At 38.6% G+C, this 141,791-nt stretch overlaps 2 protein-coding genes across 5 annotated transcripts; both read right to left on the bottom strand.

The window, feature by feature from the left end:
• Positions 1 to 4,877: 4,877 nt before the first annotated feature.
• APMAP (adipocyte plasma membrane associated protein) lies at positions 4,878 to 37,366 on the bottom strand. 2 transcript variants are annotated; one of them, XM_027853871.1, is made up of 9 exons: positions 37,195 to 37,366; positions 26,369 to 26,485; positions 21,406 to 21,521; positions 19,052 to 19,144; positions 17,972 to 18,088; positions 14,222 to 14,396; positions 10,608 to 10,742; positions 9,428 to 9,620; positions 4,878 to 6,062 (listed from the first exon to the last, which is right to left on the bottom strand). In XM_027853871.1, the coding sequence occupies exons 1-9, from the start codon at positions 37,284 to 37,286 to the stop codon at positions 5,853 to 5,855; spliced, it is 1,248 nt and encodes a 415-aa protein (XP_027709672.1). In that variant the 5' UTR covers positions 37,287 to 37,366; the 3' UTR covers positions 4,878 to 5,852. The 2 variants fall into 2 exon arrangements, with proteins under 2 accessions (XP_027709672.1, XP_027709673.1); XM_027853872.1 differs by lacking the exon at positions 37,195 to 37,366 and adding an exon at positions 37,067 to 37,161.
• A 14,119-nt stretch (positions 37,367 to 51,485) lies between these two features.
• Positions 51,486 to 125,304, bottom strand: ACSS1 (acyl-CoA synthetase short chain family member 1). 3 transcript variants are annotated; one of them, XM_027853885.1, is made up of 14 exons: positions 124,815 to 125,304; positions 107,767 to 107,863; positions 85,791 to 85,990; positions 81,975 to 82,150; positions 79,044 to 79,196; positions 72,645 to 72,792; positions 70,950 to 71,087; positions 66,284 to 66,376; positions 65,063 to 65,175; positions 63,775 to 63,901; positions 62,011 to 62,138; positions 61,746 to 61,809; positions 54,675 to 54,793; positions 51,486 to 52,641 (listed from the first exon to the last, which is right to left on the bottom strand). In XM_027853885.1, the coding sequence occupies exons 1-14, from the start codon at positions 125,206 to 125,208 to the stop codon at positions 52,465 to 52,467; spliced, it is 2,127 nt and encodes a 708-aa protein (XP_027709686.1). In that variant the 5' UTR covers positions 125,209 to 125,304; the 3' UTR covers positions 51,486 to 52,464. The 3 variants fall into 3 exon arrangements, with proteins under 3 accessions (XP_027709686.1, XP_027709688.1, XP_027709689.1); XM_027853887.1 differs by lacking the exon at positions 70,950 to 71,087; XM_027853888.1 differs by lacking the exon at positions 124,815 to 125,304 and having other exon boundaries at positions 85,791 to 86,022; positions 107,767 to 107,829.
• Between the last annotated feature and the right edge of the window lie 16,487 nt (positions 125,305 to 141,791).

Below are 141,791 nucleotides of genomic sequence, written 5' to 3'. Positions count from 1 at the left end.
ATTTACCAGCTACTGTTATCCAGTTATTTCAATACATAAGAGCCTATCTAATCCACTGAAGTTCCTAGAATCTAACTACTAGAACAATTAACCTGGAATACTGTCTTTCATTAAAGACCTCAAAGTGACTAATATCAAAGCAAAACATCTTATGCAACCCTACAATTCTTTCTTCCACTCCCAGTGTCCCCATCAAACAAATATTAAAGTCCAAGTGATCAAAACATGTCCCCAATATCCGTGTATGTACACACACACACACACACACACACACACACACACACTCACACTTATATAAAACACATAAAAGTTATGTCTTTGGTGTTAGTATGTCACAAGCTGCTCTCAAGAGGACAAAATTGTTCTTCCCTGTGTTCCATAAAACTCCTAGTAGCCCCTATTACAATATTGAGGTGGCCAAAAATGATAAATAAATATTAATTTTAATTCTCTATCAACAAGGCAAAATACAGTTAATACCTGGAAAATATAAAAGTGCCATAATAAAATAAGACAAGAGACCATATCTAAGTGATTATCCCAATGCCCTCTGACTTTATTGGATGACAGGATTTTAGGAGATGGTACAATACTAGAACTACCAGAAGCTACCCAGTTTTAATATTTTAAATTATCTTACTATCAACAGGAGTATATAACATTTCAAATAACTTCTAGAGGGCACAACAATTGGGTGGTATAACCATCACAACACAGAGTTGAAACACTACGAATCAAAATTGATTGATCATTTAGGACACAGATACTTAAGGACTGGCTTCCTCTACCCTGAGGGAACAGCTAAGATTAGCTTATCTTAACTGTGAAGAATTGTGTAGAAAGCCAAGGACCAGTTGATCCACTTGGTTTGTCTCATCCAAAATAGCTGTTAAAAAAAAATTAGTAATGAGAACAAAATATACAGATAAAAATTTATAGCAGGCACAGAGAAGAAAACCCCCAGAAAGTGACTGTTCCTTTTCCCTACTCTCAGAAGCTAATCTGGTTCTAGCCCAGTCCAGGACAGAGAAAACTAGAATAAGGAGAACACTGCATCATTCTCAGTTTCAAGCTCACTAAAATTGTCTGAAGTCAATCCACAGTTTGGGACTGTGCTCCCCAGTTTGGTCCCAAATCAAACTCAAACTTAATATTAGCCAAATCTGCTCTTCTTCCCGCTGATGCCTAATAAGGTAGTGGTGACAGTATCTCCCTAAAAATTGAAATGTAATTAAGACATCCATCCAACCCTGCCTCACAGAATCATAGAATACTAGAGATGGGAGAGACTTTAGAGACTTATGTAATCAAATCTCCTCATTTTTACATATGAGGGAACTGAGGTCCAGAGAAGAAAAGTGACTTGCAAAAAGTTATACAGTTGTTAGTGGCAATGATGATACTAGAACCCAGACCCCCTGACCTCTAATCCATTGCTCTTTTGACAATACTACACTGAATAGTCCTCATCAAGCATGTTTTTAAAATACAAAGTCCAAATGTCTATTGGTACACTACTGGAAGATGATATTGTCAGCTTTCCACTAGAGAAATAATATTTTGGCATTTAATTAAAATTAGAGATGCTCAGAGTCTTTTTTAATCATTCAACACATGATGATTATAGTAAAAGGCTCAGTTTCAATTAACTCATTCTACCAATTTTATAAACAAAGGCTCAGTTTCAATTAACTCATTCTACCAATTTTTCCACAAAGAGTTCATCCTAAAGTAATAGATATTTGTTCTAATATATGCCCATATCCTACATAATCCTTTCTAAAAATGAAAGTGCAAATATAAAGATAATATGGGAAACCCAAAAGGAATCCAAAGGAGATCAACCAGAAAGCAATTAAAGGTTTAGAAAAGAGACATTATGGGGAAATGCTAAAGCAAAAAAGGTTTATTTCTCCTAGAAACAAGAAAATATTTGGGGGCAGGGAAGAAAGAGAATTAATCACAGTGTTAAAGTATGTATGAAGAGATTGTATGTGAATGATGGCAAGCAGCTGTTCTTGCAAAATGGAGATGCCAAAAAGCATTATGCTTAACCTGAAGTAGAAGGAATTTAAGTGTTTAGAAAAACTTATAAGTACTATAGTTGTGAAATGCTAGCATGTGTTACCAAGATATGAAGCCCTCTATGGAGATTTTGCAGGTAATAACAACAACTGACAATTATACAGAACATTTTAAAGTTGGTGAAGCCCTTTACATACATTCTCATTCCTCACAACAACCCAAGAGATAGGTTCTATAGGTATTATCCTCATTTACAGATGAGGAAACTGAGGCTCAGCATGACTAAGTAACTTATCCATTGTCACACACTTCATAAGTGTGAGAATTGGGATTTGAACCCAAGGCTTCCTGACTCCAAGTCTAGCACTCCATCCACTATATCCCACTGCCTCTTCTTTCATTTTTTGTCCTCCATTCTCGAAGAGTACCATGACATCAGGAAGGTGAACTGGATTTAAGTGAGGGAGGGCTGTGCACAGCCACCAGCCTCATTCTCTTCTCCAGAGTCATTAGTGGCAGGATATAGATCAGGACAACCTAAGATGGCCCTGGATGCAGTGGAAGATGTTGGCCTTTTTAAGCTAAGGTTTTTCCCAGGTCTCAGTTTGTCTGAGGCAATGCCCATCCAATGGTTAAGACTAGGCAAGAAATGAAGATTAGAATGGCCTCCTTTACCTAGTCAAAAAAAAAAAAATCAATATGGGAGGGGAAGACCTTCAGGGTTTAGATTAAAGGGACAGCTGTTTTTCTAAGAAGGGGCAAAAAGCTAATGGCCTTCATATTCCCTTGGCTTTGTAAAAAGAAAAAAAAATTCAGGGAGGAGGCCTGAATTGCCAGAAAGAGAGGAAGAAATTTTCCCTAGTATAAACAAGGTAAATTGAAAATTGCTTAATAAGAGATTGCAATGCATGTAGGCATATACAAAATTCATGTGTATATAATAAAAACACTTGTAACTCCCCTAATTTATAAACTTGGATATGACTCTTGGGAAAATCTTATTGAAGATCATGAAACTAGATCACTTTTTAGGGTCCTTATAAAACTATAACACTGCTAGTATACATCTTGATGTTACTCAATTTGGTGGTTAATGGGGTAAAGGGCTTGAAATCAACTTAACTAAATTTCATAGCTTTAATTCAGAAAGCAGGATCAATTGCTGACTTTTTCACCAGCAGCATTCACTCAACGATTTCTGCACTTGGTTGGTGCATCTATTCTAAAATAGGTAATATCTCAAAACTGAAGTTTCTGACCCATAGAAAATTATCTGGCCACTACCCCCAATTTTTTCTTCATAAAAGACTCAAGCACTGCATTGCATTAGAGCATAAGTAATTGTAAAGTCACAGTAAAAACAAATCTTTTTGGGTACAATATATACATACAAATAGTCATAATCAATCCTACTAAAGAGTTTTTGGCTTTTTCCACTAATTCCAAATTTCTAAATAAAGCACAGGAAACAGCATCTTCAGCATGAAAGCCATACTGCAAATCCATATCTGCTGCAAAACTGAGACTCCTTTTCAAAAAATGGTAAATACCAGCATCCATAGGTTTATTAATATTTGTGAAAATTAAGGCCTGAAAAGCATAGCTCTTCATCATCTATCTAGGATGCTAGAAATTGACAAAGGTAAAAGAAATTTGCTACACTAAAAGGTCAGCCCTTAAGCATAAATAAGATAATGATTCAACATGCCACTATTAAATGGTTGCTTTACGATTTTTTTTAAAAAAAGGCTTGTGATTTCATGATGCACAAGGATGTTAATTGTTTCATACAGAACCTGTCACAGAAGAAATGCTAAATAAGTGAAATAAACATTCCTCTATACACTGAACACTCAAAAAAGTTCAATAGTCAATATTAATTATATGCTATACTACATAGCTTCACGGAGTAAAGATAGGATTTTACCTGTCTCGATTTCCCATCAGCTTTCCTTACATAAAGAAGACGTTACATGAGTAATTCAACATAATGGACTAACATTATAGCCCTACATCCTAGTCACCTAAGGGTATATCCAATATAAGAGCAGACCAGTTTAAAAAAAAATAAAAACAGGCAGTGATATAATTAGTACTTATTTGTTGTTGTGCAATCATTTTCAGTCATGTCTCACTCTTCGTAACCCCATTTGGGGTTTTCTTAGCAAAGATACTGGAGTGGTTTACCATTTCCTTCTCCAGCAGGGTTAAGTGACTTGCTCAGGGTCACACAGCTAATAAGTATCTAAGGCCAGATTTCAAAGCAGGAAGATGAGTCTTCCTGACTCCAGTTCTGGCACTCTATCTACTGCACCACCTAGCTGCCCATTTAGTACATATTGTTTGTTGTTTAGTTGTTTTTCTGTAGTATCCACTCAATTAGTACACATAGTCTAAGCTTAAAACACAGTTATCTAAATTATCAAACTTGAACACCACATTCTATTTAAAATAGTATCTTTCCCCAAAGCACTTCAACAATTTCCCTAATACATATTTATAGATTGGAGGAGTTGGGGGAAAAAAAAGAATAGAAAAGCAACATAGTTAACTATAGGGCCACAAAGGATTAAGTCCATGGCAAGGAAAGGCAAATTAATTCAAGCAAATTTTTCTAAACTGGGCTGCCTCTCAAAGTATACCACAATTTGCCATAGAAGACAGTACTATTCTCTTCAAGTAGCACTGTTAACTATTAATTCCATACTAAATCTAACATTTCTCTGCTAAATAAAAACATGTTAATGAAAACTGGCCTCCTGATAATAATGTGCAGAACTTAATTTTCAGACATTGTTCTAATAATTATACTATATGATAAAATAATTTTCTGGATGACACAGTCAAAAAAGTCAAATAGCAGAAAAGCAAATTTAATATATTCATTATTACATAGTTCTTATTCTTGCAGTTTGCCACTAACGTAATAGATAACTACTTGTCAAGGTAGTAAGCAATGCAAACATGACATTGGAACATAGTGATTTTAACCATGTCTGCAGTTCTAGATGGAAACAATGTAAAGGCAAAAAAATCATGTTCTTCTAAAGAAATCACTGTTGGATTGAATGTATTAGGTAACGTCATTCTACTATAATAGGTAGCTTTTAGAAAGACATTAGTATTGACTCTTGGTGTTATTGAAATAAACTGAGTTTCACCAGAGAACCTTCTTGCAGCACCTAACCTTTAAATAGTTGAAAGGAACTGAGGTATCCTAAAAGCCTTTAGTGCTCTTCAAGAGGCAAAGCTTTGATTACCTAAAAGCCTAGCCAGACAAACCACTTCAATTGTGCAGGGGGGGTGCTTCTTGGATTACTGCAATCAGTGTTCAAGCATAAATCTTTATAATATAACTCCTACTTTCCATAGCTTTTTTCTGTGTATATCAAAGCATCCCTTCCCAATGTAGTTATTAATCCTATTTCACAGGTAGCAAAGCTAAGGATGGAAGAACAGAACTAGTAGCAGAAATAAGTTCCTTCGATTGATTAAGTATATAAAAGAATTCAAAGTTCTCTAGAGAACTGGTACAAAAGCAGACATTCTTGGATGAGAGAATTCTGTTACCTGAATTCCCAAAGCCATCATCTTAGGCGCTCACCTTTAAAAGAAGTCAATCAAGATGAAAAGATCCTACCATGGAAAGCTAACAGATGAGCAGAGTGCTGTGGTATTCCCCTGCTACACTGTAAAGGGATGACATTGAATACTGGTAGATGCATTTCCATGACTATGGGTAAAGGAACACCTTGGGTACTTAGACCACTAAAATATTGGAACAGGACAATTCCTAGAGCAGTAGCATTAGATTTCTTTGTGATTGGTTAAAGGAGATCAAGGTTAAGTTTGCAAAGAAAAGGAGATTTGAAGGAGCCCAAGTAAAGGTGTCCATCCTGTTCGTGCACTTCACTAACATAGGCAGCAACCAGTCCACTGGGATCATGTAAACTTCTCTGATAGGCTCCATTGTCTCCAAGTTCCAAGACGAGGCTGTATCGAGGCACAAACTTCGACACTGTTTCTGGACTTAATAGCTAGAAAGGAAGCATATTGGAAGACTTATTTTCTGATTGAATCTGTGGCTTATCTGATTTCACACAATCAGTTCTTAATAGTTCAACTGTAATTATGGTGGATGTAACAGATCTTAAGATCAGTCAAAACGAAAAATACAAAATTATAGACTGGACAAAATGAAGTAAAAAAATAATTAAATAATTTCTACGAGTTGGATCCAAAAACAAGTAAGATATGATTAGTTTACAGTGATCTATGGCAGCACATATGAATAAGAACAGCATAACTATTAACAATAACATCCTAAACCTGGATTAATAACAAGTATTAAAATATAAACAAGTATAAAAATAAGCATTTTTATCCATTTCTGCTTTAAAGACAGAAGGCATGTTAAGTTGGGAGAGATTCCACACCAGGCTAGCAATAAGGTGATGGCAAATCTCAAATATCATCACCAAATTATAGTGGAAGAAATTTGTCTTAGTGGAGGGAGTACTCAACCCTAATGAAATTACAGCACCTTGACATATTGACAAAGTTTCCAGAACCACTGTTGAGATAACTGTAAACCATAATATTATATTGCATGAGGAATTCACCCTCTATACTAAGTAAAACATTATAAATTGTTTCAATGGTAACTGCCACTTTTAGTGTATTAGTGCCCTGCATGCTACTGCTGGAGTATATAAGATACAGTGCCCAGCATAGTAGGTAGGTTTTCAATAAATAATTGTTGGCAAATTGCCTCTCAGAAGCTGAAGTAACCAGAAATGTCTTTTTTTTTTAAATAAAGTTAAAATTAAAAAGCAAATATTCTTCCAGTGGGTATCATTTTTTTCTAATTAGTACTCTATAACAAATTATAATCCCAAAAAATATGATTATTCAGTACAACGCTATAAGCAAAAATATGTGTTTCATTTTAATGCACACATTACCATATATACATGTGTAAAATAGGATACTGGTTATTTTCCATTATGCTATATTTTGCCAAGTAAACAGATATTTTAAATGCATTTTAAGAGTGGGAATGATACACTATTTAGGCCAGCACAAGGAAATATAATGAAGAGGAGCTATCCTTTATAGAATCATAGATGTACATACTGAATGCAATATTTCACATTATTTCATAATACCACGTAATTACAAGGAAAGCCTTATCATATACAAAGGGTGCAGAGAAAAGAGAACATTAAATTCTAAAATAGTACTTAACATCTGAATCAGAGCATTTGAGGTTTCCAAAGTGCTTTCACACATTATCTTAACTGTGACCACAACCTAGAAAGGTAGGGAGGACAGATATCATCCCTATTTTATAGAAAGGGAAACAGAAGCACAAAGATTACATACATTACTTGCTCAAAATCACAGAACAAGGCAATGGCAAAGCTAAGACTAGAACCCATATCTGCAGGATTCCTAATTTAAGTGTTTTTTTTCTATTACAGTTTTTCATCCTGAGTTTCTCTAGTTGAAGGAAACATCAAACTTAAGTGCCAATATTGGGCCCACAAACAAAGCAGCAGTTTTCTTGGAATTAACCAAATGGTAAATAATTTTTAGAAAATCCTTATTATAAATGTGATTCAAATTTAGCATAGCTAATAAAATTTAGTAGATTGCAAAAATTTTAGACTGATAATTGAATTCAATAAAAAATGTTAAGTGTCATCACAGAATGAGTCACATACAGATATTTTGTGCATATCTTACACTCTTAGAGGGCAGCTGGGTGGCACAAAATATAGAGTGCTAGGCCTGGAGTCAGGAAAACTCATCTTTGTGAGTTCAAATCTGGCCTCAGACACTTACCAGCTGTGTGACCCTGGGCAAATCACTTACCCCTGTTTGCCTCAGTTTCCTCATCTGTAAAATGAGCTGGAGAAGGAAATGGTAAACCACTGCAGTATCTTTGCCAAGAAAACCCCAAATGGGATCCCGAAAAGTTGGACATGGCTGAGCAACAAACTACTCATGGAATTCATCATCTCATGAGACTAGATACTGCTTGGCACAATGGGCCACAGAACTGGAGCTACTAGAGGTCTTAGACGTCTATCTAGTTCAATCCCATAATATTATAGAAGACAAAACTGAGGCCACAAGAAATGAAGTGATTTCCGGGTAGTCTACAGGTAATAAAATAGTGCAGCTGAGATTCAAATCCAAGATCTCTAGCTCCAAATTCATCTTCTTTCCACTCTACCACATGGTGAAATAGTGTAAATAGAACTAGAATAAGACTCAAGTGATCTATGGATACTTCCAGCTCTAAAACTAATTTGTTCAGTTCTGGGCAAATCACTTAACTTACATATGCTTCAGTTTTCTCATCTTTAAAATGGAAATGTCAATACCCTATCTATATCACATACACGTTGGGAGAATCAAAGGAAAAAAAAAAGAACCAAGTACAATAATGAGCACATTAATGCTGTGCAAAGTATAAGGTATTATACAAACATGAGGTACTGCTATTATTTTATACCTCATGAGGGCTCTCATAAGGTAACTATGCTCACCAGCTGATGGGGGGAGGGTCTTTTGCCAAATCTAACTCCAATATGTACCAATAAACTAGTAGAGAGTGGGTATAGTTCCACAGGTCATGATGCTGCTACTTGTTAAAGGAGATTAGGAATCCCAACATAGTAAGAGTCAACATGTCAGAGGAGGCTAATGCTTCTACTCTCCGCAACACAAAGCAGTAAGAGAATGGATGGATGGGGGGAACAAATGAATCCAATCTAATCAACATTTATTAAGCGCCTACTATATGTAAGGCATTTTAGATCAAGTTTCAAGGCCCAGTCTTAGGTTTTGAAAACTAAAGTTCTAGGTATCTACCTCTTAGATTGTAAGGGTACCTAAATCAAATGAAAAATAACAGAGTTAGTAGAACTATCACAAGAATGGCTGCCTCATGTCAGAAGTAAGAAACTAGAGATTTCTATTATAATGCCAACAATCTTGCCAAATTAAGCATAAAATAAAATCTGCGTCTAGAACATGAACATATGAATATACTCTATAATTATACAATATTTTCCCCCTATGGATCTCAATTTTGTCATTAGTCTGAAAATAACTTAAATGAGAAAACTGAGGAAGGATATCTCATTTTTTAAACTGTACTACTTTATCCTTTCTGAAACCAAATTGCTGTATTTTTTACCAATTTTTTTTTAATTTACTCCAATCTTACACATATTTTCCTATTTCTTTCACATGTTCACTTAAATTAATAAATTAATTGACAAAGAATTGTAGAACTATAAAAAAATAGAACTTTTAGTGCTCAAATGAACCTTTAAGATCACAACTGGGTATTTTTCCATTTGTTCACAGAACTAAAGATTTTAGTTACCTTAAAAATTAATCTTTTAATCCATGGCTTTTCTGATAAGAAATCCATCATAGAAAACCCAGGATTATGTCGAACAGTTGACATGGCGACCCAGTATCCTCCAGAGCTGCTTGGTCGAATGTTATCTGGAAAACCAGGCATGTTCTCTACAAACATGTCTGCCCCACCTTTCATAAGCCCAGACACATAGAATCTGAAAAAAAAAAAGAAAAAAAAAAAACAATGATAGAAATCAAGAGACTTTATCCCAACCCGACTCTCAGAATAGGAATCTAAGCTTATAGAAAACTGGAGAAACATTTAAATTTCCATTTTTTAAAAGCCTTGTAGATATAAGCTATATTGGTACAGTGAAAAGAGTGCTGGATTCAGAGTCAAAGAACCAGAGTTCAAATCCTGGGTTCATTGCTTTCTACCCGTATGACCTTGGACAAGTCACTTAACTTCTTGGACCACAGTTTCACACCTGTAAAACAAGGTGGTTGGACTAGATGGCTACTAAGGTCCCAATCAGTTCTATAGATATCTATGTTTCTTTGATTTAAAAAAAAAAACACCTTTCCAACTATACATAACAACATATTAGAAGAAATGTATAGTTATCATAAACCATGAAAGTAAAAGAGCACAAAGGAAGGAATCAGGGAAAGAACTGAATTGGCAGGCCAGAAAGATGTGTAATGAAGTAACATTAACCTGAGTAGGATCTTACAGGAACAAATTTTCAACATATATATAAGAAATTTTTGTTGTTATTCAGTTGTTTCAGTCATGTCTGACTCTGTGTGACTTCACTTGGGGTTTTCTTGGCAAAGATAATGGAGTGGTTTGCCATTTCCTTTTCTAGCTTACTTTACAGATGAGGAAACTGAGTCAAACAGGGCTAAGTAACTTGTCCAAGGCCACACAGCTACTAAGATTCTGAGGCTGGATTTGAACTCAGGTCTTTCTGACTCCAAGCCCAGCACTCTATCCACTGAGCCATCTAGCTACTATATATATAAGAAATAGGGAATAGAAAAAAAAAGTAGCCCTGGATAGTAAGGGTAAAAAAAAAAAGTGATCTCTTTTTTTATTTAGTACTAAAATATTATCAGTAAGTATTTGATAGAAACATACTCATAGAAGAAAAATTATAATAAGTAATCCTCATTGTCCTATCCCACAAGTTATCACATACCTTCTTATTCTTGCCATGGTAGTTTCTGCCACCAAAACAAAATCTTCAGCAGGAGACAGCTGGACTCCATTAGGGAACCTTAATCCCTCCATTAAAACCTTTACTTCTCTGGTTATAGTATCATATTCTAGCAATCTGAAAAATAGCAATAAATGAATTGGCAATAAATAAACATTCCATTCAATAATATAAGAACAAGGATAAATGGTATTTGGTGATGTTTTTAAGTATCCTGCCCCCCCTACTGGGCACTTTAGGATGTTGCTTTGATATTGAAAATCATTCACATCTCAAGGTGAGCTGGATTCAAATGGCTGATTTATTTCTAGATGAGCATCAAAGATAATAAGTTGGGAGCCAAGAGACTGCTACCAAACCCAGTACCAAACCCGGAAGAGCTTTGATAGATTCTCTAGCTACCTTAGGAGATTTTTTTTTCCAAGCCAAGAGAGATCCAAGGTTTCCAGATCAAATCAGAGACAAATTTAAGAAGATACTTAATAGATGCTTATTGAACTTTTCTACCATCATTACAAAAGTGCCATCACAAAATAGTTCAGAGTGTTCAATTTCTTCAGTAAATCAGAAACGTATCTTCTCTCCTCATCTAAATTGGATATTGTTACTATTTCCCAGTTCTCATTAGAGGTTTTTTTATACTATCCATTCTACATCTTGTCACTGTTGTCTACCAACTCCATCCTCAAAACAGAAAGAGACAGACAGAGATTGTTGTTGAAATTCCTGTTGTTTCCCTGGAATAAACCCAAATCATCCGACTTAATGTGAGACTCTCAGGAGCTCTTGAGCACAGGGAGGATCTGAAAATCAAGGTAAGATTTTTGGGTCTATCCCACTCCAGAAGATCCCTGAACCTGGTCTGAATAAAAATTAGAATCAATGCCGTACTAAAAAACCTTTAACTCTAGAACTTCGTAGATGCCCAGTTACAAGGTTAATGAGAAAGTCACTTTTGTTCTACTATGTCAGGGGGTGGTTGAGGCTTCTGTAATTTGTAGCTTCTGTTCAGCAGTTAACTGCCACTATCATCTGACGAGATTTGCATTTCCATAATAAACCTTGGTTTCACTCACCAAAAGGGTATTTACTCATTATCTCACTTGTTGCATCAAAAGCTTGCTTAGAATATTCACAGGATTTTTAGAATCTTTTTGCACTACAAATGTCTTTTTGCATGTTAAATGAAAAAAAATGCCCAATGTGTAAGGGAAAATACATAGATGGAAGTCTCTAATGGCAGCATTTCAGGATCACATGAATGTCAGCATGTTTCTGAGACTCCACAAAGCAAATAGAGACAGGCTGCGGAGCAGAGATAAAACAAGTGGATCCTCTGAGCAAAGATCCAATTGCTGTACAGGCCTATTCACGTACGGCTCTCTTCAGTTTGACTCAAGGATTTTTTGCCATTCCCTTCTCACATCAGATATGATTCTTATTGAAGATTTTCTCCCTCATTTTCCTCATTCATTGTTCCAAAATGAGATCCTAATTCCTGGAATGTACATGTAGAACTTGCTTTTCTTACTGTTTTTTTAAGTGTTTTAGTTCCAGTTAAATGTTTTACTTTAAAAAAATTTTTTTTAAGGTTCCTGTGTTTGACTTTGCAGAACAAGAAGTGGTTTTAAAAGCTCTTCCTAAACAAGATGTCTCCCATTCAAATGTTTAGATTACATAAGATTCCTTGACAGATATAACAATGTTTGACAGCTGCAATTGTATAATAATCCTCCAAATACCAAATAAGGAATAAAGGAGGGCAATACAAAGCCACCAAAAGTGTTCATCATTTTCACAGAACATGATCAATTTAGAATATAAATATTAAGGGAATTACCTCTATATGATGACATTCTCCAAAGGCTGCTTTTTGCAAATGGTGCTGCATTGATTACATTAAATGCTCAATACTACACAAAGCTTTTTCAACAAAACAATCCCCTAAAACTCAACAGAGATCTACCTAACAGTCCAGGTGGGAAAACCAAATAAATGACGAATGCACATCATCCAGGCAACAAGATACAGCTGGCTAGGCAGCCCACTGAGGTGGCTCATCCCTGCCAATATCTTGGCACTGCAGATGGACAATAAGCTAAGCCCAGAATTGAAAAAGAATATGAGAAGTATATGGATTACATTTATGAAACTGTGCAGCACCTTTAATGATTCCAAGTTGCCCCCAAGCCCAAAAACCCACCTTTTTAACATCATCTGCCTTGCTTTAATGACTGATTCACAGGACACCACATCTTTAAAAATCAGACTTGCAGGGGACCAAAAAGACAATGGGAAGATGTATGGGGAGGGGGGCCAATAAGAAGGCTGCAACACATGGACATCAGTGACTTGCAAGAAGTGGAATGATTAGAAAATGAGGTAGACCAGGCATGTGACAAAGATGAGGGATAAGAAACGGATAACTCAAATTAATCAATTAACACCAACAATAATTTCACAGGATGAAATGTGGATAGGTTGTAAGCTGTACAGTTGGAAAAATAACTACTTTGAGAAAATCGTGCATCCACTAAAGTATTGTGTTCATATGATTATGTTTCCCACTCTATTTTTCTCCTATGTAAGGAACTTTGCTATATCTATGAATAAGTATTGATAAGCCTGACCTCTTATTCTTGGGAATCTATATACAACTGATCAAAGTTGTTAGTGAAGTAAGTCTTGCATAACATACCGAGATAACAAAACTAGGTAAAAAAAAAAGGAATGCATACAAGAATCTACAACTTAAGCATGTAAATGGGTCTATAGGATTCTTGCATAATCTGACTACCCAAGAGAATTCAAATCTCATGCTATTAACTAGCTTGAAAAATTAGTCATAATGGAACTGGTCCCCAATTCACAGGGTCATCATAGAAGTATCTTTGCACTAGGATTAATTAAACAATTAAAGGCAACAATCTTGTATGCCTGACTTTGTGTCCCCTCCTTCTTCAAACAAACTTTTTTTTTTAAACTAGCTGTCACACAGATACGAAATTTTAAGCAAAGAATTACAGTATAGCCCAACACCATGAGTGTCCATTTTCTTCATACCCAATAATTTCTTCTCTTCTCTAGAGCCAAGTTTGGTCATTATAATGATCAACAGCATTCAGTTTCATTAAAAAATAAATCCATTTACACTGTTGAAGTCATTGCATAAGTTGTTTTCCTGATTCTGCTTATTTCACTTTAGTTTATGTGTCTTCCCATATATCCTTTCTTATGGTACAATAATATTCCAATATATTCATGTGCCACAATTTGTTTGGCCATTCTTTAGTTGATGGGCATCTACTTAGTTTCCAGTTCTAGAGAAGAGAAAAATTCCTGAGAAGTAAGGGCCACAGGCATGATGCACTATGTTTCATACTTGCTTTTTTTTTCCCTCTTTCTTTTTTATTCTTTGTTACAAGGGAAAGTTTACCTGGTAGGGGAAGTACACATTTAGAAATGATGGTGATACAAAAACAACAGATGTCGTCAATGTTTCTAACGCTCTAGAGGTTCTTTTAAAAGTTATAAATTGTACTTGTTACCCTCCTTAACTTCTATAATTGAGTAGAAATACAAGGATCAACACTTACCGTCCATCATCTGTACCCTCCATAACCAAGAGCAGATAATCTCGTCTTTGCCATTTACTGCTAGAATCCGTAAAATAAATTTTCCTCCCATCCTGAGTAATTGTCAGATCATTCACAAATGACATTTTCTTTCCCTCAATGGGTATTTGGGAAGACAAGAGATGTTTCACTCTACCTGAATAGAAAAAAAAAAAACCTGATTTCACTTTAAACTTGATTTTTCCAAGAACCTAAATGTCAAAAAAGATGATTTTTAAAACATAAACCTAATTATCTTCGAAAAGAAAAATGAGAATAAAATATTTTGTCATGTAAATTAGAAGACTAGAAACTCTGAAGACTTTTAAAAGTTTTTTTTCCCTTAAGTATATCAAAATATAATAATATTCTCAGACCATAAATTCACTTAAAGCACATATCCTACTTCCTCTAAGGCAAGGGTTCTTAATCTTACATCTATGAACACCCAAGGGATGTGAAAATAGATTTCAGGGAATCTGTATATCTTTATTTCAATATAACTTATTCCCTTTGTAATCCTATCTATTTTATATATTTAAAAGCATTATTATGAGAGTCAAATTGCCAAAGGAGTCCAAGATACACACAAAAAGGTGAGGCACTTTTTTCTATTTATGAAAAAATATATAATCAGTCACCATAGAAGTTTTAAAAAATCAACAGTTTAAATTTGAGAAACAAAATATTAATATTAAAAACCCTTCATGTCTGATTCTAAAATTCAGAACAAGCCTAAAATTTTGATAAATACAATTTTTTTTTAGCTTAAGGTCTTTATTTTAGTTAATTAAGGGAGGAAAGATAGACACTGACATACACAAAGATATATGGAGAGAGATGTAGACACACCTGCAGAGTCACAGAGAGAGACATAATGACAAAGTGATACCAAGAAACAAAAACATTCATGAAATAAGGACCATCTTGTGAACTTTCAGATTATTGAAGCTAAAAATCTTTATTTAACAAGCTGTTTTCACAAATGTAGACTCCTTTGGTACTTGCCCTTCCAGTTAGATAAAATTTTACTAAGAACCGCAGAATCTGGGGGTAGCTAGGTGGCACAGTGGATAGAGCACCAGCCCTGAAGTCAGGAGGACTTGAGTTCAAATCTGGTCTCAGATCAAACACTTGACACTTACTAGCTGTGTGACCCTGGGTAAGTCACTTAACCCCAATTGCCTAAAAATCTTTTAAAAATTAAAAAAAAAAAGAACCACAGAATCTACCCCAATGTTGGTAGTACAGATGCCATGTGTAATGTCTTGCATACAAAGATAAATAATTTAAGCTCCTCAAAGGCAAACCTGTTGGTTTTAGTCTTTGTCCACCCTCCCACTCTCATCCCACTACAGACACACATACACACCCTGAGAAAAAATGTGGTGCAGTAGAGAGGCACCCTTGAAGCCAAGAAGAACTGGGTTCAAGTCCTGACTCTGAAATACACTGGTTTGATGACCACGGACAAGGCACCTAACTTCTCAGTGCTTTAGGCAACACTCTAAGTCTATAAATTGCAGAGAAAATGCCATCCTACACTAGCAGAGGGATTTGCCTCTGCTGGGAGGCTATACTAATGAAATCATATATCCAGGCCTTATCCCTATCCCTTTATTTCTTCAGCATCTAGTAAAGAACCTTGAACATAGTGTGTACTTTGTTAGATATGCTCACAAAAATCATTTATTTCTAGATTTCATCACTGAGAACAAAAGAAACTGAAAAAGAAATTAATTTCATCATTACCTTAGGGGTACTAACTTAAAATCAGACTTAGAACTTGAAGGGATCTTAGAGATCACCTAGTCCAAACCCTTACTTTACAGATGAGCAAACTGAGGCCTAGAAATTTTAAGCAGCTTGCCCAAGTTTATGTAATCTTGGGACAGTTAATATGGAACAGATCTAGGGTGTGACCACTGGTCTTCCAGGTCCAAATTTCAGCATGCTTCCCACTACACCAAGTTGTCTCTTACTAATCAAGACATACAAAGGACCTATACAATGAATAAGATGATTTTGATAGAATTGAAGGGAGAACTGAACTTATGACTGGATTGTCTAAATATAGTAAAATGGCAATACTTCCCAAAATAACCTAGAGATTTAATACAATACACAAAATACAATACACAATATACAAAATAGTGACATGTTGGTCTATAGAATTAGACAAAGTCAAAGTAAAATTAATACTGAAAAGCACAGACAAGAATGTTGAGAACTATGGGGAAAAGTACTGGCAAAGGAGAAATAACAAAGCTGGATATTAAAATGTAAAATATAAAACAATTTTTTCAAAATTATCTGGCACTAGAAAAAGAATACAGGAACCCATTAATTGAACCAATGAATATAAAAGATTACTGCTAGATAAATTCCTCAATTAAACACTAGGGAATAAAATCACTATTCATTAAAGACTTCCAGAAAAAATAGTTGACAAAAAATGGGTTTGGATCCATTCCAAATACCACAGTAAACTCTAATTGGATCTGTAAATATTTTTAAATCTTTTTTTAAAAACTGAAAAAAGTAGAAGCAATTGTCTCAATGTGAGGAGGAGGGACTTCCTAATCAACAAGAAAAAATTATTGGAAAAAAATTAATGGGCTTGATTATACGAAGGAAAAAGGATTTTGCACAGTTAAAAAAACTCTAAAATTAAAAGAAAAAAATAGGTTGGAAAAACTAGTAGCAATAAATAAAATCTGATATCTAGAATGTAGAAAAAAATTAATACATAAAGATAAGAGTGATAATATTACCCTTCTAATTACTAATAATAATACTACTAATAATAGTCAAATAGAATGAGTATATAACTTATGAAAAAAGAAATATAAATTAGTAATAACTACGTGAAAAAATGCTCAAAATTCCCAAAATAATCAGAGGAATGGAAAATTAAGATAACCTGAATATACAAACCTATAACTCACTAGAATGGTAATTTTTTAAAAATCCAATTTTGGTTGGTCTATGGAGAAATACTATTTGTAAAACTATATGTTACTTCAAACATTTTGTAAAGCAACATGGCAATATGCACTTAGGACCTCAAAAGAGATCATACCTTTCAACCCAATGATCTCATTGCTAGGACTCTATCTCCAAAACACCATGAAATGACCTAGATGTATAAGCTACTCTATTTAGAATAATTTAAAAAAAAAACACTGGAAACAACCTATATGACCAATATTTAGAGAACAGCTGAAAAAATCATGGAAATTATGGAGCGATAAAAACCAATAAATATGAAGCATATAAAGAATAAATGTCTATATGAGAAGATGCAGAGGGAAAAAAAATCAACAAAACCAGAACCTTATATACAATAACTAAACTATATTTTTTAAAAAGAAAAGAAAGGAAAGAAGGAAAGCAGAGCCAAAAGGGGTACAACTTCAGAGCAGTCCATTAAAGGCACACAGAACAAAATTATGCTCTTTACTTTTCTGTTAATTCATTTGGTTCCACCTTATTCAAGGCTAAGCATTTGGGATTTGTTATTTTTTATATGTTTGTTTTGTTGCTGACTGTTATTATGAAGTTTATAGTTTTAAAAATAAAATACTGAAATTAATTCTTATAGGTTAATGATTTATATATATTCAAGAGAATGAGAAAATATTACAGAACTATTTGTTGTGATTACAAAACTAGTTCAAAGCAAAGTTTGAAGTTTCTAAAATAATTCTAATACAAAGGGTCACAGCATACCTGTACTAGGATCCACTTCAAATATTCCCTGGTAAGCATCTGCCACAAAAAGTGTACTATTAGGCCCAACTCGTATGCCAAGAGGTCTCCCACAAGCAGGCTCATCTTCTCTGGTTTCTATGAAGACAAATGGAAAGTAACACTAATTCCCGGCCCAGAATTCTACCCACAGCAGATTAATTATCTTCCGTAGTATCTTCATGACTACTCTTTTTCTACACATAATACCAATAAAAGACTAATTATGGTATACAGTTAAGGTTTCACCTGTTTAATGTTGCCTTGCCAGCTCAGTCATGATCTCTGTACAACACATAGACTTTCTGAAAAGGTGAAAATGTGCTTAGCAATAACCACCACTATCTAGCTTCATCTTCGTCTTAAGATTTTCAGACTTTTCTCAGTTAATAAAATAAGTTAGTGACAGCCTCCAAAAGCTACCATTTATCTTAATGAGTCATATTATCACCTGAATCAAAAGAACTTTTTTTCTACTAATCAGAAAACACAAAACTAATCTTTCAAATGTCAGTCTATGAATCCATTTTTTTTCTTTTTGTAAAGCTATTTTATCAAACCTATGACAACCAGTATTTAAGTGTTCAACTTCTATTTCCAAAAGCTGAATCATTTCGGGACATTTCCCATTTCAAACAGGCTTTCAACTCTATACAGATTAACAGCTACAGTGTCATCCCAAAAAAATAACAAAGGATTTAGGTGGCAACACTGAAGTCTACCAACTGATTGACTATGAGGTTCACAGAAGAATGCGAATGAACAATGCAGTAGAGGACAAATATTTTCATTCCTTAGGACTGTACTTTGGGAAAACCAAAGTAAAGAGAAATTGGGCAGCATGACTAAAATTATTCCAGTAGTCATTCGGTCATATAGGTAGTCCCAGGCAAGCTGTTAGGAGAAACCAATGGTCTCTCAAGTTCCTGACCACTGCACTTACTATTGGTAAACCATTATTCCTTGAAAGTTTATCTGATTTCTAACTTCTAGTAGTTATATGGAAGAACTCATTGTCTCTCTAGATTTCAAGAAATATATGAGAAGTCTTCATTGACTTACTGCAAGGGCCTTTACCAAGTCTGGCAACTGTGATTACTTCTCCATTTTCAAGTTTTACAATGCGACCATCAGCAGTGCCAGTAAACAAAACATCTGGAAAAAGATAGGGAGGAGAGGTTATTTGGGTACCTTATCTGCAGGCTGGACAGGATATCCCATAGGCATCTCAAATTCAACAAAACAAAAGATACTCATTATCTTTCACCAAAAAAAGGTTCTCTTTCCAATTTTCCTAAAGGCTATCACTATCCTCCCAGTCACCCAGGTTCACAATCTTCATGCTCTCCTCAAATCCTTACATACACTCACCCTACATATCCAATTTGTTGTCAAATCTTGTCATTTTTACCTTCACAACATCTCTCATACGTCCCCTTTTCTCCATTCACACAATCACTATTTGAACAGGCCCCCATCACCTCTTACCTGGACTATTGCAATAGCCTCTAACTGGACTCCTGGCTTTGAGTCTCGCCCCACTTCATACTATCCTCTACTGCAATGTCAAATTGATCTTTCTAAAGTACAAGTATGACCATATCATCTGCCCTACTTAATAAAGTCCAGTGGCTCTCTATTATCTCCAAGATCAAAAATAAAATGCTGTTTGGGACTGTATTTTTTACCTTTCTTTGTGTCCCCTGTGAATAGCCTGGAACACAATAAGCATTTAATAAATGCTCATAGACTGAGTGACCAATGAAATCACAAGTCTGAAACAGTCTATTAAGAGTAATCTCTCCATTAATGGTAATATCTCCATCCATCCAAAAAAATGAGGTAGTGAAACCTTATGTGGCCTCTATGCATGGAATATGCTAGGATCAGTCATTAAATACTGTTCTTCTTCCTGCCATGGTTCTATTTGTTCCCTACTGTGCCCAGGCATGGACTAGGAAGGGTATCAAGTGAATCACCAAAACATCTACATTTCTAATATCAGAAAACACAGCTAATTTAACTGCCTATTTTTAACAGTACCTTGGTAATAATTAGGAAAATAACCATAATGGTAATAGTAAGGAGAAATAGATTTTGGAATTGAGAGAAAAGATGAGAACTGGGGTTTGTGAAGCAGGAGTTAATAATAACAACAGCAATAATAATAACTTAAAGTTGGCCAATTTCCATCTGAGTTTTTATTTTTTATTTGTTTTTTACCCAAAGAACAAAAACAAAATAAATTTTCTAAAATTTTAAATGTAGTCATTTCTAAAAGAAAATTAAAAGTTCTATTTAATAAAATACTTTACAAGAATACCACACTAACAAATAGTTTTATGCTTCCATAAAGAAAAATGTCCAACACTTAAAATTATTTTTCTCCAGCTAAAATGTCACACAGCTCTGAACAAAATATGGCCAAAAATTTGGAGACGGAGACTACCCAAAGTAGTCAATCAGGAAAGGAAGGGCACAAAAACAGCCTAATAATTAAAACCTGTCTCTGTAACTATTTCAATGACAACAAAATTGAGATTTTTGGAGTGATAAACATTATACATTAAGGAATGCAAAGTAATTTACCAAATGAACTGCTCAATACTCTTCACACTGCTGTAGAGTGCAGAGTCCTTTTTATTGGTCCTTTATTTATTCCTATTCCTGACTCTTACTTTATATGCCCCATAGATATGAAATATCTTGCTCATAGATACCTGAGATAGAATCGGAGTTACACCACGATCACCAACTCCTACTTTATCATCACTGAGGTAAAACCAATCTTGCTCAGTTAAATTCTTGTGCAACTTGTCCACGTCAACACAAGGCTACTTTTCAGTGAATCTTTCCAGACTGAGCAACGAGGTCCTACCAAAGACGGTTAATGCACTAACTGGGAATTGTCTCCTCATTTTAACAAATGAATTAAGAGGAAGGCAAACTGGAGCTAGACAACAGTTATTCTTCCAGTCTTACAAATAAATTAAACTTTCATAACTAGACCACTAATGTTATTTTTCATTTTGTATTTCAATAAATATATTTCAATAAAAATATACGTGTGCATATACACACATACACACACACACACACATACACATATTAAAAATATATCACGATACCCAGTGCAAGTCACCTTCAAATTAATTACTATTAAAAAGTGGCTTTTCATTTTAATTGACTAGGCTAAAAACTAAAAACAAGTTGTCCAACTAATTGTATAAATATTTTAAAGCTAATAAGCAATATAGATTTCTACTTGGAAAGTTGGGAAGTCAACAACATTTGGAACTACCACAGAACACACTCCCTCCAAGAAATAAAAGACAAGTAAAAATATTTCTCAGCAGAACAAGAAAATAAGAACAGTTTAAAGGTCATGGATGAGCTTAATGGTTTCACATGCTTACCACCAATATTTGCTATGGACTCCGGACCAATAAGCTGGTTTTCAAATAACTTTTCTGCCTGTTGCAACTTCACATTTGGTAGCAGAACTCCAAGTAAGAAGGGAGGCTCTTTGAAACTATAAAGAAATGAAATTTAATTTATTCAAGTAAACAATAAATACAGCAGCAAAATATTTATTGAGAGTGTACTGGGGCAGAGGACTGTATTATTTGATGTAGGAGATACAAAAACTACCATGCTAGTATTGTCAATTGTAGTTCTATTAATGGAGAGGATGTGTTCCTTAGACACATTTGGTTGTCATAAACTTAGCAGAAGTAACCAGAAGCATTAGGAGTTGCTTCAGGAAGTAAAAAAAATAAAGTTATAGATGAAAATATCATTTAAAACAAAAACATAAAGTATTAACATTCAACCCAAAACCATTTTACGAACAATTCAGTAATCATTTGTTAACTCAGCATATCTCTTCAAACCCTCAATTCCTGAATAAAAGAGCAAATTCTTCCACCCTGCCTTCTTCTCCCCTATTCACTCCGGCCACTTCAATTTTCTCTCTGTAGGCCCAATCTATCCCTGAGAACTTGTACTAACTCTTTCCACCATGTCTTCTAGAACACCTGCTTTACTGTACTACTCTCCATTCCCTATCATTTCTTCTTATACTTCTCTACATCCTCAAACAGACTTCCCCTAATGACATCTCAACTTCGCAATGGTGGCCACTTTTCCCATTCCTCCCAACCTATAAAGCAAGAGAGAAAGGCATACTTCTTACTCTCTACTCTCAATTCTAGTCCTTTGTTGTGCCACCACTATTTAATAGTCTCCTTTGAAGCCATGCCAACTATTTATACCATCCTGTCCCTATCTTATTTGATATCATCTGCTGACTCTGGAGTCAGCAGACTTCTACCTTCCTTAATGCAAAGCAGTTTGGCAGAAACTAGGCAGAGACCAACATATACCAGGATAAGATTAAAATGGATAAATGATTTAGACAATAAAGAATGATATCATAAATAAATTAGGGAAGCATGGAAAAATGTACCTGTCAGATCTATGGATAGGGAAGGAATTTATGACCAAACAGGAGATAAAGGAAGTAAAATAGATTATTTTGATTATATGACATCAAAAAGTTTTCACACAAACAAAACTAATGGAGCCAAAATTAGAAAGAAAACAGGAATTTGGAGAAAAAAAATTTTACAGCAAGTTTCTCTGATAAAAGTTTCATTTTTTAATTATCTTATTATTTATATGTCATGGGTATCATGACATATTTTTAATATGTGTGTACACATATTTTTATTGAAATATATTTATTGAAATATAAGATGAAAAATAATTAAGAAAAATAATTTAAAATCATTTCTTAATTAGAGAAATGTAAATTAAAACAAATCTGAGGTACTACCTTACACTTATCAGATTAGCTGACATAACAGAAAAAGAAAATGAGAAAAACTGGAGGGGATGTAGAAAAATAGGTACACTGATACATTGTTGGTAGAGTTGTGAACTGGTCAAGTCATTCTGGAGAATATTTTGAAACTATGCCCAAAGGGCTATAAAACTGTGCATACCCTTTGACTAAGCAATACTGCTACTAAGTCCTGTATCCCAAAGAGATCAAAGAAAATGGAAAAGAACCCATAGACACAAAAATATTTATAGCAGCTCTTTTTGTGATGGCAAAGAATTGGAAACTGAGGGGATGCCCATCAATTGGGGAATGGCTGAACAAATTATGGTACAAGATTATAATGGAATACTAATGTGCTATAAGAAATGATAAGACGGGAGGGGTAGCTAGGTGGTACAGTGGATAGAGCTCCAGCCTCGGAGTCCGGAGGACCTGAGTTCAAATCTGGCCTCAGACACTTGACACTTACTATCTGTGTGACTCTGAGCATGTTACTTAACCCTAATTGTGTCACTAAAAAACAAAAAAGAAAAAAGAAATGATAAAGGGAATAATTTCAGAAAAACCTGGGAAAATTTGTATGAACTGATGCAGAGTGAAATGAGCAGAACCAGGATAACACTGTACACAGTAACAACAATATTTTAACAAGAATCAACTGTGAAAGACTTAGCTACTTTGATCAATACAATAATCCACAAAACTTCCAAAGGACTCACAACGAAAAACACTGTCTACCTCCAGAGAGAGAACTGATGAACTCTGCAAGCAGACTGAAGCTTATAGTTTTTCACTTTCTTTACTTGCTTTTTTTTTTAGCAACATGGCTAATAATAATAATTTAAAAAAAGCAGTACTCATCTTTCTTGACCTTTCCACAATATCTGACGCTGATAAATATCACTCCACAATACCTTTCTCTCCCCTGGCTTCTACCTTCACAAAATCTCTCATATCCATCTCTATCATTCCAATCCAATTACTGTTCAGGCCTTCATTATTTTTTCCTGGAATCTTTTGGCAGACTTCTAAATGATGTTCCTGCTTCCACTTTCTCCCCATTCTATCTTCCCTACAACTTGATGATTGAGTAAAGCTCCTAATGAGACCTCTGATCACATCATTATCCTAACCAAAAGCATTCAATAACTCCACTGACTATCAAAATCTATACTCCTTAGTATAGCAATTTATGGAGTCCTAGCTCCAACCTACCATTCCAACCTTATCTCATAAACCCCTCCTTCACGTACTTTATAATGCTGCCAATATGAACTATTCATGGTTCAAAATTTTTTCTCATCTATTGTTCTCTTTCATCTGCCATAAACCCTATCTGCTAAAATTTCACCTATCCTCAAGTCCTAACTAAAATTCTACCCCTTTTAAGAAGCTTTCTCTGATCTTCCACAGATAGAAGTCATCTCTTCCTCCTTCAGATTACTGACATTCTTTTGTTTATAATTCTCCCAGGTACTTAGTCTATCACACTTATTTGTGTAAAAGTAGTATCTATCTTACTAGATATCCTACTAGATTGTAAGATCTCTGAAGGTGGGACCAAATCTTTTCATAAGATTTCTAATTAAGGAGACCTTTGAGACTATTTTATCCAACCTCTTCATTTTACTGGTGAGGAAAGTTGAGGTCCACAGAGATTTAATGATTTGGCCAAAGTAGGAAATAGCACCTCCCATTAACTACCACAATGTCTTGCTCATATCAGGCAGTTATTGTGTGTTGAAATTAATTTAATTACTCTGTGACACATAAAAAGCTTCTCTGAACACCTATAAAGAAAATGTTCCAATTATACCCATTTAAATGAAGCTTAAAAGCAGGACTGCTGCACATAGGCAATACTGATTCAAAGTTGACATAACATCAACTGTCAGATGCACTATAGTTGCTACAAGTGAAAGTACAAATTTTTATTGACTTTCTACCAACTGCTTTAACTATTAATCTCATTCTCTCTTGTTCTTGCCCTAAATTTACCTTAATAAGTCCTTGTTATCCTTATTTTTCTGTTGACTCTCTAGCCCTAATTACATACACCTATAGCATGGAGGAAATATAAAATAGAAACTGCAACAAAATTTCAAACATTTTTCTAAGGTTAAATTAAAAATTATTTTAAAATCTGTCCTAAAACCATCTCATTGTTTTATTACTATTAGTTCACATCTATTTAGCATATGAAGTAGGATTTTATTACTATTAGTTCACATCTATTTAGCATATGAAGTAGGGATTATATGTAATAACAGTGTTTTGCTGATTAATAGAAAATTGTTACATATATTCTGTTACACACATTCATTTCTACCGGACAGGAATATGCTTAGAGACATCTCTTCAAAAATCAGCTACCTACAGAAAAGTTATGGTTAGAGTTTATGGTATCAAATACCATAAGCAATACCAACCATTATTTTATGTGAAATACTTTTGCCATCTACATGCAGAAAAATCACCAGCCTAAGAGTTTGTATTACTTTAAATTTTCTAAAAGAGGCAAAAGAATGTTAAGTGTTGAAAAGGGCCTTCAAATTCATCTAATTCATCCTCCCACCTCTTGCAAGACTTTCCCCTATAACTGAAGAGATAGTCTTCTATAACATAGAACATGAAGTAGAACTTCCTACCTAAAAAAGAAAACTATTCTATTGTTGGGATAGCCTAAATTGTCAGAAAGTTTTTCCTTACAGTCTATGTAGAAATCTGCCTTTCTATAACTTTTTTACTTGCTGATCTTAGTTCTGACCTCTGGAATAACATATACAGCATCAACCTACTCCTTCCACATGACAGCCCTTGAAATATATGATGACTGCTACCATGCTCCACCTCCACCCCCAATACTCCCAAATCTTTTCTTTTTCTGGTCAAACATCCCCAGTTATTTGATCATTTCTCATATAACATAATCCCCATCCCACCACCACCACCACTCTACTCTGGACACATTTCAGTTTGTTGTACCCAAAACTGGAAATACTACTCAAGAAATAATTTGATCAAAGAAATAGTTTGACTAGAGTAAAGCACAGTTGAACTATTTGCTTTTGGCATTATACATCTATTGGCTAAATCTGGATTGTATTAGCATTTTTAGCAAATGTCTAAGAAAAAGTAGAACACTAATCACATGTAAAAATATTCCATGGATGCATAGTAGACTTTAAATAAGACAAGTTAAAGCTAATTTCTTTTGTGTACAGCTTTATTCCTACTTAAGAACAAAGTCTGTTTTTCAAATTTAAGCCATTTAAGTTCTGCTTAAAGATGTTCTTATATGGCAGAAATCAGATCATTATACATAGATACATTCTATATGGTACCCTAAACCACTTTTGGCACTTAAGAATTTTTTTAAAAAATCATCTAAACACCAAAAAATATGTTCTATCTCATAATAACTTACCATTAATTATAGATTTGCTTCATCCTTCTCTTTCACCCTAAAGGAATAATGGCTTCATTATATTATCTTTAGAAAATCATCATGGGGAATTATGAATACAACTCACCTGAGTGGCTGAGGATCAATGGGGCAATTCAGCAGAGTTATTGCCCCAAGCAAGGGAATGGTAAGGGACACTGCTAGCATCATAAAGGTCATCTGGAAAACTCTACTGCTGTAAGTGCTGCAAAAAATAAAATACATAAACGCAATCAACAGACTATGAAAGCAGCATTACAGATCTCTTTAAACACCATTTCATTCCTGTTGAGAGATCAGGAGCAGAAAAGCCTCTCACCTCATTTCATCACAAGTGGCTATTTGCTTTTGCTACTTGTGTTAAAGTTTAATACTATTGCCCCTCCCCTTCCAGCATGCTTTGCCTTTTTCCAGCAAACATGTTAGTTTTTTGTTTCTTCCAAGTGCTAGAAGCACTAAATTCCTGGTATATGCCAGACAGTTATTGGCTTTAGCTTTACTGCTTTGGAAGAAAGAATGTGGGGAAAGGGTCAAATAAGAAAAAGAAAAGGGGAAAGAAGGGAACAAGCATTTATTAAGGGCCTACCATGTGCCAGGCACTATGCTACATGCTTTAATCCTGGGGGGTAGGTGCTATTATGATCCTCATATTACAACTGAGAAAACTGACAGACAGACAGCTACCAAGAAGCTTTAGGCTGCATTTGAATTTATGTCTTCCTAAGTCCAGGCCTACTACTCTATCCACCTCTCCTCCACCTAGTCACCATTAAAAACCTGAGTTCAAAATGCTTCAAGACAAAGGACCTGCTCAAGTTATTATTTCCACGCCTATAGTTTCAACTGCTCCAAATCATACTGTTTTTATAGCCTTATCAATACACCCCACAGTAGTGAGAATAAAAACAAATAAAAAGAAATTAGGGGATTTTGCTCAACTACATGGGAAAAAAGGGAAAACTGATTAGTCTTATTCCAGATTCCCAATCCCATTTGCCCATCACAGCAGATTTAAAAGGAAAGACTAACATACCTATTTTAAGGATGAAATTTGTTATCATAGTGGAAGACTATAAGTGTAGGACACTCCACATATTGTCAGATTTTTTTCAATATGTTGATTTTGTAGGACTTTTTTTCCCTCTTTTTTTATTGTATCTTATAGGCAATAGCTCTCTAGGATGAGGAAATGGGAAGGATACATTGGGAAATACAGGTAAAAACAAAAAAAAAATTTAAATACTCTAAAATTTCTCAAATATGGCTCATAAGCACAACATTTTGTATGCTAAATACTGAGAGGCTGTCTGTGTCTAAAGAAGCACTGGTGTTTTAGCTGTGTTGATGCTAACACATGAACACATACTACTATACTGCTATAACTTCCTAACTGGTCTCTCAAGGCTCTCCCCTTTCCAATCCATCTTCCACGAAGTTACCAAAATGATTTTCCTAAGGGTGAGTCTAACGTGCCCTTAAGTATGTCAATCATCCTGCTCAATAAACTCCAATGACTCCCTGTTGCTTCTCGGATCAAATACAAGCTCCTCTGTTTAGCTTTCAGAGATCTTCATGACCTGTCAATGTACCTCTCCAAACTTATTATATATTATTCCCCTTCCCAAAGTCTGTGGTCTACTCAGACTGGCCTCCTTGCTGTTCTTTACATGTGTGGACTACATCTCCCATCTCCATATCTCTGTCCCAGCTCTCTGACCCCCGTCCCTAGAAAGCACTCCCACCTCACCTCTTCCTCTTAAAACCTTTTGCTTCCTTGAAGACTGTTCAAGAAATATTTTCTACACAAGAGAATCTTAACCTCGGTAATTTTTTTTTTTTTTGCTTTTTGGTGAGGCCATTGGGGTTAAGTGACTTGCCCAGGGTCACACAGCTAATACGTGTCAAGTGTCTGGGATCGGATTTGAACTCAGGTCCTCCTGACTCCAAGGCCGGAGCTCTAGGATGATTTTTTTCTTTTTTTCTTTTTCTTTTTTTTTTTTTTAAGGCAATTGGGGTTAAGTGACTTGCCCAGGGTCACATAGCTAGTAAGTGTCAAGTGGTTGGTTTGGGGCTGGATTTGAACTCAGGTCCTCCTGACTTTAGAGACAGTGTTCTATCCACTGCACCACCTAGCTGCCCCCGGGATGATTTTTAAAAAAAAAAAATTTAGATAACTGTGTTTCAATATAATTGATTTCTTTTGTGATCCTTTGTATTTCATTTGATACAAATAAACATTATTCTGAGAAAGTATCCATAGGTTTCACCAGACTGCCAAAGGGGTCCATGACTCAAAAATGGTTAAGAATCCTGTCCTACAAAAGACCTTCCTCACTCTCTCCCAGTTGCTAGTGCCCTTCTCTCACTCCACCTCCATCAAAAAAACTTGCCATGAGTATAGTTTGTGTATTTTTGTATACATATGTTATATATGTATCATATGTATATACATATATATTTTTATATGTATGTATATATATATTGTCTCCCCCATATAAGGGCCTTAAGGGTAGAGACTTTCATTTTTGCCTCTATTCCTAGCCAGACAAAATTTAATAATTCTATTCATATGGGGGAGATGGGGGAAAATTGAATTAATTCAAAAAAAAATTTAAATAAAAGCTACCTGAATCCTTTTTACTGAATATGAATATCAAACATAATAAAGTTAAGTAAAAGCAGAAATATGAAGTCCCAATTTTTTTTTATAGTGTGACCCTAACAAAAAGTAGTTAATATACTCTAAGTTCAAGAGTGGAAGCATTAATTTGCTTATTTTGAAGATTAAACACAAGGATGTTTTCAAGAATATACTCATCATCATATGGTCCCACTGGAATTTTTCAGACGTTAAAACTAAAGCTGATGCAACAGACTGAACAACACCATGTGTTGAAAGAGGTCCCCAGGCAATAATTGTGAAAATCTAACCCCTCATAAGGAAATCTTTCACCACCCTAACTGTCTTAACCTTTAACAAATTCACAAACTGATCAGTTCATGTTTTATTGAGAAGAAAAGGGAGATTCACTGTTTCTATGTGTAGTGGAAGCCCTACACCTTCTCTATAATATAAGAGAAGCCATCACATGTAGCACACATGGAGATGGCCTTCAATACATATGTTAAGGTTTATTTTCCTCAGGTGCATTCCTAGATCACTAATAAAGTTACCTCTATTAACCATATTGCACTTATCTTAGGAAAAATTTGGTTTTAACCAGAGGGTGCTGGAGCCAGCTGAAACTGGTACAAGAGCCAAATGTTAAAATTTTTAAACCATTTACATCTCAGAAATTAGCAAACACTACAAATCAGGGTTTGATTTATCATTGTATTAATTGTCTAGATTTAAGAAAGTGACAAAGAAAATGTTAATAATGCAGATTACACTTAAAAGTGTGTCATGAGTACATTTTTTTGGGGGGGGAATCAATTGTTAAACATTTACCGATACGCATTTGGTTCATTTAACCCTCAAAGAATACATTAAAGTATTTTGCTTAATGTTATTTGGTTACCATCTCACACAACATGCTGATTACAATCAATGCAAAAAAATGTTGTCAATAGTGTTAAGTTAGCCAATACCAGCAATGGTTATCTTAACCAGTCAAAACATTTTTTAATAATAGCCAGCCATTATGCTATCAAACACAGGATTTTGACCATAACATATCTATAAAATCATGGACTCTATAAATGGAAAAGGTCTTAGACATCATTTAGTCCAATCCCCTTCACTATATAGGAATTTCACTGTAATACCCCAATAGTAATTTATACTCTTCTTGAATATTTAGTAACAAGAAACTCCCTAGATCACCAAAAAAAAAAAAAAAAAAACCAAACAAAAACCTCATTCCATTTTGCACATCTTCAGTTGTTGGAAATTTCTTTCTGATACTGAGTCAAAATCTGCCCCCTTGTAACTTATACCCATTTCTGCCCTTTGAAAGAATACACAAGAAATCCAACTGTATATTGCCTTCAAATATGTGAAGATAGTTATCACAGTTCCTTCTTCTTCCCTGCCAAAGTTTTCTCTTTTCCAAGCTAAATAACTCTACTTCCTTCAAACTTTCCTAATACCACATGGTTCCCAGATCTTTCAACATGTTGATTAACCTCATCTGGATAGGTTCCAATTTGTCAATCAATCCCCCCTCTTAAAATGTAGCATCCAGAATTGAACAACAGAGCTATTCCCTGACAAATACATAGAGAAGGATTGTTATCTTCCTGGGTCTAGAAGTTATGCATTTATTAACAAAGCCTAAAATTGTATTAGCTTTTTTTGGCAGTTGAGTAACACCATGGGCTCATATTGGGCTTATAACTGTTTTCCATCTTGTAGCATGCAGTTGATTTGTTGAAACTAAAGACTATGTAATTTTTACTAACAAAATGGTTGAACAATTTCATAATGTTTTTCCTTCCTAACTTGTGCAGACATGTCCAGGCCAGGAAAACTGGTACCTTGCCTTTTAGGTACCTCATGAGATTAGAGAAAACATTCTGTCTTCAATCTCCTCAAGTAGTCCCTCTATCCCTTACCAAAAAAATATAAACTAAATAGTTCATATATTGGCTAAGAGTAAGTAAACAATCATGATGATGTACTTGGATCTGCCAATTATTGAGAGCTCAGCCCTGACCTACAAGATTTTCTGTGGACTCATACAGAAAGTTCTACAAGCCAAATTAAAAGGCAGTGGCAGCATGGTCGGAAATGGTACTGTACTCAGAATCAAGAAGATCTAGGTTGTTTGGAGTCTCACTTCTGACCAAGGGCAATACACAACTGAGTTTCAATATCCACTTGTATAAACTGTAAATAATATCTATAGATATTTCATAGCACAAAGTTGTTATAAGGATCAAATAAGAGTATATATATAAAGCACTAAGTAAACCTTAAAGTACTATATAAATGTCAACTATTATCATTATTATCCCACCGACACTGAATTGAACAGAAACGCTTTTTGCCATCCTCCTATGGACTAAGAAATATGGTTTTATTTGACTAGAAAAGACCTGTGTAGCATCATAGAAACTCTGAGGGGAGAAATGAATAAACCTGACAGTTTTCCTGGATCAGGACAATTAACTATAACAAAGATCAACGTAATCACTGGAGTTAGAACTACCCGTAAATATCAAATAGCAAGAAAATCTAGAAAGAAATGACTTACAATTTAAATTTGCCACCACAGTTCTTAAATGACATTAAACTTAGGAGCATACTAGAAAATATTATTTACATTTTATGGATAAGAAATTTTAGGGAAAAAAAAAATTAAGTGATTCAGTTTCACTCAACAAGTGGCCAAGTTTGAAAGAAAGCCCTGATCTCTTGACTTATCTCAGTGCTCTAGACTATTCATTCCACACTGTTCATTTACAAAGCTAATAAAAATAACAGTAACAACAACAACAAAACCTATTTGGGATAAAGGGTGGGGTAGGAAGAAGATATTTAGGAAATTTACTTGAAGGGAAGAGTAGAAAGCTATTGGATTTTTAACTTAATATTCAACAACTTGATTCATCCTTCACTTTCTCTCCTAAATAGTAATAAAAGGTTGCTGCATACTATTACATAGTTGCATTCTCTTCCTAGATGCAACTGTGTTTCAAATGAGAATGGTTTCACGGTGTACACAATTTTTATTGTCAATTAAGTTTACAAAGCACTTGGGTATAAAAGATACAGGGTAATAACAAGCTATCATTTATATGCCAGCAAGCTTCTGTTACTGATTTTACACATTGAATTAGACACATTCCACATTGAATTAAAGGGATTAAAGACCAGATCATTCTCCATCACACATCACAGATATTTAAAGCTATAAAGCAAATATAATAATTTAAAGCTACAACAGCAAATATAATAGCTTTATATACGGGCTTACCTAACACTGTTCAACTTCTATGTCCATTAAAGAAAACTTTTACTAAAGTGTTTCCTTGAATTTTCATTAAGATTAATTTTTTTTTCATTCCACCACTTACTGAGTAAACCACGGGCAAATCACTTAGCCACTTAAACTTAGGATACACCTCATCTGTAAAACTGATATAATGATATTTCACCAACAATCTGGGGTCTCATGCAGTTCTGAGATCTATAATTCTCCTACTGTATTCTTTTGAATATGTACTTTTATGGATTAATATAATTGATTCTGTTTAGCACATCTTACATCCCAACAAAAGCCTATTCTTAAGTGTCAATATGTTCCTATTGCTACTCTTTTCCTTGATTTTGGACATTGCTTTCCTTCTTTATTTCATTTTGTTATTTTATAGGACTTGACTTCCGAGGTAGCTAAAGAGAATAATCAGAAAAAAATGAAAAGCCCCTAAAATTAACTATTTAGGATAAAACTCTCAGACAACAGCATCAGTAATGTGAATGATAGAATCTTAACAGTCATGATGTTATGTATATATTAAAAGAATCTCTCTAAAAAGGTAGATAAACAGATAATAAGTATGTGGCCCTTAACTGATTTTTCCTGTGAACTCATGGCCGTCACTAATGTGTCCTCATCCAGGTGTTACATTAGAGAAGATCAAGACTGATACATAAAAATTTATACAGTCTATGCATTTAAGAATAAGAAGGAAAGGAGACAAATACAAGAACAGAGTGGCAACAATGAGTGATTAAAAAAAAGTTAGGAAATCTATAAAAGCAACTCAATCACTACAAAGTACATTTATGATGAGGCTACAGGATATGATTCCATTCATTCGGTTTAAACAAATATAAAGAGTAAATCCCAAAAGAAAAATGTAAGAATAATTTAATTAACTCTACAATAAAAATGTAACCTTCCCCTCCCTCCATTCCCTTTCTGCCCCAGTGACAGGAGTATGAAGAGAGATCTCAGAATTAGGTTTAGCCCCCCCACTGCAGTTCTCCAAGCAATAAAAGATACCTGATAAAAAAAAAAAAAACTAAAATGTGCATTTCTTTCATCTTTCTATTTTAAATGTTTATGAGTAAATCTTTTTTACATTTGTTGCTATAGATTACTGAGTTCATTGGAATTTTCTATGGAGAAGTCATTGGTTTATGAGAAAGAGAACTAACTAGATTTAGCATTTAAAGATACAACTTACTAGCTGTGTGACTTTAGGCAAATCACACAATTTCATGGAGCCTGTTCCTCAGTTACAAAACGGGTATTGTGTTTGCCCTGATTATCTAACAGTTGGTGAGGATTAAATGAGACAATGGAAGTGAAAGCCTTCTTAAATTGTAAAGAGCTATGACAGTGTATTAGGGCAGCTAATGGATAGATGCCAGGCCTGGAGTCAAAAAGACCTGAGTTCAAATCTAGCCTCAGACATTCAGACACACCCTCAGCAAGTCACTTAGCCCTGTCTGCCTCAGTTTCTTCATTTATAAAACGAACTAGAGAAGGAACTAGCAAAACACTCCAGTATCTTTGCCAAGAAAATCTCAAATGGGGTCATGAAACTTGGACACAATTGAACAATAACAATTTATTATTATTGTCATTTTCTATAACTACACTGACAGGCTAGCAATAAATGCTAGTAAAGATGATAAATGATATGCAATATAGTGATAAAAAATATCACTAGGATATACTGAATATATACTTTGAGGGTCTCAAACAAGCCCTATCACTGGATTTGTAGTCAAAGGACCCAGGTTCTAATCCTAGTTTTTCCTTGAGCAATGGTTTAGGCAATGTCACTTTACATCTCTGAACCTCAGTTTTCCCTATAAATGTGCAAATTGGACCAGATTATCTTTCCAGTTCTAAATCATATGATTATACATCACAAAGCACAGGATTCTTAAAATATCACACACTTTAACATTTACAAAGCACTTTCCTCAAAAACCTCTAAGACACATTGTGTAAGTATTATTATGCTCCTCTTACAAATGAAGGAACTGAGGCTCAGAGAAGTTACATGATTTATCCAATGACTTATTACTAGTAACTGTATGATCTGGAATTCAATGCAGGTCTTCTGACCCTTAAGAAATATTCTTATACCACTACACCATATTCACTGTTCTCCTCACAAGTCAAGGGTCATTACAAGGTATTCTCCCAAAACTTAATTTTCTAGAATCAGAGCCAATGAGGATATCACTCATTAACCTCTCCCACCTGCTAAAAAAAAAAAACCTATCCCTAAAATGTTCTCATAAACAATGCATATAAAAGCCTATTAGACAGTCCTTCTTGCATTTAGTTCATTATGTGCTATATCACATTATATACCTGGGTGGATATCTATATACCCACAGGGGGTTGTGGAGATTTCCCTTAATTAAATTGTGATGGAGTTTTAGATAAAAGCTTTAAATTTAAAAACAACATTGGGATCAAGTGCCTACCTAAGTTCTCTTAAAGGTGGGGTCAGAGGAGCCCTAGCCAAGGACAGAGCATGCCTTCATTCTTTTTACCTTTCTCTGCAGCATTCTGATGTCATTCTCAATCTCCTTGACCTTTCTGCAGCACTTTGATATTTCCGATTGCTCCCTCCTCTGGATACACTCTGTTCTCTTGGCTTCCACAACAATTCACTCATAGTTTTTCTCTTACCTCTCTGACCACTCCTTCCTTCTCCTTTGTTGGATTTTCATCTTTCTTCTGCCCCTTAACTCCTGAGTGTCTCCTGAAGGTTCTATTCTTGGCCTTCTCTCTTTCTACATCATCTCTCTTGGCAATTTCACCTCCACTACCATAGTATCAATTATCACTTCTATGCAGATGACTCAAACCAATACCTCCACCCCTAAACCCTCCCTAGAGCTTTAATCCCATATTCTAACTGCCTAGTGGTTATACTGCCTGTGCCTAAAATGCCTGTCCAAAACTGAATTTATCTTGCAACCCCCCCAAAAAAACTGCCCCTAACATTTCTATTTCGACTAATGACACCATCACCCCCCCTGTCACTCAGGCTTCTAATAGGATTCACATTTGCTAACCTTCCCTCAGTTGTAAAGTCTTATAAACTCTACCTTCAATTCAATTCAGCAAGCACTATCAAAAGTCAACACGAAGGGCAAGGTACTGTGCTAGACCCTACAGACACAAAGGCAAAGATGAAATAGTTCCTGCCCTCAAAGAGCTCCTTTTCTATAGGACATATAGATAAGCAAATACAAAATATATACACAAAGGAACTTCAGAATACAGAGGAGAAGATCAGAAAAAACCTACTGAAAGGGGTGGTATTTGATCTAATCCTTGAAGGAGGTTAGGGATTCTAAAAGGCAGAACTGAGGAACATGTATTTTCCAGGCACAAGAGGTGGCCTCTGCAACATCTATTGAATCACTCCCTATTTTTTTCATTGTCACCACAACATCTCAATTTTAGGCCTTCAACTCTTCTTAACTAAGCTGTTGTACAACCCTTCTAACTAATTAGTCCTCCTGACTCCAAGATATCCACTCTTCAATCTGCCCTTCAAACTACTGCAAGTATTTTTATCAATACAGTGCTATAATCACATCATTCTTTTCTTCAAAAACCTGAGTACCTTCCCAAAGCCTAGTAAAACAGTAAAAACTGCTGGTTTTGGCATTTGTAGATATTTACAATCTGGCTGCAACCTACATTTCCAACCTTATTCATACTACTTCTCTCTATCTGCTTTGTTTCAGTCAAAATAGACTATTCCTCATTCCTTCATTCTTACACTGCCCTTTTCCACCCCCATGCCCTTGTATGTGGCCCAAATCCAAACCTAGGTTGGACTTCTACACACGCATCATTATCTCTACCTGTTGAAATCAAGGCCTAATTCAGGTTGAAGCATCACCAATCTGTGATTCACACCACCTTCCACCCAAATCCCCTCAAAAGGTGATCTCTCAAAATTCAGAAGGGAACACAGACAAGTAGGGCAGTGTTATCATTAAATATAATATATACTTTTTTAAAAAAAACTCAAATTATACATAACAAAGATTCAAGGTCTTATATAAAATCCTCTTTTTCTGTCCTTTGTATATGTAAATGTTCATGTCTGGTTTATGTTTGTTAAGATCATAATAATTTTTCAAAAAGCAAAACTTTTTTTTAAGTAATCTCTGCCTCTTCAAATTTCTCATAGCATTTTGCCAGGGCTCTCCTTTGCCCCCTCTTTCATTTAATATTTATTGTTGTATGTGTACTTCCACACCTAATTAGATTCAACTCACCAAACACATATCAAGAACTTATGTGATAAAAAATAAAATGGAAAAAAAGAACCTATGTAAGTGCTTAATAAATTATAAAATTGAATTCTTACTACCACGCCAGAAGTGACCTGTTTCTCCTCAAATTTTTGTAGCAATTTCCCCTCTTTCCATACTTACTTTTGTGCGTGTGTTCCTCACCTATCATTACCCCCATTAATTTGTAGTCATTTAACGCAAAGCCTAGGTCTTCTATTAATTAATGCTCATCGGACTGAATTGAAAATTAGGTGTTTAAAGGCACAAGGCTAGGGAAAAGCCTGGGGACAGGTGTGTCTAGCCAGAGGCCAGGTGAGTGAGATCAGGTGATGACAGCAAAGCCAAAGGACAGAGAGGTGGATAAGGAGGAGGAGATCTGGGTGACAGAATCCACACTCAGGGGCTGCTAAAATCCTGGGAAGCCGGAGCTTCAGGAAAAGATGGAGCGACGAACAGGGCAGACGCATTCTGAGCTCACACACGCAAGCACATGCATGCATGCATGCACATGCCCATGCACACACACAGACAGACAGACATATAGGTACATACTCATGCATGCAAACCCAAGCCTCCAAGCCTGGACTTGGGACCACAGAGCCCACCCCATCCAACGTCCCGGCCAGGAAGGGGAGTCAGGGGAGCCGGAGGACACTGGGCCGAGGCGACTGGACCTCTACCTGCCCTGCTTGGCCTCCTGCGCCTGGCTGTCCTCAGTGATGACCTGAGCCCGCACGGGCCGGCGCTGCCGCAGTCCTTCCGCCTCATTCATGGCGCTGATACCGCTGTCTCCCGACGCCCAGACTGAAGCGACCAGTTGCGGCTCCCTCCTCAAAGAAGAGCAGTCCGAAGCCCATCCGCGGCCCCGCCCTCGCCGGGACGGCCAGCTCCGCCCCGGCCCCGCCTCTTCACCTCCGTCCGACCCTCCCTCGTCTCCCGGCGGGTCTGGGCTCCGCCCCGACATCCCAACAGCCGCCACTGTTGGTTCGGCCCCTCGCGCGGAAAGATGACGTCCAACGGCCGAGGGCCATCGCTGGCCGACTGGCTCCGGGAGATGACGTCAACAGCGGGCACAGCGCCACGACGCCCTCGGTCGGTGCAGTCCCTGCCTTCCAGTCCTCTCGACTCCCCCCAGTCTCCCCTCAGGGCGAGGACTTGGGACCCCCCCGGCTGCGCAAGGATGGAGAGTAGAGGCAGGAGACCCGTAGGCGAGGCTGGCGGACACGCGGGGCTAGAGCCGGGCAGAGGACCCCCGGCAGCCCCGGGGCGCCCTCCTCCTGAACGTGTTTAATCCCGTCCCGGAGCTGAGAGTGACGGACCAGGCCATCTCGCGGTTACCAGCAGAGTAGAAGGAAGACGAAAGACGATGAAACGTTGTTGGATCGAGCCGCGTAGGGCTTTTTTAGTGTCGGGGATCTAGAGTTGGAAGGGATCGTGCAGTAATATAGTCCAGCCTCCTCGTTTTACCGGAGAGGAACCGAGACCTTGGGAGATCGCTGCTGCCTCAGGGTCACCGTACCAGTAGAAGGAAGGGACTTTAGGCCCACAGAGCTTGTTAACTTGCCCTGAGCCGGTAGGAGCTGGATTTGAACCTAAGCCCTCTGACATCAAATTCAATACGTTTTCTCCAGTAACATTGTTTGTTGGTTTGGAGATAGGGCAACAAAGTAGGCTTACGTCTTGTCAGCCAGCAAGCATTTTGTTCAGCACTTCATGTGGGCCAGGCACTTTGCTAAGCGCTGGGAATACAAAGAAAGGCCAAAAAAAAAGGAGGGGGAAGGGGGTTCCTGCCCTCAAGGAACTCAGATTCTAATGGAGGAGACCGCATGAAAAAGGCTACACGTGAGATAGATGCAGAGTAGAAGGAGGGTAAGGCAGGAGCAGTTTGGGGGTGGGCAGGGAGAGGGGAGTGACCCGGAAAGACCTCCTGCAAAAGATGAAATTTGAACAGAATCTGGAGGGAAGCCAGTAAAGACGTGGACTAGGAAGGTGAATTGTCTGGCTTGAGTAGGTGCAAAAAGGTGGAGTTGCCAGATTGTAGAATATGAGAGGGGAGTAAAGGGAAAAGACTGAAAGCTGGGAAAGACAAGGTTTTAAAAAAGTCTTTAAATGCCCAGCAAAACACTGCAGTCGACAGGACTGAATGTGAAGTCAGAAAATGTTTTCAAATCCCCGCCCTGTCACCCACTATCTTTATGACTCTGGGCAAGTTCCTTAACTTCTCTGAGCCTCAGTTTTCTCATATGTAGAAGAAAGAAAAAAAAAGGGGAGGGGGTGAAAGTTAGGGGTAGGGAGTGAAGGGTTGCATTAGAAGATCTCTGAGGTCTCTTCTAGCCCCAGATTCTTTGTTTTTAAAGTTTTCATGTCTATTTTATAGTTTTACAAAATGGTTTTTCATCAGCTTGTTCATTTAAATGAATTATTGTCCCCATTTTACAGATGAGGAAACTGAGACTCTAACCCTGACTCCAAATGCACACTTGGGCACTTGAACTCAGGTTTTGAAATTCCAAGGCCAGTGTTCCTTTTACTATATATGATGTTGTCTCTCCAGATAACAGAAACTGTGTTGGATGTCCAGAAGATTAATTATTCATCATGTTACTAAGCAAAAGGCTGAGCATATAACTACAAATTAAAACTTTCCTTCTTGAAGTGATAGCTCATTCAGAGAACTTTGTTCACATTCCTCACAACTCTGAGTTGAATAGTATAAGTTTGAGCCCCATTTTACAGATGAGGAAACTGAACCTCAGAAAGGCTAAGTAAGTAACTCATATTTTTAGTATGTTTTAGATGGATTCATGATTTTAGAAATAATTGGACTAGATCTATATCTGTGGACTAGATATAATTCCAAATGTCAAGTACTTAAACTTGGAACCCAAGTTTTCTGTAACCAGTGTGTTCTCTGCTATGCTACACTGTGTCTGAATCTTTATAGCAGAACTTTCATAAAAGATTTTCAAAATCCTTCAGAAAATAACTGTACAAGTACATACTATTACTGAGAATACTTTAAAGGTAAAATACAAAGAAATGTAATGATGTATGTCAAGTATTATACCACTAGCCACATACTTTTGTTATTTTTTGTTAAATACTCTTGTCCTTCATGATCCAGTTTGGGGTTTTCTTGACAAAGATCCTGGAGTGGTTTGCCATTTCCTTCTCCAGCTCATTTTACAGATGAGGAAACTGAGGCAAATAGGGTTAAGTGACTTGCCCAGGGTCACACAGCTAATGTTTGGGGCCAGATTTGAACACAAGAAGATGAGTCCTCCTGACTCCAGGCCCACCTCTCTATCCACTGTGTCACCTAGCTGCCCTAGCCACATAGTAGACAAACCCTAAGGATTTGTCTGAGTTACATAGAGGCTTAGTGATTTTCACAGTACCTCACAACTATTAATATGAACCCAAATCTTCTGACTGCAAGCTTAGCACTACCATTTGCTGCCTCCGTTATTATTATTTATTACTACATCAATAGGTTTGGCCACATAATAAGAAGACAGCACTTAATGGAAAGACCGATGTTGGGAAAGATTAAAGGCAGAAGGAGAAGGGAACGGCATAGATGGATAGATAGTGTCATGAAATCAATGAGTATAGGCTTGGACGGACTTCGGGAGATAGTGGAGAAAAGAAAGACCTGGCCTGGGGTCACAAAGAGTTAGATATGACTGATGAACAATAACACATCAATAGGAAAGTACAAATAGTAATCTAAACTAAATTAAACTAGATCCTAAAAATGAAATGAGATCTTTTAGCTTTCCTTGTATAATTAATTACCTTTAAAACTACTAGGTGGTGCTAGTATTCCATATAAACAATGTCAAATGACAGCAACAGAACTGAAGAATTCATTTATCTACTTCAGCAAGGCTAGCCCATGTATGATTCAGGCCTATAACTTTGTTTCAGTGGATATATGTTTTGTGAAATGTAAGTCAGCCTTCCCAATATATTCGTAAAGAATTTGGTCTATTCAGTACATCTGATACCCATGATTCAAGGCAATAATAATAAGAGTGGCATAGGATGCTTTACTTTTAAGTATTCCTTTGGTAGATTGAGTCCCTTAGATTCTAACACAAGTACTTAAATCCTTTGGGGAAAATATAATGAATAAATGGAAAAGTGTTTATTAAGAGTGCACTTACAATGTGCCAGGCTATAATAGTAACTTATTTTTATGCAGTACTTCATCTTTTATGAAGCACTCTTCTGGAACAGCCTATTGAGGTAGCAGTACAAGTATTATCATCCCCAGCTTAGAGATCCAGTTCAATTCAACAAGCATTTATCAAGCACTTACTTTGTGTTAAGCACTATGTCAGGGCCAGAGCTTACTTTCTACTAGAAGGGAAAGCATATATACAAATAACAAAATATAAAATGCGTACAAATTAAATGTGGTGGTGAGTAGTGTAATAACTGGGCGAATCAAGGTCTCTTCTAGATGTTACAACCCAAATGAGACCGGAAGGTAGCTAGAGACACCAAGAGGCAGAGGTGAAGAACAGCATCCAGGCATGGAGAGCGGGAATGTGGGGAGGGGAACCTGGCAGTGCAAAGACTCATGTAAGAGATAAAATGTTCTGTATGGGAATAGCAGACAGACCAGTTTGACTGGAAAATAGATTACATGAGAGATTATATTCAATGGAAGATAGATACATTATTTTCCAGTGAACATCTCAGTAAATTCCAGTGACTCCTTATCATTTGCAGGATCACATATAAAATACTCTGGCATTTAAAGACCTTTCCAGTCTACACCTTACTCCCTTTCTCCCACACTGTGATCCAGTGACACTAGCCTCCTTGCTGTTCGTCACATAAGACATTCCATCTCCAGATTCTGAGCATTATCTCTGACTGTCCCCCATGCCTAGAATCCTCTCCTTCCTCATCTTCACTACATAACTTCCCTCTGCCTACCTTCAAATCCCAACTAAAATCTCACATTCTCCAATAAGCCTAGCAGAGGGGCAGCTAGGTGGCGCAGCGGATAGAGCACAGGCCCTGAAGTCAGGAGGACCTGAGTTCAGATGTGACCTCAGACCAAACACTTGACACTTACTAGCTGTATGACCCTGGGCAAGTCACTTAACCCCAATTGCCTGAAAAACAAAACAAAAACAAAAAACCAGTAAACTTAGCAGAGTGTGGGGGAAGAGGGGGACAGTGGATGGAGTAATAAATGACTTTGAATGCCAAACACAGGATACTATGTTTGATCCTGGAGGTGATAGAGAGCTACTAGAGTTTAATCGAGTACTTTATTGAGTGACGTGGTCAGACTTAATGCTTTAGAAAGATAACTGACAATTTAGTGGAAGATGGACTAGAGTAGGGAGAGATTTGTATCAGGGAAACCAACCAGGAGGCTATTAAAATAGTCTGTCCAGGTGCCAGATGATAAGGGCCTGCACCAGGGTGGTGGCAGTGTCAGAAGAGAAGGGGCATACGTGAGTGTTGTTACTAATGTGAAATCAACAGGCTTGGCAACAGTTTGAATAGGGAGAGAGGAAACGGAATAAAAGAGAGTAAGACTCAAGGATAATACCTAGGTCTCGAGCCTTGATGACTAGGATGGTGGGGTCACCAGCAGTTATAAGGAAGTTTAGAAGAGGGAAGGGTTTCGGGGGAAAGACAGTGAGCTCAGTTTTGGACATGTTGCGCTTAAAATGTCTATGGAACAAGCAATTGTAGATGTCCATTAATGAGTTGGAGATTTGAGACAAGAGGTCAGCAGAGAGGATAGTACTGGATAAATAAATTTTAGAATCATCCTCATGGAGATGATAATTCAATCCAGGGGAATGATCTCATCATTTCATCAGGTGAAATATAAAGAGAGAAGAAAAGAGGACCCAGAACAGAGCCCTATAGGATAGCTATAGTTAGTAGGCATGACTTGGATAAAAATCCAGTAAAGAACACTTAAGAATGAGAGGTCAGGTAGGTAAGAAAAGAACCAGGAGAGAGTAAGATCCCAAAAACCTGGAGAGAAGAGAGTATCCAGGTGAAGGGAGTGTTCAGTAGCGTCAAAGGCGGCAGAGAGGATATCTTAGTAACTTTGGAGAGAACAGTTTCTGTTGAGAGTTTGAAAATGGAGCCACCTATTGTAAACAACCTCAAGTTTAGCCACAAAAGGGAAGAGAGAGAAGGGATAACTATTGGGAGACATTGTCTTATTAGTAGGTGGTGCAGAAGTAGCTAATAGAGAAAGTGGAGATGCCAGAAGTAGCTATCTGCTGGAGATGAGATGAAATGGGATCACTTGTGCATATCAAGAGGTTTGCCTTAGCAAGAAGAGGGGTGAAGAGGGAGCAAATGGAAGAAGGCATCTGAATGACAGATAAAATGGAAGGCAGAGGAGTGAACTCAGGCAAATGGCCTGTTTTGTTTTGTTTTGTTTATTCAGGAAAATGTGAGGCAGGATTCTCATCTGAGAAGGTGGAAGAGGGGACCCCCGGGAGACTTGAGGAAAGATGAAAAGGTTTAGAAGAGCCATTTTGTTGAGTGGGATAGTGAGTTCATTAAGGAGGTGACAGAGCATTGCCAGGAGGCAGTAAGGACCTAGCTGAGGTTATATAATAGGAATTTATAGTGGACCCAGTCTTTTACAACACACTTTTCTCACAACCACCCCATCAGGAGAGTAGAATGAGTGTTGTTGTTCCCTCATTACAGATAAACAGGTTCAGAGGTTGACTTGTCCATGGTCACATAGTTAATAGACTTTAGCTGGAAATACTCAGAAATCCCAACTTTTAAGTGCAGACTGAAACAACTGAACAACAACATTATGTTTTTTCACCACACCATGCAGCCTCTTCACAATTAATTATCCTTCCTGGGGAATCTTCATCCCAAACTAGATTAAGCAATTTGAAGTGCCTTTTACTATTCCGGGTGGTTACTCAATCCGAGTGTATAAAGGAGTAAAATGTATCTATTGAGCACTCATAGGAAGTTGAATAGTGAGTAGAGATCTGGCCAGGGAATCAGGAAGACAGGTTCAAGTCCTATCTCTAGCATACTGGCTATGACCCCTGAGAAGTCACTTAGGGGGCAGCTAGGCTGTGCAGTGTGCAGAGCACCAGCCCTGAAGTCAGGAGGACCTGAGTTCAAATCCGGCCTCAGACCAAACACTTGACACGTACTAGCTGTGTGACCTTGGGCAAGTCACTTAACCCCAATTGCCTCACTTAAAAAAAAAAATCACTTAGGTATTTAATCTCAGTGCCCAAGGCAACTCTCCAAAAATTGCAGAATAGCCCAGTTAAGCTTTAGTAGAGGGAGTTTCATTTCCATGAGTTCCCTACAATAAAATCACAATCCAGGCCAAAAACAAAAACACACCAAAAACCAAACCCATTTAATATCATTAGACTTCTCATATGTCTTGATCTTTTTACATGACTTTGTTACTCCTGGAGGAAAGATAATAGATTTGATAGCTTTAAGCCTTAAGAATTGGAAGCTAGGTGTCACAGTGGATGGAATGCTGAGTCTGGAGTCAGGAAAGCTACTCTTCATGAAATCAAATCTGGCCTCAGACGTTTACTAGCTCTGTGACCCCGGGCAAGTCACTTAACCCTGTTTGCCTCAGTTCCTCAATCTGTAAAATGAGCTGGAGAGGAAATGGCAAACCATTCTAATATCTTTGCTAAGAAAACCCTGATGGGATTGGACATGACTAAAAAACTATTGAACAGCAACAAAAAAAAACCTTAAGAATAGCAAATCCACAAATACCAGAGGTCTGCTTTATTTGTAATACACAAAGTGAAACAGCATTCTAGCCCCTTTTTTTGGAGAGCTTTAGTTTCATTCCACTCTTAAACAGAATAAAATCAATCTCAAGATTGCTCTTTAGGCAGGAAAATCACTTCGTTTATTTTTGTCTTCTTTCCTCCTCAGCTCCCTGCCCCCACCTCCAAGCCCTCTACCAGACATTTCTAGGAAATCACACCAAACAGAATGGAACAGCCTAACTTACCCAGCAGGACCGTTGCCATTCCCAAATGGTCCAATAGAACCACGGTTCACATGTAACCTATTGACCTTGTGTTTAAAAAAATTAATTTGAAGATAGAAGAAAGCTTGAAAATCCCTTTTGCCATTTTAAGTTCAAATAGGAAACGAATGTCAAAATATGCAAATAATTTCTGGTTAGAGTTCCTTAGAGTAAATAGATTTTATTCTTAAGGGTAGTTGATATAAGGGCCAAATACCTTTAATGCTGATTACTTAAGCTACCTGTACAAATAGGAAATAGAAAAGGGCAATCTTCAAATAAATTTCAAATTGAAATGTTAAGGAGAAAGTTTGAAACAGCCAGGAGAGCTGTTCAGAAAATAAGATCTCAATAAATCATTAGTCAATGGAATGAAATCCTGTGTAATATGAGTATCAAGGTCACATATCAGAATCTTGCTTTTAGTATTGTGAATCTGAAATTTTAAAACTTTCATACTACCACTTTTTAAATACTTTTATTTCTTAAATGCAAATGCACCATGCTATTGAATTTCCAGGGTTGAATTAAGCAACAATCACAATTCTCCAAGTAAGGGTGAGGGTGGTAACTATTAAAGAAATCACACCTCAGAAATAATTGGATTAAATTTAGTGAAATAGAGGGTACTTGTACCCAGAATTAATGACCGCTTTTATAATCTGAGTGTATTATGTGTAATTACAGGCTTCAATTTAAAATTCTTGATTAAGAAGTAATCATATGTTCCTCACTTGGTTCACATCTTAAGGAGGCCCTCTATGTATCCATGGCATACCTCTCACCCATAGTAAACAAAGACCTCCTTAAGTAAAATCAGGATTCTTGGACTCAGTACATGGAAAGTTGCAGGTATGCAGCTCTAGAGATATTAGCCCACAGGATTTATACTAAGGAATGAAGAGGTAATGATGAAGGCTTAATCAGAGGTACAATATTTTAGATGCCTCTGAAGCAAAGGAGGAATTATTCAGGTATGCAAATAGAATTAGTGTCCTTTGAAATTCACTAACTAAACAAGGATATGTCCTAAGTGCACCATCTAAGATAAACATGAACTCGTGAACACTTGATAATTCTTTCCTAGCTGTGTCATCCTGTTGCATAATACAGTATGATGCTGTTTTATAAATATTGTGCCTCCTAGTGAACAAATGTATAATTGAGATGAGACTAAATATGATAAAGTTGATTACTTCATCTTGTTTCAGATACCACATCCTCAAGTTTCCTTGGAAATTATAAAGGAATTTTATGTATTGTCAAAAAAAAATCAGGCCCACCCAATCCTGAACTATATATTTGTTGTCCATGGACCAGCCTCACTAAATTGAGAGGTTTATCACCAGGTTGAATGGAAGAGGTTTTTGGTCATAGAAGCTTTTAAAGATAACCTGCTAAGCTATAGAGGGGTTGCAATCTGTTGGTGGAGGAGTACTCATTAATAAAATAACAAGTTATTGAAGTATTTTAACTTCCTTGAAGTATTAAAATAATGTAAAAAAGATGCATTGCCAAATACACAATAGGAATATTTGAATCTTAAGATTTTTTGTGCTCAACATACTCAGTTAAAAATGCTAAGAAGCTCTCAGGCCAACTCTGTTTGCCAAGTAATTCCATAGTAGCCAGCAAAGCATTAGAAAGTAGCCAGCTAGAATAATTTACAAATCAATACAAAATCATAGGCAAATAAATCTTAGAATTGGAAGGAAGCCTGAAGGTCACCTACTCTAACCTTTCCCATTCAAGAATTCCCGTTACAATATATGAGCCATAAGATCCTATACTTGAATACTTTTAGAGCCATAGAGCTCACTACCAAATGAGATAACCCATACTTTCTCCTGTAATTTCTGCATATTGATTCTAGCTGAACTCTGGAACCATACAGAATAATCCCTTTTAGACATGAAAGTCCTTAGAAAACAGGTTTTATGTCCCCCAAGTTTCACCCATTTCTCATATGGCATGGGTTCATAGCCCTCCCTGTATCTTCTTGACTTTGTATTTTGCCATTATCCCTTTTAAAGTATGGAGCCCATCGTGGAACATAGTTTTGCAAATGTGTTCTGACCAACCTAGAATACAGCAGTAGACATTAACAGGTATACAATATCTGAAATGAATGAAACAGTATGTCTTAATGACAAAGTGTAGTTTTTTTTACTCCCATGTATTAATCCGTATTGTTAGAATTCAACTAAAACTCCCGTCTTTTTCGTATAAGCTGCTGTTAAGTCAGGCTTGTCTCCATTCTGTGTTCCATTCCATACACAGTTGAATTTTTTAACCAAAGGGCATTTTTATACTTAGCATCTTTCATCCTATTAGATTTAGTCTGTGGTTCTAGTAAGTCAGTATCTTTTTGGATCTTGATTCAAAAATTCCAAATCAACAAATACTTAACTTTGGGATGGTTTTTGTAGGGAAGTATCTGTTGTCAAAATAAAATTGTGTCAAAAAATAAATAAAAAAATTTTAAAAACCAGATACTTAAGCACCCACTAATAATAGACACTTAAATACACTGTACTGGGTACTAGGGGTGCAAAGACCAAAAAAAATAGTCCTTTCCCTAAAAGAGTTTACATTCTACTGGGGAAATACAACATATGCATAAGTCATATATACAGAGTACATTCAAAGGTAATTTCAAAAGGGAGAGAGCACTGAGGGTAATCAGGAAAGGCCTTGTGTAAGAGAAGGCACCTAAGCTGTGCTTTGAAGGAAATTTAGGGATTCTATAAGGTAAGGTGAGAAGGAAATCCATTTCAGGTATCAGAAAACAACACCTGTACTCAGGAACATAGGAGATGGAGTATCATTTATAAGGATCAGCTAGCAGGTAAATGTGACTGAAATGGAGATTGCATGAAAGGGGATTATTTGAAATAAAACCAGAAAGGTAGGCACGGGTCATATTGTGGGGGCCTTTAAATGCCAGGTTAAGAGATCTAAGCAATAGGGAGTCACTGAACATTTTTGAATAGGGGAGTGAAGTGGTTGATGAGCTGGTTTTTTTGGAATATTTTACAGCTGTCAAAAGTCATTGAGCATTTATTAAGTGTTGCTTACTGTATGTATCAGGTAGTATGTGGAGGACAGATTGGAGAGAAGAGAATGGAAGAAGCAGGCTATTAGAAGGCTATTTAAGTAGTTCTGGGAAAGGTAGTGAGATGTGAGAGATGTTGTGGGGGTAGAATGAACAATAGTTGACAACTGATATATGGGATGAGGAAAAAGTCAAGGATGATGCCAAGTTTTTAAACATGAGTGACTGGAGGCATGGTGGTACCCTCAGTGGAAATGGGCATCCTAGGAGGAGAAATGTTGATTCTGATTTGGATGTGTTGAATTTGAGACAATATTATGTGACATTTATATAGTACTTTAATGTTTACAAAGCAACTTATATACATATTCATTTGACTTTCCCAACAACCATGAGAAGTAGGCCTTACAAGGAAGATTATACCCATTTTATAGGCAAGAAGATAAGTTTGGTTACACAGTTAGTAAGTGTCTGAGAAGAGATTTGAGCTCATATCTTCCCAAATCTAAGTGCCACAAACTAACCATTATACCATGCTGCCTGTCAAAGATGCTACAAGTCATAAAGGTAAGATATCTAGCAAGTAGCTGATAAAGTGGAATTAAAGTTCAGGAAAGAAATTAAAACTCGATATAGAGAAATGGGAGTTATTTTTATAGAAGTAATCATTGAACCAGTGGTAAAATCCCTGAGGAAGAAAGAGTATGAAAAGAGGACATGTTAAATATCCTTTTCAGCATTGTGTCATCTGTAAATTTGATAGGCATGCCACTGTATTTTCATCCAAAATAAAAATATTGAAATAGTGAACAACTCATGAGACAAAAAGCTTTTCATCTTGAGTTTCAAGGCTTTTGCCCTCAGGATTCTTTTGAATAATATAGGCTATTGCTAACTCAAACACTTTTTACTTCATTTTCTGTACAGTGAAAAATAAGAAATCTGTGCATCTACCTACAACATTTTCTAGCAATAATTTCAAGTCCAACTAGTATTCCTTGAACAGGAAATTATAGGGTTAGTTACTTGGTTTATTCCTCATGCCTCTCCAGGCCTGTGATGTGGGGAGATTTCCCTCTGCCAGTCAAGATTTAACTGCTGCTTGGCACAATAAAATCTCCACCTATGAACAATTACACCCCAACCATGAAGTAGAGAACTGACCTCCCCTGTCTTCTACCAGAGGTACTCCTTTACTTGAAAGGCCTTAAGCCTCTTCCCCCCAAGATTTAAGGATCATTGACACAGATGCTGCCCCAACTTCTGAGTTTTCCCTGCCTAAGAGAAATATCTCTTCCCCCCCACGCCTTTTCTTTCTATTTCAGATCGATACTTTTTAAGGTTAAAAAAATTTGATATGCAAATAAGCAAAATTAACAGGGCAAAACTAAAATATGTAATGTGATCATCCTGTAATATTTCACTTTATAGGTTTGCTAAAACTAATCCACATATTTCTCTTTTTTTTTCTGTTTCCCACTCTTTTTTAAAACTCACCGCTTTCATTTCCATCTCCACTCTGTATTATCTTATTCTGTCTTGTCTTTTTTCTCTCCTGGGAAGTTACAGTTGAAACTCTTTTATTGGCTCAAACTTGGTGCCAATTAAATTAAATTTAATATTTAATATTAAATTTAATAATAAAAACAATTAAATAAACATTTATTAAGCATGTGCCAGGCATTGTACCCTGAAATACAGAGATTAGAAGAAAAAAACCCAACCATCCCTGCTAACCTTGAAAACACTTATGATCTAATAAACAGGCTACACACAAATGAGTGTGATGCAAAATGCAGTGTAATAGGGCAAAGACAAGTTCTCTGAGAAAATATGAGGGATTGATAACTTTCAGCTGGGGCAATCATAGGAAAATAGGATGCTAGCTCTAGAGCTAAAGGTTATATGACCCAACCTCCTTATTTTGCTGATGAGGAAACTGAGTGGTAGTGAGCATGCATGTAAGTCAGGAGGTAAATCACTGGTGAGAGCTTCATAGAAATGACATCTGAGCTGGGTCACGAAGGCAACAAATCAGTGCAAAGAAATGCACAGAGGTAGGAGATCACAGAAAGAGTTGAGGGAACACAACTAGTGGTCTGGTTTGTCTGGAACACAGAATGGAAGAAATGGAACAGTACGGGATAAAGCAGTAATTGTGGGTTGGAAGCAGGTTGTGGATAGCTGTAAATGCCAGCTTAAGGAGGTAAGGTACTATTGCTTGCCAAGACATGAGATTTCAGAGGGTTTCCTTCAGCCTTCCTGTTCCACTAAGAAACCAACTCAGAGCAGCACCAAGTTTAACTAATATTCTTTGAAAGCATTCCTTGACATTTTATCAACCTTTAGAGTCTCATGAAGTGTTTGGTACTATGCTTACTGGTTGTTGGCCTTTATGCCCAAAGAGGATGACATCTATGTCAAGGTACGTGTCCAACTGTGCCTGATGAGACCAATATAAGCTCAGAAGGCTCTACCACAGGTCTATATGAACATTTGGAATGGAAATGTCTCTAAATTCGCACATCTCACATCTCTTTTGACCTCCTACAGTTCTGCTTTGCTGGTAGAGCACAGCAGTCTTTTTGATGCTGAGCGGGCCTCTGACAGTGTCTCCCATGTCTCACAATTAATTCCATAGTTCTTCAGAGAGATCTTGAGAGTGTCCTTGAATCACTTCTGGTACTGTTTACTACTCTGAAACAGTTGTACTTTTAAAATTCTTTTCTCTGCTTTTTATAGTTTCTCTCGCTGACAGCTATTACTTTTCTCTACTGTCAGTGTACCTGTAACAGTCTCCTCAAACCTCCTAATTTGTTGTTTTTCTCCATCATTTTGGAAAATAGATCATAGGATCAAAAATTTAGAGCTAGAGATGACCTTTTTTTCCAGATGGGAAAGCTGAGGCCCAAAGAGTTTAAATGACTTGCCCAAATTCATAGATGCAAGGAGTAGGATTTGAACCCAGAATCTGACTCCAACTGCAGCATGCTTTCCACTATGCCACACAAACCATTTAAAATTGTGAACAAAAAAAGAGTGAAAAGGCTCTGAGTGAGGGCTTCTTGTTCCATGAGTAAAGTAAATGAACTTCATTACACAAATATTGTGAGATTCATTTTATTGACTCACGGGCCATTTTTTTGGCTTCGCTTTAATGACCATTTATTACTCCTGGTTCTCAGTTGTGTTCCAGATAGATGAGGTTGCCAGAAAAATGTAGGCTGCCTGTACATCTCTCCCCTGTACGAAGCAATTTTGAAAAGATTTCCTTTCTTTTATTCTTAGTGAATTATGCCTATACTTTGATTTGTCCTTAGTATCACATTGAGAACAGAATGACATTCTTTTATCAGTGTCATTATCACAGTAAACTGGGAACAAAATACTGTTTTAATTCATTTGCAGCTAAATTCTTCTAAGTCCACAGACCCTACAGATCTCATTTTGAAGTCTATATCATAGGGGTCAGAAGCTATTTACAGGAAGCATGGGGAACCAAGCAAGATAATAAATAGAGCCTTGGCTAATATATAAAAGAAATTAAAATACTAAGTATATTGCTCTCTAAGTGATTGTGTTTTAGGTGCCATAATAATGTGATATAGCTAATGTTTAATGTCTATATTAGCTGACTAATGTCAGTTGCATTAATAATATTCCAAATGTTCACCATTAAGTCAACAATTGTTGAGTGAGCTAATGTCAATACCAGCTGTTTGGTTAACATTAAAGCACTTTTATAAAACAGACTTGTTGAGTTTTTTTTTGTTTGCTTTGTTTTTAATTTCTGATCAGAGCTTTGAACTGCCCCTGTTTTCCATACCCCCCCCCAACAATGATGTAGACCCAAAAACATTTTTCAAGAACACAACAAGTTCTTCCAAGAACTTTAGTGTTTATTGTAATAGGTCATTTAAATTTTCATTGGTTACTTTTGGCAGTGCCACAGTTTAGAGTATTAATGACCTGTAGCCAAGAAGCATTCGGGGGAAAAGAAAAAATCATCCAGAACAATGCTCAAAAAAGAAAAGAAAAGAAAAGAACTGGCCATAACTTAAGGGATCACTTTTAGGAAATTAATTTTGTTCAGTGTATATAATGAGACATAGTCCTGATAGGCAAAATGAAATCATTCTATATGTTTGAAAGGCACAGTAATAATTAATATGATTGTATTGATTAATCAATCTATTTTCAACACCTCTCTCTAAAATTCTTTAAATGTTAGGAGTAAGTGTGCCCATTCCATTCATACTCTGCAAGAGTTGAAATGAATTTTTTGGTAACTGTAGCTATCTACTCTATAATGATGTTACAAAGAATGTATACAAATAAATTCATACATTAAACTTCTCTGTGTGCTGTTTTCAAATAAGAAAGTATAAAAATAAAGACTCTACGCTATTATACCTAGGCCCACCTGGGAAAAAATATTATTGCTTCTAATTTTAAATCTTCTGAGAAGGCACATTTTAACATTTCCCCTTCTGTATCTCAAGGGGCTACTAATATTTGAGGAAGATAAATAAGTTCCTTTCACCATCAACCCACTCCCCCAAAACTCAAACTAGGTTCCATTTTCATGAAGATGAATGAGTATATCTTAACTTTGGTCTTGCCTCTTGTTAATTGCATTTCTAGTTCCTCTTCCAGGGAAACAAAAGGGGGGAAAACACTACAACTGGCCTTATGTATGATCACTAGATTCTGTGATGATTTTAGAGAACTCTTTCCTGATTTGGAAATAACCAATTTCAGGAATATGTCCTGAGAAAAGACAATAAGCAACTGTTGTATTTGGTTTTGGCCAAACAAGTTTTTGGAACTTCAAGGCTGATGCACATCTCTTCTCTATTAAGAGGCAGATATCTTGGCTTTGTGTTTCCGATAGGCATTCAGAATTTCAGAAATCACTGAAGGGTCCTCCAGAGAGGTAACATCTCCCAGATCCTCAGTATTGTCAGTGACTATTTTCCTTAAGAGCCGCCTCATGACTTTTCCAGACCGAGTTTTTGGAAGACGTTTTACAACCTAATAAGAAAAAAAAGGGGGGACCATTATTAGAATTTGGAAATGATGCCCGGACCATTAGAAGCTGAGGATGGCTATATGCCAAGGTCTAATTGAGTGATAAAACAAAAAGGTATTTGCTATAGGTCACCCTACCACCTCAGATAAAAAAGCAATTTTTACAATAGGTTGATTTTTGTAATTCATCCTATAGAGAGATTCCTAAAATAGTAGTTCCCTATGCTATGCCCTATGTATACCTTATAGGATGATACTTTCTAGTCACAGTTCTTCCAGGCTTCTGTGTCAGCCTACAATCTAAAACTGATCTTGGTGAGCAGAAAGTAAGCCCATTATTAAAAATAACTCAGAGATAAGAACTGCCAAATCTTTGGAGGCAACTTAAGGACAATGTACTTCCATGAAGCACTTCCTTAACTGGGCAGCACAAATTTCATTCAGATGATTTTTCCCCACACTCAAATTCATAATTGACTATTATTTATAAATATTTCTTTTTTCCTTTAATTTCCCTTGCTGATACGGAAATAGTTGTCCACACCATACAAGCTCCACTCATGGTAAATAAAAACACCATGTTTAAATATACTTCTCTTGGGATCCTACCTTCTTTCCCTAACATTCTCTTTATCTTATGTGTAAAGAGGTCACTTGGAATAATGGATATAACTAGACACCAATACTTCCACTTAACTTTCTTATATAACAATGGTGTTAATAGGGTAAGAGTGGTACTCAAGGCCAACAGATATTATATAACCCAAGAGGGTCTTAACAGCGCTCTCCTATACCTTCTACATTCTTCCCTAATTAAAATTTTTCAACCTATGCAAATTAAATCAGGGTGTCTTGAGGTTCACCAATCTGCATTCCCCAAATCTAAATATATCTTAAAAGACTTAAGGCTTCATGGTTCCAGGCAGTTCCAGCAGCAGAATTGTCTTTATAGAGGTGCCTTACCCAGAATCTCTGATCTCACTGTGATAGGAAGCTCCCAATGGAAATCAGCAAGTCTTGCAAAATTTATGTTCTTAGAAAGTTGCCTGGGACACTGAGAATTTGAATGACTTGCCCATGGTCATGTAGACAATATGAGTCAGAAGTGGGATGCATACAGTACCTTACACCTCCCGTTTCCCCCTTCCCAAAGTCTTGGGCAATGTGTCAAGTATTTTCAACGTTGCCCTCATCACATTCCCTAGAGATTCCCCAATTCAACTTGCCTTTGTGTGGACTCAAATCTTCCATAACTGAATGTCCTTGGTGGTCCAATATAGGACAGTTATAATGTTCCTTAAATCTTATGTCTGCTTTAATACTTAGAAAATTCTACAAATCTACTGTTCTGAATACCCAATGAAAATACAAAGAAGCTCCCATCCCCCAAAAGTAAGCCATCCTGTACAGAACAGCTGCTGACCTATATTAGTAAAGGGGAATTTCCTCACCAGGACTTCCTGTACCAATGAAATCAGAATCAAATCAAATCAAAATGCTACCTTGTAACTGTGAGAACCTAGATAATGAATACTCTGATAAGAAGGACCTCTTGTATTAACATCAATGGAGAGCCATGGTGATCCTACATGGCTGCATTATATTACTAATGATAACTTACTTAGAAGTGGCATAAAACATCAATCAAGAGGTATAATATTGAAAAATGGAGGTGGACCTGTCATAATGAGTGCGAGGGATAACAAGTGGACATACCAAGTATTGTACTGGTACCTACAGAATGTTTGAAAGCCTAGGAGGAGAGCCTCTGGAGGGCTTATGGGAACAAGGATAAGAGAAACACAGGATGAGAAGATGAATATGGGTTGCAGCCTGTACCATTGGAGGAAGTGCCCATATCATTGAGATCATGAAGCCACTGGAATATAACATAATACTACATGATATCATGTAATATATTATTGGAATTTACTGGAATATGATATATATATATATAATAAAAAACGATTCTCTACTGAGCTAGGACAAAAAAATGTGCAGTTAATAAATTGTTTATAACCTTGGGCCCCACTCACCAAAATTTGATCAGGCACTGCATATTTGGCTATCTTGGTGGCAACAATTGATTTGAGCTCATTCATTATGATGTCTGAATTATCTGTATTATCTTTCAGTACTACAAAAGCATATGCAGCTAAAAGAGAAGGAAAAAAATGGAGTGTTAGAATACAAATCATCTTCTAAGAACCATTTCTTTTGCTATGTGTAAGTTACTATTTAACCAATAATTTTCACCAAATGCATTGACAACATAATTGAGTATTAAATGGTAATTTAATAATCCTAGCAAAAACACCACCACCATAATCCAAAGGTACCTATACTGCTACCTTTCTCCCAAATTCAAAGATGCGCCCTGTACTGAAAATCTTTTATTACTTTGGAATACCAACTAAATAATTTATCACCTAGAATTACAGCATTTTTAGAGGTGGAGACCTCAGTGGCTATCTAATGCAACTCATACCTAAAAAAGAAATCCCCCCTGTAAAATGTCTGGCAGGTCATCATTCAGCCTCTGTCTGAAGACCTCTGATGAGTGGAAATATCACCCAAGGCAAAACATTCCACTTTGGGACAGTTCCAATTTTTAGGGAGCTTTTCCTGAAATCAAGCCTAAATTTTATTTCTAGTTTTTCCCTCTAGGCCAAAGAGAACAAGGCTAACCCTTCTTCCATATGACAACCCTTCACATACCTTGGAAACAGGTATCATGTCCTGAAGTCTTATCTTCTCCACACCACCTATCATCAGTTCTTTCAAACCCTTCTTCTACACATGAATTCCATACCCTTCACATTCTTTGGACACTGTCAGATGAATCTTCTTAAAGCCAAACCCCAATCATATTAGTCCCCTGCTCAAAATTTTTCAATAATTTCCTCATTGTCTACAAAACAGTCATAATTCCTAGCCTGCCATTCAGTGACTTCCATGATCAGGCTCCAACCTATCTTTCTAGCATTATTCCTCATTACACTCCTTCGTGCATCCTCTGCTCCAACCAAACTAGATACATTGTCGTTAGCCCCAAAATACTTTGTGCTTCCTTGTGTTTGGTTTTTTGGGTTTTGGGGGGGGGGGCCAGGCAATGGGGTTAAGTGACTTGCCCAGGGTCACACAGCTAGTAAGCATTATGTGTCTAAGGCCAGATTTGAACTCAGGTCCTCCCGAATCCAGAGCTGGTGCTTTATCCACTGCACCACCTGGTTGCCCCTTCCTTGTCTTTTTGTAAACATCTGGAATTCCTTTATCTTTCTATCTCCATTTACAAAAATCCAATTATTCCCTTGTGTCAAGCTCAAATGCTGCATTCTCCATAAAGTTCTCTCTTCTCCACCGTGGGAAGTAATCTTTCCTTTTTCTCTACCCACAGTACTTAGTTTGTCCTTTTATGGTGCTCTTTCTATCATGTATGTGTATTTCTATGCTTTATTTCCCATAACTTCACTAAAGTCCTACTCATATGCTTCATCATGGAATGAAGGTGAACCCAGCTTCTCAAAGCTTTTGCTGGCAAAGCCTAACTTCTAGCCAGTCCTCCCAAGCTGGGGAAGTCTCCAGGACAAACCTTTATTTGAAAATTAGCCTAACAAAGATTAGAGAAGTTTGCCACCAAATACACCACAAGCTAATGAATTTTTCAGCCAAAATAATTTTCAGTGACAACCTTTGAAGTTGTAGAGACCTTGCAGCTTAGATAAATGAAGTATCTGCATCAGTGAAACAATGGATCCTATTATTCTAAATTATAAGTTGAAAGTAGGCACTATGATTGATCTTTGTAACGCCTCTTCCCTGAACACATATAATGCCTACAACATTACTTTGCAGATAACAGTCACTCAATAAATGCTTATTGAATTGAATGAAGTAAAAATGAAACATCACAAGGAAGTTTCTTAAGATGCATTTTAGGGACTCGTTTTCTTCAGTGTACTTTTTTTCCAGTTGGCCAACTGCATTTTTTAAGGACTTGTTTTCTACAGTTAATTTTTGTCCTTCCTTTTCCAAGCTATTGACTCTCTCTTGCATACCTCTCATTTCTTTTCACAATTTTTCTTCTACCTCTCTCATTTGACTTTTAAAATCCTTCTTGAGCTCTTCCAAGAAGGCTTTTTGGGCTTCAGACCAGTTCATATTCCCTTTTGAGGTTCCAGATGTAGGTTTGTTGACAATGTTGTCCTCGTCAGAATTTCTGCCTTGATCTTCACTGTTCCCATAATAAGAATGTATCATACGTTTCTTTTTGCTCATGGGGTTTGCTTATTTCCTGGCCTTTAAAGAGATTGAGCTCTCCTGCTGGGGAGTAGGGGGCACTGACCCAAGCTTCTTGTGTTGGGAGCCCAGGGCCTGGTTATTGGCTTTGTGTGCTGGGGCTTCCAATGCTGGCAGTTGGAGGCTTTAGGGTTCTGTCAGCTATAGGGTTCTTGGGCTGGAATCAGCAACACTGGAACTCTAGGGGTAGGATTGGGTAGTGTGGCCCTTGGAGGTTGCCTGCTCACCCGGGCCTTTCCTTCCTTTCACTTTCTTCAGCTCCTTTCAGATGGATGTTGCAGGATGTTTCTCCAACTGGGGACCCTTGGAGTGCTTCCCAGAGTTTTGCTGACACTGAGAGACTTGGTTGCTGTGGAATGCTGAGGCACCTGGTGGTTTTCTGAGTTGGTTTCCACCAGTTCCCCTGCCCTCACTGAGCCACTCAGGGGTCCTGGTGTTGGTCCTGCCTGTTCCACCACCTGGGTTTCAGGCTCTCCTCCTGGTATGCTGAGGTGGGGTTTTCTACTAGGTTGCTGGAATGCCTCCCGATCTATACTGTTCCCCTTCCCCCTGGGGAAGAGGGGCCTTTCCCATTAATCCCTCAAGCTACCTGGGCTACCTGACTGCTGCGCCCTGTCTTTCTTCTGGTTCAGCTGTTCCAGGGTTTTTCCTGAGGTGATATTTTCTGGGCTTTCAGAGGTTAATAAGGGAGGCAACTTACTTCTTACTCCGCCATCTTGGCTCCTGGAAGTCCAAACCCTTAAGATGCATTTTAGAAAACAATCTTAAGTACTATGAATTATTCTCAAATATTATTGTGGCTTTCTGTAATATCACTGCACATTCATATGACATTTTAATAACTATATATTAGAAGGTACCCATTTTAAAACTATCTCAAAAGTAGTTTGGCTTAGCATTCACTCCCAAAATGCTTTGGAAACTATCTGTGTTTTGAAATATATGGTGAACAAATATTACCTGTGTAACAGTTGGAACTAATTTTAACAGGAAGGCCCTAATCACAGATACTTGGAATGTTCAACTATAGAATATTCAACAGTTTTATTTTTCTCAAAAGAAATATGACAAAACTTTCTAGAATTTATTCTTCCAATTCTTCAACTCTGGTTGAATTGTATGGGCAAGTAGAGACATGAATTCTCATTTGTTGTAGTAGGCCAAAACTGAATTTTTCTCTCTGCCTTTTAACAGCTTGGGTTGATTTAAAGGGACAGAAGGGAAAGAGTTATTCTAAAAAATATGAAGGAGGGTAGTCCAGAAGCTAGGCAGAGTACAGGGACCATCATATAGGGTACAACCTGTAAAGATGATATCATAGTAGATACCAGCAAGCAATGATCCTGAGGGGAAAAGGATCTTTTGCTGTCCTAGGATGCAAAAGCATTAAGGATGAGAGAGAAATTGAGGAAAGAGTAATTAAGGGTCAGTGACAGAAATGGAGGAAGCACTTTGCTCACATACCCAGGAATCCAGTAGATTCCTTGTCTTTATTCCCAATTACCTGAACTGAAAATATCTCTGGTGAGGCAAGGCCAGAACTAAATTTCTGGTCAATGAACCTCTCCTCCAACCCTTCTCCTTCTTTCCTTCCCTTTTGGGCTTACCTCTTGACAAGTCGCCAAAGCAAATGCTCAGGTCCTGAAGGGGGTATTCATTCATTCAACAAGCATTTATTCATCCCCTTCTCTCTTTAGAATAGTATGATAGGTACTTGGGGAGGTACAGCTTATAGTCTAATAGGAGGTGAAGATTCAAATAAAATATGAATAAGCGCTATGTGAAGTCTAAAGGAGAAGGGAGATAATTTCTTTCTGTGAAAAGACGAGGGAAAGGAGAGATTTATCCCAAAACAAAATGGATCAGTCACAGAGAACCATGTTTTCTTTAGCTCAAAGAAAAACCATCAATAATATTGTAAATCAAGATGGTGATTTGGATCCAGATTTTAGAATCAACATAATGAAAGCCAGATAAAGAATTCTCTTTATTTCCAAGATCTTGGCTATTTGGCAGCCAAAATTTAATCTCTGTACACTGAGAAATCGTAGATAGATAAATTTCACATGTATGTAATGTTTTCCTTGGCACAAGTACCACAATATTCTGACTTCAGGCTAGATGTCAGCTAGGTGCTGAGGAATCTTGCCATCTTTTTAAGGTCCTTACAGGGGCTATATTGCCTCATATGAATGTCAGCTTCTGGGAGCTTACATCCTAATTGATGTAGTTATATAGGGCAAAGGAGTTAAGAAACCACCAATGCTTGTAATATCACAATTTTTAATCAGCTAATCAATAATCATTTATGAAGTGCCTACTATATACCAGACATTGTGCTAGGTTCTAAGTTTTACAGACAAAGGAATGAAATGATTGCTACTGGCTTCTTTCGAAGGAGACGACATGTACATAGATAAGAATACACAAAATAAATACATGGTAGTTGGGGCAAGCACCAGCAGTTCGGATCAGGAAAGGCTTTGTAGAGAAGGTGAGCTTTGTTCTGAAGGAAATGAGAGATTCTATGAGGTACACATGAGGAGAGAGCAGATTCTGTAACTATGGGTCGTGACCCCATATGAAGTCGAGACCAGTAGTAAAAGTTTAAGAAGCCCTGTAAATCTATGCATGTGAGGTAGCCAGTGCAATGGTGCAGAGAAGGGGAGTAGGGGAGAAGATGGAGTGCCACGTATGAGGAACAGAAGAGAATGCCTGTTTGGCTGTGCTATAGAGTGTGAGAAAAGAAGTAACATATACTGAAGGCAGAAAAACAGGTTGAGACCTAGTTGAAAAAGGCCTTTAAAAAAAACAAGCAACTCAGATTTTATCCTGAAGGCAATAATTTATTGCTGTTTGTTGAGTAAGGGAGTAATATACTATTTATTGTTAAGTTTCCTGATAATCATTGGGCAACAAGGGAGCTAATGTGTAAGATTTCTTGAGTAGGGATGAAAAAAAGAGTCTTTACTGATCTTCTAAAATCCTTTGAAGAATATATTCTACTTGAAAACAAACCTTACTGGTATTTGAAGTAAGGGAGAAAGAAAAGAAAGACCTCAAGAGATAGGCTCAAGGGGCTGAGCCTATTATCCAATATACCAAAGAGGTTTTAGTGTTGGGAAAATAAAACACCATTTATAGATAATAGTAGCTTACGTTTATAAAGTGATTTATCAGTTATTTTACTCATACTTGGCCTATGAAGAAAGCAGTACACATATTGTCCTGTCTTATAGATGAGGAAACTGAGATTCAGAGAGTTTGAGAGGCTGAGTAACTTACCCAAGGTCCAAGGTAACATGGAACTGGGACTAAAATTCATATTTCCTGAAGTCTAAACTGCTTGAGCTGACCATTATTAGACCCTCTGAGACTTGCTGCCAAATCTTTGCATCTTTAACCCTATTTATTCCCCTTCACAAGCTCTATATACCAACCAAATAATTGGTTTCACAAACCTATTCACAAATCTGTAAGAATACCTTGTATTTTCCTGGATTTGTGTCTTTGCTCATATGAACTCTATGATTCTTTATTGTTCTTCCCACCATCTGCCTAGCAAAATTCTATTCATCCTTCAAAGCCCAACACAAAATTTCATCTCCCACAAGAAGTCATGGCAGGCTACCCCACAAAAAAGTAATTTCTTAAACCTACAAACTCCAATAGCATTTGTTAGCTATAGCATTCGTGTATGATACTTATCATACACTATTTATATTTTGGTTCTGGGCCTAGTAGGCATTCAATAAAAATTTTCTGAATGAAATAAAAAAGAATGCCAGCCTCATGTTCCAACAGTTGACTATCCTAACACATTATAAGAAGAAACAAAGCTGGAGAACAGTAGAAATCTTCTTGACAGCCAAACTAGGCTCAAGAATAGAAAAGAGAGATACAAAATTATAAAGCAACAAGCAACTACTAACTACCTGGGCCAGATTGGAAAATTTCTTCTGTAAGTAAGACTTAAGCCCAAAACATATGAATAACCAAACATATCATTGGAAAAGATCCTTAACAGGTTTTTGCTTAAAGAATATTCAGAGATACTATAAAATGATAGCTATTATGCTTGGGAAGCAGCAAAAAGGACAAGAGAAAACCACATGTGGCCTTCTAGGTCCTTAAATGCAGCCTTTTGACTGAATCCAAATTTTACAAAACAATTTAGGATTTGTCCTGTGAAATTTGGATTCAGTCAAAAGGCCACAGTTAAAGATCTACAAGGCTGCAGGTTCCCTACCCCGACATAGGGCACACTTAGCAACTTGACATCCCTTGGTGGGCATTTTTTTTTATCTTTACTATTCTATCCATGGTCAAATTAGCACACATCAGCAAACTCACGAGAGGTCATTGGGATATTTTTAATTTTTGAAGGAAACACTAATACAGACCTTTGGGTATTTGGCCTTTCTTTTGGAACCATAAACCAAGAAATTTTTGGAACTCTACCATAGGACAGAATGGTAAATAGACTTGGGGAGAAGAAATGTCATGGACTCCTTTCATGAGCATTTCGAGGACATGAAAAGGGTATAACTTCCCCTCCAATGATCCTCAAAAGACATTCATTTCTCCAGTAGTACCATCCTCCAATAATACACATTTATACTGAGTCAGTTTCAGAAATTTCTTACTACATAGAACGCCTGCCTTTTATTTCAAATGATATTTGCCTGTAAATTTTTTTTAGAGAGAAAAGAACTTGTGGCACCTAGGGACTTCTATTTTCAATGTTCTTCCCCAATTTGTATATGAAATTAGAATCATTTGTAAATTATCTCTTTGTTAACACTCACCTTCTCCTTTTATGTCATGAGGATAGCCAATCACTGCTGATTCAGGCACAGCAGGATGGTTAGCCTGATAATACAGAGAGATAAGAAAAACAGAACATATGAGACTAGATAAATAACCAAACTCAGAAGATTAACTACATCACCAATTTTGATACCATTACACCTGCCTCCCACCCCCCTATTACAAAATATAAAGAAATGAGGTGCTATGCAGTGTTTGCAGAAGAGGCAATTAGGGAAATGAGAACTTTTCTTTGTGAATTACCATTGCATCTTCAATCTCTGCAGTTCCGAGCCGATGACCACTGATGTTTATGACATCATCCATCCGCCCAGTTATCTGGTAATATCCACCCTCAGTTCTATAAGCACCATCTCCAGAGAAATAATAACCTGGTATGATAAAAGAGTTTAGTATCAGTAAATGCAAACTTGACCTTGGCCCTGAGAAAGGTCCTGCCAGAGTTACCAGTGACCCAATTCAGTGACTTCTTTCTGCTTGAAAACAAAAATTCCAATGGTCAAACTGAATCATCCCTGGAATCATTAGTCTAGAAAATATGGTAAATGATTTAGAAATTAAAGGCTAAGATCAAAACAGCCAAAAAAGTGAAATGCATAGAAAAGTATAACAAAAGGGGACATGGAAGCAAGAGTTCACATTCGCTAGTATTTTGTTTATTAAAGTTAATATACACATTTTAAAAACAAATTATAACTGAGATTATTTAATGCATGATCATTTTTCTCACAGGAATTAAAACTGGAAGGGACCATAGAGATCACCTGGTTTAACCTCCTCACTACAAAGATGAGGAAACTAAAGCTCAGATGATGGAAATAATTTGCCCTTGGTCAATGTCGCAGCTGGAAGTGGAACACAGGTCTCCTGACTCCCTAGTGCAATGTTTTTCCTACTGCACTTCTTTCCCATCTTCTCCCCCTCTCCCAGTGAAAATCTTGAGACTTCTGTCTAGAATGCCATGTTCTTTCACAACCCAGCTTATGAAGGGTGGGTTTTTTTAAAAGTCATTCTTGTAGGATTTAGAGCTATAAGGAACCCAGGAGATCAGCAGATTTGACTCCTTTATCCCAGAGAAGAAAACAGAGACCCAGAGATTTTAAGTGATTTGCTCAAAGTTACACAGTTAATAGAGTAGCAATCTTTTCCTTATTGGAAAAGAGGCTAAGAATTCCTCCGGTCCCTAGGAAGTATAAACAAGGAATTCATATGATTTCACCTTAACTCACCCACAATAGGTGATACAGTGGATAGAGTGCTAGGCCTGGAGTTGGAAAACTCATCTTCCTGAGTTCACATCAAGCCTCAGATATTTACTAGCTGTGTGACCCTGGGAAGTCACTTAACCCTGTTTGCCTCAGTTTCCTCGTCTGTAAAATGAGCTGAAGAAGGAAATGGCAAACCACTCCACTACCTCTGCCAAGACCCATATAAACTCCAGCAGGTCCTAACAAGCAAGAAATGCTTGAAGTTCAGTCCCAGAGATGGACCTGTCCAAGGACCAGCCTAGGTAAGCCTGGAGAAGTTCTATCACTAGGTTGACTTCAAGAGGATGGATTTTTCAGCCACGGGAACTGTCTACTAAGTTATAGGATGTTGCAATCTGCATTGCGTTATTGGAGTGCCTCCACTAATAAAATTACAGATCTTAGGAATATTGAAGTGTTTCAATATTTGTTTGTTTAGAGGTGACGAAGAAAATAAGGCTCAATTAATATTCCTGAAGCATTCTAAGATCCTTGAATGAAAAACATAAAATAAACATCATTCCTTCTAAAAGAAATACGAGCTAGTATGTATCGTCTTTTCAGTTTTAAACCCAATAACATAAGATGAAAATTTCCTGCCTTAATTTATATTTTCCATAATTATTTCCTGGCTCTTTCTTTTAGAAGCTTAGATTTGGCTCATTGGCGCTTTCTGAAAAACAAGAAATCAATATTTTGCTGAGCTGAGATTTTGTCACATCCCTAAACTATACCAAGTTATTCACTTACACACTCTTACCTGGATAAACTTTGAAGTATGCATCAATAAATCTCTGATGATCTCCATATATTGTCCTTGCCATGCCAGGCCAAGCCTGAGTAATACACAGAGCACCAGAGACATCATCACCTTCTATGACTTTTCCCTAAAAATCAGAAGATCCAAAAAAGAAAAAAAATACAAAAAGGCTCATCAGAAAACAGATCCTGGTAGAGATTTGAAGAGCTAAAGAAGAAGCTTGCAGTCAGTATTTTTTTCTTGGTTGTTTGATATGAGGCAGAGAATGAAAAGCACCTGCCCCCAAAAAGAATTCCTTTTGACTCTTCATTTCTGGTAGGAACCTCTCCCCAGACTGGAAATTATTATCAAGTACACTATCAAATGCATCATGCCAGGCATTATATGAAACAAGTTAAAGAAATATTGTCTTTGCCCTTTAGAAGACTTAAATCTAAGGCAGATGACAATGTCATTTACCTGAAAGAACGCTGAGGGGCATATCATTACTAAATACTATTATAACATACATTATATATTAACAGAAGGACAAGAGCCTGTTGTGGGTGTGAAATATTATGGTGAAATCACATGAATTCCATGTTAATACTAACTAGGGGCTGGAGGAATTCTCAGCCTCTTTTCTAATACAGAAAGGATTGGACTGGGCTGGCTAGACCAAGGGGAAATTGGAGAAGAGGGTATTTCACTGAAGTACAATCTCTGAGTGTTAGGTTATAGGAACATTTGCCCCGAAAGGCTGTGCGTGGAAGACAAAGGGGACTTGAAGCTGCCAATAATTGTCCATTACTTGTTGGACTTTTAAAAAAGCTACAAGACATTGTCTTGATATTAGTGATCTCATGTTAGGTGAGCAGGGTAGTAAGAGATCTAGCAACTTGGTGTTTGAGTTGGAGTGTGTAGTTCATCTAAAAAAATTATCTGGAAGTTATGGTAGAAAACAAATTTAATACGAACCTTGAGTTATGAAGTGTGGGGAGAACAGATGTTGGGAAGAAAAGGCTAGTGGGTCCCAACTGTTCCCAAGCCCTGAGATTGTGTGCAGCTCTGGTGCCTGCCCTTCCCCCATGCACCGTTACAAATATTTAGGGAACAACAATGAAAGAGATTTTACAGATGCCAGAGATCTAAATATCAGAGTTCTAAGCCCCTAATTAGTATTTTACAATGAGAAAACAGTGCAGCTGGCAGAGCACAAGTACATTCAGATCTTGTGGCTTGAGCAAGATCAGTATGAACATGAGGAGGTCTATAACATGAATGAGATTTGAGTGGAACTTAAACTCACCTCTTCATTCACCAAAATTGGAGTAATTCCAAAAAAGGGTCTCATAGCCATACCAGGGAGGATCTCAGCCCCCTCCTCAGAAGGCCGAGGAGCAATACAAATGCCTCCTGTTTCTATATAAAGAATATGCAAGTAAGGAAAATTGTAAGTTTAGCATAGGGGACAAGTGATATTTTGTCCTTATCTAGAATTGATTTTAAGGGGCTCAAAGAATGTTACACACACTATCTCATTTATCCATTCTGCAAACTTCTGAGTATGTAGAATTATCCCTATTTTATAGATTCATGGTGATTACACAACTGCAAAGCAAGTTTAGGATTTGAATTTTCTGGATTTATATGTTTAAGAAAGAAAACTAACCAATATACTGGGAAAATTAAGAGATATAAGAAAGCAAATTAAATTTTGTGGTACAATGACCCAGATGAGTCCCAATTATATGAGTTTTTGTGAGTTTTATGAGTTTTTCTGATGACTCTATAGTTTCCTGCGTTTGTCAGAGAAAAGCTAAATTCATTAAGGGGCAAGGCAGCATTTTAAAATTTGTATATGTCTTCCTATGACATAATACAGAATTAAATGGTGCCTTTTATTCAACAGCAAGTGCAATACACATAAGCATGTGACATACATACACACACATGTGTATAAACAAGAATATCATATACAATTTCTCACCCTAACTCATTTTTATATCGCTTTGCAGAATCTGTATGAAGTGTTTTGCAAAACTAAATTACTCTGATTACATAGAATTAGAATGCCCCTGCAATTCTGAACTTGATGGGATTATTGTCCATTCAAACTCTGTTTCTTCACCAATCTGGCTTCATCTCTGCTCGGATGAACTTGTAGCACATTGGTGATTTCCGTTAGCTGCATTCAGCATGTTTAAATGGTCTTCTGCAAAGGATGCCCTAACACTGATTCAAATATATAAAAGAGAAGGGGGAAACTATGTTCGTTAAAGGTGAAAAACTGAATAACAAAACTTTTCCTACTGGAGTTAAAGATTTAGTATTACAGACTTCTAAAAAAATAGGACCATCCTTATAAAATCCACCTGGGTATTTAAATAGCACCTAAAAAAAAAAATCCTTACTCTTTGGAGGGACTAAAGTACAGACGCTTGTGCTGTGAGCACTAAACTCACTGCTTTCTCTATCAAACTAATCCTAGTCATATCATGACACACTGTTAGTCATGATGCTTTGTTACCTGTTTGCCACCAGGTGTCTACTACTGTGCACCTGCTATCTCCCACCACCTTGTAGAGCCATTCCCAGGCCTCTTGGTTAATTGGTTCTCCCACTGAAACCAAAACAGTAAAAGAGAACAATGTGAAAATTCTAAAATTTGGGTTTTAAGGAGATTAACAGGATTCTGTATCATTTTTTATTGATCCTATTTACAATTAACTGTTTTTGTCCTGTAACTGCCCAAGTTACAATTCTTTTCTCTAAACTTAGTTCAGAAATTCAGCTGGTCTGTTAGGAGTTAAGTTTAGAAACTCAGTTCTGCTAGCCACTGTTCTATTCTTGCCTTAAGAAAATCTGTTATGGGGGATTTAGGCGGATACCAGGGAGTGTGGTCTAGTATCTTTACACCACCAAGCTATCCTTCAAGGTTGTGTGGTTTACTGTCCAAAGAATTCTGACCCACTCACTATCTTTTAACCTTGCAGGGGGACTCAAACAACGAACACATCTTAGTCACAGGAAGGAAGGAAGGGGTTGTTGCTAGCCTCTCGATTCCCAACTTCCAACCAATCATATTGTTCCCCTTGTCTCAGGTATATAACTAGTCATGTTGTCCTCAATTCTATGATGTCTCCTACCCTGTTCTATTATTTGTTTGAACCTTGTAAAAGCAAGTTAAGTCTTAAGTTCAGGGTCTTTGGCCTAGAAACTGAGTCAAAGACCTTTTCTGTTGATAGAGATCTAAATGTCGGAGTTAGATTTGTGCCCTACTAATAAAATGTTATCTTGCTTGGAGAAAATTGCCTCAGGTTACCTTTGTTGAATTTTACTTGCAACAATTTTGAGTTTGGGTCACTTGCCTTTCCCCCACGGGCAAAATAAAATGAAATTAATCTGCTAAATGTCAAAAATCTAAAAATATGGTCCTCATCTTTGACCCCACACTCAAGCCCCTGGCAGGACTATCTATATGGCCCAAAAGAAGGTGGGCTGCAGAAACCCTGTCATGATCTACAGCGTAGTGACTAGAGGTTCAGGATTAATGATCAACCACAGCTGTGCAGGGGGAGTCCAGAGGAAGAGGGAGACGGCAACAGAATTTGGAAGATCAAGCCACGGGAAAATACAGGAACAGAGACTAAAGCACAGGTCAGATTTAAAAAAAAAAAAAAAAAAGACAGGACTGTGTATGGGAGGAAGCAGAGAATCAGAATGGAAGCCAAAAATCAAGGACCAGAAACAATCAGGTCCTTGATTTTTGGCTTCCATTCTCATCTTGACAGAAAAAAAGAAAATAAGTTCCCCTGAGCCAAGGTGGTTGTGAGGAGGGGACACTACAGTTGTGAAATGCTACATGCACTTTCAAATGAGGTGACTACAAACATTTATAGATGATGCCTACTTCCTGAGAGTTCTCATTAAAAAGCATTTAGGTAAAACGGATAATATAATGTCAAAATAAAACACAGGTTTTTACAAAAGAGTCTTAGAAATGGGTTCCCCTTAAAGAAGCAATCATTCAAAGGCTTTAGCATATTATAATAATTCAGTAACCTTCTACATTAGGCCTTTCCTGATTCCCCCAAACTGCTAGTGCCCATCCTCCCTAACTACCTGTTATTTCACTACTTTATGCTTGTTTGTATTTATTCTTTTTTAATTTATGGCATCTAGGTGACACAGTGGATAGAGCACTGAGCTTGGAATCAGGAAGACTCCCCTTCCTGAGCTCAAATCTGGCCTCAGACACTTACTAACTGTGTGACCCTGGGCGAGTCTCTTAACCCTGTTTACCTCAGTTTCATCATCTATAAAACGAGCTTCAGAAAGAAATGACAAACCCCTCCAGTATCCTTGCCAAGAAAACCCAAAAATGGGGTCACAAAGAGTCAGATACAATTGAACAATGACATTCTTTTTAAATTTATTCTATATTTAATTATGCAGCAGAGATTAAATTATCCTATATGAGCCATCACAGGGATCGTGTGCCTGGAGTTCACCTGTAAATTTCTGGGGATTCGAGGGACATGGTGACTCAGCATTTGGATGCATTGGAGATAACAAATTCCCTAAGTGCTTCCAACCATGTGGTGGCTCAGCACTGAAGAATATGGTCACTTTGAAATGATCTAGGAACCCTCTCATTGGCTGCTGACCCAGATGAGCCAATACTGAATGGACTTCATAAAAGGAGAAACAGCTTCCTACTCAATCTCTTACTTTGACTCTCCCACATAGAAGATAGTATGCTTTTCTCTCGGCTCCCTATAAAGAAGGTGGGAGAGAGCATTGCATTCATTCCTTAACTTTGCTATCATTCCCACATAGAGCATAGACTCATCTAGTCAAGCTTACATATGGAGCTCTGGCTAGTCTCTTCTTTGGGTTTCCTTTCCTCAGCAAATGATGGAGCCTCTTCCTCCAGGTGGGTGTGACCAGGCTTGTCCCACCAAGTGAGTTTGAGAGATTCAGAGGTCCTGTACCCAATGAGTGAAGCGAATTGCTGGCGAGATAAGCTTTTCCATCAGACAAGTCAGTCACCAACAATAGGGAAAGTCCAAACCCTGACCTGGCTTGCCAAAAGACATGTACTTTGAGGGATACAGTGCAGATCTGAGGTGAAATGTAAAATGCAGCAGAAATATAAAATAATCAGCAGTCCTGCAAACTGCTTTAGATTTAGATAAATTTAAGTATCAACCTCCTGACCAGGTATAACAATATTATCACTGCCTCTTGTTTAGTTTAAATATGATTGCCAATCCACACTTGTGAGGGTCATTTGTGCCTTAGCTTATCTTTTGTGTATAGGAAATAAACACATGTCTCATACTTGATTCATATTGTACATTGAGTACCTTTCTACTCTCTCCTTTTGGAAAAGCCCTAAATGTGAGTCTAAGCTATAAGTAAGTCAATTTCAAGGGAGTGGAGATGGGGTTAACAAGCCAGAGTGTGAGAAAATGGAGCCTACCCCCTCTCTCATTAAAGATCATATACCACCCTCAGGACTGGACTTCATCCAGACCTCATGCCTGTGTGCAGAGCAGAGGGGCCCTTGTAGGGAAAGGAGATGAGTACAATGTCTCAGCCCTATTATAGGCCCAGCAGTTTGTTCCTTAACATTAAATTTATATATGTATTTGTGGTCTCTCCCATTAGAATGTAAGCATTTTGAGAGTAAGGTTTCTAAAATTCCCTGAGGGAGAAACAAAAAACATATTGTGGCAAGTGAATCAAACTACCAGCTGACTAGAGGCATAGGTGACATAGTGGCGGAGCACTGGCCTTGGAGTCAGGAGTCCCTGAGTTTAAAACCAGCCTCCAACACTTAGTAGCTATGTGACCCTGGGAGGTCACTTAGTTTCCTCAGCTGTAAAATGGGGGTAACATCTGCCTCACAGGGTTGTGAGGATCAAATGAGATAATATTTGTAAAGTGATTAGCACAGTGCCTGGCACATAGTAGGTACTATATAAATACTTATTCCCTATTCCCTCCTCTCTTTTTCCACTCCCCACTCAGTAACCTCAACCACCACTTTCCTATAAGTTAGAACCCTAGACCCCAAAGCCTTGGGAATATCAGTGCCCCCAGACCACCATTTGTGCTTCCAGCCCAGCCCCCGCAGCCATCATCTGGGAAAGCAGGCCCTATGGAAAAGGGCCTAGCCATCTCCACCAACATATTAGGCAAGCAGGCCAACCTAGTTGAAACAAAAAGGCCTCTTAAGAGAGAGATAAGATGTGGGATGTGCAAGGTAAGTCTAACTACCATCATCACCGCTATCTTCCCTCATACTCTATTCAAGATAGGCCAGGGCCCAAAGCCAAGAGCCTTGGGAAGAACAGTTCCCCCAAAACTCCCAGTCCTACCCATCCCCACAGCAATCTTCGGGGGAAGAAATCGCTGCAAAGGAACCCATCTTCCTCACCACCATCAAAGCCAACAGCTAATGTTCACCCCAGGCAGATAAGGCCAAAAACCTTTCCTTCCCAACCCCAATCCCAGCCCCAGTTCATCCTCCATAGCTTAGGAAGCAGCCCGTGTGGAGATGCCTGAAAACTGCCCTGAGGATGACACAGCAACAGCAGCTCAGGAGAGGAAAAAGTTTTTGTCACCAAAGTCCTCGGCTCTGTCCAAATGATGCAACATAGGGAACTCATGGGATTTGATCGGTGCAAATGACTTAAAGACAATGCCTACCCACTGTAAGGATACTGAGTCTTGCATCTGAAACGTTCTCTGTGTGTTGTCTTGTCTCCCTCATTGGAGAGTGAGCTCATTAAGTGCAAGGACTGTCTTTCTCTTCTATTTATCTACCCAGCATTTAGCACAGTTCTTAATTTTCTTCATTCATTCATTCATTCATTTATTCATTCTTTGTTTTGTATTCCTAGTGCCCAGCACATAGCATGTTGATTAATGATGACATCAACCATGAGGCAAGAATAATGTCACCCAATGTTCTCCAAAAACTACATGATATTTTTTCTAAGCATAACATTCAAGCATACCTATAAAACATGTTCCCTCTTCATGAAATGATTGTAATCCAAAATGCAAAATCTATATTTTCTGTTGCTTTTCCAGTTATACTGTATTTTACAAATTCCCTAAGTGTATTAATAAGAAAAATCATACCTCAGATTTCTTCTAACATAAGCAAATGTGTGTCTTACCTGATCCCAAGGTTCTTAAGGAAGATCTGTCATACTTCTTAACCCAAGCATTTCCATAATGCAATAGTACCCGTATAGCAGTAGGAGCACCATAGAATTGATTAATTTTCAGTCTCTGTACTGTCTCCCAATATCGACCTACAGAATGTCCCCAAATTCATTGTCATTCCCACATGTCACAGTATGGTATTGATAACTCTAAACATGTCTAAATGACAAAACAGTAGCTACCAGCTATACAGTGCTTTCAGAAGTCTTTTTTTTCATTTGTTTAAGGGTGATTTAACATACTCTCAGAGCAAAGTTACAAATCTTAGACTATATTATTATCTTCCTATTGTCCAAGAACACTAAGTCCCCTATGGGTAACATTTTTAGGAAACAAACTTCTCTTGACACCAAATAACCATAACTAGTTGAAAAAACAGAGTTTGAATGAATGTTCCATTGAGAATAATGATAGCTATCTTATATTTTAATAAAACAGTTATAAATAAGAATAATCTCTCTGTGAGGATTTTGGTGATTCTCCCATAAAGTACACTATATTGCCTTAAATTATTCCTTAGTATATGGGCAGAATTTTCCATAAGATCTGAAGGAACAAACATTCACATACAAAATGGGGTTTCTAGCTGCCCTTGAGACAGGAAAAAAAATTATAATCATCATTATAGATATAACCCTGATATAAGAAAACTTAGAATATGAATATCTAGATTTTCCACTCAACAAAAGGATCCACCACAGGGATATTTTGAATAGCCACATTTAAAGTACGGTTTACAGATTTACAAAAATGAAATGGATCCACAATTTTTCACAAACACAGTTATCAGGTAAAACTCTTGAATTATCTTTGTTACAAAAATATGAACAATTGGCTTTTGTATCATTTTTCTCCTGAAGTAGGGAAGTATATTAATGTTGTAGTTCACCAAAAATAACATTTTGTTCTAGCGGTGACTTGAGCAACCAGTTATGTAAGAAGATATTTAAATGGCTAGTTAGTATTTATTTAGTGCTTTATCAAGAGCAGTGTTAAGAGCGCTGAGCATCAAGTCATAAAAACCTATGTTCAGATCCAGACTCTGCAAATTACTATTTGGTCCTAATCAGCTCTGAGCCCCTAATAGTTTCTAAGCATCTAATGGTTTCCTTATCTGTAAAACGGAACTGGTAATAATAGCTATTCGGCAGACCTCACAAGGTGACAGAGGATCAAATGAGATAATGGACGTGACCTTTGTGACTATAAAATGCTATACAAGCCTAAGTTTCATTATTCTTATTATTTCCCTTTAGTCAAGGTTCACTGAACTGTTCCCTTCATTTGCTGGCTGGAGAGGGATGGAAAGGAACAGGCTGTTTCTACTCTGCTGCTCTTACAATTGAAATAGTAGTTTTCTTTCACTGTTTTCCCAAACCTCACTATGCCTCCAAATGCTTCTGACCTCTCTTTGCAGTTCGTAAAACCTCACTGCTTTTCCTCATCCCTCAGCTGCTTCTCGGGAGACTGTTGATTCCCTCCCATTGAATGTCCTTGAGCAAATGCAAGCTAACCACTTGTAAGACATGTTCAGGGCATTATTTCTCAGGTATTTGTTGGACTGGATATTCTCTGAGGTCTCTTCTGATAACGGAATTCTGTGGGCTTCTACAATTTGATTCCAAAAGGAGACACGAAGATCTCACCTGCATTGGGATAAATTGGAGTGCTCTCAAACAGGACGCTGGTGGCTCCATTGCAGAGTGGACCATACACAACATAGCTATGACCTGTAATCCATCCAATGTCCGCCACACAGCCAAATACATCTCCTTGCCTGATGTCAAATACATGCTGGAAAAAGGACAGATGTTCAAAGATGAGCATTATCATTGTAATGATGAGGAAATGGTCCTTTGGACACAGGGGAACAATCGTTTCTCGTATCCTGTGTTTGTAAAGTACAAATAGAAAGAAAAAGAAAAAAGGAAAGCCAGTTCAATAAAGCAATTCAAATTAGAATGATTACAGAGACATTGGATAAATGTCTGTGTTAGTAGTAATATTGGCGGTGGTGGTGGTGGTAATGGTGGTGGCAGTGATGGAATGACATTTACTTGACAGGCATCTGTCACGAGGGTTAGGGGTAGACCATCTGTGGCCAAGAAGGAGAAGCTAACAGGCCTCAGCAAGACTAAAAACTCTGAACTCTAATGTCATGCTCTACTGAACTGAAATACCTAATTCAGACCATAAGACATTCAAATTATGCTGAAGTCTCATAGAATTATAGACTAACTTAGAAACCATTAAGTCCAACCCCTCTTTTTACATTAGAGGAAAATGAGGCCCATGAGGTTACTTGCCCAAGGTCACACACCTACTGAGAATGTAAAGCAAGGTTTGAACTCAAATCTTTCTGACTCCAAATCCATTGTTCTATGTACTATACCACACTGCTTCACATCAACAGCATGTCCTCTCTTTTGAACAATATTTCCTGAGGAACTTTCTACCACTTGCAACATCCTCTGCATAGGCTGCAATACTTCCAGCTAGCGTACTAATATTTTATAGCGAAACTGGGGGAAAAGGAAGATTGAGAGATGTTGACAGGGAGACAGATAGGGGTAGGGCTTAAGGGGAACAAGAGGAATAGAAAAAGCCTATTGCAGTTTCCCAAAAGCAAAAGAATGGGAATACCGATTTTTTCCATCTTCCTCCCCTCCACTAGGATGTATGTTATCGTACAGAGAAGCAGTGTAGTATGCTGGAGAAGACACTAGACTAAGAGCCAAAAAGATCCGAGTTCTGGTCCTGACACTCACCCTGTGTGCCCACAAACAATCTAATCTCCCTGAGGCTCAGTTTTCTCATCTGTAAAAAGAAAATAAGGGTAGCTAGACGGTGCACTGGATAGAGGTCTGGCCTTGGAGTCAGGAGGCCCTGAGTTCAAATTCGGCCTCAGACACCTGACACTTACTAGCTGTGTGACCCTGGGCAAGTCACTTAACCCCATTGCCTTGCCAAAAAAAAAGAAGAAGATGATTTAGACTACACACTTTGTATACTTGTTGTTAAGTAGAACTCTTATGAAAATGAAACACATTATGTAAATATGAGTTACAATTGCTGCAGAAAGGAACCATTTAATACTGAGAGAAAGAGAGCCCACCTTGAAGCCAGGAAGACCTGGATTCCAATCCCTCTTCTGATCATACTGGCTCTGGGTGAATCACTTACCCTTTGAATGCTCTCAACAACTCCCTAAAACTAAAAAGTGCCAACCTGTATTGGAAGAGGGAGTTTCTTCACTTGGAAGTTCTCTATACAAACGAAATCACAGGCACAGTTTGTATGTTACCTTTATTATTATCTCAGCTTTAGCTTTTGTGTAGAAGGTAGGCGTTAGAATTTGGTTTATTCAGGCTACTTTCTAACAATTCATGCTGTACATAAAAGGAAGGAATGGGGCACTACCACATCCCTTCCATCCCAACCCACTGACTCCTCTTTCTGAAAAGCTTTATTAAGCACTTACACCGTGTTTTAGGAGGTGACGTAGAAGATGACAAGAAGAGGTGAGATCTACTAGAGAAAAAAGAATAGAAGCATAGCTGAGTGGGAACCTGAGAAACCAACAGTTGCTCCAAGCAAAGCCCCTAAATGGAGGTACAGGGATGAGGTGTGGGATTTAAAGGGAGCCCTCACAGTGCTCTGGCATAGTCTCTTGAGCCAAATGGAAAATCATAATGCTTTTGAGTATTTTCACCTCACAGCATTGTATGTACGTCAACATCATTGATATATACATACATATATATGTGTGTATGTGTATGTGTGTGTGTGTGTCAACATCATTGACTGCTGATTATCTGTTTATAGGAAGTGATGGCCTCTCCTACTCTCAGCATCCCTCCAACTGGCACTTTCCTTTTAATGAGGCTGCCCTAGGAGCTAAAAAGAGCCCAGTGCACACTGTCTGAGGGACAGGCCTAAAGTTTTCATTCATAAAATGCCCCATAAACTCCTTGCACTTAAGTGATCCCCATCTCTTTTATTCCTCTGCCATTATAGAGGTAGCTAGGTGTCTCAGTAGATTGAGCATGGGACTTTGAGTCAGGAAGAACTGAGTTTGAATCCTACCTCAGACACTAGCTGTAGGACCCTGAAAAAACCACTTAACCTCTTTCTATCTCAGTTTTCTCATCTGGAGAACAAGGATGATAATAATAGCACCTATCTTTCAGGTTTGTTATGAGGCTCAAGTAAGTTAACATATGTAAAGCACTTTGGAAACCTTACAATGCTAGCTATTATTATTATTTATTTGTCTTCTGCCCAGGTGACAAATCTAGCCCAGGTATGACGGTAGCATAAGAGAATTTGGGGCAAAAAAACCAGTAACCATTGGATTTAGCTCTTCCAAATGTTCCTTTCAAATGTAAAAAGAGCACCCTGCCCCAAGTATAGTCTAAAAGAGAAGAAGACAATATGCTTCTCTTACTCTGGCCGCCATTCTCCATGATTCTGTCCTTTGCAGCTGAGTACACTCAGTATCAGGTACACTAAGAGTCAGCATGTCTTCATGGAACCCATAAAACACACCCCACTGGCTTTTATATCATGATAATATTAGCTGCAAATAAAGCAATTTGCAAACATGACTCGTGCTCTGCACATCCTTATTTGCCATGTAAATGTGAGCCAATGGAAAATCAAGCGCATGAGCAAAGGGCCAGCCAGTTTTCCAAGCACGTTAAGTCCCATGATCATTCCCAGAAGGCAGTTAATGACCTCAGTAAAAGTATTAGCAGTAATTGAAACCAAAGTGGAAGATAAAAACAGTTGGGGAGTTGTTAAAATCATACAAGCTTTGCTAGTGCTGTGGAGAGCCTTGAGGACAGTGACTACGCAGCTCGCTGGAGGTCTTTTCTCCCTGTGGCCCAAGGAATTCAGAGAAAGCAGGTGCTCTCAATCAACGAGGTGATTATTTTTGATAAGCTGTGCTGGCGAAGTCTGTGAACTTTTTCCTGATCTTGCTCTCACTGATTCATCTCACAATCACACTAGCAGATTAAGCTGGCACCACCTCTTGCCAGATGGAAAACAAAAGCCCCAGAAGCTGGCAAAACCAATCAAAGAGTCAGCCTTGTGTGTTATATTTTTTTTTTAGGTCTGTGTTAGTATCCCTGGAATCTCCAGCTACTGAATACAAAATACCAAAACTCAATCCTGATACCCACGAGGAAACTCACCAGACAGAAAGCACAATCGGACTTACTGTGGTAAAGATTTCTTTAATGCTTGTACTTGAAGGGATGGTAAGTGTTTTTAATAGAGAAAACTTTATTATCTATGCAAAGGTAAAGTCTAGGGGGCTGACAAAATCATGATATCTAAAATGTTCCAGAGGTATATAGAGTTTTCAAAGGAAGAAGACTTTAATATCACTTCAGGGTATACATTCCCACACCTTTGTCATGGGACCTAGGATTGCTTACTGCATCTGCAGATGATTCTAAGAAAAACCCTGAACTAGGCTCTCCTTTGTCAGTACCTTTGGAGTACATGAAGTTTTTCACAGAAGGAACTGATGACCCAATCCCTTCTCCCACACCCTAACCTTTGACACCAATTGTTGCACTACTAGATCAGCCCAATGATTTTATCTGGAAAAGGTCGAGACCTGGACAGAGATCCAACAAAAATGTTAATTGCTCCATCAACAGCCTACAGAGCATGTTGGACTTGGGGTCAAAGGTCCCGAGTTTGGATCTGAATTCTGTCATTACCTGTGCAAACTTGGTTAACAAATCTGGGTCTCCCTTTTCTTATCTATTAAGTGAAGAGGACAAAAGCAGCACTTTGAAAATATAAAATAGAGAAGAGTGGCAAGCCACCCGTAACTGCCCTTGAAATGAATTACATGTGCTTGTGAGAACAAAGAAACCCTAGAAGAAACATTCTGGGATGATGGGAGAAAATAGTGAAACCCTTGGAGGGAAAAGAGGACTCCAACAGAGATGGGAGAGAGGGGCAGAGAGGGGAAGTGGGTCCAGCAATGAAGAGAAAAACAGAGCCCATGATAGGTAACTGGAGAGAAAACCTGAGCATTAGAGATAGAGGTGAATGAGAATAATTGCCATGGCATAGGATTTGTTCCTTCATTTCCCTACTGTTAAAACTGTTTGGGGAGGGGAGAGGGAATCCTGCTGCTTGAATTGAGAAGGCCAAGATTCATATCTTGCCCCTAATACATACTAATTATGTGACCACAGGCAAATCACTTAACCTCTTAGTGTCCAGGATAATTCAGTCTAAATCTGCATGGTAGAAGGAATTTCCACACCAGGAGTTCTCCACACCAAGATATCACAGATATGCACCAACCTCCTCCCTCCCCCCAAAAAAGATATCCTACATGGGGTATATGGCTTCCCACCTAATAATGGTAAAGGATACTATAATAACTCCCCCACATTAAAAGAAATATAGAATTTTAAGTTCTTAAAATAAACAGACTTAATTAAACTCTCCATATTGTTTTGCAAAATGATACAAGTCCAACTCTAGTATGGAATGTAATTACTATATTACATGTAATTACAGTAGTTACTATGTGCTACATTTAAGTTTTTCGAACGAGCTAATCAATTCAATTTTGTTTAAGAATCCTGGAATGCTAAAGATAAAGGTGACCTGAGCAATCACCTAGTGTAAGCTCTTCCTCTTGCAAATGAGGGCATTGAGGCTCAGAGTGGTCATAGAACTAGTGACAAAGCTGGACCTATTATCTGGATTCTAACCCCTTCTACATGACGCACCATGCTGCCTTTATCAACGTGACTTTAGAAAAGCATTATGGAATTTGTGGGATAATGGGAAAAGTCTTGGCCAGAAGACTTGAGTTTATGTCCTGGGCATAGACAAGTCTTTGAACCTCAGTCTCTTCACCTATGAAAATGGAGACAATACCTCTCCTGCCTATGTTACTGAGTTGTTAGGAGGACCCAATGAGAAGCATCCCTGAAAGCCCTTAGCAGACTACAAAGTGCTACATCCAAAGATGTCACAAGCATTATCATTGCAGTATCTTTAAAATAATCCATCATTCCACACTTTCCTTTGCCCTTATCACATTCCTCAATCTCAAAGTGATGAAGCATCCAATGTGAGTATATGGGCATCATATTTTTTTCATTAAAATTCAGACATCATCACAATCTGATTTCCAAGTATCAGGATCTTGGAACCAGTCTTAATTCACACCACTGGTTTGGTACCATTGAAAGGACAAGCAGCTAGGAATCAAAACACAAGAATTCTACTTCCAGATCTCTCATTAACTAGCTGTATGATCTTAGGCATGTCACTTTATTTCCTTAAGACTGCTTCCTCATCTGTCATACAGGGAGAATAATGCCAGGGAAAACTAGGTGGCATAATAATTAGAATACTGAACCTGTACTCAAGAAAACTTGAGTTCAAATCCAACCTCAGACACTATGTGACCCTGGCCAAGTCACTTAATCTTTGTTTGCCTCAGTTTCCTCAACTGTAAAATAGAAATACTAACATTACTTACCTCCCAGGGTTATTGGGAAGATAATATTTGTAAAGTGCCTGGCACATCATAGTTACTTAATAAATGCTTGTTACCTTCCTTCCTTTCTTCTTGTTGTGAGGACGAGGTAAGAAAATATGTGAAGATGATATATTTGCTTTGAAATGCCTGAGAGATAGTGAGGTATAGCAGACAGACAGCCACTCATATTCAGGAATTCTGATTAGCAATGTGACCATGTAACCTGTCAGTGCCTCAGTCAGGCACTAAGACGTTCATCAATTTCAGATATGTGCATCGGTAGATGGAATTTACACACCAAGAAGGGTATGGAACATGGCTGGGGGGTAGGGGTAGGCAGAGATTATTCAACAGTTATATTGGTTCTTGATCTGCAGCTGAGTATTCATAAACTTAACTCAGTTCTATCCATCGTGTCAGGTTATGGAAGAATTAACAGCAGCAAACAACATTTTAGCCACAAAAATCAGTGATTATTGTCTTCTTTCTCAATACATAATAGGACTGCAATCAATACCTTGTGTGTTACGGCAACATAAAGCAAATAACCAGCCTGGGTGTGGACAAGCCCTTTTGGCTTGCCTGTGCTCCCGGAAGTATAAAGCATAAAGAGTGTGTCTTCACTGTCCATGATTTCAGGAGCACACACAGGATTCTCCTTGGCCATCTCCTGACAAGACAGAGAAAATAAAAGGAATTACACAGGGAAGTTACCAGCTTCTCTCCTAGATCTGGCATCTGCCATCTTGGCTTCTTTGAAATTGGCATCTCATTAGTGATCAAAGTTCTCAGCAGGGCTCAAGGAGTGGGAGGAGCCTTGGAGTCAGGAGAGATCTGGGTGGGATTCCTTCCTCTGACCCATAGTAATTGTATGACCACGAGCAAGTTATTTAATTTACCTGAGGCTCAGTCTTGTCATCTGTAACATGAGTTAATAATAACTGCAGTTGCTGTCAACAAATGTGATAGCATCTTGTAAACCTTAAAGTGCTATATAAATACCAGTGAGAGGCAATGTGCCATGGTGGAAAAAATTTTTGGAGTTGGTGTCAGGGAAAGTGGGTTCAAATCCTGCTTTGGACCCTTAATTATGTGACCTTAGGCAAGTCACTGCACCTCTCAGCACCTGTTTCTTCATCTATGAAATGAGAATAATACTTTCATTGCCACCTCAAAGGATTGTTCTGAGGAAAGAAAGGGCATTGTGAATGTTAAAGCACTATATAAATGCAAGCTGTTGTTACCAAAAAAAAAAAAATCACAGAAGAAATCAATCTACTATTCCACATGATGCCTTGATGCCTATCATTCCCACTGTCTGAATTACTCTCCCATTGCACCAATCCATGTCTTTCCTTGTCCCTTTATAAATGAGCTTAGAAGTCATCTCTACCAATAAGCATCTCAGTTATTCTTTATCTCATGCCCTCTCAGCACTCATTCATTTAGCAAATGTTATCTACATGTTTGTACTGTGGCATTTAAAAAGGTTCAAGAGACATAATTTATGGGTAATTTTATCATTTTATTAATAATGCCAGCATTTTAATAAAAGGATGTTATTTGGCCATCTCTCTTAGACCAAAGACCCCTAATCACAGTGGGGTTACAGTTTATATGCCCCTGAAAAGATAGGTGTTCCTGAGGATGGCAATCAACTCTGAGTGGTTAAAAATTAATGAGAAAATGAATATTACAATGAGGGGCTGAGCTATATCATAATGAGGGTCTTGGGATACGTGACTTGGATCACCTAAATCTTGGTCAAAGAGACTTATTAGTTTCCATCACCTGTCTGTTAGATCCACGGTTTCCTAAACCTGTCTGAGCAAACACAATGAGCAGAAATGCAGCCATTGGGGCAAACTTAGAATTTCTTTTACTTCCTGACTAGATCTTAGCCTGTGTCTTTTAGAAAAATTTTCCACACGAGTTGATTTCTGGATGAGGAAGTAGAAAAGGGAAAAAAATGTTGGTCCTAATACAATAATTAGTTATTAATACCAGAGAGAAATAATCATTTCTCACAGTATGTTGTATTGAAAGCATTGCTTCATATTTTTCATATGTTCGTGTTGTCTCTGCAACCAGATTGTCAGCCCCTCGAGGGCAAGGCCTGGACCTTCTTCATTTTTTTTTTTAGCTCTCACCTCAGTATTCTACACATCTTTGATCACTCAATTCAATGTTGCTAACTGGCTTACACCTTCTGAATATAACTCAAGATTAGAACAATGAATTCAGAACACTATCTGACATATTTCATGAGTTTGAAGTACAATATAATGCCCTCCAATAACTCTAAGTTTCTCCAGAGTTCAATTTTATCAAAAATTGGTAGGATGTTGAAAAAAAAGAATGCTATGCTCAGTTTCTCATTGCCAAAGTGTCATAGAAATTCAGTAAAGTGGAACAAAGATGTCACAAATAAAATTTTCCTACTTGAATTTCTTAAGCTATCAAGTACGAACACATATTACTCCTACACCTTCATTTAGTGCCCTTGGGCAGCACTCAGTTGGCTGCCTATCCAACTATATGCAATATGCATTTTTCATCCACTTTGATTTTCCAATGTGTCTGACCAGGCAAGGCTATAACTTTTTAATAACTAGATGTCATTCAGGCAGTCCAAAATTGTTGTAGGACTCATTGCAATCAGTGTAATGTTATCCAAAAACAAGAGTACATAGAGAACCTGAATTAAATAGTCAGTAACATATAGCTTCCAAAAAACCGTGTAGCCACAGAATTTCCACCCACAAAAAGACCATCGATCACCTCCTCCTTCCCAAATGTCCTTGGAAACACAGTGCCTTTCTTGATCACCTCTAGCCTTTTTCAAAATAAGTTATTAAAATGGCAACACATTCTGCTGACCAATCTTCTTCAGCTTTAAAATTGCTACTTTCATAGAGGCTGTGACAGTGCATAGAGCTGCAATAGAGAGCCCTGGCCAGGACTGAGTTCTCATTTACCAGTCCTTCTATTACAAAGGTAAAGGTTATTTGCAGGTAAATCAGCACTGATACATGGATTTAGGACCATAGACTTAGAGCCAGAAATAACCTCAGAGGTCATCTGATGCAACCCTCTTCTTACACAGATAAGGAAATGTAAACCCAGAGAAGTTAAGTAAATTGCCCTAAGTTATACAGAGAGGCCAATGGAAAAGCAAAGATTTGAATTCATGTCTTCCAACTCCAAATCCAGTATTCTTTCCACTGTATCACAATTGCAGAGCAAAGGTAAAGTCCTGCTTAGGGATTACAATTCTTATGAATTTCCCTGTAGCTAGATACCTCCATCCAGAATCCCCAGTGAAAACATAAAACCTTCATGTTAGGGTAACATTAAGCTGTGATCAGTTAATACTTTATTGGGAATCAATTACTGGGAAAGAAGAAAAAAAAAACAATCCAGAAACCCTGACATTGAATGAACTTACTTCTTCAAGAGGAACATCCAGCTTCCCCATAGGGATTTTGTTGTCTGTTCTCTGAGCTACTAAGACATGTTTAACGGTTGGACAGTTCTTCACGGCTTCATCCACTATCTTCTTCAGCTCGATGATCCGTCCTCCTCGGACTCCTTGGTTGTAGGTGATGACCACTTTGCATTTTGCTAATTAAAAAGATAAATTTGAGATTCATCAATTATATTTCCATTCTGCCACCTAGCTTCTGTTTCTAATTAGTCACTGCAAATCATAATGCTGTAAGCCTACTGTAGAGAATGTCTTTCAGTAATAAGTCTGTCTCATTTGCAAGCTTTCTACCCAAAGCAGGGTGTAGCTAGGTGATGCAGTGGATAGAGTGCCAGGTTTGGAGTCAGGAAGAATCATCTTCCTGAGTTCAAATATGGTCTCAGATACTTATTAGCTGTGTGACTCTGAGTAAGTCACCCCAACCCTGTTTGCTTCAGTTTCCTCATCTATAAAATGAGCTGGAAAAGGAAATGGCAAGCCACTCCAATATCTTCACCAAGAAAATGCCATATGGGGTTACAAAGAGTTGGACAGGACTCAACAACAACAACCCAATGTAAATATTCCAAAGGTATAGTGTAACCTTGTCAAACTTGAAAACATCAGAGAGGAGAGAAGTAGGTACTAGTTCTTATCTACATGTCTTTCAGACTAGAGGTTCTTAACCTTTTCTGTGTCTTAGACCCCTTTAGAAGTCTAGAGAAGACTCCTTTTCAGAACCACATTATTTATTAAAATTCATAACCAAAGGAAATGCTTAATTTCAGTTAGTGAAAATAGTGATAGAATTTTTCCCATCCAAGTTCACAGACTCCTTGAAATATATCCACAGATCTCTTGAGGGTCTAAAGATTCCAGGTTAAGAACTTCTACCTTAGAACAAATATTTCAATAGTTTATATCAACTCTATCAACCCTTGCTCATCTTTGGGTTTTTGTCTCTTTTCAAAGATTGGTAATAGTGCTGTCAATGCAAGATATTTAAAATGCCTTTCCATTTATTCTGAATTTAGAAGATATCATCCCAAGAGATGTGGGCTAAAGAATCCAGCACTGAGAAGAGTTCACCTTTGCAGATGCCTCCTAATCTGCTCAGCCACAAAAGCCACTCTGGTTCTTGAAAAGATAACAAGAGTCTTTGACAGGGTCAGCAAACTACAGCCTACCAGATGTAGCCTGCAGGCCCTAGTCTAGGGGATTTCTGCTTGAATGGATCAATCTTAAGAGTTGTGGCCAGATCCACTAAGCCACTCCTAGTCCCAAGTCTCAAGGGAGATCAGAGAGCTTGATTCCAAGGCTAACCCCGGAGTTCAGGCTTACTGTATATTGGATGCAAGAGGATCTCAATCTAAAATGGACCTCTGGCCTACCTAAAAGCAAATAAAGAACTCTCAAGTATCTTCCTAACCTAGAGCCAAGTTAGACCTCCCAGAGTTACTCTAGAGACCTACAACCTGCTATCAAGGAACTAGAGAGGTCACCTAATCCAACCTCCTTCTTATATAGGTAATGAAATATAAACCCAATTAGGTTAAGTGAATTGCCCAGTAATACAGGTAAACCAGTGGATTTGAACCCAAGCCTTCGGAATGCTATCAATAAACAATAACTAGAAACATAACTCTTTAGAACTAAAAGAGGCCACAGAGTTTATATAGTTCAACCCCCTCATTTTACATACCAGGAAAGTGAGATCTATAATAGTTAAGTGACTTACCCAAGGACACACAGCAAGTTAGTGGCAGAGCTGATATTGAAACCCTAGTCTCCTAACCACCATCCATTGCTTTTTACCCTGTACTGTGTTGCCTCCCTAAGTCAGCCCTTTATGAAAAAGGGATAACATTGACCCAGAATTTTACCAAAGCATATTTTTCTTGATGCAAGCTAAAAAGAAAATGACCATCACGCTGTAAATATATTGGTGTGAAAATCATCATTTATCATACATTGCTCATTTATTTGTTCAATAAGTATTAATTAAATAGCCTAGAACACTGTGTAGACCCTGGTGAAGGAATAGATAGATATAAAGATTAATTAAAACATGGTCACAAAACCAAAAAGAATCTCAAATATTATCTAATCCAAACTACCTAAACAGGAATCCTTTCTATAACTTCCCTGACAAATGTATTCCTGCCCTCAAATCTAGTAGAGGGGAATTTTTTTTTTTGTAACCAGACCTGTAACTTCATCTGTAAATCCAGTGAGGAACTTTCTGTACCTTCTCTCTGCAACTTAGACTCTTAAGAGAGCTGCCTGAGCCACAGAGAAGGTAAATGATTTACCCAGAATTCCATAGTCAGTACGTGTCATAGGTGGGACTCCAAGGCCAGCTCTTTATCCACTATCCCAGGATGCTTCTCAGCACATGGCGTGGGGATGGGGTTAGAAGCAGGAAATTAGACAATTAAGATCAGTACGTGTCAGGCACTCTTAAAATATATAGCACAGACATTTAGTACATATTATACACATATATATTATATTATTATATTATACACAGGACTTTCAGTCTGTTGTCCATTGAGAATTAAAGTAGGATCTTGGTACAAATCCCATGCTTCCCTTCACTTTTCAAAGCACTTCCCTTCATAGTAATTTGCAGTTACATTTACTTTGATGCTGACGGGTTTCAGCCCCTGTCCCTTGATGGAACAGCCACTTAAGGTGACAGCACTGAGATCTCTTGACATAAACCTGAAGCTGATGAACACTGTAAGGACTTTTCTGTTGGATTGTTCCCTTAGAGGTAATGTTAAGGTCAGCAGCAACCTAAATTCTATCAAGTCCTATAGAAATGGGAGCAAGAAATGGATATATAATGAGAAGGCCTATTGAACAGACATCAATATGCTTGTACAATGCAGTCCCTCACATAGGAAAGGCTGGGGAGCTTGCTTCTAAAGAGCCATGACGACATGAGGAATACAGAAACAGGGCCCAACAATAAAGGTGCTGTTTGGGGTTCTTACAAAAGAAAACTAACCCGGGCTTGCCCAGGGCCAACATGCAAAGAAATCAGTTTGGCCAGTCAATAGGACAAAGGGAGTATCTTGGGAGCCTTTTGCATCCTAAATGCTTTTAATCTAGAGCCTTCTCAGGGACAGTCATCTTCTCACCAGATTTCAATGAGAATCCATTTTGGTCCCCTGAACTAATACATCATCCCTGCCTGCTCCTCTATTTAGTGTGTAATTGAATAACAACATTTTGGGAATGATCAGACTCTGAGGAAGCCACTGTAGAGACCCTAAACTAGGAGAGAAAACTCAGGAAAAGGTGAGGAGTTGCTGCCCGAATGCTCCAAATCTTCAATCTTCTTAAAAAGCTGAAGAAAGCTACGGTTCTCAACAATTGCTAGAAAGTGGGCCAGATGGAACTCACAGGCAGGCAGATCACATGAGGACTTTCAGAAAGATACATTATAAAATTTCTCCTTTTGTCCCATATGATCATTATCTCTCACATTTATTCAGCTTTCATATCCACTGTCTTATTTCATCCTTTAACAACCCTGTAAAGTGGAAGGGGAGGCATTATTATCCCCATTTTATAGATGAGGAATCTGAAGCCTAGGAGAATTAAATGCCTAAGTCATCCAGCCATCTAATTAGTGGTAGAGCCAGAACTAAAACCCAGGTGCTTCACTGATTTGGAAAGGTACAATTTCAAACCATGAGGGAAGAGCTAGACAGGTTGAATCAGAGAAGAGTCAGAACTACGGGGACCATTGAATCTCCCCACCCTTCACATCCCCAGAGACATGCTTACCATCGTTAATCCTTCCAGATAAGGACTCAGCACTAAAACCAGCAAAGATCACTGTGTGAACTGCCCCAATTCGGGCACAGGCCAGCATGGCTGCCACTGCCAGTGGAGACACAGGCATGTAGATAGCCACCCTGTCTCCTCGATGCACTCCATGTTTCTTTAATGTGTTGGCCAGGCGGCACGTGGTCTCCAGAAGTTCCCTGCAGCACAGGGAAGAGGTTGACATTGGTAACTATGAAGAAGAGACATAAAATAAATTTGGCAGGCTAACTAGAATCCCCATGGGCAGAATTAGTTTTGAATATTATATTCATGCCTAGCTTCACAAAGCAATTATCAGTTATTTTGGATTTGAGAGTGACCTATTCCCGGGATATTCAGGCAAAAGTTGCTTTGAGTTGGTATCCAGTACAAGAGTTAGAGTTAGTCTGGGCACCTGGATTCTCTCAAAGGGTATCTTCTTATTTGTGAACTTTGCAGATACACATCCCCTTCTAACAGAGAAGAGTTTAGGTTGTAATTTTTTTCAAAGGAAAGAGACGGCTTCTACTTTCTGTATCATTGTGCAACATAGGTTACTGTCTAGTAGATCATGAAAAGAACAGGCATGATCCTTACCCCAAATGCTAACCCCACTACAAATACCTTACTCTCAAGCCATGTTAGGTATGTTCCTTGGTACAAAGGAAACAGGGAGGGAACAAAGGATCATAGTTTTCGAGCTAGAAGAAATGTAGAAGTCATCCAGTCCAGCTCCCTCATTTCACAGATGAGGTAACTGAGGCCCAGTGAGAATTAAGGAATTTGCTCACAGTCATACAAGTAGTCAGTAACAGTGTTGGGATTTGAATCCAGGTCCCCTGGCTCCAAATCCAATGCTCTTTTACATGACACCATGTTGGAGACATTGTTTAATTTAGTGACTGAAGGGGGAAGGATTCGGAGTCACCTAATGAATTAGTATAAGCATACACAAGAGTTAATATAAAGGGAGAATTCGGGGAGAAAACATGCATCCCCTTTTTTCTCCCCTCCTCCTTTAATAATGCCTCTTTGTGCTAGATACCAAATTGATTTCACTGAATTTCACAGGAGATAAGTGTTAAAGAGTGGAAGGGAAAGAATTTTTTTAAAAAAAGGCAGGAAGCAGGAAGAAGCCCTGTGGGCTTACAAGTGTACCCAAATACCTCATTGCTTGCAGCTCCCCACTGCTAAAGTGTTCTTGGGAGTGGTTCCTGGGGACATTGACTTCAGTGGGGTATAAACATGTCATTCAGCCAAAGGTTAAGAGCTAATTAGCATACCATGGAGCTTCTTACATATGTATTTACATAGTTCTTACTATGCATCTGCTATTTGAAAAAAAGAATATTGAAAAATGCATAGCTGATTAAGTCTATGAGATGAGTATCAATGAAGATGCTGACACTTTTCAAAAGGAAATACTGTATGCATAATAAAAAGAAGGGGAAACATTTTCTCCTCTCTAGCAGAAACCACAAAGAAACGTTATTTCTTACAGGCCAGTTGGAAAGGAAGCTAGACCAGAAGATTTATATTTCACCCCACTGCTAAGGCTGTTTCTACATTATAAAGAATGCTCACTGTGACTCTGCTATAGTTCTTTCCAATGGATTATTTTCGAAAATCATTTCTCCCCAAAGCTTTCAGAAGAAGGGCAAAAGCCCTGCTAGAAGCCCAACTTCTGCTAGAAGAATTGCACCTTTTCCCCATACCAGCCACTGTAGTGCCCAATATGCCACAGTCACTCCATCTTAGCAGAGCTATAAACAGGAGGCTGCCAAGAGGCTTACACAGGGAAGAGGGTATACTTCCCCAAATGAGGTATGCCATGCATGGACAGTGGAGGATCCTAGGAGAAACTCTGCAGGAAGGAAGCCCATGCCATCATGCATTAGCCAGGACCTACTTTTTGCTGCATCAGTACAACTGCACCCAGCCAGGGCAGATTGTGTAAATACATCGTGGTCTGGAGACCTAAACCATGGAGTATACCCAGGATGATCAGCAATGGGGACATGTGCCAGACCCAGGGAGCCCTGTTTCTTCTTTCCCTAATGACAAGTGAATTTATCCCAAATGAAGGAATTCTCAGGTTTAGTTCTGCAGGTTAGAGTGAAATAGTATGACGGGGAAACAGAGATGAGAAATTTGAGAACTAATGAAAAGCTGCAAAAGAATTTAGTTTAACTCCCTGTATCAGAGGGAATCTGGTTAAAATTCAATTTGAACCTCCCTTAGCTCTTGTACATGCTACAACAAAAGTGATTGGGCTCTTTAGTGAGGCAGTCAGAGGAGCAGTAAGGGTCCATCAAGCAATTTGGAATAGATGAGTATATACCTCCTCATAAGCAGCTATAAAAATCAGTGTAGTGCCCATCAGTTGGAGAATGGCTGAACAAGTTGTGGTCTATGAATGTTATAGAATACTATTGTGCTACAAGAAATGATGAGCAGGTGGACTTCAGAAAAACCAGGAAAGACTTGTATAGTCTGATGCCGAGTGAAGTGAGCAGAACCATAATGTTGTACACAGTAACAGCCACTCTATGTGATGATTAATATTGATAAACTTAACCCTTCTCAGCAATACAAGGATCTAAGACATCTCCAAAGGCCTCATGATGGAAAATGCTGTCCACATCCAAAGAAAGAACTACGGAGTTTGAATGCAGATCGAAGCATGCTATTTGCTATTTTTTTCTTCTGTTGTGTTTTGTTTCCTCTTTCTGGTGGTTCCTCCTGTTAGTTCTAATTCTTACTTACAACATCACTAATGTGAAAATATGTTTGATAGGAATGTATATGTTTAGCCTATATCAGATTGTGTGCCATCTTGGAGAGGGAGGCGGGAAGAGAGGGGGAGAAAAATTTAAAACTCAAAAGCTTATGGAAGTGATTGTTGATAAATAAAAATTAATTAATAAAAAAAATTAGTGTAGTATATGACCATCTGCATAGTTCTATGATTATTTTGGTCCTTTTTGAGAATGAAAGACAACAATCAACCCAACCAGTTCAGTGATTAGAAATATATTCGCCTTCATATCAATTCCCCCTCTTGGTGTGGAGGCATTTTATAAAATGAGTTAACAAGTGTGGCATAATAGTTGTATTTAACTATCTGAAGGGCTGTCATGGGGAAGAGGAGTTATTCATTTTGTTTGGCCCCAGAAAGCATAATTAGGAGGAATGGGGTTGAATGCCGAGTCAGATTTCAGTCAAATTCATCCACCATCAGGGGTGGTCATTTGGTCAAATGAATGGTAGCAAAGCCTGGTGGTGGGCTGGGAAGTAACCATATATAAAGGAGACACTTGAGGGCACACACCAGAAAGAAGTGCAGTTTTCCAGGGAGGAAATGCCTTAGGGCAAAGCCCCGACTGTCCCGTACTAGTTGTAACTCTGATGCCGCGTTCTTCACATTCGCTCACTCTTTACTTTTCGGTATCGTGACAGCTTCTGCAAGGCGCATCTATCTGCCTCTGCCTCAGCCTCGGTGAAAGAAGAGCACTCTGCAATGAACAGCGACATTTCTGAAAGGCTAAGGCCACAGGCCACGGGCAAGTCTCCCCAGGATGGAACAGGGAGTGTCTGTCGCCTGAGGAGTGGTCCAGCTAAATACATAGCTGGTACTCAGTACAACCTTCCCTGGCTGGTAGTGAGTGCCGGAAGATCAGCTACCTCATGACGAGTTTTCTGGCCAGGGTGGCCAGCCCACACACGTACACATATGTACGCATACACACACACACACATATCTGCAGTAATTTAATGTACTTGAAATACAGGGACTCTAGGGATGCACATTTTTTTCTGTGTGTGTCTAAATGCAACAGAAGAATATACACATTGCATTTGTGGTTGTTAAGGCGAAGTTATGAAAACATACCCTCAGATGCAAATTGGGTCCTTGTTCCCTAATCAGCTGCCTACCAGCCACAAATAGTTGTTTCATAAGAACAGATGGCTACCAAATAGAAAAATCATGCATGTATTCTCTCTCCAGTGGACTCATGATCTATATTAGATCAACAGACAAACAGGAAACAGAAGGTGGCTGTATTATAGGAAAGGACAGGCAGCAACTTGGTTTTCTAACTTTTAGAGGCCCAAGCTAATCCTGAGCATTTCTTTGTTTATTTAGTTGTCTAACTTATAGAGTTAAGTCAGACCTGATTTTTCAGGGTGATTTTGAAACAAAATAATTTGAATTAACCTTTTTCCCCTTCTTTCTCTGATGATAGGTTCAGTGAGTTATTTTAAATTCTTCATGTATTTTTTCCCTTTTAAAAAATCTGAAAAGTGTATGTTTTGCTGTAGATATTTTTTAAAAAGACTCCTTTTAGGAAATTTGAGTCTAGTAGGCATGTGGCTTCTTCAGGGAATTTCATAAAGGTTTGAAATGAGGAAAGAGGCAGGCTGTAATCCCAGTTTTTATCAGGTTGAGTTAAAGCCATCCCACTGTCTTTCAGGAGACTTAACTAAAAGGGCTTTGTCTATAGATAAATTATAGAGTGATTACTCCTTATGTGACCTCAGACAAGTGATTTTACCTCTGTGGACCCTGGTTTCCTCATTCAAATAAAGGGGTTGAACTAGAAAGCCTCTGTGGGCCCCTCCAACTGAGATCTACAGTGTGCTCCAATTCTTAGAGATAAAACAGGACTCAGCCCTGAGGGGGACAGCTAGGTGGCTCAGCGGATAGCCCACCTGGCCTAGAGTCAGGAAGACTAGCTGTATGACCTTGGGCAAGTCACTTAACCCTGTTGGCCTCAGGTTCCTCATCAGTAAAATGAAGGGGTTAGATTAGATGACCCCCAAGGTCCCTTCTAGCTCTGATGAGGCATGATTCCCTCATTTAAAGTTGATAATGCCTCAGGGTGATTAATTGTATCCCCTGACAAGAAGAACCTAGAACAGTAGGAACACTGGGCTTCTGTGGGAGGGGTGGTACAGAAAGGGGATGTGTGTCCACTGAAAACAAACTGAGTGACCAGATGATGTTTCTGTTCCCACCCCTCTTCATCCCCAATGTCTCCTGGCATGAGTGTGAGCTATGGGTCCATACTAGCAGTATACACAATGCATTCCCTTATCTCTAGGCACATACCCACTGACCCCCTCCCCCCAGTCACTCTAGCTATAACAGATGGCAGAGCAATGAGTTAGGAGGGAGAAGCAGAGGATTTTCAAACATCCCTGGCTTTGTGAAGCAAGTTGTTCTGTTCAATCAATTGTTCTAGTGGCTAGTGGATTATATTGTTCTGCCAACAGAGTCTAACTTGTATTTCTTAGATATTCTCAGCCATGACACAGCCCTGGCTAATGGAAAATCAGCTACTGCTGACACCTACTCTCAATTCCTCACAGTCACCAGTTCTGCTGCTGTTCCTGAACTCTGTCAGCAAATAAATACCAAAACAGGAGGCCTAGCTTCAGGCAGGCGGAAGAAGGAAAGAATTTGTCTCTTATTTCTCAAATTATGGTTTCTTTGGGGCTTTTTTAAAATAGCCAGAAGGATTTACCCAATGCCATGCTCACCCACTGGAAGCTGCAAGAAAACAAGGAACAACATTGTCTTCTAAGTTTTCATATCCCTGCCCCCATAGGGGAGTTATCAATATCTGTCAAATGAGTTCGGTTCCAAGATTCCTGTAAGACCTAGGTTTTGTCATCCTGGGTTTATGTTCTAACCAAGTTAATGAGTACTTTCTTATATGATGCAAGCCCTTTTTTTCCAATCATTCCACTAACTGGAATTTCTAGAAAAGGGATGCAAATTTGAAGGTAACCAAGTCTGGCATTTTGGATCCCAGGTTACTTCCAAGCCAGATCTTGCTTCTCCTTTAACTCATTAGCATTGGAAGGAGGAGGAAAACAATTATCCTCCTCCTCATCAAGTCTTCCAGGGTGATAAAAACAAACATCACTGCTCCTAATATCCTGCCAAAAATGAGGCATCAGAATTTTAAAAAGTAATAGATGTGAGATTCTATACTTTTTAAACTCTGACTAGTCTGACAATAAGACTTCTGAAGAACGCGAATCATGCTACCTAAACAATCTTATTTCTCCTTCCTAGGACTTCATGAAGTTGGCAGCAGGAAAATATTAACCTTATTTTTTATTAATAAGTTAGGTAATACATTGGATATAGCAGTGGACTGGAGTCTCTAAGACGTGAGTCCAAAACCAACCTCAGACACTTACTGTGTGACCCTGTGCAGATCACTTAACCTCTGTCTGCCTCAGTTTCCTTAACTGTAAAATGGAAGTCATAATAGAATCTACCCCACAGGGTGGTTGTGAAGCTCAAATAAGATAAAATTTATAAAGTCCTTATCACAGTGTCTGGTATGTTTGTTGCTGTTCAGTCATTCAGTTGTGTCTGACTCCTTGTGACCCCATGGACCATAGCATACCAATACTGTCCACAGAGTTTTCTTGGCAAAGATAACAGAGTGGTTTGCCCTTTTCTTTTCCAGTGGATTGAAGCAAAAAGAGGTTAAGTGACTTGCCCAGAGCCACACTGTTAGTAAGTGTCTGAGGCCAGATTTGAACTCATGTCTTCCTGACTCCAACACCTAGCTCTATCTACTGGGCCACCTAGCTGCCCCAAACTGGTCCATAGTAAGTACTTAGTAAATAACATATTCCTTTTCCTCCCTTATAAAATAGACAGAGGCAGTGTTTGGCTTTGTGACCCCTGGCAAATCACTTACCCTTTAGGTGCTCTAAGGAATTCTTTCTAATATTGTAAGTTGCAAAGAAGGCATCAACTTACAATGGTAGAAGGAGTTACCTCATCTAGGGGTTCCCTGTATCAGTGAAATCTCAGGTTCCATCGCTATCCCTGTAGTCACTAGACTAGAAATTTTCTTTAATAACCAAATTCTAAGAGAGTATGAAAGTGGAAAAAATAAGCAGATAATTTGGGCAAATGGAATAAACAGGTCCCTCATAAAAATAGAGACCTCGATCCCCTGGAACTCAAAGGGAAATGTCTGATATACAGCTCTGGGGACCTAGTGGTGGTTGGACCTCACCTTTCACAAGAGAAGATCTGCTGTCAGACTAGTTCATAGGATCTCCTTAGGTTTAGGTTATACTAACTTGCGCTGGTGCTATTCTAGTCACCAAATTTCCTGTCTATTTCAAAGGAAACAAAATGAGAGATGTGGACTGCATGACTTCTAAGGTCCCTTCCATCCTTAATTATTATTATTATTATTATTATTCCATCCACTCTACTCTTTGCCATCACTGACTGGAATGAATTGGAATGGATCAGATTGGACTAATTGGATGAGATTGGAGTGGACTGAACCAAATTGGATTGGACTTGATTATATCAACCTGGACCGGATTGGATTGAAGTGGACTGGGCTAGATAGGACAGGACTGGATTGTTTTGGTCCTGACTAGATTAGACTGGATCCAACTAAATTGGATTGGACTGAACTGAACTGAATTGGACTACATTGGACCAGACTGAACTAACTATATTAAACTTACCAGGACCAAATTGAACAGAACTGGACTGGATTAGACCAGACTGGACTAGATTAGACCAAATTAGACTGAAGTGGACTGAATTACATTAAATTGGACTGGATTAAGCTGGACTGGACCATACTGCACCAGAGTAGACCAGATTAGATTGTACTAGACTGAACTGAACAGGACAGGACTGGATTAAACTGAATTGCACTGGACTAGATTAGACTGAGCTGGACCAGACTGGAATAGATTAGACTGGATTGTACTGAAATGGAATGTCCTAAACCAGAATGGAATAGGTTAGACTGGATTAGACCAAACTACACTGGATCGTACCTAATTGGATTGGACTGAACTGAGCTGGATCAGATTGGACATGATTGGGGGACTATACTGGAGTAGACTGGCCAGATTGAAGCAGATTGGATGAGTCTATACTATATTGGATTGAACTGGACCAGGCTGGACCAGACTAGACTGAATTGGACCGGAATGGAACATAAGGAATCACCTTAGACTTAACTGCACTAGAATGGGCTTAAATGGACTAGATTGATCCAGAGAGGACTAGACTGGATTTGGCTGATTGGACTAAATTGGATTGGACTAGACTGGGCTGGAATGAATTGAACTAGATTGGACCAGATTAGACTGGACTGAACTGGTCTGGACTATATTAGGCCAGACTAAACTGGATTGCATTGAACTGAATTACACTTGCCTGGATTGGATTGAGTCAGACCAGACTGGATGGAATTGAACTGGATTGTATAGAAATTTACCAGATTGAACTGAAACAGAACAGAGTGAATTATATTATTCTGGCCTGGGCTGGATTGGGCCTAATTAGACTGAACTAGACTATCCTGAATTGGCATGGACTAGAACAGATTAAACCAGACTGGCCAAAATTAGACTAAATTGGACTAGATTATACTGTATCAGACAAGATTTTTAAATATAAAAAAAAATAAACTTCCAAATACCAAGGTAGGGGGTGGGGTGGAAGGTGGAATTGTTTCTCCAATTATAAGGACCTCTGTTTTGTGCTTTCATTCGAAAGTCCTTTAAAGATAGATTAAGTCTGGAGGAAATTATATCTTATTTTCCCTTTTAATACCTATTCCTTATTTCCATTCTTGACTTTTTTTTCCCAAATTGGTTGAAAATAATTGAAAGATATGATAATTCCTTCCTTGGAATGCAAGGAATATGCATTGATATGAGATGAAGAGGAAGAGAGAAGGGGGAATCTCATGATAAGTGACCTCAATTTTTTAATAACATATAAGGCAAGGTCCTCAGATGAGAGGGTGAAGGGAAAGGACATCATGGGTGGTTTGAAGAGAGGAAAAGATTCGGAACAATTTCTGGGGAAAGCATGATGGAGAATCGATTAGGGAGAAGTAGGAGCATTATTCTTATACACTGACAGCCTAGTTAAGATTAAAAAACATAAATTATCTCTTTCCTTGAGCAGTTTATGCACTTGTATTTACTTCTGGGTCCTAGTCATTTAATCTGTTCTAGGGTCTATTTTTCTATTTCTATTAAAAAAATACCAGGTAGGAGAGAAAGCTAAACCAATTCTTTGTTCTTCCTTCAGTATTTTGTCTGTTTTCTCTTTTTGGTGAACTTCTTTTGGTGAAAGAACAATAATAATAACAACAAGAGATAAAGTTCTATGGGAGGATGCTTCTTCCAAAGGGAATCTTTTAATCCCATATAAATTTTTCATCCCTAGTGGGTAAGTTTTGATGATTGGCTTACTAGGACTTCTTAGAAAGGATCTGATTCTAAACATGGGATCAAAACAGAGGACACACCCCTGAGTAACCCTATCTACATCCCTCCTTGGCCCTGAGTGTATTTTAAGGGTTGTACTTGTTGCATAAGGACAGCAGGATTTCCTCTGGCGTAGAAGGAATTCTTGCAATGTTGAACAGACTAGCTGGCCTGTAAGGTCTTTTTCAACTCTATGATCCTGCAGTTTTCAGAAGGAAAAACATTCCCCACCTCCTCCCACTACTCTCCTTTAAAAACAGAAACAGTGAGCATGTGGCAGATTGAAGGCAGAGGAGTGAGTGCATGTGTCTCTCAGAGGCCACGTGTGCCAGTTAGATAGTACTGGGGCAGCTGCTGCAACCTCTCTGTAGGACAGTGATAGAAGCCTTCTCAGCCTGTTGTTACCTCCTGGATGTCACTGATGTTTATGCTTCTTCAGCAGGGAGTCTATTTGAAATCGGCTCTACAGTGTGCTTGAAGAATATTATACTTGGACCTAGTTCAAGTGGGCTGGCTTTGGGAATGTGTGAAATAAAACCATGCTCTTATTTCAGAAGTGATAATGCCTTACGTGAGTGAATATGGGTCAGAAAAAAGTTCAAGGCTCCTTCTCTTTAGGCCTTCTCCAATCTGGCTCTAGTCTACCTTTCCAACCTTATTTTACATTACTCTACTTTGCGCCCTCCACATCCTAGCCAAATTGGTCTACTCCCTTTTCCCTTATCTTTTCCAGCCTACTACTGTCTTCTCAAATTTGCATGGACCATCACCTGTGCCTCCATGAGAATCCCCACGTTGCCTTAGTTGTTGAAATGTTTCCCTTCCATTAAGCTCAAGTACCACTCTCTTCACCCTGACCCATCCAGCTGTATTTCCTTTCTTTCTTGGGTCTCTCATGCCATTCAACAGAGTTGAGTTGTTCCCTGCTATGCACTAATCAAATCCCAATGTGTGAATGTGAGTGTTGGGGGGGGGGGATGTCTGTGGGGATGTGGGGGTATGGGGGTGTGGGGGTATGTGTACAAAGAGGGAGAGAGAGAGGTAAGAGGGAGAGAGAGAAAGACAGATAAGAGGAGGAGAGACAGAAATAGAGACAGAGGCAGATGAAACTAGCACTCAGTTCTTTCTGGCTTTGAGACTTGTTCTCAATCCCACTCTCTCTCTGAAATAGGAGAATTTATTCCTAACATCTTAAAATAATACACTTAGTGCTATTTATCAGCTCGTAACAAAGGAAAGTAAATTAATGACTAAAACTCACAAAAAGCATCCTCTTTTAACTCCAGCAATACTATGGAAAATTACCCATCACTAATGGTTGCATTTTACAGATTGGTGGGTTGCTGTGTTTGGGGGGGTGGGTTGTCAGCACTTGTTAAAAGAGAAAAAAAATTGTAGAAGCAATTTGTCACATTTTGGGAACAGTATAAAAAGATTGTCCATTAATGGAAAAAGCCTTAGCCATAAACCAATACATAAATTTTCACAGGAATTTGGTTCCAGATGTTGAAGTGGGGGAGATGGTAGGGTTTAAATCCACATGAGGCTTAAATCCATATTCCTTTCTGTGCATTCTTTTTTGGTAGGCTTGAGTTAATTAAGGACCTGTTGTATACAGAGAACTGTGCTAGGAACCCACATGAAAGGAAAGGAAAGTGCCTGCTTTCACAGAATTTAAGGGAAAGTACCTCAGGTTTAGAGATGGAGCTGCTGCAGGTTGGCCAATTCTCTCCCAGGGCATCACTGGAGGGGGATGCACTTTCTCCCCTGATTGACCTTCAGGACTATCCCTTGCTCAAATCTTGGCTACCACTCCTAGGGTTCCAATATTATGTCTCTTTGGAGGACACATTTTTCCTCCTCAAGCCAGTTTCTGTGTCTTTCTCATTCTTCCGGGGGGGTTGGGGAATTTAAGAATTGTTGGCCATGATTTGGAGGTTCAGGTTGGGCCCTCTGAGAAGTGGGCCATTACCTCTTCCTGTGCAACTGTACTGGATAGCGCTTTGGGACCTCCAGGTTCCTCCCTACCACACAGCCTATTGACCAAAGCACAATTCCCAGATAGGATTCTGTTCAGTTTCAACCCTCTTGCTCACACTTTTGGTGTAAACAGCAGTATGGTTTTAAATTTGGAAGTCAGAAAGTTAGAAAGGAGCCTGTTACACTTTATTACAAGATAAATTACCACTTGCTTTGGTAGTAACAATTTGTCTCAGTATAGTGCCTCCTGAGACCAAAGCTTATGGCCGGAGCTACAAATCCCGCTGAAAAAAGAACAGAGCAGAGGAAAGCCCCAGCTGCCCTCTCTTAGCCTGAGCTTGGGAAGATGTGAACCTGGGTCTGCGGGACTGTTAGGGGATTCTTTCTTCTGCTGTTTCAGGCTTAAAGACAACTCTGGGAATAATAAACTGTGACTCACTCACAATTCGGCTGCCAAGTGAGTTACTGGCAAAGCATTTGGTTGCTGTGCTGTGTGTGTTTCTCCATCTAAAGCAGCCTGGAGGGGGTAGGGATAGGGGAATGGGGGAAACAACCCCCCAAATAAACATCTTTGGACTTGCACACATTCTTTTGCCTCTGCACTGGGCCTCTGACAATTTCTCAAGAGTCTTTCATGCCTCTCAACCTCACTTTCCCCCAGCTCTCTAGAAGAGTCCCAGCGGCAAGGCTGCAACTGACACGTGCAGACGGGGATTCCCACGAAAACCTAGTGAAAGGGAGTCAGAGTTCATCACTCCTCTCAAAGGCTGGTTGTCCGCTGCTGTCCTTGGAAGCCAGCTCCTAATTCCTTTGGCACATACTAATTTTCATGGCCAACTTGCTACTTTACATCAGAGGGGTAGGTGGGGTGGAGCTAAGATGAACAAACTAATGATTGACAGTTAAATAAACTAAACAGGGATTAAGTGTGGGCCTGCTATGGGCAAGGCCCTGTGCTAGACAAGAGGAGACCTGGAATATCTTCATAAATATGACAGTCCTTGATCCCCCTCTGTGATTAGCAAGGTCTCAATTTCTCGAAATTATATGTCATTATATCAATATAGACAGAGAGGCAGGATGTCATGGTGGCTAGAGAGATACCCTGGGAGCCAAAGAGACCTGGATTTAAGTCTTGCCTCGGTCACATATTGTTGTTTGACCCTGGACAAGGGTCATTATTTAACTTCTAGGTGCTGTAGGCAACCCTCAAAGACTATAAGCTGTAGAGAAGGTGCTGCTGACCACCACTGGTAAAGGGATTTCTTCACCTGGGAGTTCCCTATGCCAATGAAATCAGGTCTAGTTCCTATCCCCTTACCTTGTATATACATTGTATTTACTTATTTCCATACATATCCCAAACCCTCAGTAGAATGTAAGCTTCTCGAGGGCAGAGACTATTTTACCTTGGCATCTTAAGCCCCTCAAACAGTGACTCATCAACTTTACTTAAACTGAATTGAATTTCCTTCAACAGACTTATATTCTAATGGCGGCCATAAGGGGTCATCATTCATTTATTTAGCAACAGTAATGATAATAAGTCATTTATAAAATGCTTAAAGATTTATAATAGCATCCTCCTCATAGTAGTCATGGCCAGTGCAAATGTCCCCATTTTTACAACTGGAGAAACTGAGGCCCAGAAAGATGAAATTATTTGCCTATGGTTACTTTACCAGTCAATCTCAGAACTATGAGAGTACCTGTCGGAGAACAGCCGCCTTGGCCACCACTGGTCAAAAGTCATTGTGTTTGTGGTAGAAAGAGCCCTGCCGGGGCAGCTAGGTGGCTCAGTAGATAGAGCACCGGCCCTGAAGTCAGGAGGACCTGAGTTCAAATCTGGCCTCAGACCAAACACTTGACACTTACTAGCTGTGTGACCCTGGGCAAGTCACTTAACCCCAATTGCCTAAAAAAAAAAAAAAGAAAGAACCCTGCCCTCTGAAGTCATAGGATTTGAGGTCTCATTTTGACTCTACCTTGGACAAAACACTTCTCTTAGCTAGATCTCTGTTTCCTTCTCAGTGAAATGAGGGGATTGATTGGCTGAGATAACTTCCAAGTCCAAATCTATGTTCCTGTGTTGGCCTAGATGAGAAATCCTCAAAGTGTGGTTATTCTGGGGATCTCCAACATCCTTTCAAGAGGTCCTTGAGATCGTAACTAATTTTATAACATACAAAAACATTTTAGTTTCTAGTATAGTAAATATTAGTAAATACAACCTACATAAACAAAACTTCTTTGGGGGAGGGGGGTGAATCCTCAATAATTTTTAAGAGTATAAAGCAGTGCTAAGACCAAAATGTTAGAGAACCTCCTGATGAGATAAGCTCTAAAGTCTCTCTGAGCTCTAAATCCTATAATACTGGCAACACAGGTGTGCTGAGTCCTTGAAATCTTTGGAAGAGAAAGTCTAAGTGAATGAATAATATGCCCCCAGGGGTTCTGCCAGGACCAGAGAACTCCATTCTTCTCAAGTTCTCTGTGCAGTGACCCATTCTCTCTAGATCGTGTCAAGCTCCCTGTCTATTAAGTCTCCAAACATACTATTATAAAGTGCAAAGAACATACCTCCCCACACGTAGATTAGGTCTCCCACAATATGGTACTAATTCCTAAGGTCCTTATTCCATAAGCCTTGAAACTATATGGTTCTTTGTTACACTCTACCAGTCAAGAATAAGTCACTCCCATCTATACCTCTATTAATTGTCTCCTATTTATCCTGTATGTAGCTTACTTTGTATATATTTGTTTTCATCTTGCCTTCCCCATTAGACTGTGAGCTCCTTCAAGGCAATGATGGTCTTTTCCCTCTTTTTGTATCCCCAGCTTTTGGCACAGTGCCTGGCACATAGTAGGTGGTTAATAAATGTTTATTAATTGAATGATTGAAGAAATTTGCTTTGGCTCTGTTTTGTATGCTCTTTGACTTCTCCGTTATTAGCTGCTGCTAGCATCTTTTAAAAAAAAAGTCTATATAGCATGTTCTAGAAGGGACTATAAAAGGACTAGATTCCTTGAAGCTGACTTGAGAAGCTACCACAACGGATGGAGATCCTCCAAATCTTTCCAATGCACAGGTCTGACCACACATCTCTACTTAACAATCTTCGGTAACTCTCCATAGCCTCCAAATAAAGTCCAAATTCTGTAGCCTGTCATTCAAGGCACTTCATAATTTTGATCCAACCCACCTTCACTGGGAATATCCTACCTAATTGCCATCTTCTTCCTCCCCCACCACCCCCTGACACCCAGAACTCATCTAGGCTACCATATTCTATATATGGCACCAATAAGATAGGAGTCCCCAACTCTATTCCTTCCAGTAAGATTGAAGACCACTAGGCCTTATCATTTGGCCATACCACTTGCCTTGCCTTTATGCCCTCCAGACTCATGACACTGTTATCTGACCCACTAAGGTAACCTGGACTTTACCATCCATCCAGACATCACACTGTTAGGACTTCCAGGCTTCTTCATCAGTAGTGTAGCTGAATGCTCTTTTATGTGTTGTCTCTCCCAATTAGAGTAAGAGCTTGAAAGCAAGAGTTATCTCAATTTTTCTATTTATGTCCCCAGCACTTAGCACAGTGCTTGGCCAAAAGATCAAATACTTAATAAGTACTTTTTAATCCATTCATTCCTCCATTGTGTCACTCTACCTCCTTTCAAGGATCCAGTATTTCTGATAAACTGAACTCATGATTCTCTAAGCATGTCCTATACTTTCTCATCTCCATGCCTGTGTACCAGCTGTTTCCCATGCCAAGCATGCCCTCTTATCTCTGCTCATTGAAATCATACCCATCCTTCAAGGTCCATTTCAAATTCTATCTTTTCCATGAAACTTTCCTTAATCTTTCCTAGCAAAAAAACTCCGTTCTCTAAAACATCAGAGAACATTAAGAGAGATATATGTGATGCAGAAATGACCACAAACAACAAGCTTGCCCAAGGTTACAGACAATTACTTTGTCATTGTTGGAGCATCACTCCACAAAAATACAAATGTTTTTAACTTGAGGTGGTTAAGGAAGCAGAGGCTCCATATTCTCAAAAAACCTGGACAGTTTTGCTTCTCAAACATACTTTCTGTTGTCTCACCACCATGCATTTGTTTAAACTATTCCTTATGCCCAGAAGATCCTTACTTATTTTCTTCTGGTCTGTTGAATTCTTGCCCATCCTTTAATACCCAATTCACTCAAAACCATCTCCATGAAGCCTTCTCTCATTCCTTCACTTGGTAAAGACCTTCCTCAGGACCTCACAGTTTGTTAGAATCACTAGAATCCAACTGTTCTATAATATTGTGCTTCATAGAGGTCTGTCCATGTTGGCATCTTAACCCCTATTAGGGAATAAGCTCGTCAAGGGAAAAGGCCTGTGTCTTACTAAATCTTATCAGGCATACCTCATTCAGCGCAGTGCTCTGTACCTATTCATTATACTTGTACTTTGCCTGTATTATATATTTATCATTTATACTTGTACTCATTTGAGTACATATATTCTCTCCCATACCACCAGATTACAAGAACCTTGAGGGCAGAGAAAGTTTTTTTTCTTTTTTTTACTATTAATTTAGAGTGTATTTTATACAGGTTATTTAGTTTTCAAATCTTTTGCTCATACTTTTTGACTATTTGTCTATTTCTTTTTTTATATATAATTGTGTGTGTGTGTGTGTGTGGCAATAGGGGGTTAAGTGACTTGCCCAGAGTCACACAGCTAATAAGTTTTATGTGTCCGAGGCCGGATTTTAACTCAGGCCCTCCTGACTCCAGGGCCAGTGTTCTATCCACTGAGCCACGTAGCTGCCCCTGAGAGTTTTCTTTATATCTTCCACAGAGACTAACATAATGCCTTGCTCATTGTTGGTGGTAAATATTTGTCACATGAATGAATGAGTGAATGAATGAATAAACAAATGAATGCATTCTAAGGGCTGTACGTGGAAGAGGAAGAGGTGGTCCTACACAATATACTTTGGTGTAAGGGGAAGGTGGGAGGAGGAGGGTGTCGAGGTATTTGAAATGAAGCTCAGGTCATGTTTAATTCCAGCTTCCACCCTCCCCACTCCCACTGCTGAGTCCCTTCCCTCCTATTCGGCCCATCCAAAATTTTCACTCCCTTAATAGTAAATACTATTAAATGTATATATTAACTATATATTACTATGTAATAAAGAGTTCTGGTCTTTAGAGCCTGAAAACCTGGTAATGAGCCTCTGTTCTGCCATCTGCCAGCTGTGCAATTTAATAGACCAAGGGGAGAGTCACCAACTCTCTGATTATCAGTTTACTAATCTATAAAATAGGAATCATAATATTTGCATGTCTTATCTCAGTGTTATAAAAACTGCCTTATCGGGCAGCTAGGTGGCGCAGTGGATAGAGCACTGGCCCTGAAGTCAGGAGGACCCGAGTTCAAATACGGCCTCAGATCAAACACTCGACACTTACTAGCTGTGTAACCCTGGGCAAGTCACTTAACCCCAACTGCCTTAAAAAAAAAACTGCCTTATAAACCTACATCACCATGAAAATATCAGATAGTATGATTATCATACCAACTGTAGAGGGTCAAAACACCAAAGAGAAAGATTTTACTTACTTTCTTAGACTTAATAAAGCTCAAGGACATCTTTCTTAATTTAGCAAAATATACAAATTCCCCAGATGGAAACTGGCTTTTTTTCAAAGTAGCACCACAAATAAATATGTTGATGGTCATGCGCAATCATTTTGATATGTTTTTTTTTCCCCTAGTGACGATGGTAGGTTTGTGCTGATCACTCATCCTCGTGACCAATGGTATGCTAAGTAAATAGCCTTCCACATGGTTTCCATTCCCACTGACATCATCTTAGCTTAGGCCTCTCTTGAACTGCTGCAAGAGCTGGCTATTTATTTACTGTGAAGTTCCTAGTGCCTCTCTGTTAGGGTGGATAAGATTATAAGTTGACTCCTATACTCCTTGAGGATTCCTAAGACAGAATCTATGGTATAATCTCATCCTTTAAAAAAAAAAAAAGGCCAATGAAGAAGCAGCACCTCAGTGGGTGATGATAAGCTTGAGGAGGAAGATAAGCTTGAAAATATTATTTATATAGAGAATATTTAAATTGTGTAAAATTCTGCATGCCTTATAGAGGTTACTACCATCAAAGTATGCAATAAATGCTCACATGCACATGTGTAAATAGAATACTACAGTCCATACTACATATGTATGTATTTGTAACATCTACATTAATACCTTCTATTTAAATAATACCTCTACTTCTAAAGTATGATCTCACCTTTTCCTCACTTGAATTCAACATATAGGAGATTGTAAACTAAAAGAGGATGGCATGGTGAAAAGAGCTCTGAACTTGAAATCAAGTGAGCTAGATTCCAGGCCAGCTATGGCAGCTACCAGCTGTGTAGCCTCAGGTAAACTACCTGGTATTTCTTAGCCTTGGGATTTTCATCTTTAAAATGGCTATAACATATCACTTACCTCACATGGTTATGAGATTTAATCTCATGGTTATGAGATTAAAATGATATAACATATATAAGCATATTCTATAAATACTTATATAAGGAAAGAAGGAAGAAAACAAGTATTTATTTGTTGTTCAGTTGTTTCATGTCCGACATTTTGTGACCCCATTTGGGGTTTTCTTGGCAAAGATCCTGGAATGGTTTGCCATTTCTTTCTCCAGCTTATTTTACAGATGAGGGAACTGAGGCAAACAGGGGTAAGTGACTTGCCCAGGGTCACACAACTAGTAAGTATCTGAGGTCAGATTTGAATTCAGCAAGATGAGTCTTCCTGATGCCAGACACTGTGCTAACCTTAGCACTTTATGAATTTTGTCTCATTTGTACAAGAAAAATGGAATAAAGGACGTCAATAGAAAAATCCGTGACAGGAAAGGAAGGTGGGAATTATGGTTAAGGGGAGAATTCTTAACCAAACCAAGGATAGACATGATCACAAAAAGGAGAAATAGAAATGAACATTCTTTTGCACAAAAATAAGGCAATGCAAATAGGTTAGGAAGAAAACCCATCAATTGGAGGGGGGAAGTCTTTGTACCAAACATCTCTGGTAAGATTCTGATAGCCAAGATATAGAGATAGAGGTATAGATATAGATAGGGAACTAATATAAATATATAAGACCTAAAGCTATTTCCCAGTGGATAAATAATCAAAAGATATGAACAAATAGTTCTCAAAAGGAAAAAAAGGTGGATTGGTCATGTGATGAGAGTAAAGAAGTTCCCGAGGACAGCCTGTGTGCTCCAAAGGTATGCATACAATGTCAAGAGAACTAGAGGAGGGCCCCCTGCACTTTTGAGTGTACAACACTAGCATGTGTTGAGAGGGCGTGGATGAGCTGTAATCTGAATTGTTGAAAGGAGTACTCATGTTAGTGAGAGCACAGATCCATCTGAGTACCATTCTGTCCATGCTCATACAACTTAACAAGTGGTAACCCTGGGTGTAGAACACAACTCTCTTCCCTCCTAGCTCAGGTTTTTTTTTTTTTTTTCCATTCCAGTATGTGTGAACTCATGTGTACTAATACAGAAAGGATCTATGTTATAATTCCATTCAGGAAGAGAGCCATCATCTATGGTTTATCTCCTAAGTCCTAGGGGATTGTCTAAGGTATAGAAATATTGCAAGACCCGACCAGGATGAGGTAGCTGACAAGTTATCAGTGTCAAGATTTAGACTCATGTTTTCTTGACTGAGCCTAACGCTCTTATCTATTATGCCATACAAGTGTGAACTGAGTCACAGGGAGGGCAAAGGTCATACCATCCAAGGCTCCTAAAGTAGCATCTCCTTCACTGTTACTGAACATGAGAAGAGGCTTAGATGCCCATTCTGGGCATAAACTCCATGTTACCTCTGTTTCCCTCTGTCAGTTACATTAGAAGCTATTGACGTAGAGGGAATGAAAGCTAAGGTCAGTTTCTTAGGGTCAGTGGGGTAGCCAGGGTTTGCTGACCCTGCCAATTCCTCTTAGGCCTCTCCTCCATTGGGAAGTAGCTCCTGTTTGGGCAGCTGAAACGACCAGCCTTTCATAGGAGCAGACTATACTGGCAGTTCATTTTTGGCAGGACAATCAGTACCAATACCTAGCTGGGCTTTCTGAAATAGAAACCATGGCAAAAACCTGAAATGACCCGGGACAATCATTAACCCAAATCCCGTGCTGGATAGTTGGTAATTTAGATGGCCTGTAAACATACTATTCAAACTTTCTTTTCCATCATCAAACAATGAGCAGAAATGGGTATTCACCCAGGATCGACACTACCTCACAGTCTACAATCATCTTTACAAGATGTCAGTTAAAGGATGTGTGTGTGTGTGTGTGTGTGTGTGTGTGTGTTTAGCTGTTTTGGACAGTGAAAAATTTGCTTGTGCTCAGGATTGTATGTCTCCAGAATAGAGCAGCCTAGTGTGCCAATTAGTTTAAATTACTCTTAAGCTTATGCATATCACATGTCATTCTGAAGAGCCTTTCAGGTTTTCTGAGAGCCACATTCCTCAATACCAGCCACACAAGCAAAATAAAATTAGTGAACATAGCTTAACATTAACTAGGTATTTGTACAGCAAGGGGTACCTCAAATGAGACAGTAAAGGTACAGAGTCATTCAATGTATCAATCCCTGAGCAAGCAGACCAGAATCTGATCCTCAGAGTTTGGAAAGACACCTCAGTGGTCAAGTACAACCTGTAACTGAACAAGAATCCTACAATACCCCCAGCAAGGATCATTCAGCTCCACCTGAAGATCTGTCCCTCACAACCCATGTGACTTAGGGCAAATAACTTAACTTTTCCGGGCTTCAGCTGCTCACCTGTATAATGAGGAATTTAGACATTAGACCTTGGACTAGAAGACCTCTAAGGTCCCTTCCAGTTCTAACAGCCCATGAGCCTAAGAATTGCAGTGAAAGGCAATCTACTATATAGGAAGGCAACTACTATTCAACAGCTAGAGAGTTCTAATTGTTAGGAAGGTAACATTGTTGTGACTACTGTGATTCAAAATGAAATTACTTTTCAAGAGCGTGGAATAAGAATACAACAGACATTGATCATATTCTAGAAATCAGTGACATTTATTTCGGGTTCGATTAAACCATGCTGTTAAACACCTGCCTCCAAAGTTGTAGCTCAACCATGAGCCACCTTGACCTGTGACACATAGAGCTCATAAATTAGCATGGGCAGGGAACAGAGGCAGACAGTGTGGCAGCAGTGAATAGAGTGCTGTACTAAGTGACAAAAAGACCTGGATTTAAACCCATCTTTCACTTTTACTAGCTTTGTATCCATGAGTAAATCACATAACTTCTCCGACCTTTATTTTCCTCATTTGTGAAATGGGGGTAGTATGTACCTGATAGGCATATTGTGAGGTACAAATGATACAATGTATATAATGTGCTCTGGGTGTTTTAAAGCACTAAACAAGTGTTATGCTGTGGATTGTTGATGTTTTTTGAGGGGGGGAGAGAGACCTGTGATTTCAATATACAGATTTCCCGGTGTAGAAACTCTCTCCATCAATATAAATTAGCTACTCATCTGTAATTTACAGTCTTAGAGAGTTGCCTAGGAATTATTATCACCTTCCAGACCTGAAAAAAAAGAAAAGCCTCAACAATACAACCTAACAAATTTACATACTATGTATGTGGCATACAGTAAAAAACTAGCCTGATCTAAAAGTAAAAGAGGCTTCAGGGAAATAAGAAATGTATAGACTACCAATTTAGATTATGGCCCCTTTCACCAACCCTAGAAGAACACATCTAGTAGCAGATAGGAGGAACATCTATTTAAACAAATAGAGAGATAAGGTCATGGGCCAATACTAGTCTGTGGACCAATGGTCAAAAATGCTGTAATGGCAAAAATAATATCTGCTATCTGTATGTTGTACATATTACTGAAGATTAATAAATCATAATCAATAATAGAAAACAAATCAGCAGGGAATCACACAAACTTTGGATGGTTTGTTCTGTGATTAAAATCAGAACAAAAATCAGTGAATTAGCATCCATATATACTGGAGATTCCCAACTAAATGAATTTCCAAGGCTCATAACATTTAGAAAGGGAGCAGTGGCTCCTGAAGTCAGAAGAGAATCTATAATGATGAAGATTAAGTCATTTGTATACTTTGTGCATCAGTAGAAATAGAATGTGAAGGAAAGAATAGGAAGAGATTTTCTGTAGTCTTAAATGCAGGCTAAGGAATATAGTCCTACCCAACAGGTAATAAAGAGTCATGAAGGCTTTAAATTAGAGGAGCAAACATAATCAAGATAGTGGCAGTAGGGGGAAGGGGGAAGGCGGGGAGAAGTTTTAAAAAGCTGGGCATCTTTCCCTTCCTTTCTCAGCCAGAAGTATTCCATCCCCAATCCTCTTTAGAGTTTTTTTTGGGGGGAGAGGGGCTGGGAGGGTTGTTAAACATGGATTTTTAGCCACAAGTTTTTGCCAAGTTGGGAAGGGGAGGTGGGGAGGAACTTATTGGGCCTGGCTTTTTATTTTTTCAAAATAGGGGCAAAGAGATAATTTTGCTGTGATAGAGAGCATGCTGTTCATATTGAAAAATGACCAGAGAGAATGCATCATACCTGTATGTGATTTTCACTTCTGTACCAGGTTCATCCCTCTCCCAGATCAACGCAATTCTATCCGGGGACTTCTGCACATGTTGATCCAAGCAGTTTACTGTGTAAAAATTTATAAAAAGGGTTACATGTATTACTTTTTTTGTTTTTGGTATTAACAATAAATCAATGGAGCGGCTTGTTTGAGTTGGCATACTTGGCACTCTAGACGAATGATGGCCACTATTGTTACTGAAGTTTTCTACCCACCTGATGAAAGCAAAGGATTGTGGAAAGGATATGGTCAAAACTTGGAAAGGATGATGAGTTCAAGAAATTAAAAACCCACAAAGGTCATTACCCACTTCTATTCTCAAATGGATAAGATGAATGCATGCCAGGAAATACTCGAAAGTGGATTGCTTTATGTCCTGAGTAAGAAAAAATCATGTCTGATACTCCAATGCAAACAGGACATGACTATTTTCATAACATTGTCTTCGAGGGGAAAGGAGGGAATCTAGAATTAATAAAAACCCAAAACAACTTTTAAAGATCTATCCATCAAGGCTCTAACAAAATTAACAGGCCCCACACCAAGAAATGATACAGTCACTGGGAAAATCCATCCTTTTGGCTTCTGGGCATTTGTCACCCAGCTGTCAGGTCCACATAACCTACCCTTACCAAACAGAGGAAGAGTCCTTTCATTTCTTTTACTGCAAACCAAAAGGATTAGGAGGTTCCTGGGGTTTTTTGCACATTGTGTTAAGCACCTGCTCCCCTCTTCCTTCATTTTCCAGATGAACTAGAATACTTAGCCTTGGTTAACGCCAGCTGCCCCTCCCTTCAAACAACTTAATCCTGTGATTGGATTACTCCTTTCTGTTGAGATTAGTAACTGTATTTGAAAGCCGATGCTATCCACAATCCTTAAGGAACCCCTGCTTCCTACAGTCCTGTTTGTATATACTCCCTTAGAGAAAATTATTCCCAGTGCTTTAGAAACAGGTGAATGCGATTTAGGAATATATCCATACAAGGTGAGATCAATGGTCTATTCAAACCAGCTGCTTCTCTCTGACAGTAGGGCAAGGAAAGTTTTTAGGCGAGATTATATTAGCTACCCTTCTTAAAGACTGGGAATATGCTAGGAGTATTTCAAACATCACCTTAATTACCTATCATGAATATGTAATACATTAACTTTCCTAACACTTTCTTGAGCTGATTGGAGCTGAGGATCTGAGGGAGTTGAAGAGGGGATGCTTCTTCTAATCCATTTCCCATGGTAAAAAGAGCACTACAAAACCCAGACAAGTAAGAGGCTAGAGGTTGTGAAAAGAGCAGCTGCTCATCAAAGAGCAAGGCCAGGGAATCCAGCAGATCAACTCACTCACTCTTCGTTCTGAGAAGGGCTCAGTAGTTGAGTGACATGCCAACCCAGCCCAGCTAGGCAATTTGCCTACATCTGCTAGCTGAGCAGCAGATCAAGATACATCTATCACTGACAACTCATCAAAGCAAACCTTCTTAAGGACCCTCTGGAGAAACTGTTCTGGAGCTGTGAGATGGCAGTGTGTGTCCCCTATGCATTGCCTCACCACTGCTTTACTATAAGTTTTACCCACTCTTCCCCATCACAGACTCTGTGTATTTGCAGAAGAGTGCACTCCAAGTTGAGGAGGAAGAATGCTTTGTAATGCTTTGGCAGCTAGGTTGTACAGTAGATAGAGCACTGGTCCTGGAATAAGGAAGACCTGAGTTCAAGTATGACATCGGACACTTGCTAGTTGTGTGATCCTGGTCAAGTCACAACCTCTGTTTGCCTCAGTTTCCTCATCCGTAAAATGGGGAGAATAATAACACCTACCTCCCAAGGTTGTTATTGTGAGGATATAATAAGCATAAAGAATTTACCACAGTGCCTGGCACATGGCAAGTGCTATATAAATGTTAGCTATTATTGGTTTTGTTATTATTATCATTACTATTATTATTATTATTATTATCATTATTGAAACTACTATTCTGACTCTGCCATTTGATTTGGTTCATCTCACCCATTACAGTGGTTTAGTGGAAAAGAAAAAGGATACCAAGTACATAATTTCTTTCTTCCTATTTTTCATTATTTCCTCATGATAGATCTAAAGGAAATTCAAGTGTGAAAGTTTCCAAGGTGGAAGAGATAGTGCTTCAACCTGTAATCCATGGCCTATAGAATTCAACCCAAAGTCTTTAGACTTTAGAATATCAATTCAAGGCCTTCTAAAATCTCCCTGACTTCATTTTCCACTACTCTTAAACATTACTCTCTAGGCATATTGGTCCCCCAAATATGCCAGGCCCATCAAAAAGCATGAAGTTCTCAGACTTGGAAAAGAGAGTAGGCATCATCTACTCCAACTCAGACTTGAAGTAGAAAATCCCCACTATAACATTTCTGACATGTGGTCATCAAGTCTTGGCTTGAGACTTCTACCAATGGGGAACTCACTGCCTGCCAAAATAGCTCATTCTATTTCCAAGTAGTTTTGATTATCAAGAATCATTTTCCCTTCCTATCAGTTCTGAATCTGTAGCTTCCACTAAGTTGCTTCTAGTTTTTCTCATTGGGACAAGCAAAATAATTCTAACATATCTTGTACAAAGCAACCCTTCAAATACTTGAGACAGTTATCGTATGTCTTCTAAGCTTTTTCTTCTCTAGGCTAATCATCTCCAATTCTTTCAACTGGTCGTCATCATTATAACATAATGGTGTTTCTATAGTACTTCAATGTTTACAAAGTAGTTTCCTCATAACAATCTTCCAAGGTTATGTAAAGGTTGTTACTTTAACTATTACGGCAGAAACAACAACTCCTGCTCTCTTCTGGGCCCATGCCAGTAGCTCCTGTTGCACAAATAGAAATTTGCTACATATTACCTTTAAGAAGTGAGTCAAGGGATGGCCTCTTTAATTAAAAAAAAAAATCTCACTGGTAGGGGAAGACCCTCAGGGTTGCTGGCATTACTGTTCATATTCACTCTGAGCCCTAAGAGGACCCAGATTGCTCTGGAGGAGAAAATGAGGGTGGTGACTTTGCACAGCCCTCCCTCATTCAAATCCAATTCAACTGCACATCATGTCATCATCTCCCTAATGTGATGGTCTTCTTCCAGAAGGAAGGACAAACCACACAACAATATTATCTAAGAAAACTGGAATATTCCTACAACACAGACTAATTTTCCCCCTAAAAAATATAAGGCATAAATCCCTAGCCCAAAACTCTCAGGCTTAGTAGACTTTCCATTGCCATGAGAAATCAACATGGAGTCAACAAACCTTTCTGATTGTTCTATTTTGGCAAATGTGGAAACGAGAAGCTTTGCCCATACAAACCAATGCTATGTCTTTGCTGAATATCCTTTCCAAGCTATCAGTGAGTAAAATTCCTTTTATTAAGTGTCAAACAGTCTATGAATATCTCATTTCTAATCCCAAGCCCAAACATACATAATTAAGTCAGGCCTAGCCTAGCACCAACCTCATATCACAGAACATTGTTTCAAATGTTCAAATTTGTATCCTGGTCACCCTCCTCTAGACACAATCCATCTCTTGTAAATACTTTGCCTAAAATCCAGCAACCACAATTGAATACAATACTCCAGATATGTTTTAATCGAAACAGAGAATGGCAGGACCATCATTTCCTCTGTTCTGGAAAATAATGATAACATACTAGCTGACACAGTCTATCTTTATAATGTCTAATACCTCATCAGGTCTTTCAGCTGTCATTTCACGTTGTTGAACAACATTGGATTTAAAAGTCACTAAAACCCCAGGGTCCTTTTCTTACCAAATCTTTGACCTACGTGATTAATATTTTAAACTCAGGTATATAACTTTACAAAATTTATCCCTATTAAATATCACTTTATTAGACAAATCTCAATTCCCTAATATAATTAATGGTCATAGAAAAAAATAAATATAAAGAATCTGAAGACCTGTGGTGTTTTGGTTCTGTTTTCAAGGTCTAAGAAGATAGAAACAGGAGAGATAAGGGCTATACTAGGAAAGAAAGGAGGAAAATAAGCAGAGAAATCACTTGTCATGTAATAGAAGTGCATAAGATAAAGAGTATTTGAACATAGAGAAAGGAGTGGGGGAAATGGGTATCTCATGAACTTCATTTTTATCTGAACTGAATAAAGCAAAATTGAACACAATTTTACTCACATACACACAGGCATAGAAATACTTTAAACTCAAAAGAGAAATAGGAGGGAACCAGGACTAGGAAGGAGGAAAAAGAAATTTAAGAATAAGGGTAGGATATAGCAAAACAAATTCCATTGTTAGAGAGAGCACAAGGTCAAAAGGCAATTAAAAGGAAAGAAAGAAAAAATAAAAACCTGGGCTGGAGTGGGGTAAAGGGAAGAGAGGAGAAAAGGGAAGTGATAGCAGAAATCAACTGCTCTCTCATGATTATGTGTTTAGCAAATTCCATTTCTTTTACTACCGTCTTATCTGCAAAGATGGGGTGGGAGAGGAAAAAGTAAAAGAGGAGAGAATGGAGTGAAATATTAATAATCATAAGCATGAACTTGAGTGGGATGAACTCACCCATCAAGCAGAAGAGGACTGCAGAATAGACAACAATATTTACACAAAACATACTTGAAACATAAAGTTAAAACGAAGGGCTAGAGGAAAATCTAGTATGTTTCAGCTCAGATTAAGCTACAGTAAATATACATAATAAAATAGATAAGCAGAGAAACTACATTATACTTAAAGGCATAATAGATACCAATATCAATACTTTATTAGACCAAGTCATAACTAGGGTGGGGTAGCCTGGGCTTTAGAGGCCCCCAGATGGCTCAGTGGGTAGAGCACTGAGCCTAGAGTCAGGAAGACCTGAGTTCAAATCTAGCCTCAGAAACTTAAAAGCTGTGTGACCCTGGACAAGTCACTTAACTTCTGTTTACCTCAGTTTCCTCATCTGTAAAAATGAGACAGAGAAGGAAATGACAAATCATTTCAGTATCTTTGCCAAGAAAATCCCATGGACAGCATTAGCATGCTATGGCCCACAGGGTTATGAAGAATCAGACAGGACAGAACAACAACAACCTGGCCTTTGCCCCCAGGCTACCTAAATTTAAAGAGTATTGACAGTACTTGTATTCCTTTAGTAATAGAAGTTACCAAATGGTCTCATTCTCTCTAGTAGATGGTGGCCATTCCAGCAATGAGGTCCTCCTTGATCTAAACATTCTCTGCTCCTTCCTCCCCCAGTAGTAGCTGACTCGGCCGCTGCAGTGGTGAGCATGAGACCAGCTCAACACTCTTAACCCGGAGGTGCATTGATGAGGCGGGAGACAACAAGATGGCAGAAGCTCCGTTTATTAAGTGCTAGTAGCTTTCTTATATATCCCTAGTAACACCTGATCAAAGCGTGATCTTCACGTGATAGCCAATCACCAAGTCTGCTGGACACGTGCAGCCCTTGTGTCAGGGGTATGAGTAGGACTTTTCTCCCAATGAGAGGAGAGCCGAGCCAACAGTGGGAGCTGCATGTCAGCAAAGGAGAGGTCTTGTGAGACTGCCTTGTTTTTGCCACGCAACAGGTTGTGACCCTCAGCTTCTGCCAAGAGAAGCTAGAACTCCCATGGGAAAATTCTCCTAACAAGTAGCCTCACATTGTACCACCCCAGAGGTTGATGTTCCAGGGTCTCTATCTTTGCCATGCACTCAGTGGACATATCCTAAAGCCTTCCTCTCAACAGGATTTTGTCTGCCCTGTTGTATTACGTCTAAAGTCTTTCCTTAGCCCATCTCACAACTTCTTGGACCTTTTTCCCCCAGGCACAAGAATCACCCGTTGTGACTCTATTATTACATTCAACTTATCATTCTAGCTTGTCAGGATCTTTCTGGATTTTGATTCTATAATTCCAAATCTCTGTTTTATTTACTTTCTCCTGCCTGGAATGGCTTCTCCCCTCATTTTTGCTTATAAAAGTTTTGAGGGTTTTTTCATCCTTCAGGGATGAACTCACATTGCACATCTTCAGTAAGGCTTTCCCTGATAATTTTCAAGCCTTACTAAACTCTTCTTCCTATGAATTCCTCTGGCATTTATGATCTAAAATTTGATGTTTGTCATATGCTCCCTTGTAGGGTCTATTATCTTTTTACATCTCTATCCTGTCTCCCCAACTGGACTACAAGATCCTTAAGGGCAGGTTCATATGTCTCAAAATTCTCTGTATCTCCACCCCAGTATAGCACAGGACTCAATATAGTAGGCCTTTAACAAACGTTTGTTGTTAATCATGATGGTGAACAGCAAGCATCATGTGCTTTCAATCACATAGCTAGAGGTCAGGGAAAAGCCTATACCCTCAACTGTAGAAGGTTTCCCCCCTAGATGTGGGGGCTAAGATACTATCTATTCTTACTCATTCCAGGCCTCTATTCCCTGAGGAAACCAGGTCTCAGGCCTGCATTTATTTACTAGTCCAAACAATGGCAGAGGGCAGAGTTCCTAATTTTAGCAGGACATTTAGTGGGGGCAAGGGACAAGTATAACTTTAATGTGTGGCAGAGCAGAGTAATAAGTGTAGGATGGCAGGTTAATTTGCTGAGTGATTATATTCCAGTCAGAAAGTCAAGCGTCATATAAACACACATAGGCTTACTGGTTTCAGACCCAAATTGGAAACAATTACACTTTCAGAATCTAAAATAGGGCAAAATAACAAAATAACTGGCTGGTTCTATACTTCTACATATAAAGGCACCAGCCATGTCTCATCACCTAACAATGAATATATCCAAGGGCTCTGCTCTGCATTGTCTTCTGTCTCCCTCTTCTCTTTCCTCCTATCTCCCCTTTGTCTCCCCTTTCTTCCCCACTCCTCAATGTGAATATAAGTTCCTTGAGGGCTAGAATATTGCATTATATGCCTAATGGTCAATTGGTTGATTGATTGATAATCTCAGCTCCCATTGGATCAATTATCACCTCCATGCAGATAATTGCCAGATCTATCTGTCCAACCCTGATCTCTTCCCTAAGCTACCGTCCTATCACCACCTAATGGGCATTCCCATTAAATGTCCATAGACATCTGAAACCCAACATGTCCAAAACATTATTATCTTAAAAAAAAAAAAAAGCCCTACCCCTCTTCAGAGCTTCCTTTTTATTGTGGATAGCCTCATTATCCTCCTAGTCTTTCCAAGTGAGTCAGCCTTGTCTCTTAATTCTCTCTCACCCTCAATATCTATTTGATTTGACTTCCACACCTGTCACATCTTCTCTTCTTTATTCATATGACTACCACCTCATCACCTCTTTCATAGCCTATTGCAGTTTCCTAAGCAATTTCCCTGGATCAAACTCCCCCTCCCCCTTTCCAATTCATCCTACAAGTAATTGCCAAAGTGAACTTTCTAAAGCAGTTCTCAGACCATGTCACTGCCCTGCTCAGAAAAAATCCAAGGGTTTCCTGTTGCCTCTAGCACAATATAATACAAACTCAAAGCCTCTCAGCGGCAGCTAGGTGATAAAGTGCTAGGCCTAGAGTCCGGAAGAACTGATCTCAAATATGACCTCAGACACTTAGCTGTGTGACCCTGGGCAATTCACTTAACTTCTGTCTGACTCAGTTTTCTCAACTGTAAAATGAGGATAATAATAGCACCTACCTGACAGGGTTGGCTGGAACATGGTAGACGTTTAATAAATATGTATTGTCTTCTTTTATAGTCTGACTCCAGATTATGTGTCACATCTTTTCATTCCCTCTACATTCCAGCCAAACTGTGTTCTTTTTCTCCAACATTAAATCTCCCACCTCCTTTGCACCCACACCTCAGTGTCTTAGAATCCCTCCATCCCTTCAAAGCCTAGAACAAGTACTACATTTTTTTCTGATCCTCCAAGTTTCTAGAACCTCCCTGCTACCCCTCCCCTCAAAAAAATTACTTGTATTTAGTTTGTCTATATATTGCATTTACTTATATGTCTATACGCTGTTTCCCCTTAGTTGAATTTAAGGTCTTTGAGGGTGAAAACTAGTTAATTCTTCTCTTTGTATCTCCAGCACCTTGTATGGTTCCTGGCACATAGTATGTACTTAATGATTGACTAACTGATTGCCTGTCACTGCTGTTAAGGAATAGCATGTCCTCCCTAAACTATAGCATTTAGGGTTGATTCAGGATTGATAAAGGAAAAAGAAATGCAGTAAGTGATTCACTCTCCCCTTGGCCAAAGAAAAGATTCTGCATATTTCTCAGTGGAGAGTATTTCACAGTCATGGGCCCCAGGAAATCTCAAGGAAAGTATTTTCTATTTCACAATCATCTACACAGTGCTATAAACACATTGGCCTTCAAATAATTGTTCAGTGCTGTTGATGAAGGAAAGAAACACATTTCCAGCAGCAGCCAGGAGAAGAGCTTTTGAGGCAACCAAATGAAAAGTATTTATAGCATTAACAAAGAAAGCACATCCTCCAATCACCAGACTGGGCAGTAGGAAAGGAAAAGCCTGCTTCCAAGAATGGTTGGGCAGGAGAACTGCTATTATTAAAGATCTGACCGAGTCCTATGTTCCAAACCACAATGACCTCTTGCTGTTCTCCAGCCATGACGTCTCACCTCCCTTCCTTACCTTAGCACCAGCACATCCCCATGCCACTGTAATCCCTGTCCCAAAGCCCATCCATATGGGGGTCTCTCCTTATTGGTAGAGATGAAGGCCCTGCACTCCGTGACAGAATGCACCCCCTCCTCACTTCTGCCAAGCCAAAGCTCCCTCAGCTCAGACGCTGCCTTCTGCATGCAGCCTTTCTGATCCCTCCAGGCCTTATTTGGTGTTCTCCCCACAAATTCCTTTGTATGTAATTTGTTTACACTTTGTTTTTACCTATGTGCACGTTCCATCAGTGCACGTCTGCTAACACCCTCCCCCATCCCCCAGCAGAATGTAAACTACTTTCAGGCTTGTCTTTATATCCCCTCGCTTATCAGGGGACCTTACATACAGTGGGAGCTTAATAAATGCTTATTGAATTGAACCCTTTTTACACTAATCTACATGCACACCAACATATCAGGTGCAACTACCCTAAATTCTCATCATCCCATGTCCCAGTTCTCTCACTTAAAACAGTGGATAGAGCACTGGATATGGAGTCAGACAGATAGATGTGATTTCAGGTCCCAGGGGAGGTACAAACTAACTGTGTGACCCAAGGCAAGTCATTTAACTTCCCTGTGCTTGAGTTCCACATCTGTAGAATGAGAAAGTGCAATGGATGGCCTCTGAAGTCCCTTTAGCACCAAATCTATGGGCCTATTCTCCTTCCAGCTATACTTTCTTACCTCCCAGAACCCAGAACAGTGGCAGCCCAGTGTATGTGTTGAAATGTTTTGGTTGATTATGAATAATATTAAAGATTAATAATACCACCAACACAAAACTTCAGTAAATCAAATAAGCATTTAAATGCACAAGAGAATTTATTTAGAAAAATTTTTTTGTGATGTGAATAATTGCTCCTTAATATCTTTTGCATAATTCTATATCAACATATATAAGATTTAAAGTGGGGATGTATCATTACTGTCGATAATAATAATAATAATAATAATAATAATAAAATATCCCCCACTATAATAATAGCTTATCTATAGAATCTATATCTATAGAAACATACAAGTTTACACAAAAGAAAACCTAGAGGTGATGATTTGCTTCACAAAAGAATCCTTCAAATGCCCTTAAAGGCTGGCCCTCCCCAGGCATTTAAAATAGTATTGGATTTAGTAGCATTTTACTGAAATGCAATATTTTGAGAATATATTTTTTACTTTATTTTTAATTTATGAAATAAAATAAGTATTTCCATAACAAAGTATAACTTTAAAAAGATGATTGCACATGAAACTGAAAATCCATTATGTATAACTTGCTATATATTTTAAATAAATAATCAAGCTATCATGTAAATTTCTTTTTTTCCTTTTTTTCTTCCCTCTCCCCCAAATATATTTTTATATAAAGCAAGGCACCCCTGTTACTACTAGGAGAGAAATTCAGTGTTAGTCTCTAGTCATCTTCTAAGGTAGAGGTTCTTAATTTGTGGTCCATAGACCCCCTGAGTCTATGGTATGGAGTCCATGAGGAAAAAATTAAATTTTTATTTTCACTAACCTCTAACTGAAATTTAGCATTTCCTTTCATTATGAATTTTAAAAACAACATTATTCTGAGACAGCGTTCAGAGACTTCACCAGGCTGCCAAAGGAATCCAACATACACACACACACACACACACATACACACGATGAACCCCTACTCTAAGGCCTGTACCCCTGATTCATTGAAAGACTGTAGGCAAGGCGCTTAACGAAAACTGGAACCCAAGAATTAAATGACTTGCTGCCTTGCATGAATGGGCCTAGCTGTATTAGCTGTATTACTGATGGATACGTCGTGAAGATGAGATAAAAGCAGTTCGATAGTTTTTGTTCTGACAAAGAAGGCATCTCAGAGCATACATACAAATATCCTGACTCTGAGTTCAGCTGAAAACAAATTCTCAGCAACCTGGCTGAAAATAGTAAATATACACAAACTTGGTTTTTGTATATATAAAATGTATACATAAAATGTAATCAGATGGAGAACTAGACCGGAGAGTTTAGAACATGTGGAAACCTAATCAAGTACTTTTAAAATGATATTCATCGTAACTCTCCGTGTTTTTGTTTTTGCCATTTCCTGATGTCTCTGGCATAGATTTATAGACCATACCACGCAGACATCTGTTGTAATATCTGTAGTGCAACAAAAGCTAGATTTGAAGAACAGAAACATTGACTTCCCAGCATGCCCCTGCAAGCAACTCAAAACACAGAAATAAGATCATTAATGTAAAAGATCATACAAACCTCTGCTTTCCAGAAAAGAGGCATATGGTTTTCACTCACAGCTCTGATTCTCGTTACCATTCACCCCATGTGATCTCATTTAAGGCTTCCAATCTCCTTGGCCAGCCCTTACTGGTATAATGCCATCCCTAATTGCACCCTCCCCTAGAGCAAAGAAATTGGCAAGAGGCCAGAGTGATTTCAGAGCCATATTGGCACTGGACAAATACATATACTTCTCACACCACCCCCTGCTACTGATCTGTAACGGGCTAACCAGGCAAAGGCCAATTTGGGCTCATTCTGTTAGAGATCAAGAGAAACATTGCTCTCTCCCACACTTTTACAAAGACATCCCTATTCCAGAGCTTTCCCAAAGGCCAAAAGCTAAGCTGTAATATTGTCCCCAACTTTCCCAGCACTGCCCAGCTCTAGCACCTTGTTTTGCTTGCTTTCTTTCTTTTTTTTCTTTCTTTCTTTCCTAGGCAAACCCAGGCTCTTATTAACTGGTTCTGTGAGAACACAGAGCTAAAATAGTGTTACAAGGTATGTTTATGTACAAGCTGTAAGCAAAAATATAAAATAAAATAAAATAAAATTTGGTCATGGTAAGCAGACTAATGTTCAAGGGAGTTATCCCCACCAAGTTTCAAATGTTAGCTCAACTCATCACTGATAATCTAATTTTTCTCTTAGGTTATAGACTGAATGGGGTTTTACAACATTGTATATATCATGTTATTACAAAACAGTGTTAATTGGAGGAATGATATTTGGAGTATGCCAGTAGCTGCTTTCTAGAGAACTGCCCCTGTTTCTACCTTTTCAATCTAAATAGATTTTGGGGGAAGATGGCAGAGTGAAAGGTGTCAGAGAAGCCAGGTTCCTCAAAATCTCTTTAAAATAGAAATAGGAACACCAAAAAAAAAGTTTATAAAAAATCTTTTTTAAAAAGTTTATTAAAAAAAAATCTTTAAAAAAAAAGAGAATTCACCCAAAAGACAGTAAGAAGATGAGGTAGGGAGTCCCTTTGCAATATTTGGTGGAAAGGGCAAGAGAAACAAAGGAAAGGCACCAGAAGAAATTCTAGATCAAAGGCTGCATAGGGAATAGTACAGAAATCCTAAGAAATGTGCTCAAGTGGAGAAGACACAGTCAAAGAATTACAAGATTCAACCTTCCCTCATTGTAGTTATGACTATATCTACATATCTATCTATCTATCTAGATGTAGATGTCTCACAAAAGGGATAACGGGAATTCCAGAACCAGAACTTGCTTTGGAAAAAGTAAAGATCAGGCTGAGTCAACCTGAAAAGGACACTAGATTTAAAGGGGATTTGAAAAAAAAAATCATCTGTTGGTCTCAGAACATTCTAAGCTGTTCCCAAAGAATAGTGTATGTAGTATTTTGATCTGGTGTATTTCTCCTTCACGATCTAGTTTATAGCCCAGCTTGGTGGGTAGGAAGGGTCTTAGTCACAAGGAACAAAGGTGGCTGAAGAAAGCAGGGAACAGTCAGACCTCTGGGTTCATAATTGTGTTAAAAAGCTAGCTTCCTGAAAACAAAGGCCAGCTCACCAAAGGGCTAGATCTGCTGTTGTTTTCTGAATGATTTGGATTTTGCCCCTATATCTGATCATGAAGAACTGGAAATGGCACTGAAGCAGGAAGAATTACGAAGAGCTGATGCACCTAAGTACATACAAAAGAAATCTATCTATAGTTAACATAATTTTAAAGGCATGTAGAAATTGATCATCAGGTTCTCAAAGACAGAAAGATTCTAAACAAACGGGAAAAAATGTAGATGGTGCTTTTAACAACAACAAAAGACAATCAGTAAATACCAACCCAGGTGCCTGATTTTTCAACTCCATAGTAGTATCTCATATTTTTATGATATCTTACACTTAATAATAGCTAGCATTTATGTAGCACCTAGTATATGCCAGGCACTTTACAAATATTATCTCATTTGATCCTCACAAAAACTCTGGGAGGTGGGTGCTGTTATCCACATATTACAGTTGAAGTCACTGAGGCAAACAGGTTAAGTGACTTGCCTAAGATCACAAAGCTAGTAAGTGTCTGAAGCCAGATTTGAACTCAGGTCTATCCTGAGTCCAGGCCCAAGCCTCCATCCATTGTATCTCCTAGCTACCTAACTTTACAAAGCATTTTCCTCACAATAACTTTGGGAGTTAGATAATGCAAATAAATGTATTTTATAAATGAGAAAACTATGACTTGAAATGTTTTTTGTGGCTTGCGCACAGTCACATATGTCAAAAGTGTCAGAGCCGGGACTGAATCACAAGTCTTCTGACTCCACAATCAACTCCATCTCCCGTGTTTTGGTCTGCATATCCCCAGCACCCAATCAAGTGCCTTTCCACATTTTGGACATTTAATAAATGCTTGTTGCATGCAACCAATCCATTGATATGTTTACCTTGGATGGGTTGAAAACAACCATGTTGGCCCAAAATGAAGAACATTAAGAAGGGCATAGCTTCCAAGAACAGAGAAAAGATTGTCCCACTATACTCAACCCTCATTGGACTTCATTTGAAGTATCATTTTGAGTTCTAGGAGCCATGGATTGGAGAGAAGAAGAGAAGAGAGGAAGGAAGTTCAGTTAGGAGAAAACTGCAGCAGTGTAAGTGTGTGGGGTAGTAATGAGAGCTTGGACTAAGGTAGTAGAAACAGGAATATCATTGAAGTGATGGATGTGAGTGATATGGCAGAGGCAAAACAGGACTTGTCAACTGATTTGACGTTAGAGGTAAAAGAGTAGAAAGCGTTAAAGATTATACTGTGTTAACAGAAGATTGGGCAAATATTAGCGCCCCCTAACAGAAATTGTAAAACTAGAAAAAGGAGCAGATTTGGGGGGGGGATAAAAAAACCACAGTTATAGATGTGATGAGTTTATTCAATTCCACAAATGTTGAATGGGCAAGACACTACTCTAGAGGAAATAAGGATAACTACATCCTAGACTCTGATCTCAAGGAACTTACAGTCCAGTGAGGAGAGTCATGTACACAGGTCACCATGATATAAAGGATAAAGGAATAAATGTGAACCAAAGATGTAGGCAGTGTCATGAAAAAATTGAAAAGGAAAAGAATACTTTCTGCTTGGACTTCATAAGCTGGACCTTAAGGGAAGGAGAGCATTTAAACAAAAACTCCAAAAATGTAGGGGGGGGAAGTGGTATGGGAAGTCCAGTTCAGGTCTAGTTGGGTAGTATGAGCAAATACAGGAGGAGAGGAAAGACAAAGATGACAGAGTTTAGAGACAGTAATCCTGTTTGAGTAAAACTGTAACACAAAGCATGTGAACAGATAAGCCTGTACATTTAAGTTAGAAACTAAATGTGGGCTAAACTAAAATAGGATCAGAAATTTATGCTTATTAGGAGGCAAAAGGGAGCTACTGGAGTTTTTTGAGTAGATGATTTACATGATCAGAACAGCACATTGGGCAACATTATGAAGGCGTGATCAGAGAGGGAATAAACCAGCAACGGAAAGAGCAGTTAGAAGCCAAATAATTGAGACAATAAGAGATGAGGTAAATCAGATGCCCTAGGGGTGGAGGAGAGGGGACCAATGTAAGAGATTGATAATTGAGTCTACAAGACTTGTCAACTGATTGAATGTAGAGTGAGAGAGAAGAAAAAAAATTGAATGACTACAAGATAAGTCTGGGGACTAGACAGATCTAGACTAGTTATATGAACATAAACAGAGAAATTTGGGGGGGGGGAACAAATTTGGAAACAAGATGAGTTCAGTTTTGGAGATGTTGAGTTTGAAGTGCCAGATGGCCATCCTGGTGGAGATGTCCTTTGGAGTTAGGCAACTGGTGATTCAGATATGGAGCTGAGAAGATAGCTGACATAGATTTAGACAGAGATTTAGGAGTCATCTGTGTAGAAGTGATGGTAAGAGCTGTGGGAACAATGATATTGACAAGAAAAACTGGTAAAGAGTAAGGACAAGAGAAGCAAGGAGAGATCACTGGGGAGCACAAATATTAATAGATGTGAAAGAGGAGCAAGGAAACAAAGAAGGGACCATTAGAAAGGTAACAGGAGAAACAAGCAACTGATCTGGCTCAGCTTCCAGCCTCTATGCAAGATTATACCTATAGATAAGCATCTGTCCTCTTTTATGTTGTTAGAAAGCAAGAGAGGAAGAATATCCAGAAGAACAGGATGGTCAAGGACATTCATTACATGCTACAGAGACTAAAGATAAGGACAAGGGAAAAAAATCACTGGATTTGGCAATATCATTCATTTGGTATTTATGGGTAATCATAGAATCTAGACCTGAAAGGAACCTTAGGGATCATCTTGTCCAACCTTTCCTTTTACAAAAGAGAAAACAGGCTCAAAGAAGGGAAATGATTTGCCTAAAGTTACTTAGTAAGTGGCAGAACCAGGATTCAAACTCAGATTCTCTTATTTTAGATCCAACGCTTTTTCCAGTATACTACACTTACTTTCCTGAATTTTGAGTTCTTTTTCCACGTGTATATCTTCTCTCCCTGGCTGAATGATATGTTCCTTGACGATCTGGAACATTCCTTCTATGATTTTCTATTTCCCTATAAAATACCTAGTGCTATACCTGGTACATTCTAAGGGCTGAGCCAGTATTTGTGGATTGATTGATTCAACTGATTTCAGCGTTTGAAACCTGGAAGTAAAGGGTTTTGACTCTTTATTACTGAAGACCCAGCACCCGTGTCAAATCTTAGATGTTATTGGCCTTGAAAATGAAGCACATATACCTCTTAGGAGGTTGAAAAGCACAGACGACCTTATCCTGAGGATAATAATCAGAGTTCCCTAGAAGGCTGAGAAACCTCATCTCAACAAATAAAGCACTGTCTGAGCAAGGAGATATTTATTTGTAAGTTTGCTCTGCTCATTGGCCAAGGTTTTTTCCCCTCGTCTTCACCTCTTCTTTGGACTCTACAAGGAAGCATGTATTATGTGTTTACGTGGGCAGAGTTAACACTTAGGCAACTTCGCCAGCGGCCAATAGCTCCCTGGGGCCTGAGTGATGCGTCTGGGTGCTGTGGGACAGCCGGTAAGGCAAGCTAGCTACAAGACTACAGGAGTCGTTTCGTTTTCGCTAAGGAGTTTTATTCGGAGTTTATTTACTAGCTCTCATCCCAGGGGCGAAATAAAAAAGAAAGGGAGGAGAGGGAACTGTCTAGATCCTGAGGGAACGGAGTCAAGAGCTCTTCCTAGCTCAAACTTATAACACGGACACAATAGGGCCACAGGCGTGGAGCTGGGGGTGAGGGATAGAGGAGATGACGGAACCAGAGCGGGATGTAACACCCTATTCGAGTCCGCAGGTCCCAGCTGGCTGCCCAGTGCAAACTGATCGCCTACCTAGCCAACCCAGAGTGTAAGGGTAAACAGAAGACTACCGCTCGAAGGAAGGAAAAAGCGTCCTGCGAAAGTCTCCCCCCCTAGGGCTTTAACCCGTCGTCCTGAACAGCATCTGGAAGGACTCGCTCTCTCAATCGGCCCCACGAAGCTGGCAGGAAAGTAGCATTCTGGAATGGAGTGGGGGTGGGGAGGGGGCGCGCTAGTGCTCCGAGGAGGTAACAATAGTCAGGAGTTGTCAGAGTCCTGACTGGTCAAAGTATTGAAGACAAGTTTCTTGTGCCAGAGGTTCTTAGGGGCTTTATGGGAGGATCTATGGTTTGCAGTGGGAAGGGGATACTAGAAGCTGACGTGGCTCCTGATTTTGCTAGAGATAAACGAGGTAAAAGTGGAGAGGAAGCCGGAGGAATTGGGGATGAGTTCCATGGGGAGGATGGCTAGGGGACCTTGGGAGTCATGACTTTGTTGGACAGGTTGCTGAGTGTCCAGATTATCCAGGGACGTGTGTCAGTGTTTTAAGGGTTGCTAGGAGGCAGGTGACCAAGGTTGCTAGGGCAAAGTGTAGGAATGGGCTGGTAATGGACTGGTTGTGGGTTCAAGGAAAAAGTAGAACTGTGGGGGAAATGGGGAGAAGGAATAGTCCCCGTTACCTCGCCCCTTCCCTCAAATGCTAACCCCCCCCCCCATCCCAAGCCTTACCCGACACGTTTAACTGGCCGCCCAGGAACCAGTTGATCTTGCCCTGGCTGAAATCACAGTCTTCGACTGTATGGTAAGGGGTGTCCCACACCAGCGTGTCCCGGGCAAGGCGCCCCCAAAATACTTGGGGCTCTCTGACAGCCTGCTCGCACAGCTTCGCGTAGGTGTTGAGGCTCCGTAACACCGCTGGGGCGGCGCTGCTGACCCTTTTCCGGGCAACCCAAAGGCCGGGACTGCCGCCGCCCAAGAGCGGGCGAGGCAGCTGCAGGGGCAGCCCCGGCCCCCAGCTTTGCGACCCCCTGCTCCGCCGAAGCACCCAGAGGCTCCAGCACAGATTGCGGAGCAGTCCGCGGCCCCCGCCGCTGCCACAGGCACACAAGCTCAGAGCAGTCATAGCGCTTACCCACCCCCAGACCCGACTTCCCTGGAGCCCCCTCGGATTCTGGCCCAGCACCCCAAGACGGCTGCAATCTTCCAACGCAAACTAGAGGAACTCAGCGGGGCGCGGACTAGAATCAATAACGGGCTCCTCCCACTCTTCTTAGTCACGCCCAACTGCCAGTTCTTAGGGGAAGGGCGGGGTGGGGGGAAGGGCGGAGTTGGGGGGGGAAGAGATAAGAGTGTGAGAAAGAGAAAGATGACGTTTAGCTCCGTATTCCTCCTGTGGCGGTAAGCTGGAGGGAGCCTTGTAGTGGCTCTCTCCTTCCTTCCTCCTGGCTCCCACCTCCTTGTCAGATCCCTTCCTCTTTTGGAGTCCGCCTCCCCAAGTTCAGTTATCTTTACACCCCCCCACCCCTTTTCCTGCTGTCATCTTAGGGGAAGGAGGGAATTAGGGGAGGCTATGATTGCAGGAAGAGGAGAGTTTAGGGCTTCGAGAGCATCGAGGTTCTAAGAGGCAGTCCTCGGCACCCGGTGCTTGGAGGAGATGAAGGCAGCCTTGTGGAATGTAAAGTTGAAGTTTTGCTTTGGTTTCATTTTGTAGATTGTTCTTGAGCCTAGCAACACAAGACTATTATCTTGATCTCATACAATCTTAGATGTGAGAGAGACCATAGGAATCCTTGAGTCCAAAATGGAAGTCCAGAGAGATGATGACTTGTTCAAGGTCACAAAGCTATGGAGTCCCAGAGAACTGGTGGGTATCTTGTTTCAAGGTCACAAAACTGATATAGTAAATGAGTCAGACTTTGAATCCATGTCTACATAGCTCTTAATCCAGTGCTCTTTCCACTATTTCTATCTTTAAGGGGAAGACGGTGGAGGTGGAGAGATAGACTGACAGACAGACAGAGAGACAGAGACACAGAAAGGATGCTTATTGTCCTCACTCCCCTAGGGGTGGTGTCTACTTCCAGTTTCCTCTCTTCAATCCATCCTCCACTCAGCTGCCACCTTAAGTTTCTGAAGGCACAGGCATCACTTTTCTATCCAAAAACTTTCAATAACTTTCTAAGCCTCAAGCTTAACCCTTCACAACTTCTCACCAACCTACTCCTTCAGTCTTAGTTAATAGTATTCCCCTTGACATCCTTAATACTTCATCTCCTGTTTCTTTGTCCCTTCTGGGCTGTCCCTCTTACCTGGAATGCATTCCTTCTTCCCTCCCTAAAAGATTCCTTCTGTTACTTCAAGGCTCAATTCAGGTGCCATCTCCTGGTCGAAACCTTTCCTGATGCCTCCCCATTTGTTAATGCTCTTTATCTTTCTGAAATTCCCTTGTATTTACTTATCTGTGTTTGTTAAATCGCCCCAGTAGAATGGTAAGCTCCTCAAGGACTTTGGTTTTTGTTTTTAAATCCTAGGGCCCAGCACCTCACCTTGCATAACTGGGATATGAAATAAATGTTTATGGAAATGTTGAACCTTGATGATGTGGAGAAATGTACCTAGTCAAACAAACAACTAAATGTAAACACTTTACATAGGTTTTTTTTAGATTGAAAATTCTCTGAATATTTCTCCTACTGTTCTACTTTGCCAACAAAGTACTGCAAGCTAAATATAGCCACAAACACATGTGCCAACATAAAAGTGGTAGAGACTGAATAATCAGAGTACTCACCAGGTAGTCAGTATTCTTGGAAGTAATCTTTCTAACAAAAAGAGCTGTTCAAGCATGGACACTTAGAAGGTGGGGAGTTCCATGAAGTATCCAAGCAAAGGCTGAGTGGCCACCTATCAGTGATGATGTGAAGGAGATTTTGGCAAGGGTGGAAGGCTGGACAAGATGCCCTTTCAAGTCCCTTCCAACTCTAAGCTTCTCTTATTCAAAGAAATGATTCCTGGCCTTCAGTTCAAGAATGAACAAGAAAGAACTGTCAAATGAATCAGAGTATGGAGGACACTGGGATTCTAACCCAGTTCCTGACAATGACTTGTTGGTCGTAGTTAAATCACTTCATCTTTCCTGGCTTCAGTTTTCCCAAAGGAGAAAAGATAAGAGCAGAAAACCAATTTGTCATTACCTTATGACATTTTGGGGAGGCTGTCCTTAACTCAGTGGTTGTTGGTGCAAGGCCCAGAAATGACAAATAAGTATTTGGCTGAGGACACATTACATAGTTCCCAATCCCCTCTATCTTGATGTCCTTGTAGACCTTACTCCCTTACTATAACCTAGGAGGGCAGCTTTGGGGAAGGAGACAGGAAAAGAACCCTCACTACAAATGCTTCTGTGCATATTATTAAGGATCCCAGCTTTTTCAAATTGTCCCAGTTTCATAATAGTCTCTACTCTATTTGATTCACCTATAAAAATGTAAAATCTGAAAACTATAAGGAATTATTAATTCTTCTAATCGAGGGGTCTAAACCTCTACCTTGAAACCCATTGGCAGTCTGGTGAAGCCTATGGACTCCTTCTCAGAATAATGTTTTAATTGCATAAAATAAAGTATCTAATCTTACAAAGGAAAACAATTACATTGAAATGCAGTTATCAAAAAAAAATTTAAGCTCAACGACCCCAGATTAAGAACCTCAGATTTATCTCACCCTCCTGCCTCCAGGCAGAAATATACCTTTAGATAAAGTCTGTTCCCATTCCAGATCAAGAGGGGATTAAAAGGAAATAAAGAAAGAATAAGAACCTATAGGAACAGGTGCCAAATGAGGGGAGTGTGCAGGGAGTACAATGCAATATTTGGAAAGATTAGGCAAGAATCTAATTATAGACACCAGGTTGAGCAGTATTATTTTATCCTAGGGCCTTCTGAAAGTTTTTAAACAAAGGAGTGACATAGTCACACCTATGCAGCAAAGAGGTGAATTTGGTAGCTGTAAAGAGGACGAAGTGGAGAGGGGAGAAACTGGAAGCATGGACCTTGCTCTAATACCACCTGAGTGACCTCAGGCCTCATTTATAATTTAACTGGGCCTCAGTTTCCTCATTTGTAAAATAAAGGGGTTGGAGTAGATAACCCTTGAGGTCCCTGTCAGCTCTGAATTTATGACCCTATGAACCACTGAGTTGGGGCTTAAGTTATTACAGACAGATGTATTAGGAGGCCATTGCAATTGTTCCAGGTGGAGGGAATGAGGACCTGAATTAAGATAGTGGCTATGTGAGACAGAGAAGTGGACAAGTGGGAGAGAAGATCTGACAGCTGATTGGATAAGTGTGATGGAGAGAAAAGAATAAAGAATGGCTTTACTCTTTGCAAACCTGGATGCTAGAAAGATGGGGATACCTTCAAGAGAAATAAATGAGTGGTGCCTAAATGTCAGAGTAGAAGAAAAAAGAACAGCTGAGCTTTCCCCCATACCTCCTCCACAAAGATCTAATAAATGCACCAGACTGAGCCCTGATTGGGAAATCCAAGGGAAAAAATCCACAATGAGTCATTTTTCTAGCCTGAATCAGCATAGGGAGACAGATAAAATTCTTGGTGGACACTGGGGACAAGGCATCAGGACTGCGCCAAAGAGCAAAGAGAGGTCCTGAAGTCATAACGGGGCATTGTGCTGTTGTACAGGATGTGGGCACAGGTGCCAATTGACATCTCTGTCACTTACTCCCCAGGTCCTGATCACAAATCCAGGATGGACTAAAAAAGTTCCTGTACCTATTGGTGGGATTCCATGATAAAGAGCAGCCTCATGCCCTAGTCTATGTACTAAGCAAGGAAAAAGATCAGTAGCAATTAGTAGCTGTGTGGCTATGACCCTGGAGGACAGCACAGTCTCAGCGCCAGCCTCAAGGTCAGTCTGAAGCCTACAGGGACATAACCAGGACCAGAATCTCAGAGCTTCCCAGCTGACTGATAGGGACTGAGTCCAGCAGCAATCTACTGGATCTACCAACCAGGGGCAAAACAAAAGGAGTGTTGTATAGATCCAAACCCAGGGCAAGAATTTGCAAAGCTCAAACCAGAAAAGCAGTGATCAGACTTTGCTCTGGAGTACAGCACTTTGGAAGCAGTGAAAGCCTGCAGATCCTTAGCCAGAGCTGTTCCTGAGATCCTGGATATATATATATAACACTCAATATCCCAAGAAAATAGGAGCAGGGTTCGAAGAGGACAAAAGCTCAACCAAGACATTCCCCTCAGAAGTGTATAGAACCTTGCCTTAACATCAAGTCTAAAAGTAGGAAGTAGGCAAGAAGAACAAATAAACACACAAAGAATATCACCATAAAAATCTGCTATAATGACAAAAGATGCTCAAGACACAAACCCAGCAGAAGATAATGACTTACAGACGTCTACAAGCAAAGCCAACAAGTCTGACCAGAATTGCTAGAAGAAACCAAGCAAGAGTTTGTTTTTTTTTTTTTAATTAACTTAAAAATGAGAGTGCTAGATAAAAATATGGGGAAAGAAATGAGCTTTGGAAGAAAGATTTGGAAAAAAGAATTAAAAGTCTGGAACAAAAGGTACAAAACTTTACCCAAGGGAAAAAAAACTCTGAAAATTAGAAATGATCAAATAGAAGCTCATGACTTCATGAAACTTTGAGATATATTAAAGCAAAATCAAAAGATTGAAAAGGTTAAGATAAAGAAATTCCATTTAAAATAACTATAAAAAGTATAAAATATTTGGGAGTCTACCTGCCAACACACACACAGTCGTACATGAATACAACTACAAAACATTCTTTACATAAATAAAGACAGATCTAAATAATTGGAGAAATATTAATTGCTCATTGGTAGGCCAAGCCAATATTATAAAAATTATACTATTAATCAACCTAAATTATTTTCCTTATTCAATGTCAGACCAATCACATTACTAAAGGATTTACGTACTTTATAAAACTAGAAAAAATAATAACAAAATTCATTTGGAGGAACAAAAAGTCAAGAATAATAAGGAAATCAATGAAAAGAAGTAGGAAGGAAGGGGCCTAGCAGTTCTGGATCTCGAACTATACTCCGAAGCATTAATCATGAAAACAATTTGGAACTAGTTAAAAAATAGAGAGCTTGATCAGTGAGACAGATTAGCTACATGATATTAAAAAAAATTAGCACAATAGCTGGTGTTTGATAAATCCAAAGATCTCAACTATTAGGACAAGAATTCACTATTCAACAAAAACCATTGGAAAAACTGGAAAGTGGTTTGACAGTACCTAGATTTAGACCAAAACGTTACTCACACCATATACCAAGATAAGCTCCAACTAAGTTCATGACTTAAAGGAAGACATCATAAGCAAATTAGAAGAGAAAAGATGAAATTACATGTATAGAGGAAGAGTTCATAGCCAAATGAGATAAAGAGGATCACAGAAGGGAAAATATACAATTCTGATTATACAATGTTAAAAAGGCTTCATACAAACAAAACTAATGCACCTAAAATTAGAAGAGAACAAGTAATGGGTGGGGGGATCTTTGTAGCAAATTTCTCTGACAAACATCTCATTTCTAAGATTTGTAGGAAACTGGTAGAAACTTGTAAGAATGAGAACTATTTCCCAATTGATAAATGTTGAAAAGATATAAGCAGACAGTTTTCAGAGGAAGAAATCCAAGCTATCAATAGGCATATAAAAAAACACCCTAAATCACTAATAATTAAAAATTTTAAATTAAAAGAATGCTATAGTTCTATCACACACCCATCAGACTGGCAAAATTAAGAACAAAAAGAAAATGACAAATGCTGGAGGAACTATGGGAAAGCAGGTACATTATTGGTGGATCTATGAAATGGTTCAGTCATTTTGTAAAGCAATTTGGAACTATACCCCAAAAGCTATTAAACCGTGCAGATCTTTTGATTCAGCAATATAACTTCCATGCCCCAAAAGAAACTAAAGAAGAAAAGGACCCATATATACAAAATTTTTAGCTGCTCTTTTTGTGGTGACAAAGAACTAGAAACTCAGGAGGTACCCATCAATTGGGTAATAGCTAAACAAGCTATGGTATATGAATATGATGGAATCCTACTGTGCTATAGTAAATAAAGAAGCAGACAACCTCAGAAAAACATGAGAAGATTTTTGAGTAAACTGATAAAGTGGGGTAAACAGAACTGGAAAAACAATTTATATAATAACAACAATATTGTAAAGACAAACAACTTTGAGAGACTTGGGGACTCATGCCCACAATAAGCAATTATAATTCCATAGCACTCATGATGAAATATGCTGCTCATTTCCTGAAGAGAGGTACCAGACTCAGACTACAGTACTATACACTTTTTTTTTTCAGTGTGAGGATTTGTTTTGCTTGACTACACATGTTTGTAACAAGGCATTTTGTTTTTCTTGCTCTCTCAGTGGGGTATGGGAAGGAGAGAAAGATCATTTGAAAACTTTAAAAATGCAATTTTAAAAAAGAAAAATAAGAAGATATACAAGAAATGGGGTATAGAAATCTATCCTGCCCTACAGGAAAATTGAAGGGGAAGGGTACAAGAGAAGGGGAGTAGAGACAAAAGGGAGGGCAGATTAGAAGAAGGGGTATTCAGAATGTATGCTATCGTGGGGTAGGGGGAGGAACAAGATGGGGAGAAAATTTGGAACTCAAAATCTTGTGGAAGTGAATGTTGAAAACTAAAAAGAAATTAATTTAAAAAAAGAAATGCAAAAAAAAGAAACATAAAAAAAGAAAAACAGGTTAAGTGTGAAAGCAGGATGGATTTGGAGGGAAATATAATGAGCTGTGCTTCTAACATGTTAATTTTGAAGCAAAATGAAGGGTTTGAGGACTTTTCCTTGCTAAAGTTGTTACATTTTTCCCTACCCTAGAATTAAAACATAATCAACAAGAAAGATGTTGAAAAGTGGAAGTGTTTTGAAGTCATTCATTGGGCAATTTAATTTGGGGAAATATTAATTCCCATAATCAATGAAAATCTACAGGAGGGGGGATGATTTCCCTCAGGGAGGGCCTCTTGTAAAAGAATCTTAGAACTCTGAAATTGGAAGAGAACTTAGACATCAATTCAACCCCATTCTGGAGGGAGGGGTTTGAAGAAGATCCAGATCTGTGATTTCACCAAAGTAAGAAATTCTCCAAGTGGAAGCTCCCTCTACAGGCACAGGTCATTGACTCATGTGCAGCTTCTAGTCCCAGAGGATTGTCCTAGGCACTGAGAAATTAAATATCTCCACCATTGTGCCAGAAGCAATGCCCAAATTTCCCTAAAGTCACTGTGCCAGGAAAGACAAGGAAATTGACTCAGAGAGGCAAAGATTTGTCTAAGCTCACCTAAAGGGTTAATTTAAAAAAATAAAAACCTAGGAAAAGTTCCTAGGTGTCCTGGCTCCTAGCCCAAAGCTTCTCTCCACTCAATAAACTGCAAAATTTGACATGAGTTTGTATTACCTCCAGATGAAGATAAGTGACTGGGTAGATATGGAAGATATTTTTAACCCTGGAGTAGGTCTATGCTTTCTACAATCTATGAATGACTTAACCATTACCTAAGCATTTCTTTCCCAACTGAACCACAACCTAGGCATGGGAGTCCCAAACCTACTCCCTCTAAACTGATGTACCTATTCTATATTTCACAGAAATTTTGTCAATGTCTCCTGGAACCATGGTAACCAGAACTATTGAAATTATAGATGGAACAGGGTTAGACTGCTTCCACTTATCCAACTGAGCAAACTCCCCGAAGCCAAAGGAAGGAGAGTTTCTAAGGCAGCAGCAAGCAGTTTGCAGGTGTGACTGGCTACTTTTTCTCCCTACTCTACTGCTTGAAAAAATTCACATTAGCTTCCAGAAAATGACCAGAACCTTTCAAGGCACAAAACACATGTAACAACAGATCTCTACTGGTCCAAAGGACTAAGGGAACCATTTTTCACAAAAGGGTCCCAGGTCTAGACTGGCTCAAACTGATGGGAATGGTACCTAGACCCCTGAAAAGCCCTTGAACTTTCCCATACATTGCAGCAACCCAGATCTCTGACATCCGCCTAAGACACATCCCAGTACAATCCTTTCAACTGTCCTTTCATTGTGGCCCTCAGACTCAGCCCAGCCTTTCTTTGGACCTGGCCCACACCAGGCTGCTTGCCACTCCTTAGTCTCATCCAGATCTTCCCACAGTCTTTCTGTATAAAAATATCAATCTTATCCCCATTAAACCACACAAATTCTTAAAATCTGGCCCACTTATATTGGCAACACAATAAACCTTGTCTCTGACTGAAAAAAAAAAAGGCTTGAGTGGTTGAATTCTTTCAAGGTGTACCCACCCCATACCCTTTCTTTTTGGAGTTCCTAACACCCCTAGACTGCAACAAGACCATGCTCGGTCCTGGGGGTGATTAGTATCTCAAGAGAAGGGTCAGACTTTTTCTTGTTGTCTTTGGCTCTTCACACACTCATACCAAAGCCCCAGAGGAAAGCACGTAAAGCTTAAGTTTGGCCTAAATTTAGGATCTCCCTAAAGTGAATCAACAGAGTCCCTTCTAGAAAAGTATTCAATGTAGTTTATAAAATATACATCAACATATCAACATAGAAGAATACAATATAGATCAGGTATGGGAGAGCTATTGATTTCCTCCATACATGAAAAATCCAGGAAACATAAACACAAGGGGACAAAGACTTAAAACATGAAACAATAACCTATAATTTCTATTACTCCAGGGGGTTGACACTTGAAACACTAAACATTTAGTGGGACTATGAACAACCATTTCACCTTTACTTCAACTCTATACTATCTGGACAATTCCCCCAAGGTCCATATCTTCTGGTAAGCTGGGATTCATTTGAGCCCAGTCTCCTGAAGGTGGTCATCTTCTCTGAGATTAGTATTAACCACATAAAACTCTTTCTGCCAGTCATCTGTAAACAGGAATTCCTAAAATACTCTCCCAAAAAGAATGTCTCTCATGATCACTGTTCAGTCATCTGTACTGAGAGAAAACACAGACACACACACACACACACACACACACACACAAGAAGGTAAGGAAGCCAAGTGCCAAAGATCCAGACTGAGTATAATCAAGGCAGGAATGTACTGACTATCATGTACCATCAGCCTCAGTACTTGCTAGGGTTGGGAGAAGAGGGTTTTTTTGAGAATGGGGGGAAACACAGGCATATTTGTAGGCAGTAGGGAAGAAGCCAGTAGACAGGGAGAGACTGAAAATAAGTGAGAGAGTGGGTTTGACAGAAAGGGGTAATCTGTTGGAGGAGATGGAGTGGTATAGTGAAATTGCAGTCCTCTAAAACCCACAAACCTCAAATAAACATATCTAACTATGCTTCCTGCTTCTTGAACTTGTGAACCTTACTTTTTTAACCCAGGTATATAATTTTACATTCTTACATATTACATTCTACTTTATTAGGTTCAGCCCAATGACCTCTCAACATTTTGGGGGGATCCTTTCCCTATCATCCACTGTATCCCTCTCAGCTTTGAGTCATATGTAAACGTCATATGTATACTGTCCACCCAAACTCACAGGGGCTTCTTCAGCTCTCCAATGGCTATCCCTAGGAACAAAAGCAGTCAGGCACCTCCAACCTCAAACCGAGGGACTCCTTCAGTGCTCTTCACCCACCCTGCCACATTCCTAACAAGAATCCCCAGGACCTTACCTCTGATGCTCCTGTCTTTTGTAAGGTAGGTTTCCCAGGGAGGGAAGGTGGAGGGAAAACAAAGGGCACAATCATTTGTTAAGCACCTACTATATTCCAGGCACTATTTTAAGCCCTTTACAAATATTAACTCATTTTATGTTCCAAGCTATCATACGATACAACATCACTACCTGCCATGAAGTTAGTCCTCAAGGGAGAAACTTGTCAATAATCACTTGCCTCCCTCAGGACTTCTCTATAAGTGCTGATAACTCTGCTTGCGTTCATTGCTCAATGGATGGCATACTCCTACCCCCTTAAATTTTTCCCATCCCTGTGATTATGAACTCCTCGCCATCCTTATTCAAGTCCCATTCCCCTTTATTACCTGCCTGCTTCTTTTCTTCCATCTACTTCAATTTCACCCTGCATCAGCACTCCAGATCTTTGCGATTATACTCCCTCCTAATGTCCCCTCTGAATGGCACACTCTATAATTGGCAAACTTCCTTCCATCCTAAACCTTTTTATTTCTCACTCTGCTCTTGTCCCAGTGCTCACTAAGACCTAGCTCTCCTTCGGACAAAGCATCTGTGGCCACCTTTGTACTTTCATTGACATGCCCTGATTCACTCACTGGTCACTGGATGGGAGTTGAATTTGTTGTTACTTCCCATTGCCATATTCAAATATTATTTCTATGACCGTAATTCAATGTTTCCTCCTTTGAGGTTTATGTTATAGAAGAAATTTATCACCTAATCCAGATCCTGATGGCCATTATCTATTGACCCCAAAGACATACTCCTTCCATTCTCAATGTATTCAATGCCTAACTTACAGTTCTTTTGTCCACCTCAAATCCTGCCCTACGTTAGGAGGCTTATACGTATATAGACGGTCCTTCAAATACCCTAACTTCCTTGTTCATTATACTCAATTCCCATAAACTATTCCTTCTTGTCACTTTAACTACATATCCTAGATCTTGTTACCAACCACAATGGTTCTATATCAATGTTCATGAACTCCAAAATTTATATATATGATCATACTATGTTGTCATTACCATCTTCACCTTTCCCTATGCCTTACAACCCCTAACTCTGTTCATTGTTCTCACTATGACCGCCATTCCCTCTATCCTTTGCCAGCCCCATCATCCCATCACAGGCTATGCTCTCTTCCATTCCCTATCCTTTCTCTTGGTGAACCTGCTGACATCTACACCAGAAGTATCAAACACAAAACCTGCTGCTGCATGCAGCCTGCAATACTCCCAAGTGTATCCCAAATCTAATTAAAATGTAATTGGTAAATATTTAGCAAAATAACTAAAAATGAAATAAAACAGATAACATTACATTTTAAAACTGGTCAATACGTGACCTCTAGAATTCCTTATGTATGCTTTAGTGGCCTCCATTTCTATGTGAATTGGTCACCACTGCTCTACACTGTCCTCTATTCTTGAATCCTTTGACCCCATATCCTATCATTACACACCAATCCCGGATTACTCCCACCATCCACCTCCTTCACTCCTATTCTTGTGCTTCTAATGGAACTAGAGAAAAATCACAAAACTGCTCAATGGGTCCACTACCAACTTATGTAATCTCAACTGAGTCTTCACTGCAATAAGACAATATTTCTACTCCTCCCCAATTTATTCACTATCTCACTTACCACTCTGGTTATTCTAAAACTTTTTTATCCTTCCTGAAACTTCCTGCCACGTCTCCTGCTCTCATCCTCTCTGCTGAGGACCTTGACTCATATTTTACTGGAAAAAAAAATTGAGGTCATTTCTCAAGAGCTTCTTCTTTTCCCCTCCTCATACCACATACCTTAGACATTTTCCCCTATTTCCTCCCTGTCTCTGATCAAGAGGTAGTCCCTTTTCAAGGCAAACCCTTCTATATGGCATCCTTGATGCCACCTCCTCCATCTTCTCCAGCAGATTCCCCCACTAACATTCCTACTCCTTCTCAGTCTCCAATGCTGGATCTTTACCCATGTCATGACCACTAACCATGGTTGTCCCCCAAGGCTCTCTTTTCCCTATATAGCTATCTCCCTTGTTGATTTCATCAGTTCCTATGAGCTCAATTATCAGCTTTATGCACATGATTTCCAGATCTATATATCCATCCAAGTCTCTCTCCTGAGCTCTAGTCCTGTGTTTCCAACTGTCTTTTGGACATCTCAAACAAGATGTCTGGTAGGCATGTCAAATTTAACATGCCTAAAACAAAACTCATTATCTTTTCCCCTAAAACCTATCCTTCTTCTTAATTCCCTACTTCTGTCAAAAGGACTACCATCCTTTTAGTCAGGTATCCAAACTCAGCATCATCCTTGACTCTTCAGTATCTCACTTATATTGAATAATATGACAAACAAAATGACAAATCATGTTGATTTTACCTCCTCATTTCTCACATCTATATCCTTTCCATCCACAAAGCTGTCACCTTTTACCCCTCATCACCTCTATCTTGTGCTAGTAACTATTGCAGTAACCTCCTAATTGGTCTTCTAGCCTCCAGGCTCTTTCTTCTCCAGTCTTTTACCAACACAGCTGTTATATTCGTATTTCTAAAAAAACAAACAAACAAACAAAAAAAAAAAACCACTTCATTGGCTTGTTATTACCTCTTGGATAAAATGCAAATGCTTCTCTTTGCCATATAAAACCCTTCCCACTCTGGCTCCAATATGTCATCTCAGATTTATTTCCTATGATGTCATCATTCTATTTTTCATCATTTGTCTTCTCCCTTTTCTTTTTCTTCTTTCTCCTTCCCTTTCCCTATGCCATTCTTTCTCCCTTCTTTCTCTATTATCTTCCTCAGATATCTATCTTTCAAAAACCAAGAATTGTCTCAGACTATGAAATAAAACTATGAAATAAAATTTGTCTTCCAAAATCCCTGCCTTCACTTTTAATGTTCCCCCACTTCTAATGCCCCACAACTCTTTTTCCAAAAATGCCAAGCATCCTATTACCTTAGACCTTCAATCTCTAACCTGTTCTACTCCTCTACTCACTCATCCCTGGCTACCTACACTGCCATATTCCTTCTTCTGTTACTCAGCAATATTTACCAGCACTTCATCCTCTCCAGTCTTCAGCTAATCTAATCAATTAGTCCATGCTAATTTGCTGATAAGAGTTTCTGGGCAACAGTTACGTTTTTTACTATGACCTTTGAAGTGCCCACACCTTCACTGATTCAAAAACAACTCAAAGGGTGAGAATTTCAAATCAGATAGACTATGAAAACTGCACACATCAGGGAAGGACAGGTAGGCAAAGGTGTTCTCTTCAGTCCTACACATTTGCCCACTCCTGACTGAGCTTAATGAGCCAATGAGTGAGTAAAACTCATCTAACAAATTATATCTAACTAGGTCCAGCCCACAGTTCACTTCCATCTACCCAGGCTTCTTAGAACATTTTCCATTTGCCATGGCACTATATACATCCTACCTAACTCTTGTGCTGAGAACAGTAATCAAATCTAAATCAATACTATCATCACTTCTGGAAGGGTATGACTGTTTACCATCTGCTGGCTCTACTCCCATTCCTGTTTTCAGACAAAAGTTCCCTTTGCTGTTCACAATTCCCATGTATATGTTATGTCTCCCACATTTCACAAAGTCCTTGAAGCCTTCTCACTCTGGAACTTTCATTCCAACCCCTTGTGGTCTTCTTACCCTGGAAGATCACTCTGCCCCTGTGACCTCTGATTGGAGAGTACCTGGGCCAGTGATGTTCCCTCCTTTGTTCCTCTCCAAGCTCTGCTCCTACTCTCTGGACTTCTTTTTCCATTCTGCCTCTGAGCTAGTGCCTTCTGCCTCCTTCTCCATTTCAGGTCCCTTTTATGTGTTGCCTTGTCCTACTATAATGTAAGCTCATTGAGGGCAGGGACTATATTTTTGCTTGTATTTGTATTCCCAGCACTTAGTATATTACCTAGCACACAGTAAGTATTTAATAAATACTTGCTGACTTCACTTGACTCTAAGGTCCCTTTCACCTCTAAATTTGTGATCCTATTAAAAATATTGTCTATTCCCCACTTCTTACAAAAAAAAATTATTCTTTGAGTGAAACCCCCAGTCTTTTATTTATATATCTAAACATGTATCCCAAAATGGAAAAGAATGGGAAACACTGTAGTCAGATACAGTCAGAATCTGAGAAATTATGATTTCATGCTCACCACACATGACATTCAAGATTAAAATACCAACAACAATGCCTTGGGTTTGCCTAGTGCTTTCTTCCAAAGGCCTAAGCTTATTGTTCATCATTTGGGAATGGCTAAACAACTGACATTTAAAATCAAATTTGCCCTCGCCATTTCTATATGATGATATATATGTATGTTTGTATGTATACACACAAATATATGTTGAATATGAATATATATTTTATATATTCACATTTTATAGATGGAAAATAAAGAAGGCAGGTAAATTGACCTAAGCTCACATGACAGAGATGGAATCCAGATCTCCAGATTACCAATACAGTCATTTCCACACTAATCTCCATGGCATAGAGAGTCAAGGTCAGTACTCCATTAACTGTACACCATTCCATTCTTCAAGATCAATTTCCTATCCAATCGATCAATCCACAAGCACTTATTTAGCACTTACGATGTTTAAGGCACAGTTCTAGGCACTGGGGATATAAGAACTAAGAAAGAAACTGTCCATCCCTGTTCTCAAGAAGCATACATTCTAATGAGAGAGACAAGTATGCAGGCATATATGTATATGTAAGTGTATATGTACATTTATACACATACATACATATATACATGTATGTGTGTATACAACATAAATAAGTGAATACATACAAATGAATCCAAAGAGGTTACATATAAGGTAATTTGGGAGTAAGGACACCAGCAACCAGGAGAATCAGGAAAGGCTTCATGTAGAAGATGATGATTTAGCTGCTTAACGAAGAGGGATTCTATATAGCAGAGGTGAAGAGGAAGTATATTCTAGGCATGTAAGATGGCTAGTATTATAATAATATAATAATAATAAGCATTTATATAGCAATAAAAGGTTTCCAAAGTGTTTCATATACTTTTTCTCATTAGATCCTCACAACCTGTGATATAGGTGCTATTATCCTTATTTTCTAGATAAAGAAACTGAAACTCAGACAGGTTATATGACTTGCCCAGAGTCACACTAGTAAGTATCTAATGCAACATTTGAACTAAGTTCTTCCTGATTCTTAGTCTGACAACACAGAGATGTCATATGGAGTGCTAGTATGAGGAACAGTGAGAAGTCCAGTTTGGTTTGCATTGCAAAATGTAGTATGGCAAGTAAAGTCCAATGAGGCTGGAAAGATAGCATGAGACCCAGTTGTGTAAAACTTTGAAGGCTTAACAGAGGAGTAAACATTTTATCTCAGAAGCAAGCCACTCAAGTTGATTGAGTGGAGGAGTGATACTATCAGATTTTCAATTAAGGAAAATCACTTTTGCAGCCATTAGTAGAATTGACCAGAATAGTAAGAGACTTGAATAGGTGAGACCAATCAGGAAGCTTTTGCAATGACCTGAGTGAAAGCTGGTGAGGGACTGAAATAAGGTGTCAGCTATGGGAATAGAAAGAAGGGTTCAGACACTAGAGAAGTTGTAGAGGTAGAAATGGCAAGATTTGGCAACTGATCACACATGTGATCAGAGGGAGTGAGGAATGAAGGATAATGCCAAGATTATGAAAGTTAGAAGATTGGAAAGATGGTGGTGGCTTCAGCAAAAATAGGGAAGTTTGGAAGAGGGAAGAGTTTGAGGGGAAAGATAGTTTAGTTTTGGACATGTTAAGTTTGAAATGTCTCCAGGATACTCATTCTTTTTTTTTTTTTGGCTAGGCAATGAGGTTAAGTAACTTGCCCAGGGCCACACAGCTAGTTAAGTGTTATGTGTCTGAGGCCAGATTTGAACTCAGGTCCTCCTGAATCTAGGGCCAGTTCTCTATCCACTGCACCACCTAGTTGCCCCCAGGATACTCATTCTTAAATATCCAATAGGCAATTGATGATATAGGAATGAAGATCAAGGGAGAGACTGGAGCTGGATATAAAGATCGGTGAGTTATATGCATAGAGATGATAGGGAGCTGATGAGGTTGCTGAGAGACAATGTAGACAAAGAAAAGGGGCCAGTTCTAAGATATTTATGGCAGCTCTCTTTTTGGTGGCAAAGAACTGGAAATTTCAAGGATGCCCATCAATTGGAGAATGGCCAAACTAGTTGTGGTATATGATCACTAGGGAATGCTATTGTGCTATAAAAAAATAGTGAGCTCAATGATCTCAGAAAAACGTGGATTGACTTGCATGAAATAACAAAGAATGAAATGAGCAGAACCAAGAGAACATTGTATATATAGTATCAACAATATTGTTTTAAGATCAGCTTTGAACAAATAAGTTATTTTAACTATTATAAATACCCAAATTAACTACAAAGGATGTATGAAAGAAGATACTATCTGCATGCAGAGAAAGAACTGATAAATAGTAGTATGTATAAAATGATTTTACATATATATGCACATACATATATATGCACTTATACATACATCCTTAAAAATAATACATACTAAACATACTAAAAAATACTTAAAAAGAATAGCAAGTTGTACATAATAGATTGCAGTTTCATGTGCAATCATTTTTTAATTATACTATGTTATGAAAATGCTTGTTTTATTCCATAAATTAAAAAAAAATTTTTAATTTTAAAAGAAGGGCCAGGATAGAACTTGGGGGAATACCCACATTTTAGGGACATGACATAGATGATGAGTCAGCAAAGTAAATAGAGAAGCAGCAGTCAGACAGGTAAAAGAAGTAGAATGTCATCAAAATCCAGAAAGGAGAGAGTGTCCAGGAGGAGAAACTGGTC

Source organism: Vombatus ursinus, unplaced genomic scaffold (assembly GCF_900497805.2).
Source record: "Vombatus ursinus unplaced genomic scaffold, bare-nosed wombat genome assembly UNPS02010219.1, whole genome shotgun sequence".
Lineage (NCBI taxonomy): Eukaryota > Metazoa > Chordata > Mammalia > Diprotodontia > Vombatidae > Vombatus > Vombatus ursinus.
This window is presented reverse-complemented; position numbering and strand designations above follow the sequence as displayed.

Bases quoted from the DNA above. Each gene is read 5' to 3' on its own strand.
- ACSS1 (XM_027853885.1), bottom strand. From the start codon at position 125,208: ATGACTGCTCTGAGCTTGTGTGCCTGTGGCAGCGGCGGGGGCCGCGGA. The intron at 72,793-79,043 runs GTATTGATTGCA...TCCTTTTTCCAG, and splicing joins ATGTTGCCGTAACACACAAG to CATGTATTTGACATCAGGCA. The intron at 71,088-72,644 runs GTGAGATCTTCG...GACATTCTGTAG, and splicing joins TCCAATTTATCCCAATGCAG to GTCGATATTGGGAGACAGTA.
- APMAP (XM_027853871.1), bottom strand. From the start codon at position 37,286: ATGAATGAGGCGGAAGGACTGCGGCAGCGCCGGCCCGTGCGGGCTCAG. The intron at 18,089-19,051 runs GTAAGTCAATGA...TTGTCTTCATAG, and splicing joins ACTTGGTAAAGGCCCTTGCA to AAACCAGAGAAGATGAGCCT. The intron at 14,397-17,971 runs GTATGCTGTGAC...TTTTCTATTCAG, and splicing joins TGAAGTGGATCCTAGTACAG to GTAGAGTGAAACATCTCTTG.